The sequence below is a fragment of the Numenius arquata genome, chromosome Z, assembly GCF_964106895.1.
Source record: "Numenius arquata chromosome Z, bNumArq3.hap1.1, whole genome shotgun sequence".
NCBI lineage: Eukaryota > Metazoa > Chordata > Aves > Charadriiformes > Scolopacidae > Numenius > Numenius arquata.
Window position 1 is genome coordinate 60,554,897 of NC_133616.1, and position 144,179 is coordinate 60,699,075.

The 144,179-nt window shown below is 38.3% G+C and overlaps 3 protein-coding genes across 9 annotated transcripts in view; 2 read left to right on the forward strand and 1 right to left on the reverse strand.

Moving 5' to 3' along the window:
- The first annotated feature begins 6,292 nt into the window (after positions 1-6,292).
- PAM (peptidylglycine alpha-amidating monooxygenase) lies at positions 6,293-84,886 on the forward strand. 7 transcript variants are annotated; one of them, XM_074166311.1, is made up of 25 exons: positions 6,717-6,808; positions 7,946-8,066; positions 17,340-17,397; positions 23,961-24,048; positions 29,724-29,809; positions 31,519-31,602; positions 37,929-37,977; positions 38,480-38,547; positions 40,923-41,003; positions 41,118-41,194; positions 41,523-41,626; positions 46,105-46,292; positions 46,968-47,039; positions 60,917-61,222; positions 65,675-65,804; positions 71,331-71,447; positions 71,937-72,009; positions 72,545-72,752; positions 73,835-74,035; positions 76,629-76,747; positions 77,705-77,804; positions 79,190-79,243; positions 81,396-81,599; positions 83,169-83,225; positions 83,775-84,886. In XM_074166311.1, the coding sequence occupies exons 1-25, from the start codon at positions 6,717-6,719 to the stop codon at positions 83,954-83,956; spliced, it is 2,919 nt and encodes a 972-aa protein (XP_074022412.1). In that variant the 3' UTR covers positions 83,957-84,886. The 7 variants fall into 7 exon arrangements, with proteins under 7 accessions (XP_074022417.1, XP_074022412.1, XP_074022413.1 ...); XM_074166316.1 differs by lacking the exon at positions 60,917-61,222 and having other exon boundaries at positions 6,293-6,808; XM_074166312.1 differs by lacking the exon at positions 83,169-83,225 and having other exon boundaries at positions 83,775-84,880.
- Positions 84,887-92,932: 8,046 nt separating this feature from the next.
- Positions 92,933-105,469, reverse strand: GIN1 (gypsy retrotransposon integrase 1). Its single transcript, XM_074166709.1, has 8 exons — positions 105,226-105,469; positions 101,807-101,952; positions 100,721-100,914; positions 98,774-99,079; positions 97,912-98,100; positions 97,648-97,815; positions 96,888-97,176; positions 92,933-93,850 (listed from the first exon to the last, which is right to left on the reverse strand). The coding sequence occupies exons 2-8, from the start codon at positions 101,943-101,945 to the stop codon at positions 93,552-93,554; spliced, it is 1,584 nt and encodes a 527-aa protein (XP_074022810.1). The 5' UTR covers positions 101,946-101,952; positions 105,226-105,469; the 3' UTR covers positions 92,933-93,551.
- Positions 105,470-105,784: 315 nt separating this feature from the next.
- The window catches only part of PPIP5K2 (diphosphoinositol pentakisphosphate kinase 2), a 51,830-nt gene continuing 13,435 nt past the window's right edge, over positions 105,785-144,179 (forward strand). Inside the window, exons 1-24 of the mRNA XM_074166196.1 lie at positions 105,785-105,832; positions 117,764-118,165; positions 119,662-119,857; positions 120,568-120,658; positions 121,549-121,634; positions 122,932-123,086; positions 123,496-123,597; positions 124,915-125,076; positions 126,232-126,353; positions 127,880-127,981; positions 128,540-128,626; positions 129,505-129,580; positions 129,664-129,773; positions 130,791-130,876; positions 131,528-131,653; positions 131,778-131,899; positions 135,178-135,360; positions 137,301-137,442; positions 138,547-138,770; positions 140,180-140,307; positions 140,499-140,613; positions 141,944-142,051; positions 142,138-142,254; positions 142,982-143,155. Of these exons, the coding sequence (XP_074022297.1) occupies positions 118,022-118,165; positions 119,662-119,857; positions 120,568-120,658; positions 121,549-121,634; positions 122,932-123,086; positions 123,496-123,597; positions 124,915-125,076; positions 126,232-126,353; positions 127,880-127,981; positions 128,540-128,626; positions 129,505-129,580; positions 129,664-129,773; positions 130,791-130,876; positions 131,528-131,653; positions 131,778-131,899; positions 135,178-135,360; positions 137,301-137,442; positions 138,547-138,770; positions 140,180-140,307; positions 140,499-140,613; positions 141,944-142,051; positions 142,138-142,254; positions 142,982-143,155 (2,958 nt within the window). The 5' untranslated portion in view covers positions 105,785-105,832; positions 117,764-118,021. The remainder of the gene's footprint in view (positions 105,833-117,763; positions 118,166-119,661; positions 119,858-120,567; positions 120,659-121,548; positions 121,635-122,931; positions 123,087-123,495; positions 123,598-124,914; positions 125,077-126,231; positions 126,354-127,879; positions 127,982-128,539; positions 128,627-129,504; positions 129,581-129,663; positions 129,774-130,790; positions 130,877-131,527; positions 131,654-131,777; positions 131,900-135,177; positions 135,361-137,300; positions 137,443-138,546; positions 138,771-140,179; positions 140,308-140,498; positions 140,614-141,943; positions 142,052-142,137; positions 142,255-142,981; positions 143,156-144,179) is intronic.

The following is a 144,179-nucleotide window of genomic DNA, read 5'->3' on the forward strand; positions in this document are numbered from 1 at the left end:
TCTCCAGCTACTCTGCCCCAAGCCTGTAGCTCTGCATGGGGTTTTTGTGACCCAAGGGCAGGACCTGGCACTTGGCCTTGTGGAACCTCATACCGCTGGCCTTGGCCCATCCATCCAGCCTGTCCAGATCCCTCTGCAAAGCCTTTCTATCCTCAAGCAGATTGACACTTCCACCCAACTTGGTGTCATCTGCAGACTTATTAAGGGTGCACTCAATCCCATCATCCAGATAATTGATAAAGATATTAAAGGGAACTGGCCCGAGTACCAAGCCTTGGGGAGCACCACTCGTGACTGACCACCATCTGGATTTAAATCCTTCACCACTACTCTCTGGGCCCAGCCAACCACCCAGTTTTTTTACCCAGCAAAGCAAATTCCCGTCCAAGTCAGGAGCAGCCAGTTTCTCCAGGAGAATGCTGTGGGAAACAGTATCAAAGGCTTTATTAAAGTCCAGGTAAACAGCTCTAGTCTGTCATCTTTGTGGCCCCTTCCTTGGAATCTCTACTATGTCTGTGTCTCTGTTTCACTGGGAAGCCCAGCATGGGACACAATACTCCCGGTGTAGCCTCACAAGTGCTGAGTATAAGGGAAGGATCACCTCCCGTTACCTGCTTACAATACTTTGGCTGCGTTAGTCAAAGATACTATTAGCTGCTTTTGCAGCAAAGGCACATTGCTGGCTCGTGTTCAGCCTGGTGTTTATGAGGACCCCCAAGGCCTTGTCTGCTAAGCTGCTTTCCAGCTGGGTGGCCACCAGCGTGTACTGGCGGCTGGGGTTGTTACTCCCCAGGTGCAGGATTTTGGAATTTCTTCCCCTTGTTGAACTTCAAGATGTTGCTGTCAGCCCGTTTCTTCAGCTTGTCTCTCTGGGGGGGCAGCACAACCCTCTGGTGTGTCAGCCACTCCTCCCAGTCTGGTATCATCAGCATTGTACATTTGTGCTTCTGGTAATTGATCTACCGATCCCTAGATATCTTAACTGTTTTGTGGGATGTTTTTTATTGATTTTTGAGGCTCAAAAGGTTGTCTGATTTGACAGATTCTTGCCAAATGCTGTTAGTATGCGTCTTTGACCGAAGTGTCATAAGTGGCTGAATTTAGTGCATTAATGAATCCCTAACCTGATCCCAAAACATATTTATTTTCCTGTGCTGGTAGAATCAAAGTGCTTCAACTTGAAGTCCTAGCTGCAGTTCATTTGTTGAACTGGCTATTGTTCATATACCCAATCGTTGGCTTAAAGTTTTGTCTAAGTTGAAACATGAACTCCCTGCTCTAGCTAAAGACAGAACTTAAGTAATCCTTGCTGAATTCTATGTTTCCAATGCCTAAGGCACAAGAACAGATTCAGCCTCAAAAAATTGCCACCTGTGGTAGAGTTTCATATCAATCCCCATTAGCTTTCACCATCTTTTTTTTTTTTTGTCTTTGATGGTACTGATGGTTGAAGGTGAGGTTTCTGCTTCTGGCTTGTTCACTTGGTACTGTATATAAAATATTCTAGTGACGTAAATGAAAACAAGAAATTACTATAATGCACATCATGAACTTGTGATTAATACAGAGCTTTCTTTGGAAATTGATCATTTAATTGCTATTATTTTAAAATACTGTTTAATTTTAATAACATCGCATGGAAATAGTGTTACTTTATTTTGTGTAGTATTTTGAATTGTGCTTTGAATTCTAGCTACTTGGCCACATTTTTTACTTTTTTTTTTTTTTTTTTTTTCACTCAGCCTATTCAGTAACATATCTTGTTGCCAGTTGCTCTTGGCTGTTTTGTTTTTCTTCACTCCCTTGTTTTATATCATTGTTTTTTGCTATGTCTGGGTGGGGCATGTGGGATAAAATAACATGCTTACATTGCCCAATCTAATTTTCATCTCCCTTTCTCTCCAGGCTTTGTCTTTTTTACTTCACTTCTTCTGTTCCCTTGGGATCTCTTACCCCAAATTGAAAGCAAAAGAGTGGTATCAAGATGTCCGCATAATGAATCTAAGTAACTGTGTAATCTTATTATTTAATCTCTCTACTTTTTTCCCTTGTTGTTCCTTGTAGTATGGTATTCTTGTATGTTACATCATATCTATAATTGTATAGAGATTTCCTCAGGATAGTGCTGCCTTTTTTTTTTATTCTTTTCTTCTTTTCTCCCAAATACAAAATTTGGTTGTGCAGGGGTCTAATCATAAGTACCAGGTGCATTAAACTTTTATCCATTTCATATCCATCCAGCTGATGAAACTGTAGTTAAAAACCAAGCTTGTGGATTAAATTGTCTCATTTTTTAAGTAGAATGTACAGATGTTAGGCATACATGTATTGATCGCACTACAGATTTAATTTCTTTGTTTTTTTTAGATAATTCCAGGTTATTATTTTTTCTCCCCTCTTGCGCTCCTCCTAAAAGCCATGAATTGTCACAGATACTCCTCTGTAACATTAATAACAGAATCATCATAGAATGGTTTGGGCTGGAAGGCACCTTAAAGATCATTTAGTTCAACCCCCCTGCTATGGGCAGGGACGCCTTCCACTAGACCAGGTTGCTAAAAGCCTCATCCAACCTGGCCTTGAACACTTCCAGGATGAGGCATCCACAGTTTCTTTGGGCAGCCTGTTCCAGCGTCTCACCACCCCCACAGTAAAGAATTTCTTCCTAATATCTAATCTAAATCTATCCTCCTTTCAGTTTAAAACCATAACCCGTCATCCTATCACTACATTCCCTGGTAAAGAGTCCCTCCCCATCTTTCCATATAGGCTCCCCTTTAGGTACTGGAAGGCTGCTATAAGGTCTCCCCAGAGCCTTCTCTTCTCTAAGCTGAACAACCCCAACTCTTGCAGCCTGTCTTCATAGGAGAGGTGCTCCAACAGGTCCATGTCCTTCTTGTGCTTGGGACTCAAGAGCTGGATGCAGTACTCCAGGTGAGATCTCACCAGAGTGGAGTAGAAGGGCAGAATCACCTCCCTTGACCTGCTGGCCATGCTTCTTTTCTTGCAGCCCAGGTTGGCTTTCTGGGCTGCCAGTGCACATTGCAGGCTTACGTTGAGCTTGTCATCAACACACACCCCCCAAGTCCTTCTCCTCAGGGCTGCTCTCAATGCATTCTCCACCTAGCCTGTATTTGTGCTTGGGATTGCCCCAACCGATGTGCAGGACCTTGCACTTGGCCTTGTTGAACTTCATGAAGTTTGCATGGGCCCACCTCTCGAGCCTGTCCAGGTCCCTCTGGATGGCGTCCCTTTCCTCCAGTGTGTTGAGCACACCACACAGCTTGGTGTTGTTAGCAAACTTGCTGAGGGTGCGCTCAATCGCAATGTCGATGTCATCAACAAATATGTTAAACCTCACCGGTCCCAATACCGACCCCTGAGGAGTGCCACTTGTCACTGGTCTCCACTTGGACAACAAGCCGTTGATGGTGACTCTTGAGTGTGACCATCCAGCCAATGCCTTATCCACCAAGTGGTCCATCCATCAGATCCATGCCGGTCCGATTTAGAGACAAAGATATTGTGCAGAACATTGCCTAATGCTTTGCACAAGTCCAGGTAGATGATGTCAGTTGCTCTTCCCTCATCTACCAGTGCTGTAACACTGTCATAGAAGGCCACCACATTTGTCAGGTGTGACTTACCCTTGGTGAAGCCATGTTTGCTGTCACTGATCACCTCCTGATTTTCCATGTGCCTTAGCAGAGTTTCCAGGAGGATCTGTTTCATGAACTTGCCAGGCACAGGGTGAGGCTGATTGGCCTCTAGTTCCCTGGGTCTTCCTTTTGTCCCTTAAGGTGTGTTTTGGTGATTTTCACTATTACCATCCTTAATTCTGCAGCAAGAATCAAAAGCTACTGTAAAGAAACCCTCATACTTCGATGAGGAGGGACTATTAATGATCAAGTTTCTTAGCAACTTTTTTTTATGAATTCATATACCGGGTAGATGTTTGTAACAGACTTGGTATCATCAATCTCAGACTTCTTGAAGCTGGCAAAACTGAAGCATTTGGTTTTATTCCTAGTCACTGGAAAATATCTTTTCAGATTCCAAAAAATTACATCAGAACATTGTAATTCTGTGTATGTTACAATCCAGTGTATTCCTCCTGCGTCTGCTCTTCAGAGTTCTTGTTTGTCAAGTGTATTTATAGTATGAGCTGAAAATAAAGGCATAATTTCTTGGGTAATACAAATTTTAAAGTGCTAGAACTGCCAGCTATGTGGTATACAAAGATGATGAAAGCTACTGTTGCATAATTATACTTTAAAGAGTAAAAGTAATGAAGTGTTCTGTTCTTATAGTTGTTTTAACTTTTTGTGAAGCATATCACACTTGTCTTTTTTTTTTTTTTACATTATTTTTCATTTTTATCATAGTACAGCTTTTCATAGTTCACTAGTGAAGACAATTTAGATCACAGAAGTAAAGACATGAAAATTTGCATAAAAAAGAAGAATTAGGCTTGTGTGGTTGATTGCATGGATGATTTTGGACAGCTTTGGCCTTTGGCATGCTTTTGACGAGCTGAAAGCTAAGATGAAGTCTATTTTTAGTTGCTTGTGACTGAATCTTTTGTGTCATCCTTCAATGAAGAACATGTGCAAGTCTAATGATGATTAATGTAATCAGGTTTTTTAATCTTACAAATAGTTCAGTGCAAATCTAGTGTAGCTGCTAAACAAGATGCAAGTGGCTAGCATGGCTTCTTAGTCTATGCATAAGCACTTCTGCTTCATACGAGGCCTTTTCGGTACATGTGCCGTGAGATGAAAGTGATTTTTCATAAATCACATGAATTTTAATGGTGTTTCCTGTCAGAATCCTTTTCTACTTCATCCTTATAGCGATATTTTCACTTTGTCTTCCAGGGCCTGGGAGATAGTTGGTTTGGACTGTTTTTTTCCTATTAATATTTGTCTTAAAACAAAATTACTCTATAATACATTTTAAAGATTTTGATTTTATTATGACTTGAAATTTTTCTTCTGCCAGAATTGGAATGCTCAATAAAAATACTAGTATATGTCTTCAGTAACACACAGTCTGATTTGCTAGCATACTTATAAAAAAACTTTAGAATTTGAAATTAAAATGTCACATCAACTAAAATGGGGAAGAACAATTAAAGCAAGGAGGAGAGTAATGGTTTATGTTCATACAACCTCAGTATATGAAAGGATAAAAAACTATTCAACTAATATAAAGCAGTCTGAATAGTTCTTGTTGCAGTATTAAAAAAAAACAAATCGTATTAGTTTTCTGAAATGGATATTACAAGTTACTAAAGTACATAAGAAACAGATAAATGACATAGTGGTGTATTACAAGTTGTATTGAAAGTATTTTCCCAGCCTGCAATATGGGCAGAAATATTTAGTGATAGGTGATAAAATTTACAAACCTTGATTCTTGCCATGTCAGTGTTTGGATTTTTTTCGCTGCATGTAGAACACATTATGCTAGTGTTTGTAGGTGTATTTCAATACTCCATGGTTTGCCTTTTGCGTATTGAGGGGTTTTTTATATTTCTTCCTATCGTGTAAAATGTGTTTGAGAGTGTGTTTTGGTGAGGGGTCTGGAGCACAAGTCTTACGAGGAGAGGCTGAGGGAGCTGGGGTTGTTCAGTCTGGGGAAGAGGAGACTGAGGGGAGACCTTATCGCTCTCTACAACTACCTGAAAGGAGGGTGTAGAGAGGCGGGGGTCGGTCTCTTCTCCCAAGTTACAGATGATAGGACAAGGGGTAATGGCCTCAAGTTACGCCAGGGGAAGTTCAGGTTAGATATTAGGAAATATTTCTTTACTGAAAGGGTTATCAGGCATTGAAATGGGCTGCCCAAGGAGATGGTTGAGGCACCATCCCTGGAGGTATTCAAGAGAGGAGTTGACATGGTGCTCGGGGATATGGATTAGTGTTGGGTGGTGTGGTGGTGTGTGTGTGGGTTGTGTGTGGTGTGGTGGTGTGTGTGTGGTGGTTTTTTTTGTTTGTTTTTTTTTTTTTTTCATTGGGTGGACTAGATGATCTTAAAGGGTCCCTTCCAACCTAGGTGATTCTGTGATTCTGTGATTCTGTTTTGGATATCAGTATGAAACGTGTCAGTTTCTGACCCTGTATGGATGGGAGGGGAGTAAAAGGGGGAATCAACAGACTTGGTGCAATCTTCACTGGGTTGGGCTAAAGCTTGTAAAAGAACTTACTAATGTATTAAAATGCCTCAACAGGGATTTGCTGAGAACTAATGCTGTAATGTGTTAGTCATCCTTTATCTGCTTCTATTTTTGCAGGTTCTGAAGGATGACTGACGCTGGTTTCTGCGATGCCACTTGGAGTCTCTGGCACTGTGGATTGATAAGTAACATGCAGATTTAACTGCACAACCTGGGGAGAGAGCATCAGGAGTGCTACTTCTTTTCAGCTCCTTAAGTGGACAGAAGTACAGTGTCATCTATCTGCAAGGGAAGATTCTTCAACAGATTTTTACAGCTAATAATAAAGACAACATAGCATCATCCACCTTCCTGATTTACAGCACATCACCTTCCAAGACAGATGGTCTGTCAGAAGCTGGAGGATGCCCGCAGAGCACATAATAATGAAGTAGTGAATTGATACTGCTGCTGCTGCCGCCTAATTGTCAGGATCACAGCTGATAGAACTGCACTGCCCTTTTTCTGCTTGCTTAATCAGGCCAGAAACAGCAGGGTGGACATGGCTGGCCTCGTTAACAACCTGCTAATGCTGTGTCTTGTTTTTCAAAACATCTGTTTGGGTTTCAGAAGCCCACTTTCTGTCTTCAAGAGGTGGGTTATACAGGGAGACCTTATATATTGAATGCATGCTGTCACTTATGATATTACGGAAGTATGAAAAAGCGTGTCCTAGATAAAAATGTGCATGGTATTTGTTCAGTTTTGCTCACTTGCTCTGAATTGTCTTTCTGCAATTTTGAAATGGCACTCTTGCCATATTGAAGACTCTTGTTTTATCCAGATGTTGCTCTATAAAATGTGAGGTTAGGATGATAAAATAACAATAGAAGTTTTTAGATAACACCACAGGTGTATTTGAGACTACACAGGGAGTAAATATATTGCAGCTGCTCTGGTAAGCTTGCATTATAAAATAATGTTTTAACGAGAAAGGAGTAACTAGCTTAAAATCCTGGGAAACTTGGGGGGAGGTTGAATGCAACATTGCGTAGGTAAACTCTAATGTGATGTGGACAAGAGAATTGTCCTCTTAGCTCTCCAAAAAGGTATTTTACTGTTTTTGAGGTATATTGGCCACTGTAGTTACCATGCCACTTCTATATTTTTTTATATATATATATGAATATACATATTCAAAATTTTATCAGTGTTGCATCATGTTTCAGATGTCTTACCATTCAGTTCCTTACAGTGATCTACTTTTTTTTTTTTTTTACAATTAGTTTATATATTACATTCGATACAGACTTTGATATTCACATGAAGTTGTAAAGCTTTCTGTTTTACTTCACTGCTTATAAGAGGAGTTGCTATAAATGTCATGGTGTTGGAATTAAAAATTTCCCCTTTACACATTATTTAAATTTAATCTGTACTGAATTATACATTAAACACATAGCCTTTTAAAAGTCCCAAACTGTCGTGAATGATTAACAGCACCTTACATTTTCTAGTGAATTAATTCTCTGTACATCCATGTACCTCGGACAATTATTTAGATGCGATGACAGTTTATGTTTTCAGCTAGTGTTTTCCAAACTTGTCTTCTGATTCAAACTGCTTCAGTAACTGCTTGATAAGTAAGATGTTTTCCTCAGCTCATGTAATGAAATTTCCGTACAACTCCTCAGCATTGTCAAACTTCCATACTAGTTCTGAAGACCCTTCTTTTTAGAAAGACATAACAAAAATCAATATTTTAAAAAATCTTTCCTCTTTGTTTTTAAGGTATAAAGATACTACCAGATCTCTTTCCACTGAATGCCTTGGGAGCGACCGGCCAGTGATTTCACTTGGTCTTTCAGATTTTGCACTGGACATTCGCATGCCTGGGGTGACGCCTAAGCAGGTGAGAAAAATGCAGTTTTTTCTTTTTGCTGCTTACTCATTTTTTTTATAAGGTAGGAAAATAAGGCCTTGCCTACAATATCACTCACATAAAATGAACAAAAGAACGAGGGTAACTTTTATAGATATATATATGTCCAGAGAAAAGTAGGAAAAAGAAGAATAATCTCAAATGAGAGAAAAATCTTTTAATCTGATTAATTTTATTTTTTAAAAAGTTAGTTTCATAAACTGAATTGCTGAATTTTATTAAAACAAGGAATATGAGTTTTATTAAAGTGAAGTATCTCCAGCTGTGCTAGTAAGTATATACATCTATTTAGAGTTGCAGTTTACACCATGTCTCAGATGATGCCTCAGTGAATTTAGTTACATTAAATTGAACATTGCTGCAACTTTGGCAAGCTGAGAGAAAACAACCAAAAAGCTTTTTATAAGGGTAATGCTTTTGACCCAGTACTTTAAACCCTTAAAACCCAGGAAAGCTACTATACACAAGTGATCACGGTATACTCTTTCAGGTTTTAAGTTGGTTATCTTCTACTGAGCTAAGTGAGTAAAAATGAAGACAATAATTAAGATCTTTAACATTAGCATTTTTAAGATTAATATAAAAGTCTGAGATTCTACTGTTATTTTCACATGTAGTGTCATTAAGCAAGATGAACAATGATAAATAGGGAGGTATTGCAGCGAAGCTACGCAGGGAATTATACATGTCATTAAAAGACCCTATGTCTCTTTTAGAGGGCTGCAGGTGCTTGGATAGAGCAGGATGTTGTGCTGCAGTAGATGATGACTCATTGTTGCAGATAGCACTTTCAAAAAATACTGAAGGGAAAATGAGGTTTTCAGCTATTGGGGAGCACCCCTCTGGAACATGTAATTTAGAGCAAGTGGTGTCATTCCAGTGAGTGCAAAACAGAAATACAGTATAATACTAGATCTTATTTGTCTACAGCAAAATATTAAACTTCTCATTCAGAAAGAGTGAAAACTACTCTCAGTTCATCCAGGTCCACATTTGTAATTACATTTTATTGATTTTACCTGAGGAGCCATTAGTTGAAAAGCTAGGAAACACCTATGAAGGGGTCAGTCACTTCAGGTTTCTATTAAAAAAACCTGAAAACCAAAACCCAACACCAACCAAAAAAAAGCTGTGATAGTTAACAGAGAGGATATAATGCTTTTCACATTCATGTGTACCTATAGCCAACAGCCTTTATGTACACAGTAGACTGAAATGCTAACAGTCTTGTGTAGATTTGGGGAAAAGATGGGGGGAAGACAGCAACAGAAAGCAGCTTGCCAAGTTAACTGTTAAAATGGTAGATGAAAATAATAGTTAGCCTTCTGTATTTTTAAGTCTAGCTTTTATTTTCCTCTCAGTCTCACCTGCCCCTGTTTCCCTTCCTCCTTCCACACTGTTCCACGCTATCTGTACAGGAAACTTGGTTCCCATTTAGACAAGATAAACACCGACATACTCAGCAAAAAGGCTATCTTTTGTTTTCTTGCAGTTCACAGAAGGAGATAACCAACAGCTTTGTAGTTCTAGTGCCATTAACTCATTTTTGTGGCAGAAAGAACATGGAAGGGAAGAATCCTACGTAGAGAGGAAATTCTTCTGTAATGGCTTCCTTCTAGCTCACTATCTTCTTCATGTACCTCTTGGCCCCAGTTACATCTGTGTGTGTATCTGTGGGCAGATGTATTTAGTGACCATATATTTGCTGTGCGTTCAAGCTGTCCATACTGATGCCTTTATAAGAGCATAAGTTGGAAGTTGGACTTAGCGATCCTTATGGGTCCCTTCCAATTCAAGATACAGGCTTCTGCTTTCAGGGTCTGTCATGAAAGATGAAAAAATAAACTGAAGAGCAAGAGGGAAATTGGAATTGCTAAAATGCTTTATTAAGAGCTTTCTGGAGGTATCACTATTTTGGTTATGACTAATTGCAGTTCCTGAGTTCTCAAGCATAACAATTTGTGTGGGACAGGTGGGAAAAGCAAAAAAAAAAAAACCCAAGGAGGAAGAGCAGAAGTTATTGTAGAAGATGTGAATGAGTTAAATTCTAAAGAAGAGAAGATCATCTTTAGAGAAACACCAGTATGTTCTGTGCTAGATCTTTTTTGTTGTGCATTTTTGTGAAAAGGAAGTGTTATTTCAACTGGATTGTTACGAATTCTGAATTCAATTTTTGGCCGCAGGTTAGTACCTCCAGAAGACTTCACAAACTGAATTCTTCTGGCCTCTTTCGGTGGTGTGCGCACATGACAGTCACATTTCTTATCTAGAGTCACAGCTAGCTAACAGAAAGATGTCTAATGGAACCAACTACTTCTTTGTTTATAGTTTATGACCAGCGTGACTTGCAGTAGATGTACAATCAGAAGGCTAGTGTAACATAAGAATTGTTCTGGAAGGGCTGGAGTCATTGGTTGTTTAGTCAAAAATGCCTCCCAGCTGGAAAAAGAAAGCAAACTTCTGAAATAGTACTGCTGCTGAGTTGAGTTCTTCCATGGCATCACTGTAGGCAATTGTATTAAATTTTATTTTCCAAGTTCCTTGATACTCCAGCTTCCCAGATTATTATTGTTGAAAACAAACACTGAAAAAAAAATCTGTTTGGATTCCAAGAAGTCTAACCATCTGCATGTATTCGCTGAAATTGAGATGAATTTTTGATACTATGAGTAAGGTTGTACCTAGATTATATGCATTGACCTTGTTTTGGAGTGATTGCTGTAGGAATCATTGAATTCTCTTAGTGTAGGAGCGTAAAACTACCATACAGCTTAAACTCCGTAAAATGTATACCTGGTTCATGGAGGAAATATGTACACATTTCCAAACAGGAGAAGGAGGGAAAAGAAACCCCAAATGATTTTGTACCACCTGCTTAGGTAGCAACTTTTAATGGTGGAGGTGGTGGTATAATTCTTGGTGGAATGATTTGCAAGTGGCTGGAGCAATGTTTAACATATGTCCTTGCATTTGTAGGTTAGTTGCATAAAATTCAATTCATGTGTATATTGTGTTGTCAAGGCTGTGTGAAAGATTGCCAGAAGTCTTGCATTTTTTTCCAGTGAGTTACTAGACTTGTAGTGACTCTGGGGGCTTAGGGGTGGGGAGTAGGAGTGCCTTACATTCTGTAGCTGCAGCAGCCCCATGGTTGAATCATTGAGAACCGAGCCCGTACACAGCAACCATGCAGATCTGCCCCCGGGTTGTGCGTTCTTTCTGCACAAGTACCAAATGTGAACATTCATGTGAAACTGTTCCGAGCACTCCTTATGAACAGTGTCGCTGAACTGTACATTCAGCAATGCAAATCTGGAAGTCAGTGAGGTAGAATAGTTCTCCAGCTCGGCTAACAGATGTGGTTTATACTTGTCAGTGCTTTTGAACAGTACCACCTCTCATAAGTGGGGCAAACAATATCTGCAGTGCTTAAATACTGTGTTTCTTTCTTAATAATTATTCTAATTGCATAGTAGGGAAAAACGCAGCTAATATATCGCATGAAGAGTCATTTTGGTGTGCTGCTGAAGGGTGCAGGACAACTAAGAGCTGTGGAGAGGAAGAGTGAAGGGCTTTTTCAGTTCTGAGGGAAAAATTCTGTAATCATTCTTTGTACTTAATTATAATAAAATTATTCTTCTGCACAGTAAATTAATAGTAAGTTAGGACTTATTATTTAAATAGGAAGCCGTATGTTTTATCTTCCAAGAAGAGATGGGATCAGCTAATTTTGAAAACTCCAAATTTCAGATACAAAACCCAACATTGTTAAGCAAATTGAAGGCTATTTTGTGAAAGCACTATTAAGAATGTAGGGGAAACATGTTTTCTCTGCTGGTAACACAGTTTTGCTGCTGTGAACACCTGTGTTTGCTACAAATCGAGTAAGAAATAATGATAAAAAATTATAGTGCAATTAAAACTGTATCTCAAGTAATTTTACTCATAAATAATTGTTTGGGTTTTTTAATTAATTACTACTATGTTTGACGCTGAACAAACTTTTCATTGGTAAATTAATTTTAGTACAGCATTGGCTGAATTCTTAAATGTACACTTGAAACTTCATAAATATTGCTAAAGGCACAAAAATGTGGCAAAAGATGTTATTTGGTGGGATATTGTTAGACTGGACAGGTTGTGGGTAGAGGGGTTCTTCTGTAATGGATTTTGCAAGTCTTTTTTTTGGAAACTGCCTACCCTGAGCTTCTACCAGCAGGTCAGCAGTGACCCGTAATCTTGTAATACCTACATATTCAATTTTGTAACTTTAGGTTATCTGTTTGAAGTCTTTAGTTAAAATTTTCTTCTCATATCCAGTTTATTTGGGTATACCATACCAGATAAAACTACAATGAGAAGGAAATTTGATCATTCACATACCCATAAATTACTGGCATCTCTTTCTTTACTATTGCTACAACAGTCAAGTTAAGATCTTGACCTAAGGTCCCCCAAGACTTTCTCTGACTCTGGAGAAAGTTGTTTGAGTGACTTGGTTATTACTTAGGGTGAAGTTCTGTAAAAAGTAGAATTCAGTTACTTATATGAATCTGGATGCTGGCACAGTGAGTATCAATACCAGAGAGTTATGATAAGTCATGTAATTATTAGTCAGTAATGGCCCTTATTAATAATAAAGACTCTTCCTTTAAAGAACAGATGGCAGGGAAAAATGTGGAGCTTTTCTCTTCCCCTCTCCCCAGTATGCTTTCAAAAGGCAGCACTTTAAAACTTCCATTTCTCCTGCCTTTTCACTTTTTTTGGAAACATCTGAATTGATGGGGTTGTGCATGGTGAAGCAGTCTCAGTTCCCCATTCCCGCTTGTTTGTTACGCAAGCTGAAGTCTACATAATTTTCTTCTGAAGATGGATCAAATATGCACGCTAATGCTCACAGACCTACTTATGGTGAAGTAGAGTAAACAGGACAGAATTATTGTGGATTCTGCAGTGTGCCTTTTATAATGCTTTAGTGTCAGGATGTTCCTGCTCTTCTTGTGTTTGAAGTCTGGAACATTGACAATTGTAGATAAGCGACCAGAGTCTGTTTTGTTGAAGCCAATAGCTCTTTTTTCATTTGCTTATTTTGTCTTATTAGCTAAATACAACCTGGCTTGTACGTCAGAAACAAAATTGAAAGCCCTTGTGACTATGCCAGGACGAGTTTTCATGCCAGTAATGTTAAAGACTTCAGAATGACTACATTGATTGACTGCATTATCCATTTGGCCAAGCGATCTCTTCTCTGACTATACCTAATAGGGGTTATTTATGGAAAGACTCTAAGAGGTAGGATAGGAGAGCAGTAATGCAAAAACTAAAACATACCCTCCCGCTTTACAGTAATAATGGGAGGTTACTGGTTTGGAGTTTCAGTCCAGACTATCACATTTAATAGACAGTGATAGTTCTTTGTGTCATGAGTTTGTCAAATAAATTTTAACCCATAGATAATGGAATATTTTTTTTTTCAAACAGGCTTCTTTCATTTTAAGAAGTTATTGGAAGCATTTTGAAAAGGGTTGTATTTCAGGGTAATTTTGTGGATTTGTTTCCTGATCTCTCTGCTTTTGAAAAATACATTTTCATAGGGAAGGAGATATTTTCTGTAAAAACAATGTAGATAGTAGGATGGAGCAGTAGGAAGGGATAAGGGGTATGAAACCAGACCATGAGTAGTATGGAATTTTAACAATTCAGTGTTTTGCCTGTACTGATCATCTGTAGGCTTGTCATGTTAAAGTAAATGCTGGCCAGGATCTCTTGTTAATGAAATGGAGTTGCTTCATATTACTTTGGAGGACAATCTGAAGATGACTAATGGAAGGCAATACAAACAATAACAAACAGATGGAAAGTAAAAAACTTTGAATATTTGCTTTCTTCTCCCTGCCCCCCTGTCTCCATCCCTGTTTCCTCTCCAGTGTAGTGGGTCTCATTAACATTTTCGTGTTGTGTTTTTTTTTTTCTTTTTCCTGTTCTTTTTGCTCTTTTTTAGATTAAAATCCTAAAGGCACATCAGATTACCTAAGAGCATGTCTCTAAACTATACAATATAGAGTACATTGGTATTGTAGAGAGATGACAAAGAACATGGAAGGAAAATGTTCAACTGTAACAGTTACTACTTGTAGATGTATTATAACACTGAGTCAGAAAGGCACAACTGAGTGCTGCAACAGCTCAGATAAATAAGTAGCATAATTTCGGTTGGACTAGATGATCTTAAAAGGTCCCTTCCAACCTAGGTGATTCTGTGATTCTGTGATAATACCATTTTAATACATCTATAATTTCCAGTTAACAGTCTTTGATTAAAAAAAGGAAGCCAAAAATATTAGTACATCTAGACTTCTAATAATCTTTGTAGATGTTACTACACAAGTTATAAAGTCTCAGCTGTTTCTTCCATGATAAGTCATAATACTCTGTTCTTAACTAAGTTAATTCTTAATTGGGTAAATGATACTTTAAAAAAAAAAACAACATGTCGTCCTTATTTTAAATCCACACTGTTTCTAAAACCAATTTGTATTTAAAGACAAAGAATCTGTTTATTTCTACTACAACGTGAAGCATTGTTGCCATTGACTTTCAAAGTTTGTGTATAAGGTTCTAATTGAAGTTTTTCTTAAAAAAAAAAAAAAGTCTGCTGAATCTAGGTTAATTAGAAAAGGTAGAATATTCCCTTTTCTATTTGTAGAAGTCTCTAGTATTTTCATTCTAGAAATGCATATAACCAGCGTACACAAAGGCATTCACGTGAGTTTTATCAGCTGACCTGTGTTTATCCTTCCTATCTGCTAGCAAAATCACCAAAAATGGTTTCTTATCTGTGTAGATCACTGCTTTGTGTAATGACATATTGTTATCACCATTGTACCTGTTCTTTCTTCTCAGTCTTACTTAATTGTTTACACCTATTTGCAGTGTCTTTTAAATTAGGTTTGAAGTTTCTCATAGCAGGAATTCTGTCTTCATCTTAGCACATTCTTGTGAAAGCATAGAAGCATAGTTCTTGTGAATGTGAAAGTCCTGTCAGATTTTGAGTTCATGGGTGTAGTGAAATTGCAGTAGCTTACATCTTTCCTTTCTTAAACAGCCTGAGAAGCTGGGGAAAAAAAAAAGGTTTAAAATAGTTAATAGTATAGCTATTAACCTAATAGCCACACTGCTGACTTTATAGCCTAATCTCTGTTACATGTAAATAAACCATGGCAATGAATTTATTTCTTACAATAGTAATCTAGATATCCTACATCATCTTTGCCCAAATATCTCAGTAAAGCAGGTGGTGTTTTTTTCTAGGTGGTGCTTTTGTAGGACCTGCCCTTCATCTAGCTGCCAAAGATGAGACTGACTTCATTTTTTGTTAGTGTAGTTCACATGCATTGTGCTATTCCAATTATTTACTTACTTTTTCTGGTGTACAAAGAGCCTTCTTTTTAATAGGACTGGCATATTTAGCTTTTACTGTTCTCAAGGACTTTGTTTTATATATTTTAAGTTCTTTCATAGATATCCAAGGTGCTTGTAGATGGAAAACATGGATTTTTTTTTTGTGAATGTTGCTCTAAATTTACTGTGTTTGCATTTTAATTGGTTCCTATTTTAATCCAGGAATACGCCCAGTGCTTAATGCTGAGCATTTTATACCAAAAGTCTTTTAGGCAACAGAGGCAACCATAGCATCATGAAGAGGGCATCCTTGATAATTTTTCTGCCGGAGTGCTCACTGTATCTTGTGAAGATTGTTCATGCAATTGCTCCAGGAAAATGTTAGTCCTTTGCAGTGCTTAAGCAAGAAAATCACATATCACAGAATCTTCATGGTTGGAAGGGACATTTGAGATCATCGAGTCCAACCATACTCACACAAAAAACCCCCCAAAAATCTCAGGCACTAGAGCATGCCCTGAAGTGCCATGTCTACACGTTTCTTAAATACCTCCAGGGATGGTGACTCCACCACCTCCCTGGGCAGGCTGTTCCAGTGCCTGATCACTCTCTCAGTAAAGTAATTCTTCCTAATACCTAATCTAAACCTCCCCTGCCACAACTTTACACCATTTCCTCTGGCCCTATCATTATTCCCTTGGGAGAAGAGGCCAACACGCACCTCTCTACAACCTCCTTTCAGGGAGTTGTAGAGGGCAATGGGGTCCCCCCTCAGCCTCCTCTTCTCCAGACTAAACATGCCCAGTTCCCTCAGCCTCTCCTCATATGACTTGTTCTCCCCACCCCTCACCAGCTTGGTGGCTCTCCTCTGGACACAGTCCAGCAGCTCAATGTCCTTCCTGTAGTGAGGGGCCAAATTATCAAATTGTTTCTTCTTTAATTAATTCTGTTCTTCTTCTTTGTTTAAAAGGACTTATGCTGTTAGTTAGAATGCCCAAAGAAGAATATTGTCATTAATCATAATAGAATCAGGTGCATAAATCGAAAATAAATGTATTTCTATGATTGCTGCTGCAATCACACAGTGTTTTTACACTTTTTGGTCCAGTTATATAAATCTTGGAATAGGGTGAAATACTGTTATAGGTAGCTGTGAAGTCATAGAATCATAGGATATCTCAAGTTGGAAGAGACCCATAAGCACAGTCAAGTCCAACTCTGTGTTCTTTGCAGGGCTACCTAAAACTAAACCATATGACTAAGTGGTTTTCCACGTGCTCCTTGGACTCTGGCAGGCTTGGTGCTTTGACCACTTCCTTGGAGAGCCTGTTCCAGGGACCAACCGCCCTCTCAGTGAAGATCCTTTTCCTAATGTCCAATCTGAACTTCCCCTGGTGCAGCTTCATTGAATTTTCCCGTGTCCTGTCACTGGTCACCAGAGAGAGGAGATCAGCGCCCCCACCTCCACCCAAGTGCCATTGATTCTTAGATTTTAGTAAGTTTATAAATACTGAGAAATTAGTGCATACCAACACAATGAATCAGAAGCTTAATAATTCTTTTCACTTCATGTAGCACACCCATTGATTCATGCTGTTTATATGGACATCTGGAGGGTACTGTTACCCCTTCAAATTTTTAGTGGGTGGGGAGGGGACAGTGTTAACCACTACAAATAAATTCACTCCTAAGTCTTATAAATACAGTATTTTTATATATTAGTTTGTTCAATATTCCCACATTCATCTTCAGAAAGTGTAGAGAATTTTGATGCTTTGTTTCTATTCTTTTCATTTTAAAAATTCCCAACTTAAAAGTAATTTCTGTTCTTTTCTCTTTTAATAGTCCGATACCTACCTCTGCATGTCAGTACCCTTGCCAGTGGATGATGAAGCCTATGTAGGTGAGTATTGGTTGACTGGAAGATCCTAAGCAAGCCATTTTGAAGAAACTCGGCATTTTCTTTTTTTTCTTTGACTCATATTGACTTAATCTTTGGCTATCAGAGTTTCCAAAATGCATTCATCATGGCTAATGCAGAAACAAACTAGAGAGAGCTACTTAGAGTCAAGATAACAAACTGTATCTGGAGAGATTCATGAGTAATAGTAGTTAAAGAGCAGCATGCAGATGCCTCTGGCAGTCAGTACCAAACAGTCCCATTTGTAAAGTATTGGCTTTCTGTCTCTGGCCGGATACTTAATTCTGCTCCACTGAGCAGACTGTTTATTTACCTGCTGGTACAGGCTGTAAATCCTTTGCACTTACAGTCAGTGTTGTCTGCAGTAAGATTTTACTATCTGGGGGAAAAAACCAAAACCAACCAAAGCCTCTCCCCTGCTTCTTGTTTTGTTTTGTTTTGTTTTTTAAATGTCGTGGCAGACAAATAGAAAGGTATACTGTAATAGTGTACAAATGCTGAGATCATATAGATCAGCAAAACAACACCATCTGTTCAGAAAGTCTTTGAGGTACTTTTATTTTGACTTGCTTGGGAACATACAGTGGTTCAGGTAGAGAGAAGGCTTGGTTTGGCTGAAGATAGTTTCACTATCAGAACATGCTATAAACTGAAATAAAAGAAGACAATGAAAAGATAAAACGTCTGTATTTTCCTTCCTTTACTTTTGTTGCATTTTAGGATATCTGCACTTAAAATAAATACGGTGGGAACCCTCAATTGTTTTTGTTGTAGTGTATTGTGAGACATTTTTTTCCAGGTGGATATCCTTGTGGAAATCCTTCAGAAATAGAATATTGTGTTTAGATTTCATGTTGTATTACAGTAACTAAAAAAATTCAGTAAATTTTCTTCAGTGCTTTCTCTGTATATCTATTTCGTAAAGAGGTAAGAACCTGATCTCACATTTTGGCTGTTAGTTTGACCCCAGGAAGAAAAACGAGCATAATAGAGAGTGAGTGTTCATCCTCTAATAAACTATACTTGCTGTGCAGCTTGTGCAATGGATTCTTCAGCTTTCAAATGATTCATAGTAAGGCATACTACTAACCTGCTGCTGAAGCAATTTTTATTTAGTGCTTCACTGAGTTGCAAAATTGCATAGTTCAATTCTTTATTAGATTGCTGCGCATTTAGTTCTGTCATTTGGTGTTTACATGTGTTAAAGCCATATACACTTCTCTCAGTTGTGTGTATGTTTAAAAGGACCTACTAAAAGAATTTGCTTAAAAGTGGTATTTATGCAAAGTCTCAATGTGAGTCATGCAAGGCAACCCATTTTTTTTCTCTGAAGACTGAGAAACTTCTAGGTTTTAGGTGTTGACATGTTCTTCACTAGATTTTCATAGGATTTGGTCCCCTTCCCTGTGATCACTGTGCCTGAGTACATGTCATTACAAAGCAGAATAAGGTCTGGATACAGAAACCATTATTCTTGTCGGGTGGAACTTTGAAGAACAAGAGGAACTTGATGAGCAATTTTAAAAAAAAAACCACAGCTTATTCAGTGAACCTAAAGTTTTCCTGTGATAGCATTGCTTGCAACCTCTTGTGTTTGGATGCCTTGAAGATGAAACAAAATTGCTTGCTTTTTTTTTTTTTTCCTCTTTGGTCGCTTCCACCAAAATGTGTAGACATGGGGTCAGTCAAGCATGTGATCAGTTCCATCTCACTTCAGTAAAGTCACCAGAAAGTGTTTTCAGTGGAAAAGAGACGTCAGATTGGAGTCTTCACAATCAACAGAAGTTACCTAATAATTGGAAATAGTAGGCTGGAAAATACATCCAATTGTAATGAATGAAAGAATGCAAACTGACCTATCTTATCAAATACCTGGATAGCAAATTAAATCTTCTCAGGAAAGAGATTTTTACAATAGGTATCGTAATCTAAGAAATGAGATGCTTAATGGATTTTTTCCTTAAATACTTCTTAATACCATTAAGTGTTGTGAAACTATTAACTTACTTACATGCATGTACTTTGTGTTGCTTAAATAAGCATAGATTGACACGCAGAGAATGAAATACTTGTTTTTAGAAGGGTAGCGTCTACATTTTTATGGTTTGAGTGGAAACTACCTTCATTGCATTGCCAATATGTAGTTTCATTAATTACTATTTTAAGATAAAAGCATCTAAAAACTAACATATGAGCTGTCATTCTGGGTTGCTCTTCAGTGATGTACTGAGAAGCCAGTGTGTGTTCTGAAGAGCTTCAGCATGACAAGGTGTGAATAGACAGAATTAAAACAATAACCTGGGTTTCTGAGATAGTGCGGTGTTAGACCTGAGACCAGAATCTACATGTTCTGACTCCAGTTCAATTTATTTGCACATAATGCTGCCAAGTAAATGCCTTCTATTTTCTGTGGGCTTTTTTTCCTTTTACCCTTTAAAGGGACAGTTTTATGACCAGGTATCCTTACACTTTGACCAAGAATCACTTGTTTATTCCTTTTTTTACTTTGTTTTCATATTTTTGTCCCTTTTTCTTCCCTCTTCCAAGACGGTGTGGAAGAGGAGGTTCTGTCTATAGAACCTGCAGCAGCATAGTTTGTTGCATTTTGGTGAAATATAAGGTCTTGGGAGACAACTTTTTTAGCATTGTATGTGGGCAGTACTACATTTATTAGCAAGTAGAAAATATTTTCAATATTTTTTATTACATTTATGTTTGAGGATTTTGAATTCAGACTTCAGCTTTGCTATTCCCCTAAATATTTAAAAGCAGTAGGCAGTCGTGCTTGCATAGGGATGGTGGATATAACTTTGTACTGCAAAGCTGGAAAGATACTGTACCAGAATTTACCAACTTGCAAAGTCAGTTCTCAGACATTATCAAAAGAAAGAACTGATCAAACTTATTTATGAAATGTTACCAACTAGAAGGTAGAGTAGAGCAAGTTTTGCCCTTGAAGTCTTTTTCAGGGATACATCTGTGTATTTTTGCAGATGTTGTTAGTTTTTTGTATGATATTCTTTATTGGAGAGTCAGACTGTCAAGGCTGAGATTTCTGTTTGAACCAGTTGTTTTTCTACTCCAAAGGCCTGTAATTGCTGACAAATTGGGGTTGGAGGAGTGTTTGTGTAGTGGGTTGGTTTATATTTAGGTAAATGAAATGGCCATGAGATTAAATGTAAAAGATATTATTGAATGAGATTAATATGCAGTTTTTCAAGAAAGTGTCATTCCAGTTACATTTTAAAAACATATTGTGATTTTCTTCTTCTGCCTCATGTTTGATTAATGTTAGTGAACAAGTAGCCAGCCAGAAACTAGATTGAGTCTTTAATGGTGCAGGCATTGATAAAAATCAGTTTTTGACTACTGAGCTGTAGCAATAGCTAAAGGATGCTCTACAGACAGTCATAGGAATTGAGTCTGACAGCAGGCCACTCAGCCAAGAAATTTGACTGTCATCTTCACCTCCTTACGCGCATTCACATGGGTGACCAGTAAATAAATGTGTCTTTTTCTTACTGACTCACGGTAAGTCCCTATCTGTCAGATTGTGCTGTAGAAATGAGATTGAGCCTATTATGTTCAGCAACACAAACTGAAATAATTAGGTGATTTATTACTTTTTGTACATACGTGACTGAGACGCTGTGTGTTTTTATTTTAGTATGGCATATATAAACTTCCCTATTGCCAAGTAATGATGACTTCACGGTATTGAAGGCCTCTGTTGTCTCCCTAATCTGCCAAACTGTGGAGACTGACATGTTGATAAATTTCTTTAAAGTTAATTCCATTATAGAGAAAACAGCAATTTTTATTTTTTTTTAAAGGGTATCAACTTTATATCATTGAATTGTTATTTGTAAAGATGAACTTCTTAGAAATGAATTTTTTAAATACATAGCCTAAGTAGACACTGATAAGATTTGGCTGATATCATGTTCTCTTCATTCCTGTTTCCCTTGGAGTTCATAATTCAAAGTAATACTTGGTCAGGAAAGTAAGTCAGACTATTCAGATTTAGTATATATACCAAAAGTGTAACTGTTACTTTAGTAATCATTTTGTAGTGCTTTTCCATGCATAAAAACTATTTAATTATTGAGTAATCTTCTGTTCATTGTAAAATGTGGAGGCTGTCAACTGGGAATATAAGGCTTTTGTTTGATGTTTCTTAAGCCTTTGGTAGTAACAGGTGCTGCATTTGGCTTGAATCTCATACTAATCTGTATGGTTTTGACAACAGAGGATTTTTTAAATGGCTTTTTTTTGACCATGTGTTTGGAAGGGTACAAGCTTGGGTGTGCTGCTAAGAAAATAACTATACAGGAACAGAGTAACTGACTATACAAAGTTCTCAAGCTCACAGGCAGACTGAGAGATTTTTCAACTCTTCCTTCAGAAGCAATGATGAGGTATGTGCACTAAAATAGTGTATGCAAGTGGCTCACACAGAAATCTGATTTTGCTTTTTTAACTGTGGTGCGTTAATTTTCTATTAGTAAGAGTAGTATGTAGTTAACTATTTGTAGTAAGTTTTATAACAGTGCTTAAAGGTACCATCCGTGCACTAGAATGTCATTGTAATGGGCGTTGTGTGGAGGGAATAAAAGAATTCCTGACACACTCATTAGAGTAAATACACAGGCTATGAGAGCAGTAGAGGAGTAAAAAGAAACAGTGAGGCAGTGTTAACCAGCAGGACAGATGGTGGCTTTAGCAGACAAGAGGCCTAATCCTTAGTTTTACCTTTATTGAAGGCTGTCCTTCAAGGTGTTACTTGCAGTATGTTTTGTACAGGTATCAAGTTTGGCAATAAAGTTTGTTAAATTTCACATCTGTGAACTGCTTATGAACTCCTTCAGAAACTTAATCTCTCACTTGAATTGTTAACAGCAGCTTAATACACCTGAAACACCTGAAAACTAAGGTGGGAAATCCACATAAAGTAACACATTGTCTCAAGTGAGAGTTAACCATAACTTCACTACTAATTGTTACTGATAAAAATATCAAAACAAAAGGTCTTTCTGTAACACAGATTAGTTTTTTGGCTATGAAATGAGTAGAATTTGCTGCTGGCAAGTTTAGCACTTCTGAATTCATATGTGGTACTCAGATGTGTATGTGGTTGCATCTCTTACTTCCCAAACCAAGCCCTCAGCTCTGGCGCGCTCATTTCCTCGCAATCTGACTGCATGTCTTACGTCTTCAGGCTAGGATTTGACTTGCATGCCTTAACTCTCAGCTGGTTTTCCTCAGGTTTTCCTCACTTTTCACAGGAGACCTCAGCTCCAAAAATAGGGTTAGAAACTATTTCGTTAATTTTCTTTTCCCTCACGAAACTGGGACAATAAACCACGTCATCCTTCATTTCAGGAACCCTGGCTTAGCCACATGTTAAAATACTAAGTGCAGATAAACTCTGTTTGCTCTGCAGACTTCAGGAGCAGAATAGTCTTTCAGTGGTTTTCAGCTTCACCATCTGCCAAAGTTAAGACTCTTACAAGAGCTAGAAGACACTTGAAGGCTTCTCATTGTCTATGTACATGTAAGGGCAAGAGTGACACGGTTTCAGAATTCCTGCTGTAGAATAAGGTTAAAAACCCTCCAAGGTCGTTCTCTGTCTCATATGAAGAAAAATTCCATTGTATTCTCTCCATCTGTCCCATCATTTCAGTAGTAATAAAGGAAATTACATGATGTAGCATCCTTTTTTTCTAGAAATGCTGTCATTTTACATTTATGGTCAATATTACTGCAATGTGATGTTGGTAACCTTTTTCCTATACTAAACAGGATCATGAGCATTTGAGGAACCGAAACAGTGTTGTTTGTGGCATGGGATAAAGAACAGACATTTGAGTGCTGAACATGTGCCTTCGTCTAAGTTTCTAATGATGAGAAATATTTGAGCAATTTGATTGTGTTGACTTTAAACAAATCTTGTTTTCCATTCATTCTCCATTTGACATATTAGTGAGAATAAATCATAATCCCTTCTTGTAGCTGTTGTCCCAGGAAAGATGCAGGAAAAATGTAAACCAGGTGGAATACTGGAAGAAGATATCGCTAATGCATAAGTTGTTAGTTGCTCTTAACTGTAACTTAGTGTTTGTTTGCATTTTTGATGAAGAAGCACAAAAGAAGTAGAAAAATATTATTAAATCACAAGGGCAATTTTGAAGCTAGATTAAAATTAGGCTAGTTACAGAAAAATTTTGTGGTTTGGGATACATTGATATGTTTACTAAATGTCATATTTAACTTCTGGGGAAAAACACAGAAGTTTTGAGTAGGAACTTGGAATTTCTTTTTTTTAATGCGTAAGTGAGGTACAGTGTTTTAGCTTGGGAGACAGACTATTGAATGGGAATTTAAGGAAAGCTTGTAAGTGGAATGCAGAAGGTAAATAAGTGAGGAGGGACATACATGCTTTGTTTCTAGTATTACAGAGAAAAAAATGGCACAAAATGCTCTTACTTATTTAACTTACGGTGAGAGTAAGGCTAGCTTACTTGTTTTGTCATTTTGTTTTTCAGTTGACTTTAAGCCTCATGCCAGCATGGACACTGTCCATCACATGTTACTCTTTGGATGTAATGAACCCTCTTCTACTGAAAGTTACTGGTAAGAGTTGCAACTTGCTTTTGTTATTGTACCTAACTTTTCTTGTGTTAATTGCTTCCACATAACCATTTTCCAGTGTCAAAATTTCTTGGAAAAGCAGAAAAATCTGCAAGGAAGAAGAAATGTATAACATTCCAGTCTTTCCACACCTGAAGTGTTTCTTTTTTTTTAGCAAACTCCTCTGTGAGGTTGAGAAAGAAATCTGTTTTCTGAATCTTTGTGACTAATTGACTGTCTGCAAGGAGGAGACAAGAGCTATAGTGGGCAGGGTGCCATTGGATACCAAGAAATCTAGGCTTCCTCTGTAGTTCGCTGCTTTTCTGTATGTCAAGAAGTATTGCATCAGGTGTTCGAAGGAAACTGAGTGAAGGGTAAGCTGAAGAGGAATCTTTCTGTGAAGCATTCTGGTAGTTGACTTGCCCTTCAAAATGTCTAAGCAGTGAGAGCAGAGGGATGCTCTCAGTGCCACTAAAACTGGTGTGGGGAGCCGAAGTGAAGAGAATGTAAAGGTGGGTGGAAATTAATGGTCTGTCCAGTAGTTTTGCAAGTATTTTCCAGGTTTGCAAGAGAGAGCAGATGAGGTAATTTTGCTGATACTGCAAAGCTTATGTGACTTATTCTGATCTGGGGAAAAATTTTAATATAGATTTTCTGATAGAGTAGTGTCATCACAATTTGTCTTTTAAGTATTTGCTGAAAAAGGAACTAGAGCTGGAATTTAGAGCTACTAGTATAGTGTAATCTATTTTCCACAAGAAATATGAATTTAGCAGTTCAAATAATCTCTGCATGTTTTTGGGAGAGTATTTGATTAAGATATTGAATATACAACAAACTTGCATCAAAAGTTTTGTCTCCCTTCTACCTATCAACCAACAGTTCTAATATTGAAAATGGTATAATCTTCTCTGGCAAGACAAGCATATGTTTAAAAAGCTCAGAGAAAAGGACAACACAGAATTTCTATTGATCTATTTTCCCAGCAGCTTTTCTGTGCGCTCTTTATTGTATCTTATATATTAGAGTATACCTTTTGAATAGTTCAATGTGAAAAATATACCAACATAAAACTGTTCATATTGTGGCCTTTTAAAACCACTTTATATTTTGAGTGTCTGTTTTAAAACTGACTGGATTGTACTTGTAGCTTGTTTTGTTTTCATATGTCTGGAAGTAGTTTTATTAGAGCCTTGAAATAATCCATACATGATAGAATAATATTGCTATAGATTGATCAGGTGCTTGTGTTGGGATGAAGTCACAGGATCATGTTTAAGTCACATCTAGCTGTCACATCTAATCTGAAGATGTAGGTGAAATGTTTAGTTCCTGAGCTTTCAGATACGAGAAGATGGATCAAAAGCTGTAAAGTCATAAAGTTCTTCAAAGCTGAGTAAGACTCAAATCCTAGGTTTGAGACTAGGGTTCAGGTAGTTTGAGCTCCCTGGTTGTATCTTCACTTTTCCTGGAGAACAATTGCGCAGCAGAAAACTCAGCAGTGGCAAGCTGTGCGGTGTGGCAGCTAATACTGCTTATGTTCTTGATTGCTGTACTTAACAACTGCCTCTCAAATGATGAAACATGTGTATCATCAACATCATACTGTACATGTCATCAATGGTGCGCTGGCTCTGCAGAGCGATGTATTCCCTGCAATGTGGTAGAATCTTTATCTGAAGAAACACTACAAGGATGCATAGGTGTTTCCCTTGAAATACCTGAGCATTTCCACGGAAATAAAGTAAGCTTCCGGGCTCATTTGCTCAGGCTTTGCTCAGTGCACCAAAAAAGAGTTGTAGCTGCTTCTGTGTCTTGATCATAATTGCTCCTAAAAACAGTTCAGCCACTAGAACAAGAAGTTTTGCCTGAGCTGATAAACTGCTGAAATCAAAGTAGCATGCCTGAGCTGATTCATCAAAAGTTCAGATTCTCCATAGATAATCAAGAATACACTTGAATGATTTAAAGGAAAATGTTGAATTATCCAGAACTTCTGAGTCTCCTGGTAAGGAAGGTCTCACGTGGTGTCAAACCTAACACTGACATGAGCTCCCATGAATGATATGGTTCATAGACATAGCCATTATTTCAGGATCAGGTGGGGCAACTTTAAATAGTTATCTGATCTAAACAAATGTATAAATTCAGGTCATAGAACACCACCCAGTGTTTCCTCCATCAGACTAGCTGCTGCTGTTGGCAGGAGAGTATGGTTTTGGAAGCATTTGACATCAATAGTTCAGTAAAGGTTGCAAAAGATGTCAAGACTGGTTCAATAAAATACTTGTATTTCACTGCTTAGGGGAGAGTGGGAACAACATAAAGATTTGTATTTCTGATTGTAGTTTTTTACCATTGTCACTGTTATGAACCATTCAGCTCAAGGACTGAAAATGATCCTTTTTGTTACTCAGTCACCTCAATTATCTTTTTTTACAAATTTTGGTTAGAATATAGGAGTAGAGTATAATAGTAAAACAAGTAAAAAAAGTTCTGTTTTCCTAAACAATGCAAATATGCTAAAAGCATAGCCAAATACTGGTCTTGCTGACATAGTGAAATATTTTGCAATCGGTCAAAACCCCAGTACCATTAAAAATCCCGGCTTTTGAGCTTACCCAAGATTGAGGAAAATGCCTTTGGAAAGTCCAGGAGAGTTTGCAAAAAACGAAGATCTGAGAAGCAGTCAGTAAGGTCTGTTTCCACGCCCCCCCCCCCCCACCTGCCTCCTCACCCCCAAATTTGTACCACAGTCAAAATTAGTTTTTAGTACAGTACTATATAGTGTGCAGTTATAGTCCATTTTTAAGGTATTCTGTGCTACTCATTCTGTTCAGAATTTCATGATTTTTTGCATGTAAAGAAGCTATGAATTTCAGTTATTAGTTAAATTTTTCTGTTTGTAATTTTATACTTTTTACTAGCTTCCTCCTTTTAAATCTGTTCATGATTATCTTAACTCTTCTTTGTAATCTCCTCTGCATTTGTTTTTTTTTTCTGAAAACGATGTTTCAAGATCAGCGTTGACAGCTAAATGAGAGGGTTGACTGGTTTTTAAGTGTAATGAAAGAGCAATGTGTGTATTTCATCCTTCTCCGCTGCAGTCTTCCCCCTTCATTGGCCAGTGTCTCAGGAGGAAAGTTTAGAACAGCTTGTGCATGTTCTTTTTTTTAACCTGGCTAATGTGGTCCTAAAAAATACTGTGGTATAAGTGAAAGCTACCTGGCCTGGGTGGGGTGGGGCATGAGGAGGGAGATGTGGCTGTGCTTGTGTTTTCTGCTGTTGTTCCTCCTATAACCAATCTCTTCAACATGTTTCCAAACTGTGCAGCTCAATACCTGGTTTCACCCCTGAAGTCTTTGGGTTTTTTTTAGATTTGTGGCAGTTGAAAGCTGTGCAGCTTTTGCCTGCAGCTTTATGAATCATTAGTCATGAAACACTTCACTTATCCTGAAGATAAGTTTTGCTTGTACACTGGGGCATGTTTGAAGGGAGAGATGACCAGACTAGTAGTTGTGAAGGTCTGGAAATACGTGTTATGAGCAAAATTAATGAAAAGCAAGTGGCATGTTGCCTTTTTTCTTAGTAGTCTGATGATTACGGCAATGCTTTCTGTCAGAAGAAAACACAGCAGCTGTGTTGCAGGAAGGCTCTCTGGGACCACAGAAACACATAATGTCCCACTGAGGTGGTTTTGCCTCTGTGCCAGAAGAACAGGTTGGTCCTGGGAGAGCAGCCTGGAAAGCATAGTCATTTGTTCTGAGAGGTGGCACATATAGATTCATAGATTCATAGATTGGTCCAGGCCGGAAGGGACCTCCAAAGGTCATCTAGTCCGACCTCCCCACAGTCAGCAGGGACACCCCCAACTAGACCAGGTTGCCCAGGGCCTCGTCGAGCTTCACCTTGAATATCTCAAGGGAAGGGGCCTCAACCACCTCCCTGGGCAACCTGTTCCAGTGTTCCACCACCCTCATGGTAAAGAACTTTTTCCTAATATCCAATCTAAATCTCCCCTTCTCCAACTTAAAGCCATTGCCCCTCGTCCTGTCGCTGCAGGCCTTTGTAAACAGACCCTCCCCAGCCTTCCTGTAGGCCCCCCTCAGGTACTGGAAGGCCGCTATGAGGTCTCCCCGGAGCCTCCTTTTCTCCAGGCTGAACAACCCCAGCTCCCTCATATGGCTGAGGCATCCTCAACAGAAACATTACTGAGCCTACATCGACTAAAAGTCCTGTTCTTTTATGCTTTTATACTCTTCCTCGCACTTATGTGAGGCTATTTTCCCCAGTATTTAAGGTGACTGAAACCCTGCTTTATGTGTAGAAATGTTTTCCCAGGTCTCATTTTACCAGTAGTAACAAACAGAGAAGGGGCTGTGCCATTTTGGTTTTGTTTGAAACCTTGGCATGGGTATCAACCTTCGTTGCACGAGGCTTGGATCAGTTGCTGTAGTCTGAATAGAAGTCATACCTATGTGTGCTGCACCTGTGGGAATGACTTCTACACTCTGTGCTCAGTTCTGCGATTCTTTGCCACTCAAGAACGTGCAAATACACTCTGTAAAAACTCCTTTTCCCTAATAGAGGATCAAGAGGGAAAAGTGTCTTCTAGGTGGGTGTTCAGAAATCCCCTCAGCATCACTTATTGCTTTATCCTCATCCTGTAGCCTACACCTGCGTACAGCAGTCAGTACCCTCTTGGATGTGGTCCAGGTACGTTGTGCTGTCTGTGGGACTGTGTCTGACTGGCCTTTTACAGATTTGGTAGTGTCTGTGCTCGAAGATTATCAGTTCTTGCAGATGCAAGGCATCTAGAGCTTAACAGTCTTCGGGAGTCTTTCACACTCCATCCTTGGTGTCGCCTGCATGGTGTTAGCTGCAGAGGCTAGGGACAACTCCAGAGCTCTCAGATGCTTTTAAGCTTTTGTGACCTGTTTGTGTTCTGTAACATGGGAAACACTTATTTTTTTCTTTTTTTCCCGCTTGAGTGGGTTTGTTTGGTTGGGTTTGGTTTGGGTTTTTTGGTGTGTGCAATTTTTTCTGTTTATGAAAAATAAGAACTTGTGGGGTGGAATAAAAATTAATTGCACTGCACTGCAGTGAGGTTGCATTAAGTACAGGGAACAGTGTGACTGCCTCCCACCTGTTGGTTCATATACAGCTACCTGTCACCTCTTTTTTTTTTTTTCCCCAATGATTTTTAAATGAATTTCAAATACCAATTTTGACTTAAAGCTTTGAAGTCTTGTGGTTTTTTTCTGCTTTGTGCACGAGGCATGTCCTTCTGTGTAAATGTGGCAGACATCTAATTTTGAGGCACTTGAGCTAATAGTGCTAGAAATTTTCATATGATTCATTCTCACAAAAAGTTCCTTTATTTTTTTCATCACTGGTTGCTAGACTGGCAGGGACTATCAGAACTGTCTATGGTTTTGACCCTGTTTGCCTAACACTGTCCTAAGGCAGAGGGAGTTAAAAAAAAAAAACAAAACCAAAGAAGATGAAGAATCTAATGATATCCAGGAAAGCAGTCTACATTAAAAGAACTGTGTTTAGTCAACATACACCCAAAAATATCTTCATAGATCCTAAAATTAGTGGTTTTGCATGTAATTCACATGATTTCAAAATTAAAAAATTGTGTTCCCTTTTGTTTTCTTTCCTCATATTTTTAGGGACTGTGATGAAGGAACATGCAAAGACAAGTCTAACATTTTGTATGCTTGGGCAAGAAATGCTCCACCCACCAGGCTACCCAAAGGTATTGTGCCTTTAATGTAAAGTTCTTGTGTACAAGGGCAAGGGAGAGAAGAGGATGTAGAAGTAAGCACCTGGCATATCTAGGAACCTCCTATAATATTTTTATTATGTCTAGTTGATGGAAACTGTATAAACATCAGCCTCATAAACTATGAATATATTATGTTAGCTAATATACTTGGGGTTTTTGTCATCCTGTTTGCTATAACATTATGGGTTTTGGTAGCAGGGAAAAAGGCTAAGGGAGAGATAACGGTCATAACATGCTGCTTTATTTTTGTACAGCATTAATCTTGCTTTTCCTACTATATTGGAATGGTACTATTTATATATTTTTCAGTAGCACACGGACTGCATTAAAATATTTTTATGTGTTTGGGAAAGCACAAATAAGTTTAATCTAAACATTGAGTTTTTTCTATGTCTTAAGTACACTTGACAATTTTGTGTGCTTTCCATTTCTTAATGCTTTGATGTGGTTGAGCAACATGTTTATATACCCATTTTCTTGTATGATAGATGACTTCACTGAATTCAATCAAAATTTTTTAAGCTACTTGGAGTGGTATGCCTGGAAGACAGGCAGAAGTGGTTCTTTCTAATAACCACTAAGGATCCTAGAAATATCGACCATCTATATAGCCTCAATCTGAAAATACCTTGAATTCTAAAAATTTTTTCTTTTATCGTTTACTGCCTCTTTTCATAACCAGGAGCAGTGCACAGCATCATGAAGAGCTTTATTTTTAATAATCCGTTTACACACTTATCAGCACGAATGTTATTTGATTTGGTTATCAGAATGTCAAGTTAAAAAAAATATTGCTTGGAGGATTCTATGGAAACCTGTTATTTTCTTTGCTGTTAAACCCCAGCTAGTAATAATTTTCTTGTCTCTAAGCTGTCCATAAATACAAGGTTTGTGGGGAGGGTTCATAATGATATTACATTTGTGCACACAGAGGCTGCAGTTCCATTTATAAGCAGGCTTTGCCGTGGGCAGTGTTTAATCTAGTGGGATTCACTGACCGAATAGGAAGAAATTGCTTTCTCTGCTTCTTTTGAGGAGTGTTCATTGTAGAATTGGTTTAGAGAAATCCCTTTTGGTGATGGTGATATTTTGTAATTTCATTATTTAAAATAATTTCAAAGTCCTCCATTTTCTTCTGTGCCTGTGCTTACTTCTGTCAACAAGAAACATATCTTCATAATTTTCACAGTATTTTTTCTGTATACAATATTAATTTACATCTCAAAATATTTTACTGCACATCTTTTTATCTTTTCATTCTCACTGTGTTCTTAGTAAGTCATGTTAATCAGTTTGTATCATTCACAGGTTGTATGAGAAATGAAGGTTCTACCAAATCCTACAAGGATGGCAAAACGTGATTTAGCTTTTTTATATAGTTGTATATATGTACCAAATTATATTCATATTCTTGGATTGAGAGAATTATCTGCATAAAGCAGATACCTGTTCATTAGTAACTAAGTTACGGTCCTAGCTTCTTAGCCTGTTTAGGAACATGTTGTGATAGTGGTTTTCCCAGTTTTCAGGACATTGTTTTCTTCGCTGGTGTCTCAGTGAAATTTTCTACCCCTTCACTCTAAGCCATTACAGTGATTTGTATTTTTATATATGGTCAGGAGCGGTGAACCATCTTACATTTTATTGTTGCTGAAAACAATGTATTCTTCTTCTCTTAGGTGTTGGATTCAGAGTTGGAGGAGAAATAGGTGGCAGATTTTTTGTGCTCCAGGTACACTATGGGGATATTAGTGCGTTTAGAGGTATGTACTTTGGAAATTTGTTCTGCAAGTTATATCACTTACAGCATCAAAAATATTTACCTATAGAAAAGAATTTTGCTGTTAATGCCACTCACAAAGAAAAAGAAAGATCAGTGGGCATATTTGTAATAAAGCTTGTATATTAATTTGACTTCTTTATAAACTTGCTATAAAGGTGAACAGATTTTTTTTTTTTCTTCAAAAAATATAGGGCAAGTGACTTCAAGTAATGAAGAAGCAGATTAATAATTTTAAGCGTCAGGTGAAACTTGTTTTTCCATGCATAATTCAGTGTTTTCTTCAAGAAAATTGAAACAAATACATGTGAACAGCCTTAACCTGTCACCTTACTTGAATAGCTGGTGAGAAGGATGAAACACACTGGCCAGTCCATCACAGTATCTGTGTTTGGAAGAAGTTGTAACTAGTGGAGACAGTGTCTTCTCATGGTTTTTTTTATTTAAAAAGATGCAACACTCATTTCAAGCATGGCAATGTGGTTATTGTTGTCAGTGAGACAGAATCACGGAGTCATTGAGCTTGGAAAGGGCCTCTGAAGGTCATCTGGTCCATCCCCCCTTGCTCAAGCAGGGCCACCTGCAGCTGGTTGTCCAGGTGGCTTTTGGATATTTCAAAGGATGGAGACTCCACAGCCTCTCTGACCAACCTATGCCAGTACTCGGTCACCTTCACAGTAAAAAAGTTCTTCCTAATGTTCAGAGGGTACCTCCTGTATTTCGGTTTGTTGTCCGTTGCCTCTGGTCCTGTCACTGGGCACCACTGAAAAGAGCCTGGCTCTGTCTTCTCTGCATCTTCCGTTCAGATATTTTTGTACATGGATAAGATCCACCCCAATCCTTCTCTTCTCCAGGCTGAACATTTCCAGCTCTCTCAGCCTTTCCTCAGAGGAGAGATGCTCCAGTCTCTTAATTATCTTTTTGGCCCTTCCTTGGACTCTCTCCAGTATGTCTATGTCTCTCTTTTACTGGGAAGCCTGGCACTGGACACAGTATTCCAGGTGCTAAGTATAGGAGAAGGATCACCTTCCCCTATCTGCTGGCAATACTTTGGCTAACACAGTCAAGGATACTATTAGCCTTCTTTGCAGTGAAGGCACATTGCTGGCTCATGTTCAGTTCAGTGTCCATGAGGACCCCCAGTGCCTTTTCTGCCAAGCTGCTTTCCAGCTGGTTGGCCCCCAGTGTTTACTGGTGGCTGGGGTTGTTCCTCCCCAGGTGCAGGACTTTGTACTTTCTTCCTCTTGTTGAACTTCCAAGATGTTGCTGTCAGCCCGCTTCTTCAGCCTGTTGAGATCCCTCTGGTCTGTCAGCCACTCCTCCCAGTCTGGTTTCATCAGCAAACTTGCAGAGTATACTCTGCCCCATCATCTGGCTCATTAAGGAAGATGCTGAACAGGCCTGGACCCCTGGGGTACACTGCTAGTTAGCGTCCTCCATCTAGACTTTGCACTACTGATCGCCACTCTCTGGGCTGGATCAGTCAGCCAGTTTTCAATCCACCTCACTGTCTGCTTATCCAGTCCATGCCTTATAAGCTTGGATTAATGAAATTTGGATTTCATTAATGCATCTTGAGATACTGTTGATCTGAGATATGTTGGGACAAGATTATTTATTTATTTATATCCCACATTGTACTTTGTTCTTTAAACCTGGAATGCCTTGTTCTGACACCTCTGAGGTGCACGAATTCTTACTTATACTCTGTGAATCATGTCCTGTGTGGAGTTCTTGGGTTAGGTCCTCTCTGGCATTCAATAACAAAAAACTTGTGCATCTTCATTTTCTTGGAATGCAGCTATGATACATTACTGTATAGGATTTAAACAAAAATGTGAAGATCCTCATGGGCTGAGTGATAATCAAGATGTTGGACTTGAAAGAAGGAACAGGAAGTAAGTTGAATAGTAGCAAAAAAATTAAGGAAGGAATATGCATTACACCAACAGTTTGAATTGTGCCCATGGCCTTTGAATTCTTCTGTGATACCATGCAAAATGATCCACAGGTTGACTCAGTTTCGAACAGAGAAGTTACTCTGTAGCTGGCAGCTTCCCAGTGCTGTGCAGCCTCTCTTCTGTACACCTCTGGGAATATTTGGGGAATACTCATTTAGAATTGCCAGCAGCACTGTCTGAAGCTGAAGGTATGGTTTCTACCATGACATGTAGGTATAATGTTGGATAATGGCAATAATGGCAACCGAGGAGGGGAAGGAGGAAGAAAGAATAAACTGGGTGTGCCAGCACTGTTTAAATGGAGCACGTAAGCAAATGTGCACAACTGAAGCTGAAAGACTTGATTTTCATGAGACAATTCAGATGGACCCAGCCCATGAGATTTTTCACCTGCTAAAATCACGAATAATTAAAGTTACAAACCTCTAAAGAGAGCCTGTTAGTTGAGAGCCTGCTCTTCATTATTGCTTGGGGACAGTGAGAGTTCTCATTATTCATTTTCACTCTTAAGTATAATTTATGTGTATGTAACTATTAAAAAAAAAAAAGAAACAAATGAGATCAGTAACCTCCATTGCACATTTGTTGAGGATGTGTTCAGAAATTTTTATTAGTAAATTAACTTGGTAGTCAAAGCCTTTATGCGAGAGATCCACTTGCCCACTTAAAGAAACTATAGTGAAAGAAGTTACACCCCCACTTGCAGCAGACTTCTGTATTTTTTGCCCAGAATATCTGTACAGGACTTAGAATAATCAATGTTGTAGATACAAGCCTGCATAATTATGAAAGTTTAAGAAGTGTGAACTGATAGGACTATAATTTATGAGATGATACTAGTATCACTCTTATAACAGTTAAAGAGTATGACAGAACACCCTCTATTTTATTTCAGTGCCTTTTACTTGGCAGTCCGATATCTTTTTTTTTAAAGTGAAAAATAATTTACCTTTTCTGCCACTTCTGTGAGAAAGCAATGCTTTTAATGTAGTCTGTCTGCAGAAATTCCAATAGAGAAAAATATAATTTAAGTCTCCTAAAGATTTAGATGTCCTAAACCTTTTATTATGGTGTTCAAGGATACTCATAACCTTCAACTAGTTTTACAGGTATTTTTAAACTTCAGGAATGACCTAAAGGGAGATTTTTTGTATGAATGAGATGTCTGTTGATAACTGTGGCTTGTCAAAGTGTAAGAATATAGTCATTACAGTTTGTATGTAAGCGCAGTTGTTGCGATTGAGAACAGAGGACAAATGATGAAATATAGTCAGTTAGCTTGTTATGCTTTCAGTAGCACATCAAAGATTCAGAAGCACTGTTCAGAGTTTAATTTTCTGACTTATAGTCATTGCAAATATAAAATGTTTGGCCTCAGGTAGTAATTATTTATGTATTAGCACCCCATTCTACTTCCTAACAATTTGTGGGGGAAAATGTCATAGCTAAAATTTATCATCTCTCATTTTCAACTCTTTGTAAAAGGGATATTTCTTCATTGCATTAACCAGCAATTAAACTAATTCTGCTTTCCCTCACTCCTTAGCTATAATCCAGAGCTAAGTATTCATATTTAGATATGCAGTTTATGCTCAGATACCAAAATAGAGCTTATTGTATCTTGTCTAAAATACACATAATTTAAAAATAAGTTGGAAAACCAAACATAAATTCTACTAAAAAAATGGGGTTATTTTTTGTTCAAATTCGGCTTCTTTCTCATTCCCTATCTCTTTCCCTATCTCATTCCCTCTCTTTTCTTGCACAAAGCATGGATAATATTTGCGTTCTCAACTCCTCCTAACCCCCACTCTTCACTGAGAATAGATTTATTTCTTCCGGCTATCATTCCCTACAAGAATTGTGTTACCTACATTACATATGTCACAGACATACCTGCTTTTATGAGGGAGGTCTGAGGTTCTTAGTGTTTTGGGGTTTTTGTGGTTGGGGAGAGTAATTAATTTTGGCCACCAAGCTGGTAGATGTCTTAAAAATAACCGTTTTCTTCATAAGCGTGTGGATTGTAATTGGTCATTTGAGTTCTAATCTTACTTGAACACTGAATTCAGTGTGCTTCTCTTTTATAACCAGAGGCTTAACATTGATGTCTTGAATAAAATTAATTTTGCATATTCCCAGAAATTCATGTCTATGATATATTATGATACCCTTTCAGCCTCTGTGACCTTTACCAAGGTATTTATTTGTTAAAAAATTTATACCAGAACAGGGTCAACAACTGTTTATCTCTTTCCTATTTGGAAAGTAAGTTGTGAAAATGGCACTGGGGAGTCTTTGCTTGCATTTTGTTTTCAGAAACTGAATGAAGGTAGAGTTTCATTCTGCACTTTACTCGGCTTTTAAAAAGAATTTTTCCAAATTGATTTTGGATGAGTGAACAGATCCGCAAGAGCAAGCACCTTGATTCTCATGAAAAAAATTGTTTTAGCTAGTGGTCTTTTATGTATCAAATACTAAGTATCAATATTGAATGCAACATTGAATTTGTCTCTTTCTTCACTAAGACTTCAAGTTTATTTTTGTGCTGCATGTCTTTGTCTTTTTAAATAAAACTCGTACAAAGTTACTTCCCAGTGGGCGTTAGCTTTGGGATTGCCTTGCTTAGAGGTTGTGCTCCAGCTTTGAGGCTACTTCTTAACTTTAATAAGGCAAAGCCAGTTCTGAGACCGCTATGTGGAGATTCTGGTACAAATCAAAGGACTGACTTTGAAATAACAAGGGGTTTGGAGCTTCATAAAAAGCACCACTTTCTTACAATGAAAACTTTTAAGTATTCTAGTAGCCATGTATAAGTGCTGTACTGTTCCTATTAGAAATAGAGTGATGAAGAAGCTGAATAAATAGTTTGAACAGTGTGCTCTGTAATTTGTAATCCATGTGCCCAGAGCGTAAAGAAAATAAGTTTTAAAAAGTGTTTATTTCTCTAATTCTGAGTAAAAAACACCACAGAATTTTAAGTATCTAGGAAGTCCTAGAAGTCACAATTTCTATGGCAGATTATCATACATGTAACTAAAGAGTTCAGGACTGTAGATCAGGATAGACAGACTGTCAGGAAGCCTGTCAGACTCACACTGGAAGTTTTAGCAAAATCAGCCTACAGAAAGAGTGTTTCACTTTAGGATAATTTGACTTCTCAGTTATGAGGGTTTCATTTGACAAACTGTATTTCTAGTATTTGAGATATTTCTTCTAGAAAACACGATTAACAGAAGTAGCATGGCTGATTCTTTTCAACTAACTTAAATGTTTATTAGCAATTAAACTTGAAATTACCGTTACAAATTTGTCAGGTACAATTCTTAAAAATGATGGATTCAAAATCTGAAGCCAGAGTTAGGCTTTAACATGCACCATTGATTTTGTTTGACATAAGTAAATAAAAGCAGGGAATATTAATATGCTTGTGTTATATTTGCACACCACACAAAAAGCAGCCATAAGCACAGCTTCTAGTTTCATTTGTGTTGGAAACTCTGCATGGACAATTGGTTTTCATTTGAACCTATTTCTGAGCTATATAAAAGTGCATTTTCGACTCTTTGTCACATGGCAAATAGTAATTAGTAATTTCTTTGTCCCAAAGCAGTCAGTATTTGCTGTATAGCTGAAACAAAGAAATCAAAGTAGCTAGATAAGCTGGACAGACAGACTGGAAAGGAAACCTTAAGATTTTGTTTGGTTGTGCATTGTTTAAGGATATTTTTGCTGGGGTCACACAGCGAACCTCAGAAAGAGTTTGCACATGACCTTGCTGCAATCAAACATACTAGATAATGCTGGTACAGTACATTAACAAATGAATTAACTATTTTTACTGTCCTAGGATATCCAACATAAAACAGAACTGCTGTTTGCATTAGTATCTCGAGTTCACTTGTTGACTTTATTACAAGGGTTTCTGGCTGCTTCGTTATTATGTCTAAAATCATTGCTTTTCTACAAACCTTTCATTTTTCTAGCTTTTGTCAAAATACACATTTATTTGAAACAAACCAACTTCTTCTGCATGGTAAAAATGACACTGCTTCATCTTCCAGATGCTAATTCATAAAGATCTGAAATTTCTAGTGTCAAAAAAAAGCAGTTAGCTTTTCATTCACCAGAGTTTTGCTTTGTATTAAGGTTTTAGCACAGTGCACCACTTTGATGTTCAAGTTTGTGCAAAGCTGAGTAATATTTCCACAGTATGAAAGTTTTACTGCAAACAGTACGATTAAAACTTATTTTGTCTTCTGGTGTTTTTATACAGCAGAAGAATGTTATTAATGTGGAATAATTTCACATGGTTGCTGATGATTAAACTGTCTTGTGATTTATACAGATAAACACAAGGACTGCTCTGGTGTAACTTTACATCTGACACATCAAAAGTAAGTATCTTTAAAAATACTTCCCTGTTATGATTTTTTTCATCAGAACAGAAGGCATGGAAGCTCCTCCTTTTGATTCTTTTGAAAACGTGAAATAAAAATAATGCATCCTTCACAATATTAAGAATTTTGAAGCCAGTGTCATCTGTTGGCAAAAATTTCAGTTTCTGGTAAGAACCTTAATGAAACGGTGCTATCAGTACTGAGTTAATCCATTTTAAGAGCTTCATATTTAGAAATCTAGGACAAGGACAGCAATTATGTAAATGATCATTTTGTCCTATTTAATATACTTTGTAGAAGATGCTTTAAAACATGTAGCTCAGTATGAAAAAAAGGAGGGGAAGGGAATTGCTGTGGACAGCTGCTTTCTCAGCAGACCAGTTTCAGATGCAATCCAATATTTAGAAATTAGTGGTGTTAAATGGCATTGCATATTGTGTCACTTGCAGTGAGGTTTTACAAGGGACTCTTTTAGCAGAGCTTGGCTTTTGAATTGCAGGCAGCCTCTGATTGCTGGAATGTATCTTATGATGTCTGTGAACACTGTAATACCACCAGGAGAGAAAGGTGAGTCGTAATTCTACAAAGTGGTTATATAATTTCAGCATCTGATTTATTTTTACTGCTTATTGTGGAAGAAAATTTAGCAGAGCCTCGCTGTATTGTAGATGGACAAATTAATTGCTTAATTAAATACATGATGAAAAAGTCGGCAAAGGCGATCAATAATGTAGGAAACAATCTTGTTCAAAGTAATCGTGATCTGTGCAATATTGAAGTTTCTAGGATTCTTAAGAGTATTTCCTTTAGAAATTTAGAATCATAGAATCATAGAATCATAGAATGGCTAGAGTTGGAAAGGACCTTAAAGATCATCTAGTTCCAACCCCCCTGCCATGGGCAGGGACACCTCTCACTAGAGCAGGTTGCTTAAAGCCCCATCCAGCCTGGCCTTGAACACTTCCAGGGATGGGGCATCCACAACTTCCCTGGGCAACCTGTTCCAGTGCCTCACCACCCTCACTGTAAAGAATTTCTTCCTTATATCTAATCTAAATCTCTTCTCTTCCAATTTAAAACCATTGCCCCTTGTCCTGTCACCACTCTTCCTGACAAAGAGTCCCTCTTCAGCTCTTCTGTAGGCTCCCTTCAGGTATTGATAGGCTGTTATAAGGTCTCCCCGGAGCCTTCTCTTCTCCAGGCTGAACAACCCCAGCTCTCTCAGTCTGTCTTCATAGGAGAGGTGCTCCATCCCTCTGATCATCCTCGTGGCCCTCCGCTGGACCCGTTCCAACAGGTCCATGTCCTTTCTGTGTTGAGGACTCCAAAGCTGGACACAGTACTCCAGGAGGGGTCTCACGAGCGCAGAGTAGAGGGGCAGAATCACCTCGCGAGACCTGCTGGCCACACTTCTCCTGATGCAGCCCAGGACACGGTTGGCTCTCTGGGCTGCCAGTGCACACTGCCTGCTCATGTTGAGCTTCTCATCCATAAGCACTCCCAAGTCCTTCTCCTCGGGGCTGCTCTCCAGCCATTCTCCACCCAACCTGTATTTGTGCCTGGGGTTGCCACGTGATTTATTTTCATCTTAATATTTTACCAAAAAAACCCTACCTATTTTCTTATTTCCCCTCTCTCCCCCAAAAAACATGAAATTTCTTGGACTCTTCTTCATGCGCATTTGTCATTCATGCTATTTGTAATTTACTAAGAGTTCAGTTTTAACAAATTAATTTCTACCAGTAAGGAGCTGCTCTTTAAAAATTCTGTTGCTGTGTTCCAAGTTGGTTAAAAGGCCAAAATGCTGAAAAAAACCATGGTAAAACAAAATCTACAAACAGTTTCTATTCAGAATCCTACTCAGTGGAGTTTATCTGAAACTCAGCTTGGATTTTCCCAATATCACTTCTTCAAGCTAGCATGGAATGTTCTGTTTTAAGAAAGTAAAACACTGACTTTACAGTTTCCTGTGCAATACCAGAATTTAAATTAGATGTCCAAGAACATAATTTGTCCCATTTGCAAAGAGCTGCCTACACAGGATGAGGTGGTCAAAACTCAGATGACTCCAACTCTTCAGTGAATTCAACAACTTGAAATCTTTTTTAACTTGAATTGAAACTTATTGAAACGTATTTTGCACTTCAGTATGAAAATATATCAAAAGAACACACACACCCCCAGCAAAATATTTGATTGATGCAGAAATCTACTTTTTGAGCTGGAGGGGTGAGGGAAAGGGGAATAAAAACAGTTCTGTGCCTGTTGATAACTGCCTTCTCATGTTCAATCAAATTTGCAATTCTTAAGTAAAGTGTGAAGTTGTTATAACAGGAAAAATGCAGCGAGTCCCCAGATATCTCTCAGAGAGGCATCGGCAGAGGAGTTTCTCTGTGGGCTCCTCCTTAGCGGTTGTTATTGCACCTAACACAGGCACTAGCCTGCAGACGTTGTCTGCACAGCACTTCTCTGCCAAAGTCTGAATCTAACCCTAAACCTTTAAGAATGGGTGCAGAACTATAAGACCTTAAAACCAAGCCTTCAATATAAATTGTATCAGTTTAGAATCATATCAGTTTATTTTAGTTAATTTTAAGTGTCCCTCAACATGGCCTGTAAGCAAATGTATTACTTTACTTTGTTAAGTAGAACTAGTGTACGCTGGAAAAAGTAATGCTGAGTTTCAGCTCCATTTTGTATGTACATCATCACAGAAAATAATTTTCAAGTGACTTTTACTATATTTTATTAGTTTTTCTTTACAGGTGTCTTGAGGTAGCACTCCAGAAATATAAGATATTATCCAGTATCTTTTGAAATTGTCTGTTGTCCAGTGTAGGTATACCCTTTGTAAACCACACTGAATGAAGTGCAGTAGCGTAACTTTTCTCTGTTTGATAAATAACGTGGGATTTTTGTTTATTGTGATCATATTTTAACAGTGGTTGACGCAGACATTGCCTGCCATTACAAAAGGTTTCCAATGCACCTTTTTGCCTACAGAGTTCATACACACAGACTAGGTAAGAGTTTTATTGCAACATAGGAATATCAATACTTAACAGAAAAATGTTGAGACTATGCCCTATTTTATTAGACGTATCTCTCATGTTTTCATAAATATTGATATGTTATAGGTAAAGTAGTGAGTGGATACAGAGTGAGAAACGGTCAATGGACATTGATTGGTAGACAGAGTCCACAACTACCACAGGTTGGTTGGGTTTTTAATTCTAACTGTAAATTTTAATTATCGTTATTTAAAACTGAGAGACTGAATTGGCAGTCATGTACCCACGTACTTGTGTCATAGTGTTTCCACTGCTACATGTTGTTGTGCCACTGAAAGCGAATACTGCCAAGTATTATCATGATTACATTATCATGTAATACTGCCAAGTATTATCATGATTACATTATGATGCAAAAACTGTCCTGAAATTACTTTTCAGATGTGTAGCACTGTCGTTCTAGTGTGTGTATATTGACATAAATAATATGAGACGCTTTCACTGATTATGTTGAATCATCCTCTCTTTCAGGCATTCTATCCAGTAGAACATCCTGTAGATGTTAGCTATGATGATATCCTAGCAGCTAGATGCGTGTTCAGTGGTGAAGGCAGAACTACAGAGACACATATAGGGTAAATTTTCTCTCTTTGCTCCATTTCCTAACCATTTTTTTCCAAGGTATTGGTTATGTGTAGAAATGTATTTGTTTCATGTCTTTTTCCAAGATAATGCAAACAAACTGTTAAATTTTGCCAGAATGGTCTGTTTTGCTGTCTAGTCTGCTAAGGATTTAACTCTCCACGATGTTCATTGCCTTTACTTATGTGAATAATCACTTTGCTGAAGTGTTCAGAACATTCCTCCGATGAAACTATGCTGCCAAACTGTTCTGCACGTAGAGAAGGATTCAAAATACCAATTCTAAAAAATGTATTTTTTAATAAGTTGAAGTTATTGTCTGTTTAAAACAAAATAATAAAGCTTCACAATTTCTCTTCATTATTTCAGAAAGAAAATTTATGGAAGCTTATAAAATTCTGATAAATTGTGATGCATCGTAAAATCTAAGCTTAAATTCAGACTAATATACCAGTTACCTTTTTTTTTTTTTAATATAAAAATATACAGGCTTTTATGAAAAACAATGAAAACATAAATGATAAATAGGAAAATCTGAACTGTGTTTATTGGTGATGCTATTCAGCTGAAGATGACAGGCAGAGCTCTGTAAGATCAAGTTGACAAATACAACTGTAAAAATAGATGCAGTATTAATAGTCTCTTAACTGGCTCCAGTTCTTTGAACTGTAATTTACTCCATATGTAGAGATATGGAGATGCCCTGCAGAAATCTCTCCATTCTAGAAGTATGTGCTGCAACACTCCAAGAGACCAGTTTTTTAGTGCACTGAGTACCCTAAGATTGCATCTCAATTAGAGGGGTAAGGATCCAACACAAATTTTTCACCTTTCAGTGGGTAGGTAAAATACTGATGAGTAGCAGGCTGAAGCGAAATGAATTGTTTGAGATGAGGTTTTTGCAAAGGTCATAACACCACCAACAATATATCCAATACCTTAATTTGACTCTAGACCCTTTTTTTATCAAGTTCTAAAAGTTTGTCACATTTCTGTAACATTCCCCAAAGTATTTCCTGTTTGTTGAATAATTCTTACAGTTTAAAAAACTGTCCTAGGACAATTATGGTTTTTTCTTTAAAGGTACTAATATGCTTTCAATGAGGAAGTAATATGAACAGAAATCAAAGCAGCAGACCTTTAAATTTTTGTTACATAATTTCTACCTATGAATTTGGAGAAACAACGCATAAGCATTTTAAGCAAATATTTAAACTGTTACACAAAAATGGATGCACAATATGGATGTATACATGGTTGGAAAAGAATTATGACCATAATATGAAATGAATGAATGAAAATGAATATATGCACAGCAGTGCTGGGTATATGGAAAGATATACAGCTAAAATAAATAAATTTTTTTTTTTTTTTAAATCTTGGAAAATATTGCCCTGATGCTGCAGTTGTCTTGCTCCCATTCAGAATGACTCATCAGTTCAAAAGAAATATTAAAAGAACCTTTGAGTTCCAAATACAAACACTGAAAAAATGGGAAATGTTAAAGTAAAGCTGTGAAATAATGCATATGCAAAAAGGATCAGATCAGATCAAGCCTGCATGTTCACTTTCCCAGTCTCTCTATTTAATTTTCTGTCAGAGCCTTATTGTTCTTTCTTAAACTAGCTGAAAAAAAAAAAATCTTAAATCCCTTATGTGATTTATGTTTAATATACATAGAAGACAGGGCTAAAACAAGCTTAAAGTTCACTTTGGCCATTTGCCTTTCCAAATCTGATCAGTTAAAGCTTAGTCATTCATAATATATGCTAACTAGATAAAACATGACATATTCTCAATGTTATACTTTTTCAACTGTGGAATAATTTCTGTGGTAGTCAACTAGTCCCTTTCATATGAATGAAACATCATTTTTGGCCAAATCTATTACTTTGTGTCGAACTTGAGGAGGGAGGACAGGTGTTCTTGTTTTGTTTTTACACCTTCCTCACTGTGTTGTTTGTTTCTTTACACATTTGGTCTTGTTTTTCTTTAGTTACACTATTGTGTACATTTACATTATCTCATGACCCCCATGGTTCACACTAACATTTGTCATTCTGCTTCCTCTCCCAATCTGAGAAATTAAATTAGATATTGAGGCACACCTCTTAAATCAGTAGAGTTTGGCAAACCAAGGTTCAGAAGTGAAACCTGATTTTACTTGTGCAATTGACTACATACAAGTTCAGGGTAATTACATGAGCACAGACTTAATGTCTCTGCTGTAAAAAGGTGAGGCAGGAGTCATCTCTTCAAAAGTTTCATAAATCATCCATTTAATTTAGCTGGATTTCTCCTCAAGCTCACACGTTTGCAAATTGAATTATCCTTTGTCAAATAAGGACGACATCAACTGTAACTAATTTATAAAGCAGGATTTCTTCTAATTTTTGCTACAGACCACTAAGTACTCCATGAAAGCAGCCACTGCGTTTTATAGCAGATAATGATGTTTCAGAGTAAACATTAGAGTTGATACAGTGTCATGTTGTATATAGCTTACCAGTTCAAGAGATATCAAAGAACTGGAGCCCATTCAGTGAAAAGATCATACCTTTGTAAAGGAATGTGCCATTGGCCATGGTGGCTGTTTGTTTTTCCAGTTGCAATGCAATGTATTGTCTGAACAGACAGAAAGTAGTGAAACCTGTATCTTTCCCTTTCAAAATACATTTAACGGGTATTGTACCATTCCAGAGAAGGTTTATGTGCCTGTGGCCAAACATTCCTGTTCAGTATTTAAGATTCTTTAAGTGCATTATCTTGCTTTTGGATGTGAAGTCCTCGGTTTCATTATGCTTCACTGTACAATGTTAATATACCAAGATCTAGATTACAGTTCTAGGTATCCATGGCAGTGGTGGCAGGTGGTTAACAGGAGTATATTTTTTTTCTATTTCTTTTTAACTTGTTCGTCAGCCTTTCTACTCATTAAACTAGTTCACAAAACAAGGTTTCTCAGGAGTTCAGATATCTAATGGAAGCGTTCAGGGCTTTCAGTGTGTTTACTATAGCTGTTGTTGACAGTATTGTTTAGTTTGGGGGTTTTTTTAACTGCAAATATTTAAAATGCCATCTTTGAAATGTTTAGACACAGTAACATGTGTCAGGTGAACCGGAGTTCATGTGGGTTCCACATCCCCTTTTCCACTGTAGTTTTAAAGAGGAAGCAATTATAGTGACAGATATTGGGAGTCCAGCAGTGAAGTTAATGCTTTCTAAAAGCTTAAGCAGAGCTTGCCAACTCAGAGTCTGATTTTTGTGGTCTCCAAGGGATGCTAAATTTTCAATGCATGGAAAAATACCAATTCCCCTTTTGAAACAGTCTCTTCTCCCATGTTCCCCCCGTCTCCCCTCTGGCTGGTGTCATTATTGTTGCTATGGTGAATAAATGAATGCTGCAGGATGCTGCTGGAAAAGTCAGCACTGACGTCTTTTGCAAATAGCTAATAGGCCACCCCTGTATCTTTTTTACGAGTGTGGACTCACTGGTTAATTGTGAAAGCTAATTAAAAAATCTTAATGTAAACCCCTTTATTTTTTGAACCTTTCTTTATAAGTCCTAGCTTATTCCATTGTTGGGATTGTAGCTATAAATAAAAGATACCAACCTATATGGCAGAGGAAAAAAATGGAAACAGATCGCAGTTGCAAAGAGACCCTGTATTATCTGCTTCACAAAGTAAAATTTTTCAGAAAAAATTCTCTCTCATACTAGCTGTTTTTTCTATTGAAGACAGGATTATGTAGCAGTACAGAAGAGCCTCTTCTGTTTCAAGTACATGCACAGAATATATCAAAGAACTAAATTTTGCTAGTGTTTAATCATTCCTCTTGCACTTGTGTTTTCCTTACAGAGGCTTGTGATCAAGTTATTCTCAAAATGGCAGTGTTATCTTCTCTTTAAGAGATATTTATGGTGTCTTAGTATGTACTGAAATTAAGTTTTGCTGCATTAGAACCAATATGATTGGCCAATAAATGGATGCGCTTGAACGTGGGGGGAAAAAACCTGTCATAAAAGATAGCTGCTGGAATGAAACATAGATGTTATTTGCAAGGATTTTAAATTAGGTTTGCCCCAGATTGTCAGAAAAGTATATGAATGGGGACATAATGAATGATACAGTTCTGTTGCATTTCATCAGAACGTGTGCATAGTTGATGACACACTGAGGACTATGAGGAGTATACTGGGGAAATGAGAAGGAAGAGCAGTTTAAATACTTCATGCAAGAATAGAGCTAATTGTTAAGAATTTCTGAGATACCTGGGGAGTTTGTGCAGACTGGTATTCTCTAGTATAAAGTGAAAGAAACTTTTGATATTCACTACAATAAAGTGATTAAATATATTAGTGTGGGACTTCTAAGTGTTTCATTGCAATTTCTTCAAGTTAGATGAATTGAATAACAGCTATATTAAATGCATTTTTTCATAACTGCCGCATCTCTTCTGTGTTGTGTAGGGGAACAGCCAATGATGAAATGTGTAATTTTTACATTATGTACTATATGGAAGCCAAGCATGCTGTCTCGTATATGACCTGCACACAGAATGCAAACCCTGAGATGTTCAGAAATATACCGCAGGAGGCAAATATTCCTATTCCGGTCAAGTCTGATATGCTAAAAATGACACATGGGCATCATGAAGGTGAAAAAAACTTGTAATCCATTTTACTCAAGTCTTTTTATGCTCACTGATATGTTTGTCTGTGTTAGTTTGATATGCTAAATTTTCATAAGAAGGAAATGCAATTCTGAATAAAATTAAAATTGCTAATTATAGACCATCATGGGATTTTGGTCTTGTTTTTGATGGAATTGTCTGCCATAATCTTTTGTCCGTTTCTTGCTGTTGTCCTCTTTCAATTTCCAACATATTTTTAAAGCTACAGGAGTTGTGTACCCAAATGGTTGACCTCTTTTCTATGCCAAGTAAATATCAGTACTTATATTTTAACAGTATCTTAATATTTGCTTTATCTTCTGTCTGTTTCCTACAAAGAATCATAACATTTCCATAGTTTTCTGGATCCCACTGCCTTGTTACAGAAGGGATCAAATGTTTATATTGAACACTAGTAGGCATGTAAGTTGCAGCAGCAGTATTGTCCAGAAGTAATCTGACTGGTATGTCTGTGTAGCAAAGTACAAATCTTTTTTTTTTTGTTCCAGTTGCTTTACTGCTCCCGTGTTTGGTACAACTACTGTAGGTAGATAAAAATACCAAGTGTTCATTTTCAAAGGGCTTTTTTTCCCCAGTAGAAAGATACTCAATTCCATACACACACAGAGGTTAACATCATATCCTAAATCCATTTTTCAGAAATGAAGGATACTGATAAAAGTTCTTTGCTGCAGCAGGCCGAAAAAGAAGAGGAAGAGATTTTGGATCAGGGTATGTACTTGTTTATTTCTATGTCAAGGGAGAGACTCAGCAATGTAAAATACTGATAAATTAGATCCTGATTGTTAATGAGTTACGAAGTTTTTAATCTGTTTATCTTTAATTGATGCAATTCGCAATGCTCTGTACAGTTAATATGGTTGAATGCTATATAAGAAATAATTTTTTAAAAGTCTACCACTGATCTCTAGCCTTGTAGGTAAAATTTATTAGTGCGTTTCAGTCTCATCAGATCTTCTTGTTCTTGGTTTAATTAGCTAAAGAAGGTTGTAATTTATCTGTACGTACAATCCTAAAGAATGAACCCAAAGAAGTAGTCCTATAGCATGTAACTATTCTGTATTTTATATATAACTATCTGCTTTTAGCTCTTAGCCTATTTCTCAATTTGTATTACCATGTATGTATTAGGGAATAATATGCTTCAATATTGGTTGTACATGAAGTGGGTTGAGTGCAGCTTATGTTTAATACTGAATTATTTTTCACTACGTTTGTGTATAAGTGCGTATATGTATTATAACTCATGCAAAAATGTGTGTAGTACTTAGTTGCAGGAAAAAATCTGTGACTTATAAAACTTCTAGAAATATGCTGAATGTTATTTTTATTTCAGAGATATATTAAAATAAGACTGGACTTTAAAGTTCTTGTGAATCATACACTATTAGATAAATACTGGTTTAGTGTCAATCTACAGTCTCATCAATCTCAACAGCTACAGTTTCATACTGTTTTCATTGAACAACGTTGAGGTTCAAGAACTAAATAAATTAAAGGTAAATTTCCTTTTGCCTTTAATGAGAGCAAAGATTAGGTTGGTGTTTAGAGTTTTTGATAACATTTCCCAAGGGGTTAGATTTTCTATATACTTTGCCATTTTGCAGTTAACTCAAACAATTAAGTTACAGTTACATAAAAACTAGCTTCTAGAGTGTAACAGCATCTTGACTGAAAGTACCTTAAACTACTAGAGATAGTATTTACAATTTCATTTCTGAAACATCTTAGTCAATTCAAGATGGACTTTTTTAGAAAGAAATAGAATTCCAAATTTTTGAAGCCTACTCCAGAGTAGAATGAGCTAGCTGCTTACCAGTTTATATCAAGATTTATGCTGACAATCTGCTTCACCCTTATGTTACTAATAAGTGCATTTGGTAGAGGATCTTATTATCTGTTTTATTGAATTCGTTAATGTTTGAAACAAAGTGTTGAAACAAGGTCCTGTCTTTAAAATCTTTTTCATTTGTCTTTGAAATGTATTTCAAAGCCACATTTCTGCAACGCAATCTCATTTGCTGAGACCACTATTTAGTATACATACTCATCTAACATGTTTCTATGGAAACACACTGCATTGTTTTGTCCATTTGAAATTAGTTGGGTTCATGATGTGAAATATCAAAACACAGTAGTTGCTGTGAAAGAATTTTGTTTCATGTTCTTAATTGTTAGTTTAAGATAAATTCTTCTATCATTTACCGGAACCTAGCTTCAATTTTACATTGATACAGCTCTATCTTCAGTTGAATTATGTGTGTGTAAGCAAAAGAAGCAAAAAGAAAAATCAGATCACACTTGGTTTTATTTTTGTCTCCAAAGAAGGAAAGTTGAATTGCTGTTTTAGACAGTGTTTTTTGGTCTTAAAAGCACATGAGCACCTGGTAAGACACACTGGGAAAACCCGTAGCTGAAAGTAGTCTGCTAAAATGTGCCTATAAAAATTACATACAAATTGGAGTCCAGTTTTCTTGGGCAAAGCCGTTTAATGTAATTGTGTTGCCAATTTGTCCATCTCCTCAAGTAACTTTAGTGAGTTAGCCAATACCAACCAACTTTGAACAAGGTCTTAATGACAGGAAAAAATTATGGTTGGAAAGGGGGAGGGAGGAGCAGTGAACCCCTAAGCTGCATAGAAGCAAATATATACTTTCACTGAGGTAAAGGTTATAACATGAATTTTTCTCTTTATGGTTGGTCTGACATACTCTATGTGATAAGCTTATCTACAAAACACAGATCGACCAAAACTCAGGCTCTGATTAGTTCTATTGCTGCTGAGCTATTGCTCAGTAAATTCAGCCTTTGATTTGCTCTGAAAATAATACTTCAACGATTTTTCCATAATCCTGTGTTTTATCTTGTGTGGTTTTTTTTTTTTTCTTGATGATTCATTATATTGTCACAATTTAATTTTCCCTTCCTTAATTTCAGGTAACTAAAGTAAACACTGTTACTTCATTAAAGCTGAAATAGTTGTTAAATTGTGGTATTACCCCTGGAGATACCTACAGATCTGGAGGGGTAGAAGCATGGTCAAAGAGACAAATTTTGATATGAATAGTATTACATCTAAGGATTTGCCTCAGAAGGAGAAAATGAAAAAGCCTGCCATGTGAAAGTATCTGCCTGCTAATTAAGTGTATATCCCATGATTGCCTGGGCACAGTTTTAGAAGACGTACTTCCTGCTACATGCAAGGCAGTTCATTATATTGGCACCTCTAGGAGTTACGATTGCTTTTACGTTAAATTTTCAATTTTGTCACCTTCACTCGCCAGAAGTACATTAATAAACAATGTAAATATATTGAAATAAGTAGTAACCATCATGAAGTGAACCACCACTCAGCATGAAGACAAAGCTGTAGTGTTAAAATTAAACTGAACTTACCTTATAACTGACCTCATTATATTGTTTCTGAAACAGCATTGTCACTGTTTGGTGAAGATAAACTGCTCATAGGAAGTTAACTATTGTAGGATATGCAATTGATTTAGACATTTGTGCATATTGGAGAGTTTCCTGTGCCTGCAGAACCACAATGACCCTAGCAAAACAAATATTATTTATGTTTATTTTTTATTCGTCAATAGAAGTTTTATTAAATGGTATTCAATAGATACAGTAGTGAAAAAAACTGTTATCTGTTCACAGCATTCACCGCATCTGCTAAATGGCTCTTTCTTTGCCTGTGGAAAAAAGGCCTAAATGTGTTTCATTGTGTTCATTCAACGTGTTCCTGGCTGTAGTCTGTGGAATAACATAACACAGTTTAGGTTTGTTTTGGAATGCAAGCAGTGAATTAGCCCTTACTATTGAGAAAGTCAGCTGCGGCTGTACCTGAAAGCTGTATAGACACAATAGCAAGAGTAGTTTCTTAATAACAAGGTCGGAATTTACAGGTGATGCTTAAACAGATGTGCAATATTTAATTTCTTGACCTGTGGCTATTGATTTGATATCTCATTTTGTGTGCAGTAGATGTAATCATAAACTTTCTTTTGAAGCAGAAAGGGCATTTTTTTTCCTAGTAAAGCCAATATAATTATTTTTAAATGGTTTAAAAAAAAAATAAATTCAAGGCTGGCTTGAACTGAAAATTCACTCACAGCTTATAAACGAAAAATTAGATTTGATTTTTTGTTTTAGAAGGGCATGTGTGTACACATGTATACGTTACTTACACATTACATGGGAGAGAAAAGAGATGGTATTTTCATTTTACTTCTAGTTTTAATGTTTACTGTGACACTTAGAAAAGTACATTTTTTCTTGTGTCTGGCTTAGGGAATTTAGAAGTCAGTACCAAAAAAGTAACACATATTTTTGCCTCTGGTGATGGAATCTGAAGCAAGAGTCAAAGTTGTGATTCTTTTGCCCTCAGTATTTGTCAGTCGTACTGCCAATACAGGTCGTTTTTTCCCTTCTCCCCCATTATTTCATGACTACCACAAGTGCAAGTTATTCCAGGAGCTCAAATGGTCGTGTTTAGTACAGCTGAACTTAAGATCTCTCTTTTCTTATGTTCCTACTAGCCTCATGTGAGGTCCCTTTTTCACAGCTGAGTGTTTTAACTGAGATCCCATTAAACCTCCTGTATTTAAAATAATATTATGGCTTAAGTCAGCATTCAGAAGTTAGCTTTTATAAAGTCTGCAATTACAGAGTTGCTGTGCTGTTGATGAGACAGGTTGCAGAGAAAAACACCTCACTGGACTTCTGCCGTGTTGTTTTAGAGATTAGAATGTGTATAGTGAGTGAAATAGAAAACAATGTAAAGAAAAGAATATGACTTCATGCTCTAAGGCAGTTTAGTGCTCTCTGATTGAAGTATGGTTTACTCTAGACTCTTATCAGAGTTGCTGAATGGTTCTGGGTAGCTGGGTACCTTTGTGAATGAAGTCTCATCTCCTGATCTGTTTTCTGAGTCTTTGAGGATAGACAAAACAAAAAACTGAAGCGAAGTCTTGCATATACACAGCTGCTACTGAAACTGACTGGAAATGTGTCTTGAACATAAGATGTGAAATATAATGATAAATATCCTGTAAAATTACATTTTGAGATGTTTCTAGGTGGGTACCCAAAATTAATGGATGCTAAATGACAGTTCTGGCTGTAATCTCTAGCAAAGTACCAGTAATTATGGACCTTAATTTCATAGAACAGACTGTGGTAATGAAGTAGTGTAGTGTAGGTAAGTATTTCATAAACAGAGATGATGGAATAGAATTTAGAGTAGTCTTTCTGTTCAGTTAAAGCACTTGTGGAGGAGTGCTTGGAGTATTCTTTGAATGACGTTGAATATAAATATATAGTGATGGCCCATTGATTGTAAGAGGAGGTTTCTTTATAAGAAAAATTAACATCGTAATCCATACAAAATAGGTCCTGAATTAAGGTTACATGTAATTCTGCTATTTATTACCTCTTGGATGCCTAACCCATCTTCTAATTCTTTTCGGTTGTTGTATGCTATATTTGCACAGGAGTGCATGCACATACACACATACAGATAAATACTTTTGCACAATATTTGTTACACTGCTGGAAATATTTTGCTAGGTTGTAGATGAATCTGTGAGTTGAGAAACTGAAATGTCTGTTCAGTGTTGCATATTTTGCTGCTTACTTGTGCATTTCTGTGAATAGCTTGTTACAGTAAAAATGTACTGAACGAGGCTTTCTGTATCTGGGATAGAAATATCTGATTGACTTAAGTGAAAGGAGGAGGTATAGCTCCTTCTCTTTCTGCCTCATCTCTCTTTTGTTTCCTTATTAAAAAATTAAAAAAAAAGGGGGGGGGGGGGGGGGGGGGGGGGAAGAATGTGAAGGGAGGTCAACAATTTTTTTGTGGTACAAGTTTTCAAAGGAAGAGGAAAGGAGAATCATCATGCAGACAGGTCCTTGATTTTTCATGTAATGAAGTAGTATGTTTCTGTGATAGTGTTACATAGCAGAGTTAATCAATAAGACTTTGTATTTTTGTGCCAGCATATGTAGCCATGAGTTACATTACTTTCTAAAATAAATTTGTCATAGTTTACCTTTGCTAGGTTGTGTGTAGTTGTAAGAAAAGAGAGGCATTCAATTTGGCAGGTGGTTAAAATTTCTTAGGTTGATGGAGAGAGGATGAGGCTTGAAACAGAAGACATTCACTTCCCAGTATTGATGTGGGATGCCTAGAATGAAGTATTAGAGACGTTTTTAGATTAAGGCCAGACATGAGAAAATCTGCATGTTTTCAGGGTTGGGATGCATGTTTGGTGCTCAGAGATTATATGAGGTCCCTTAAATAGAGTACAAAAGTAAGAGAAAAGTGACTGAGTTAAACCTTGGAAGAAAATGCTACTGAAAGGCATTAAGAGGGATATTTACAGTTAGGGAAGTATAATCAGGAATATTCAACATTGCAGAGGATTTTCTTGTTGTTTTAACACTGAAAGATCCTGCTCAAAGTTTTAAATAGAACATAAGCCTTTGATTTTGTTGGAATAAGGTTGTTCATAATCTTCACAAAAGCATCATCAGCACAGTAAAGAAGGGAGCATCAGATCTAAGCCAAAAAAATGCAGTTGGTATAGGTTGCATACCTAAGAGGGAAAAGGATGTAACAAACATGGAAAGAAGCCATTTTAAATTGAATGTTTCAGTCTTCACTGGTTTACTGCTGGTTGATGTTCTCTGGTTCTTAAAATTACAGAGGGACTTTACTTAGGTATTTTCTGTAATGTAGAAGACTACTTATCAATAAACAACTGCAAAACCTGCTTATAATATCGTTAACATGTCAGAAGAAATGGAAAGTGGACATTGTATTAGTACAGGAAGAGTTCAGAGAAATTATGAAGTCATATCACAAATATAAAACACACCAAACATTATTTATTATTAATAATGCTGTTAATATTATTATTAGCAAAATGTTTTTCTCTTTTACACTTTTCACATCTTTTTTTTAAACTAAAGCATGATGATGCTTAAATAAATTGAAGATAGCAGGACTACTTTTTAATAAACATAGTCTCATATGGGTCATTTTATGAGAAGTAATGTATTTACAAGTACGTACTGCATAGAACAGAATTTTGAGTTGGAACTGTCATACTGTGTGCCTGAACTACAAATCTGTGTAGTATATCCAAATAAGCACAGCAAAGTCCTATGGAGTAAAACCATTGTGTTCGTTGCTAGTCATTTAGCAGTAGCTGATAAATATATTTTATTGTAACAAAACAGCGGGAGATTGTCAGTAAGGAAAGGAAAGAATAGGGCAATTAGGAAGCTGCAACCAACTTGGGGTTTGAGTCTCAGGTTCTGATTTATTGATGAAGAGCACAAGTATGTAACAAAATGTAATGCTCAGTGAAGATTCTTTCATCTTCTTGCATACTTTCTCTTACCTTTAACACTCTCTTTGCCACTTATAAACTACTTTAACCTCATGATGTTATAAACTATGCTCGGACTCTTAAAACATTTGTACATTAAAACATTTTGACAGTTGAAGAAAAAAATATTAATTAAAAACAAGGGAAGTGCACTTACATTGCAATAGTAGTAAGAGCCCTTCTTAGGGACATGCTGGCATAGAAGAAAACAGCTAATAGTTTTATTTTTTAACTTTTTCTTCCATCTTTTTTAGCTCTGTAAGCTGCTTAGAAAGGCCTTGAAAGAAGATACAGTTACTGTTCTTCAAACATGTCAGTTTGGCTGTGTTATAAGTGCACATTACTTAGGGCACAGTGATGGTGACGAGGAATCTCTAGAGCAGCTTTACCCTTTTCATTTCCTGATATCTATGCCTCCTTCCTCCAACCCCTCAAATCCCTTCAAAATGAAAACAGCCTTGCTTGGTATTTTTTATTTCTCACAAATGTTTCCAATGCTTTCATCAAAGCAACAGATTAAAGCAGTATGGTAGGACTCACGTGAAAAATAATAGCAGGCTATTTTGATGCCATTTTGAAAGGTTTTTTTGCCTATTACATCAAACTGTGTCCAATGTCACTTCAAATAAATAGACATTACATTTTGTTCACTTATGCAATGTCTTTCTGTGCCTTTCTCCCCTTCTTTGCAACCAGCAATGTTATCTTATGCATGCCTGTTAGAATGAGCTTAGTAGCTTCATCGAGGAGCCGAAGAAGGCAAAGAAAATTAAACTTTTCATTTTGATAAATGTTTATTTGGAAGGCATTTATTTATGGTGGTAGAGGTTGCAGCCAAATTTGCTTATCTTCATCGGGAAGATAGCTCTTCAGCTAAAGTACACATTTTCTGATATGGCTCTTAACATATTACACAGACATTACCTGATATTTAAGATGAAGCAAAGTCATATTTGGAGTCCATATCATTGGACCCTGATTCCAGCACTTGTGAAAAGGCAAAGCACTATTTTTCCCAGATGAACACACTAAACAGAAACACATCCTGACAAGACATGGCTTCAAGTTGTGCTGGGGGGGTTAGATGGGATATTAGGAAATACTTCTTCACTGAAAGGATTGTCAAGCACTGGAACAGGCTGCTCAGGGAAGTGGTTGAGTCACCATCCCTGGAGGTATTGAAAAGATGTGTAGATGTGATGCTTAGGGATGTAGTTTAGTGGTAGATTTGGGAGTGCTCAGTTAACAGTTGGACCTGATGTTCTTAAAGGTCTTTTCCAACCTAAATGATTCTATGATTCCGTGATTTTAAGACAGAAAGATGTAGTCTCAAAATACACTCCAATTGACTCATAGGTAATTAGGAAACCCAAAGTCAACTGTGAAAACTTGTCTCTTATTACAACCACAATAAGACTGAGGCATGAGTTTGGAAGGACCAGCACACTCGCTCCATGTCAGATCAGACATGGTCAAGAAGAGGAGACTTTCAATACAAGCATTCACACATTTATCTGTGCAGCAGCGCACAGCTAAACTGCAGTGCCTTTGCCTTGTCAACGCAGAGGGCTGAGAGAGTTGGGGTTGCTCAGCCTGGTGAAGAGAAGGCTCCAGGGAGACTTCATAGTGGCCTTGTAGTACTTAAAGGGGGCCTACAGGAGAGATAGGGAGGAACTCTTTATCAGGGAGTGCAGTGACAGGATGGAGGGGTAACGGTTTTAAACTGGAAAAGAGGAGATTTAGATTAGGTATCAGGAAGAAATTCTTTACTGTGAGGGTGGTGAGACACTGGAACAGGTTGCCCAGGGAAGTTGTGGATGCCCCATCCCTGGAAGTGTTCAAGAATGGGGCTTTGAGCAGCCTGGTCCAGTGGAAGGTGTCCCTGACTAGGGCAGGGGGCTTGGAACTTGATGATCTTTAAATTCCCTTCCAACCCAAACCATTCTGTGATTCTATGACTGCTTGTTAGATTTTTGCTCTTAACCCCTCAGTTCTGGTTATTTCCTGGCAAGACGTAATTTTGTCAGAGGGCTGCAGTAGTGGCTTCGTGTTTAAAATCCTTTTCTGTCTGATTCCTAACAGAAGTCTGGAATGCCAGTGACAGACTGACGAGCCTGTCTGAACTGCCGCAGTGAAACTGTAGAGGCATTATGACACAAATACATATTCTGGGTATGAGAATTCTCAGAGACCACCAAGGTGTTCTTGCCTGTTTTTTCTAAAATGCAGTCAAATACAAATACGTATTCTGGATATGAGAATTCTCAGAGACCACCAAGGTGTTCTTGCGTATTTTTTCTAAAATGCAGTCAAATGAGTTTTCACATATGTATCTTGACAGCTACACGTTCTAGCTCTCTGGGCAGTCCTACTGTGGCTGAACTTCCCCTCTTCCCCCATAGCGTGACCCTCCAGCACCATGGCTAGAGGCTTCAGCCAGGCTGGAAATGGCTGCTTCCAGAAGCCTAATGGTGTGCCGCGTAAGGACCATGGACAGGGACCGCTCGCGGCAAGTTGGGGAGCTCGTGCTCGGCGCTGGCGGGGGCGGGGGGGGCGGGGAAGGACTGTTTTTAGAAATGGGTAGTTCAACACCATTGGGATCTTACCCAGACCCTGGTGGTCAACATGCTAAACTGCTCTATTAACCCTAAACCAATCTGGTCTTTTATTGAGATTAGGTGAGGTTCAGTTCAGCTCATGGTTTACAATGAAGTCACCAATGTTATGATTTTATTTTTTGTATAACTGTTTTCCAGAACACTGTTCTGAACAGATTGTTTTTCTAGTGTAGAAATGCCACAGTAATTAAGCTTAAACTTACTGAAATGTGCTTGTGCATTGTTTCATTCTGGAGATGTTGGTCTTGACAGCTGTCACTTCCTCCAGAATAGAATAAACTGTAGGTATTTGTAGCCAATTGTCCTTTACTACATTACACAGACAGGAGTGTCCTGATAGCTTACACATAAGACGTGCATGTAGGTATCCTCTCTGAAACTAAACTAATCAGTTAGCTTCCCTGAGACTGCAGTGCTAGGCTTCATTTAATTCAGCAAGAGCAAGTCATTCATTCACCTGTGTCTTCTTCTAATCATACTCAGGCATTCTAAAGGCCAGGCTGTCTCATCTCAAACAGGACCAAACAAATAACTTGGTGCATCTTGCTGGTGTTCCTTTCCCGCTGAGTATCTTCAGGCAAGCAACATCCTTCAGCTGTTCCAGCTGCTACAAGACAGCTGTAAAGCAGCAACACAAGATTGTGCTTTGATGTTTGCTGGATATTGCTTTGGAGAGAGCAACTGTTAATCAGAAACAACATGAGTCAGCTCTTTGCTAGCTATATGTAGTGAATTCTAAACTACTTCTTAAAAATATGCGACTTAAAAAGTTATTGGAGTCTGCCTGGGGATCACAAACAAAGCTGAAAAAAGTTGGTCCCAAATAATACGGCACCTCCATTCAATGTGTGGATTTTAGGGAACAGTTACATACATTGAATAATCAGGAGACTTCAATTCTTCCCTTTCACATCTGCACACATCTTTTCTGCTTTGTAAGTACTCTGAGTTGTGTTGAGATGCCAAGAAATTGACAAAGACTTCTACCTACTTGTAGATATGGAGATGCTGGGCAGATATGTAGGCTTTATGGATGTCTTTACGGTTTTTGAACTTAAGGTGTAGAGATTTCGTACTCGCTGTCTCAAACACATTTACTTAAGATAAAGATCGCAGTTTCAGAGCAGCTACACTTCAGACCACTTTTACTCTCTGAGGCACACCCTTTTTTATATGTTCAGACAGTTCCTAAATATTCTGTTGTGGTTAAAACAACCCTGCTTAATGAAAGCACTAATACGACAAGCTCAACTTGGAAAACAGATCATCTATAGCCACTGATAGTGATGTAGTCAAACCACCTTACTCTGTACTCCACTGTTTGAAAGTTCCTCATATATCTTACAATCATAGTCTCAGTACTAAGATGATTCAGAGAATGAATGGTTAAAGGTCACTAGTGTAGATTTAGTACAGCTTAGCAAAGAACAGAGCTCGGAGCCCAGGAGGCCAGCATTCCAACTGGCCTTGTGTATAAGATAGCAGGAACAGCCTGCACGCTAAGGAGGAATCCAGTTGTCTGGGTAAAGTGTCCATCTGGTCGGGACCAGCTTCACGGTTTGGGGTCCAGCCAGCCCAGCATTCTAAGCCAGAGGTAAAAGTACACGGCAAAGAAGACTATGAGCCTTCCTCCAGAAGACCCCGGCCCACGACCAGTGGGTGACAGTACGCATGCGGCAAGGGGAGGAGACTTATGATAATGAGTTCCTAGAAATAATTAGAATAGTAACGCCTTTTCTTAGAGTTAATTATAATAACCCAGCCCACATTAATGAATATGTATGCTTTTTATCATAAATAGATGCTTGTTTTACGAGCCAGTGTGCAAGTTAGGAGGAGAAATCCCTCTTGCACCCAGCGCCGCAATAAACATACCTGCTTTATAACTCTATTCGAGTTGTAGGGTTTGTTTCCGCGCGTCAAAGAGAAAACTCCTACTTGGAGTTGAGTCCCTGATTGAGAGCTCCCATAAAGAGCATTGGAATTTTCTATGAGTGCACCTTCTCCTAAAAATTGTTCCCTGTGTTTTTGTTGCTCTTAAGATGGATTCCTCTGATCTTTTTTCTTCTTGTCCTCCACTGAGTCCTCTCTCCTTTCTTTTGTAGTAAGAGAAGCTAATTTCAGATAGGTAAACTGAAGCACTTTTTGTTTGTTTGCTTTTTTAAATCAACAAGCAATATCTGTTTTAGAGGGTAAGTAAATTATTCTGTGGCAACCATTTCACAACAGAAGTAGAATGCAATGCCTTTGGCTGAAGCAGAAAGCTGCCAAATTTCGTTGTTCAAATGGAACGAGCATATGAGTTGTGAGTTAGGGATCTGAAACCTGTATACAAACCGTAGCATGTTGTTCTTTTTGTGACCAAGAATTACAAGTAAATCGATCAGACTGTTGATACAGAACTAGGAAAGAGGGAACTGGGCAAAGATCACTAAAATTGCTTTGAAAAGGTCTGCTGTTTAAAATGGCAACAGGCTTGCTGGTTTATTGAGACTTTTCACAGTTACATTAGGCAGAACACTGCTTTTACCATTCAGACCTCTCTGTCGGAAATTATTGCATATAGAGAAGTCAGTGGCCTTTGCTCATCTGTGGGTCTCCAGCCATGGATAAAATCAGTTGCCCCGAGAGAGGGGTCTGTGCCATGGAAAGCGTCGCCGTTCTAGCTGTGTTTGGTGAGCTCTGGCCTGCGAAAATCTGGGGGAGAGGCATCTGTCATTAATCTCAATGGCCAGTCTTGTCCAAACCACGACACATTTGTACATATGAACTTTATTTCACTTTTAAAATGGCACAAAAATATAATTAAGGCCAGTAGAGAGTATTTTAATATCGAATGTTTCCTGAGTAAAGGAAACTCCACACTTTTCTACATCAACACCGATATGATGCCTTAAATAGAGATTACTTGACGCGATTAATGTAATTATAAAGCTTCCTCAGAATAAATATGATTTGTATCCAAAACTTCTATTATATCATACTTTTTGAATATTTGGATTTGTTCTGAATCAGTAGTTTGATTGGGATTGTGAAGGATTCTATCTTCACAATTGTATTTGAAGCAAATAATTCATATTTGTTACATAGCTTAACAATATTCTCTCTTATCTAATTTGCTTTGTTCATTTCATTGAAATTGGCCCTGTTACTTCAGTAATTATTTTCTGGCAGAAGATTTCATCTGGGTTATTTCATCTCTAAGGGCAAGGAATGAAATCCTGCTCAAAATCATTGAACAGGACTGTTTATAAACATGACAGATCCTCTTAGTGTCATTTTCAAAAGACTTAATTTCCTCTGTCCCAGGCTGCTAGTGATGGGTTCTGGTTCTGGATGGAGATTTTCTGGTGAAAGCTTCATTAGTTATAGTTTTGCTTTTGTAAAAAATGTCTTATGTAGCCTGTCATAAAATAATACAAATTCTTAATTACAAGTGATTTGTACTCAAGATGAAATAGAAGTATACCTACTTGCATCAAATCTTAAAGCATATTGGATGTCTCTTTCCATTGAAATGGTGATGTTGTATTTAACAGAACTGATAATCATTTCGGGCAGCCAAGATATTTGATTAATAAATTCTAACAAGTTGGGTACCCGCTGGTTAAAGAAACCCAGGACAGGGATATATACTTGTCATCATGTCATCACTTTATGTAATCCTGCAAAAATAATTTAACATTGGCTTCCTCAAAACCTGTTGGAGTGGTTTGAATATTTTCTGAAGAGAGTTGTGGTTCTAGAATTTGCATACCTAATTTTGGGGTGTTTGCTTTGAACTATTGTTCTGGAATTTACTGAAATGCTTGCTGGTATCTAGGAAAGCTATAGTCATAACTGCATTTCTAGCAAGCAGCTTGAGAAAATAACTGTTCCCTGCACAGCCACGTGGTATTGTGACTAAGGGGTGCTACTGTTTGAACAAAGAGGAGGGACAGGACCCAGACTGAACTAATCAATGAAAATTTAATGGATCGCTCTATTTTACTAGTATGTCTCCTTCTACAGCTCTATGGAATCTGTTTGCAAATGTGAAAGTTTGTTTTCTTACAGCCTAAGCTTCTTATGCAATGACAGATTTCAGAGAAATATATTTTGACATCTATCATGACTCTCGATTGTCTTTGTAAGTGAACAAACTGATAAAACTATAGAATTTTTACCTATTTGTTTTAGAAAAATAGAAGAAGTCTGCAGTAGTCTGGTAAATCCAGATAATTCCATCATAAATATTCTTTTACTGAAATATGCATGCTTTTTTCTTTTTCTTTTACCTTATTCCCAAGAACATCTGTGCAGAGGTGCTTATTTTTTGATGCCAGAGTGTCAGGTAAAAGTGGACATTTATATGTAAATTAAAGTTGATAAAGATTTGACATTATCTTGTCTTACCAGAGACTTGGCCCATTGAATTCCCAAGGCTGAAACAGTTCCCTCTTAAACTAGTTTTGACAATGACTGTTTGAATAACTTTGTTACGTTATAGTTTGCTGAAGCTTTCTAAAACTACACAAACTGCTATAATTGTTTTTTCCTTCCTTTCCTCTTATCTTTTCTCTTTTCTGTACAGGTGATTTCTATTCACTCCTTTCCAAGCTGCTAGGAGAAAGGGAAGATGTTGTACATGTGCATAAGCATAACCCTACAGAAAAGGCAGACTCAGATCTTGTAGCTGAGATTGCTAATGTAGTCCAAAAGAAGGATCTTGCCAGAGAGATCACAAATCATGATGAGAGGCACAGTACTATGCTTGTCAGAGACAGAATTCACAAATTTCACAGACTAGAGTCTACCTTGAGGCCACCAGAGAACAGACATTTCTCTTTACAACAGCCTAAGCATGGTGAGGGAAGCTGGGAAAAAGAACATACAGGAGGTGGGTTAGGGGTTAATTTTGTACAATGAAATGCAATGTAAAAGCTGTGATCCACATTAGCAAAATCTGAAGGGAATATCAATTGATGTTTGGAAGTATTTTACGTGACAGTTTTCCTAATTATGGAAATGTTCTATTTTAAAGAGATTTCAGTGGGGTTCTCCCCCCTCAATGTGTGAAGAAAGAATGTATACCAATGGCACAATGTTAGTACTTTTTGGAACACAGAATATTTTTTCTATTCTCAAGACTTAATGATTTGATATCAATTATGCTAAAACAAGGTAAACACAGGATATAGTAGTCACGGGAAGTGAAGAATTTTCTTGATGCAAGTAACTACTATAAAATGGTCCCTTGGATAATTGATGCATTTTATGAGTTTTCCGATTGCCTTGGTTTGTCAGATACAGGATTTTATAAAATTTATTGCTGCAATTCTGTCAGACCTTTTTTCTCTCTTTCAGAAAGAGTGGTAGTTAATCCTGAAAAATTCTTGAGAAGTAAAATTTCTGTATATTTATTTCAAATTGGGCTTGGCTCTCCAAATATTTTTGGACAGGCTGTTTTATTATAGTAGGCTTATAATTCATTCCCTTCAGGTTTCTATGACAGCAGAAACCATGGAAGTGTTGTGTTTGTTTTACTTGCATTTTGGTCTCTGTGATATTGATTGTGCTTAGTCTTACTTGCTAATGTGGAAAGCCAGATAATGCAGCATGTGACGAGTATCTCATAAAAGAAACGGGTATGTATGCATGAAAGTCATCTGTATTCGTAAGCCGTAGCAGCACTTGCTTGCTTTTGTGTTGCAACCAGCCAGCTTGATCTTTTTAGGTACTGTTGTACGCAAATATACATCATTCATCGTCCATTTGATTTTTATTTCAGTTCAAAATATTAATGTGTATTGTCTCCGCTTATGTGAGATTCTGTTAATAGTATTGAAATTCAGCAAAATTCTGGGTTTGTGTTTAACTGAAAACCAAAGAGGACTTTCCAGTATTATGTTATGCTAGTCAGTTAAATGAGAGCCTGTCAGGTTATTGGCACAAGGGCAAAAAACAGGTGAAATATTTCCATATGCCTGACATAAGTGTAAATCATTAATAATTCCATAAGCGACACTAGAATTAAATGCTTGGAAGAGTAATGTGTGTAGCGTTCCTGCAAAACCAGTTTGTTCAGTTCAGGCTAATAGCATGTGGTGTGTAGAGAGGAAAAAAGAAATTTCCTTTCTGTTTTAACTGATCCAGAAGAGGGAGTGTCAGTGAATTGAATAAATGGCTTAGTTGGCACACCATATGGCAAGAATTCTAACTACAGGAAGCATTTGCATGGCTACTTTAGTAGCTATATATTCATCTCGGGGGAATTTGCTGGTGGAGGACTAATTAATAAATGGACTTTCATATGATGCATTTTTGATTTACAGCTAAAAGGAAAAGTGAAATGATCTTAATTAGCATTGGGGTTTTTTTAATGTTTGTGATACAGCTAACTACAGGAATTCTGAACTGCAGAAGCTGTCAGCGCCATCTTTTGGCAAAAGAACTTTTATAGCAATAAAATCTTTAGTTTCTGTTTGGGGAAGTATTTATGTATTGGAAGGGCAGAACCTTCCATAACAGAATTTACCTCTTCAAGGGAAGCAGTGGAATATACAGTGTTTTAACTTGTCTTGCTTTAATAAAAATTTGCACCCTTCATAAAATGCTTTTCTATATTAAATTTTAAAAATTCTCAGTATTTCTTAGGACAAGACACTGGTTGCTGTTAAATTCATTTCATTTAACTGTTTAAAAATTACCGGAATTAAAACAGCTTAATACTTTTAGGCTTACAAATATTTCAATTTTAATATGTAATTGGTCTAAAATAGCAAGGGAATGTATTTGCTAAGTGAGGTTGTTATAAATGTTACATTTATAACTTTATATTACTTCTCTTCCTGCACTGTTGTTACCTTGTTACCCCGAGACTGGTCACTAATCAGTCAGGTTATTCAACACCACTGCAACCAATTATACCTCCTAATTAAGGCAAACAGTGTAATTTTCCAATTTCTAAAACTCCTTTATGCAGTGCTTACTAATATTTATCAAGATTTAAATAAATACTCTGATGGCAGAGAGTAAATGCAACATGACTAAAATTTGTGGTGTTAAAAGCTAGCAAGAGCTTCCAGGGATTTCTGGACAGTGAATTGCAATTTTGCCAATAAATAAGGCTTTATTCTTTCACTTGTAAAGAGTTTAGAGGCTGATTTACATGTTCTAAGTCTATGTAATTCTTTATAGTTTTACCGATTAAAGAAATTACTCTAAATTACAAGGTAAAAGATCTGGTGGTACTTAGTTTAGAAATCGCATTTACGACGAAACTGCTGATTCTATATTTTTTTTAAAAAGTAATTGTAAATTATTTTAATGGGAAAAAATAATTTTCTTTGGTTTTGTGTGTAACTGTTCCATGGGCCACTTAGTTTTGTAGGGAATTAATAATCAGTCTTAGATAAATGAAATCTAAATTTAGTAAGTTTTTGTAAAAAGCTAGTTGCCTTAAAATAAACCTGTATCAAAGGACCTTGAGTATGAGGCTTGCAAAGAAAAAGAAAAGATAACAATAATAAACCAATTTTGGAAAAGCATGAGAAAATCTAAAGGTTGTGTAGAGGCTAGAGTTCCTGTGATGAGACTGTATGTCACTGTACATTCATTTTATTGTTTTGATCTATCAGAAATCTTTTAGTCCTTTATGAGTAAGTATAAACATTTTATATTTTATAGTACACGCCTTTTGAGAGACTGAATTTTAGAGAGGCCAAAATTTAGGCCTTCTGTGTTTAGCCTTTTAATTTCTTCAACCTTTCTGAAAAGGCTCAGAGGTCAAGGGACACTGTAACATTAAACATACACAAGTTTTCTGCAAGTTAACTTAGACTGATATGGGATGAGCAAGTGAGGAAGCAGACACTGAGTTTCCATCCTTTTATTCCTTTCAAAATGCTAACGTCCATAAATATACCTGGTACTGCACCTGCTGTGACCAACTGAACTGTACAGAAATAGGAATATGAGTAATTTTTTTCTTAATGGCTTTCCTTTTAGCTTGGAACTCTTGTTCAGGTAAAATTCCTGAGATTGAGTTGAATTTCTTGGTTTAGAAATTTTTGATTACTGTCTTGTATTCACTGCAGTTACTGATTGCCTCAGGTTTGTCTTAGGTTTGTGTTAGACTAAAGAGTTTCTCTATCACCTGCTCTAGCTATGGTATCTATGGATTTGGGTTTGTTGTGGGTTTTTTTTTATCAGAATTAGTGACATTTGTCTTACCATAACATTTTTTTTTTTTTTATTTGGGGGAATATTGTTCAATTTTCTCTTAATACTGGCAGAGCAATCCAGACCAAACTCTTCCAGATAGCATTTAAGCAGGCTGTTTGTGAGAAATTAAACCTTCTAGCCAACACTCCTCAACTTTTTCAGATTTTGGACTGTTCATGCCTTTAATGAGTGTAAGTCTGTTTTTACATAAAAGAGATTGAAGTAAATATTATTTTACATTTTTAATTTTAATGTTTTAAGTTGAAAGTAAATTTGTCTCCCTTAATTGAGGAGTTTTACAATTTAAGATGAACACAAGAGGTATCCGACTTTTTAGTAGTGGTTCACTTGCTAAATCCTGTGCTGTTGATTTAGTGTGAAAATCAGATTTGTGGTGTTCAAAAACGATCCAGTATTTATTCTTAAAAACAGTTGTTATGGTATAAACAATGAGAGAGATTCTGCCCTTCTTCATCTCTTTCATCAGATTTAGTTATCTGTTTCCTATTCGTGTCTATAATACTTGGATTAGGATACAAATGCTGTCCAGAACTAATGCATATGTTGGCTGTAAGAAATGTCGTAGGCAAACTTAAAGGAATTACTGTTTTATTTGCTTCTTGTTGCTGTTTTTCTTCCTTCCCTGTATTTTTTTGCTTAGTTTAAAATCTTTTTCGTAAAAACAGTCATGAATCAACCACTTCTGATATGTAGTTGGTTTAGTGATTTGTTATGTATTTTTAGTAAAACATTGATAGGTTAATATTTAAATTTGCCTGTTGATTTTGGGTAGTGGTTGTATATTTCTCTAATCTTTCAATGTAGAAAGTATTCGGAGTTCCTAAAATTGTGTACCTGTATCCTTATAGGATGGAGAAAAAAATGCAGTCAAAAGCTGGTTTGAAGTTTCAGTCATTGTATAAGTAGAAGGATGCCAGTGCTTGTGCATGCTTTACTATACTTAAACTATGCTTGAAATTAAATTGCAATGCATTAATGGAAATACTGCATGTGAGAAAATGTCCATATAATTCCCAACAGTCTGTACCAAATGTCATTTAATTAATTTTTTTTAATAAATATGCTACAGAATGTCTGTCTTTTGTTTATTTGTTTCTTTGGTCAGATTTCCACATAGAAGAGGCTGTGGAGTGGCCTGGGTTAGACCTCAAACTAGGCCAAGTTTCTGGGTTGGCCCTGGATGCTGAAAATAATCTAGTTATCTTCCACAGAGGTGATCATGTTTGGGATGAAAAGTAAGTAGACGCTCTGCTGAATGACATGTTACAAGGTCACATTGGTGTGTGCTGTTTGTATATCTTCTCCAGAAAAGAAAAGGCAGACTGTTTCTTTTCTGTTTAAAATTCAGTTCTTTAGCTGAAAGTGCCTTTGGGAGACTCGGAATGGAAGTGGTGACTGACAGTTGAAGATGATGGAGTCCCCTTCTGTGGAGATTTTCAAGACCTGCCTGGACGCAATCCTGAGTAACATGCTCTGACATGCTCTGGGCAATCCTGCTTCAGCAGGGGAGTTGGACTAGATGATCTTTATGGTCCCTTCCAACTCTAAAAATTCAGTAAAATTCAGTGAAGTGATGGGGTTACTAGGTCTTTAAACCGAAAGAATATGTCTCCAGAGGAAAAGAACATAGTGCATTAGGTCCTTAAACTGTACGACCATGTTAGTATCATATTCACTGAGATTAATTATCCTTGCTTGTCCATATTTTTTAGCAGAACTAACTAGGGAGGGAGAATGATATTTTAGTATGGTATACTACTATTAGCACCTGGGTTTAGGACACGCAAAGCTAGCCCTGATGTGTCTTCATTTGTTGTGTGTTTATGTCCACTGAACAAAATTGGGTTGTTACAAGGCACTCTCTCAAAACAGCCTTTGTTCTGCTAATTTGATAAAATGTACTACATTTAGCATCACCCACTATAACAGCCGTTTTTCTAGTGTTTGTAAAATAATATACTCAAAGGTATATTATTTTAAGAACAGAACATTCTGCATAAAGTATAGGGTCCTTATTAGTACAGTGTCCTTATGTCTTTGAGCTTTAAAATAGTATGTCTAACTGTTTGGATGTACGCTTCGGAAAAAATCCATGGAATTTTAAACAGAACACTGGGAGGAAATACTATTACCCTGTAACATAATATTATGTAGTACCCTTTTTTAATGTGCTTTTTAAATCTTCTTTCTAAGCGTCTGTTCTCCCTATGTAACTATAAGGCTAAACAGCAGGGTTTTTTTCAACTCCCGGTGAATTCATTTTAAGATAACATAGTTCCTGAAAGTTAGAGGGGGCAGCTTTCTGAACCTTATAATAACAAGTTATTCTTAGAATACTGTTTTATGGAGGTAAGTTCTTTGGGTTTTTAGCTAAACAACATAATGCAGCAGATAAGGCAATCATTTATGTCTCGAGCATTATATTAGTGATCTCTCCAGCTCAAGTGTATATAAATACAGACTATAAAATTTGAAAGGATGACGCATGCTGCAAGTTGTATTACTCAAGCTTCAAGTGAAAGCTGTATTGATTTGGTTTTTTTCATCCTCCTACGCATGAACACAAGTGCTGTTCTTTGTATCATTGGAGAAAGAATTGAAAAAATATTTGAAAATAGGCTGGCAGTTTTATTTATTTCTTACTTCTGAAATGTGCATTTTTGAGTGTCTGGCAACTGAGATATACCCACAACCCAGAGCACAAAACTGGAGTTTGAGACCAAGCAATATTTGGAGAGCCTACAGATTTTAAACAAAACAAAACAAAAAAATTAACATTTCCTAAAATAGCGAGTAAGCACAATGAATCAACCATGTCGAGAGACAGATTGAACTTCAACTTTCCTATTTTTTGGGTGCAAGAAATAAGGGGAGCAGTGGGGTCTGGAGTCTGGAAATCCATGTACCTACCAGCTGTGCTGGGTAACACTGCAGGTTCACTTAGCTCAGCCCTGGCCGTGACAGCAGCCATTGTTTGTATTCCAAGTATTTCTAGCCTGGGATTATCTGACTTCCCAGAAATACACTTTATCTTGTATTTACTGTTAGTTTATATTTAGTATTAGTGGTGTTAATCTGTACATCAGTCCTGTGTGGGAGCTAACCATATTTGCCATCACGTGGGGGTTGAATTTGGAGCAAAGTGAAACCCCCTGACCTTATAAATATCGCCAGAAGCATTCAGTCCCAGATACGTAACCAAGACGTAAGATGAGCTGCTGTCAACTGAAGCTGGTTATGAGCCTTCCATAAAGGTAACTGCACGTGAAATCCTAATTCATTTCAGAGGGGGTTTTGTTCACAAGTTGGTGTGGTTTTTTTGGTCAGTTAATCAGAGCACAGTTAATCAAGACATAGTCTTGGTAGGAACCCCTAAATTACATAGGCTATAGGGTATTGTGACATTAAAGCAGTGTATTTGGAAAACATGCCTATGGTTAAGCAGTTGTTCCATATCTTGTGGCACAGAGAAGAGGTACACAGAAGTGTGCTCAGCCAGTCAGCCATCCCTTTTTATCTTTGGGTATGCCATGGGCATATGAATTAGTCTGGGGACCCTTTCATGGGTTGTGCTGAAATGGATGGAGTATATGTGTTCTCATTTTTCAATAAAAAAGAAATAAAAAATGAGGATTTGAAAGGGGTTTATCGTGACTATTGGGGTAAAAAGTTACCAGACTTTTAAGTTAATGTTTATCATTAGCTGCAAATACACAGTTAATTGAGTATAATATTTCTTACCAAATCAAAAATGTGATGAATCAATCAAACCTGAAAGCCCAGAATTTATTTTCTGTTTCTGTGCTTCAGCAGCATGGTATGGAAACAAATTAAATAAAAATTATCTGTGCCGTTAGGCAATGCACAAATGTTTCCAGTGCGTTATTAATATATGTCATAAAAGCTGGATTCTCATTCAACTAAATATAGCTGGATGAATGGTCTGTGCTGTTTTATAAGGCAACTTCAGTCTGCTTTAGAACGCAAAAGCAGTTATGCAATGACAAGTCCTGTAATATAGTAGCAGCTTTTCAGTGGCTGTAGCATTCCTTCTGTGCATGATTAGAAGGAAAAAAAATCCTTTTAAATAAGTCAGGTTCTTCTACCACATCCTCTCCTCAGTTTTAGAACAGTCCTTGCTATATGCAGCGTGTGCTGTTCAGAATGAAAAAAAAATTAGAACTATTCAGCTGGCTAAGCAATGGAATAACTTGGAAGTTATTTTGCATTTTGTGATGAAAAAATGTATCCTATTCATGCAATTTATAAAAGACATAATAAGGAATATAAACTGCATTCTTGTTACTGCATTCTTAACAAGCTAGGCAGGTTAATTTAGGCTGAGCACAGTACTACAATGGTGATGGATATTGATCAAGAATTAAACTCAGGGGTGTGCCTGCAGGGGTTATGAGATCAGGTGGTCTGTCTAAATTTAATAAGTAGCCCACCAGAAGGACATTAGATTTAGCAATAAATTGTTTGTATTAGTGTGAAGTGGCCAGCTGAGAAGTAGAAAAATAGCTGTGGAATTACATTGAGGTTTGAAATTAGTGACATATGCAGCGTATTTTAGTTGTCCTTTGATATCAAACTGCGGAACCTATTAGAAAACCATGCTGCAAAGCAATATGACATATAATAGTAAGGTGTTCAGTTATTTTGTTCAGTTCATTTTGGTCTTGCTTCTTTTAAGCTAGCAGCAGTCAGCATCATTTGTGTCCTTATTTATCAGTTGAAACAAAGGAACATTGAATACCTGGGAAATTGGTCTCAGACTCTGGGAAGGAAAGAGCAACTGTGATTCTGCAGCATGCCAGTCTTCCTCCTAGAAAGGGAAATTTGACAGGGAGAAGATGCATGGAAGATCATTCCCATAAACTCTGAAATGTTCACTAGGCTTCCTTTGCATAAAATGCCATAGAATCTCGTATTTACACTGAAAGCACTCATTTCCCAGAAGAGCTTTGTGGTTGTTAGCAGGGAATACTTAGAAGTCTGGACAGCACTGTTACTAGGAACCAAAATCATAATAAGGACAGCCAAAAATTTTTTAAGATATCTAGATAGTCAATTCTCCAGAGATACAATCTTGTTTTCTGTGGACTTTTTGTACCATGCCTACAGTCACTAAGTTTCTCTTCTGAGATGAGCTGTGCTAATTAATAATAACATTAGTTCAGTCTGTCCAGTGTTGGTTCTCCAGTTGTGGTCATCCATACCTAGGGCAAGTCCTTACAAACATTAGACTTGTAATGATGAAACTTGAAACAAAGTGAAACTCTTTGCAACCAAGAGAACTTGTCACAGAACATTATTGTCAGTAATGGTAAAGAGTGAAACACCACCTGCTAAGCCACTTTCAAACCAGCAGATACTCATCTGTAGGCCATTGTGTGCCAGTACCGTTTACCCTGTCTCCTTACAGCATTATGGAAGAGTTTTTAGGAGGGCTCAGCCGAGAGTTTTAGTAACTATCCCCTTGTGCTTAACCATTCATAGTGTAAAGGATTCACTGATTTCTATCAGAAAATAAATTAATAGTCACAGAAAGCTACCATACATAATGGCAATATCTAAGTATTATTTTTTAATCATAGCCTATGCAGAAGCTTAAACCCATCCTGTCATAGATTTTTCTGGTTATATATGAAGCCAGTATTGCTTTTCCACACAGAAAATTCTAGACATATAAATATTTAATGTTATGGAGAGGTGAGGCTGCTAGTACTGTACAATATAAAGTTTTAATAGCTTTATTCATAGCCTTTTCTGTGACTACAAAGTATATTCTTGTTTACCAAGTTGCACCAATCATAGCTGGATTTCTCTTGGGATAAGAAAATGGATTTAAAAATACAAGGTGGGAGGGAGGAGCATGTCTTGTATTTGCATGTTTTTCATCCAGAGTCAAATACCATTTTCTAACATTTAGACTTAAATTTTGTTCAAAATATTTTACACTCTACTTACCTTCACTAAATGCAGAACGTATATTTCAGCAGGTTAGAGTAATAGTCGACTTCACTGTCAGGGTACAGACAACTGTATTTTCTATTATTTTTTAAGCACATGGTAATTTTATGTAAATGTCTTCTGGAAAGTTAATCCCAGTTAATGTCTGAAATAGGGATATATTTAAATGTTTATTAACATAGTCCAAGTACCCTGAAAGTTGAGTGTGGGTAGGAGAAATCCACATCATATCCTATAGTCTCCTGCAAGCACACTCTGAAAAGGATAAGAACCTTAAGACCTGAATCTTACAGTAGTAAGCTGTAGCAAAATACTGAATTATGTTTGAAAAAAACAAAAAACAAAAGACACACAATCACTTACACGCTGCCTTAGAATATGAACTCTACCTGTTCTTACTGGCAATTATGCCCTGGTGATTAGCTATGTTTTTACTTAGGCTACATTGTTTAATTTCCCATTTCTGATTTGCCACAGCAGAGAGGAAAAAAAAAAAAACGGAAGAGTTTTTTTGCTTGTCTGGTTTAGGTTTATCTTAATTGTTGCTGTGTTGATTTGGTGCTCCTTTAGCTTGGAAGTCGTCATCTCAGTAGGAAATGCAGACATCCGACACTGTAACTCTTAACCATCATACAGTAATGCAATAAGGCTTGTTTAAAGAAAAAAAAAGAAGCCAGTAACCCCACACTGCAATTAAACTACAAAATTCATCTTTAAGATGCATGTGTATTGTTCATTAGTGGAACCTTCTAATGCTGGCTTTCTATTCCACTATTTTTGTGTAGTTCTTTTGACAGCAGATTTGTTTATCAGCAAAGAGGACTTGGACCAATTGAACAGAACACAATTCTTGTCCTGAACCCAAGTAACGCAAAACTGCTTCATGCCTTGGGCAAAAGTCTGTAAGTTATTTTTCCTTTTATTAATAAAACTAACCTTTCTGTATGTTTTACTCCCCAAACGTATTTTCACATATGTTTTATATTACATTGTGTGATTGTAGCCTCTGAGTTCATTTAAATAAATAAATAATAATTACAAAATCAAGAACGAATAAAAGTAATTTGCTGTCTTTATCACCTCTGCTTTCTAGCAATTAATCCAGTTTCTACCAGCCAGATTAACAGAAATGCAGAGCTCATGAGTATTGTGTATTGTCCTTAAAGATACCAAATATTAACCTGTGTGAGATACCAGACGTCAACTGAATTTCAGAGCTGAGACACTCTTATCAAGAAAATTCTGTTTTGTAAAGCTATCTTTTTCATTAAATACTACAAATAGTGTGTGCAGCATTTGTTGATCTGTAGATAAAAATTGAAATCTTCACATCTATGTCATTCTTCCTGAAAGATGCTTTTAACTTGATTCTTCTACATTTCTTCTTGCAGATTTTATTTACCACATGGTTTGAGTATAGATAAAACTGGTAACTACTGGGTCACTGATGTAGCTCTCCATCAGGTATGTTTTAGAAGCTTTAATATCAGGACCTTAATACTTTACCAAAAAATGTTTTTGTTTTGCTAGAGATTTGACATAAATTATTTATCTAGGCCTGTTAAGATAAACATTAAGAATATGCCTATAGAAATTGACCCCTGTGGTCTTCATCGAGTGTGGTTGTGTTGAATAATTTGCTACGTGGACATAGTATTCAGAAATAAAACTGTCTGTTTTAAAACAATGAATCTTTTGAAAAACAACAGATTTTTCTGCTACATCTTTGCTTCTCAATTCTCCTGTGTACTTAAATCCAGAATGTAAAAGTAATGTTTGCTGTAATCACAAGAAATTTATACTTTAGGCAGAAATTTCCTAGAATTGACACTGTTGAAAAACTGGTAATAGATGTCATAGTCAATATATTAAGATTATGTTTGGTATATAAGTTTATTTTATATACAGTACTAGATATTTTTCCATAGGCAGTCATCCCTCTTATATTTTATTTTACATAACTGAAACCTCTTCTCTTTTCCCATCAACTGAAAAAAAGGTTTTCAAACTGGGAGCAGATGACAAAGAACCATTACTGATCTTAGGGGTGGCTTTGCAACCGGGCAGTGACAAAAATCATTTCTGTCAACCAACTGATGTGGCCGTGGATCCGACCACCAGCAGCATTTATGTCTCCGATGGCTACTGCAACAGTCGAATCATTCAGTTCTCTCCAAATGGATTGTACATGATGCAGTGGGGAGAAGGTACAGATCAGAGTGCTTGGTACTTTACCCATACTGCTGTTATCATCAACGCATCATGAACCATGAGCACCTCTCCTGTGAGGACAGGTTGAGAGAGTTGGGGTTGTTCAACCTGGAGAAGAGGTCTCTGGGGAGACCTTATGGCAGCCTTCCAATACCTAAAAGGGGCCTACAGGAGAGATGGGGAGGGACTCTTTATCATGGAGTGCAGTGATAGGATGAGGGGTAACGGTTTTAAACTGAAAGAGGGTAGATTTAGATTATATATTAGGAAGAAATTCTTTACTGTGAGGGTGGTGAGGCAATAGAACAGGTTGCCCAGAGAAGTTGCAGATGCCTCATCCCTGGAAGTGTTCAAGAGCAGGCTGGATGGGGCTTTGAGCAACCTGGTCTACTGGGAGGTGTCCCTGCCCATGGCAGGGGGGTTGGAACTTGATGATCTTTAAGGTCCCTTCCAACTCTAACCATTCTATGATTGCTGATGTTACTATTACTTTATTTATAAATTTCCATTAGTGAAATACCTTCCCAGGCCCTAGATGAATTCCAGCCTTGTCATTGCATTCCAATTATCTCTATTCTATTCATACAGCTACTTATAGTATTTATATATTCACTAAAAATAAAAAATGGGAATTTGTTAGCATGCTTTCAGTACAAGTATTGGCATGTCCTGTCTTATCAACAAAATGTTCTGACTTTCACAAAAACCTTATTTTTCTCCTTGAACATTTGATCAAATAGTATAAGCCTTCACCTTTTTTGCAAGATTTATGCTATGATCTCATTTATTTTAAGTTTTATGAGTAATGACGTTTCTGCCTGACTCCGATGGTGTATCAGGCATTAAACTATGCCAAATATTACAGGAAATAGTGAATTAATAAATTTAGTATTTACGAAGGCAACACAAAAGACTACTACAGACTACCTAAATGAGTAAAACTGCTAGGAGAAACAAGCAAGCTGACTTTATTCTTTTCCCAGTGTTATATTGCATTATGCGACATACTGCTGTTTCTAAGCAAAACTGATACTTTCAGTGTGTACTTTAACACAAACCTGGATGTTTTGTATTGCAGAGACTTCTTCAGGCAGAGCCAGACCTGGACAGTTTCATATCCCTCACAGCTTAGCCCTGATCCCCGACTTCAGTCAGCTATGTGTGGCAGACAGGGAAAACGGTCGGATTCAGTGCTTCAGGTTAGAGACTGGGGAGTTCATAAGAGAGATCAAGCACAAATCGTTTGGAAGAGAGTTGTTTGCAGTTTCATATGTTCCAGGTAATCTTTTTTCCTGTTCTTCAGATTTCAAGTAGTTGCTTTATGCCACTATGTCACAGTACACAATGTTATTTCATGAAGACTGCTGTCATGTTATCTTAGGCCAGATATTTATTCTCTTTCAGAGTAGAGCTGATGTAATGGAAAATTTTATAACTATCCTGTTTTCCCACTTGAGGGATGAAGAGAGCTTGCATGTAATCTCTGTTTCTGAAAAATGGCTGATTAGAATCCCTAAATGTGATGTCACCAAGTAGATGATCTTGTTTGACTGTGCAGTCACTAGGAAGCAATAATTAGTTAATAATAACATTTAAAAATATTTATTTCAAGCTCCATTGATGAAAGCAAAATAAAGAGGTTCCAAAGGATCAAGAAAAGTTTTGAGTTTCATAAAGCAAAAAGTCTGAAAGAAACAGTTTGAAAAAGATGTGGTTTTTAATATCACAATCTGTTTAACAATTACTGTATTTAGTTTTTGGGTTAGATTTTTAATACCGATATTGCAGGTAATGTAAGTGTCAAGAACTGGATGAAGAATTTTGGCATGTCAGACTCCTGACTCTGTAGTTGATATCAAATTTCATATCGTGGTTATCTGTCTTGCATCGGACAAGAACATAAGAAATGCTGTACTGGATGAGATACTTGATACCTGTAGCTCTGTCTCTGACAGTGGCAGCAAGAGAGGCATTCTACAGAGAACGTGTAAGCCTGGCTGCATTTTGTGGTCCATTCCTCTCCCATGTATCCACAAGCACTTTATTTAAGGGTGTTAGGAGGTAGCTCCTGACCTCTTCTTCATAGTGTCTTTCTATAGACCTACTGCCCATGAGTTTTCCTTGTCCCATTTTGAACTGGCTCGTACTGTCTGCCTCCTTGACCTTCTGCAGCTACAGGCTCCATAAGTTCACTACCCACTTCATTTTTTTAATTTAAAAAGGTGACCTAGTTTCATTGAGTGCTTCTCAGTCCGAGTATTTTGGGAGCTGGTGAATAATGGTTCCACACTCCCCATATCTGCTGCCTCTTAGTCTCTCCAGAAGCCATTTAATTGCTTCAGCCTCTTGACTATTGTGGTTGCCTTTCTCCTCTAGCATCTTTAACTTCATTAGGACCTTCTTGAGATGCAGAGGGTAAAAGAGCTCTGAGTACTCAAGATGTGGGCATGCTAAATTTTTGCATAGTGGCAGAACTGTCCCCTCCATTCCTAATTCTCTTCCTGATGATGCCCAACACTCTGTGGAGCCAAAAATTTCAGAGACCTTTCAGTGATGGCTCAGAGGTGTCTCTCCTGAGTTGTAGCTGCTATTTCTAAGATAAACATCACATAGGCATGATCTAGATTATGTTTTTACAGAAGCATCACTCTACATTTGTCTTTGCTGAAGCTCTTCCACCATCTGTTTGACAACTCATTCTTATAAAGAGTTTTTCCAGACTTTCTCAATATCATCAAGCTTTTGACTACTCTGTAGGAACTCAATACTTTCCTCAGACTGGGAGATGTCACTGTTCACCCCATTTTTCAGGTCACTGATGAAGACTTTTGAATGAAATTGTTGCCAGCTGGAAATTGTTTCTGCAGGATCTCAGTACGCAGACTTCTATCTGGAAAAACTATAAGCTCTGCTCTTAAGATCTGTTCTTTACTTCCTGCTCATTAATGGATCTTTCATTCAGCCCTGTGACAAATCATATTTTTTAATAACCTCTGATGCACAACCTTGTGAAAGGTTTTCTGAAAATCCAAGTGTGTCTGCTGAATCTCCTTTACCTGTGTGCTTTTTCTCCCCGTTCAGAGGTGAGAGTTAGTATGGCTTAGAGAAGGCACACTAACTTGTTTCCAACAGGCTGCACTTACCATGACTTACTCTTCATTATGGATTCCACCATTTTACTGGGGTTGGAAGCCATTATTGGTGTGTAGGTCCCAGGCATGCTTTTGAGCCCTTCTTGTAGACGGGCATTAATTTGGCAGTCTGCTAGTCTTCCGGAGGAGTGGCTGTTGCAGTGCTAGGTTACTCAGCTTGGCCCGAGGTCTGTAATTTCACATTTGACTTCCTTCTGAACGAGAGTGAATGCCATCCAAACCTGGTGAATTATTAACCTCCAACTTGTCTAACACCTTTTGTGTATCTCCTTCCAGTTGAGCTGGCTCCTCTGACCTCTTTGCTGTGAAAAAAATTGAGTGTCAGAATCTCCCCGATATATTAAACTGAAAAAATGGTCAAAACCTGAGCTTCACTACTCATTTAAAGAACTTTCCATTATCAGAACAAGCATCCTTAGCAAAACGTTCTTCAGATTTTTTTTTTTAATGCTTTCACATTCTATTTACATTTAACCAATCTGTAAAATACTGCCTTATTGCCTTGCTTGTTCTCATTTGGACAAAGTGTGCATCTCTTAAATGCCAAACTTTCACCTGTTACAGCTTACTTTCCTTTTGTGATGTAGTTTCGTGGTGAGTTATCTTTCTCTCTCTCTCTCTTTTTCTCTCAGACAGCCTGTTTTCATCTATACTGTTACAGTTTATCCTCACTGTGGTTTGCTATGTGTGGGTTGTTAAAGCAATCTAATGTTGTTGCAGGTGGTCTCCTCTTCGCAGTGAATGGAAAGCCTTATCCTGAACAGGCAGAACCGGTGCAAGGATTTGTGATGAACTTCTCTACTGGAGAAATAATTGATACTTTCATTCCACTTAGAAAGGTTGGAGTATTGCACAGAGTGCCTTGTGCATATAATTATATGTATGAGAATGTTGGTAACATCCTATTTCTCCAACTTTCATAAGACTATTACAGGAAATAAGATGGTTTATAATGTAAGGTATTCAAAAGGAATTATTTAGAATAGTAACTTAATAAAGACATTAGAATTTTGGGTCTTAGTTTCTACAGGTAGTACACATTTGAAAGTTATACTACCCTCAAGATGATTCCTACAGATAATACCTTCAGTCAGGATAAGCATGACTTATTGCTGTCAGACAGTTCTTAAAAGCTAATCTAATAGAAGAATGAATGACTTGAAATATTCATATATTTAGATGCTAGTTATTTGTCAGAAAATAGAGTATATTCCTCAGCAGAAATAGTATTCAACTGTACGGTTACATCCCTTCTTTACAGAAGATCAGTGTGGAAGTTAAGGCTGAATGCTGTTCATACAGTATTGCACATAAAAATTATATTTATCTTTAAAAAGTGTTTCCATAGATTGTCTTAGACTAACGAATGAATGTTAAGATTCCTGTTTGTGGAATCTGTTAATTGCAGTCCAGTTTTAAAGTATATTAGAGAGAGTTATTTTCTCTGCGTATAGCAAATAGCTGTGTTGCATACAAACTCTGACAAAGACTAACCAAGATTCATGATTTTTAAAATACATATTTCACAGGATAAAATTGAATGCAAGAAAATGAATATAAATATAGATATAAAAAATGTTTATCGAATCATCTCTGTGTTGTTGTTATCCCTGGAAAAGGCAAACATACAACAGAAATAGAATTCCTCTCCCTTCAGTCACGTTAGGCCTTCACACCAGCACCTGATGCATTTTCCAGTCTAAGGACTGAATATGACTGATCTCAGGTTCAGGGTTAAGGAGGCCTCATGAATGTGTAGACACGTAAGAGTAATCTGCGACTGTTTATCTTCACAGAGCTTTGAGATGCCGCATGACGTTGTTGCTTCAGAAGATAAAACAGTATTCGTTGGAGATGTTCATGCCAGAGCAGTGTGGAAGTTTGCATCCACAGAAAGTATGGGTTTTTTGTTCTTAATCTCACAACTTCACATTTTGTATCTTCAGATAAGTACCATTTTTCTGGTACCGCTGGCCAAGAACGTGGTGGCTTAATGGCAATGATTGAAGTACACTACAAACTCTGCTGCCAGAGCCGTGTGCTATTGCTCAGCTTTCATTAAAAGTTTTTGTTCTTCAGCGTTGCTGCATGCTCTGTCAAGGAGGAGTCCTGCACGTGTGAGTTTGTTTGTCGCAGGAGGAATCAAAAGGCATTTGCCTCATGGTAGATTTATCCCTTGTCATGTCAGTCCCTGCTTAAACAAAAGCATAACTCTTTAGCATTTTAGTGATTTTAATGGATCATTTTCTGAGAAGTCAACTGCTTCCTTTGTGGTTATCATATAGGAAACTCCCAGAGGCTGAAGTGAAAACACAAGTCAACTTAAAATTTATATTCATTTCAGTGGGAGTATTTATCATTAGAAAATGAATCCAGTATAATTTGAAGTCCTTTTTCCATGAAGTGGAAACACTTCCCGTTTTTAATCTAGTAACCCCCATGGCAAGCAGCTTGACTTCAGGGAGAGGGACGTGATTAGTCAGACATCAATTTAGTAGGATTCAGAGAGAGATTAGATATTTTACAGGAATAAAAATATAATCCACTGTTACATTATATTGGATAAAAAATGTATGAGAGAGATAAAGCCTCGGGCTTCGGGGTGTTAGTCAACCAGTAAGAGTCTGCTGTTATAAATGAACTTCTGACTAAGCCAGTTATCCCATATTTGTCTGTTCATAATTCATGGATTTTCCTTTGGGGCATCTGGTATCAGCTACTCTTAATAACAGGAAGCTGGACCAGATAAATTGTAAATCTGACTGGATATGGCATTTTCTGCATATAGTAACACGAAGAAGAACACTTCTAGGCTTTTATTGAAGAAACATGAGAACAAAAAAATAAAGGAATTATTCATCACTTACAGGTTAGATGAGGAAAGTCCTTGTATATCATTTTCGTTTTAGCTTTTGCTGCAGTATGAAACTGCAGTAGCTAAGGAGCCCTGATTCAGCCAGCCTTTAATTCATCATGATTTTGATTACAATGAACAGTTTTATTTTTGTGGGACTCCCTGAACCTTTACACTTCCCCATAAAATCTCTCTGTGGCATAAGAGTTAATTATTGCAAACACCTTGCATGAGTCAAGCTCTTTCTTTTTTCCATGGCCTTGTGAGCTATTGAATGGTTTATATTGACTCTCCTTGGTGAAGTTCAGAAGCTGATGGGATTGTTTACTGTAGGATTGTACTGTACATTTGAGAAAGCTATCAGGAAAATGTCACTGAGCGTCTTTCTGAAATGTCAGTTGTCCTGAAGAATAATTTTGTTTTACAGAAATGGAACATCGGTCAGTTAAAAAGGCTGGTATTGAGGTACAGGAAATAAAAGGTTAGTCTGATTCGTAATGGAAATGAAGGAACCAGTTTTTTCACATAGACTAGGACTGCTTCTGCCAAGTTGGAAGGAAAAGTGCTAACTAGTTTGACTGTTTTGTTTTTCACCATCATTGTATACAGATACAGTGAACTGGCATAGGAAGCACTAGTAAGCAGCTTTTAACAGTGTTACCTAGTAGACACTATTTTACAGCCAATCTAAACATTTAATTTTCAGTGATGACAAGTGCTTCACAGACACCAAGATAAAAATTTAACTAGTGGATTAATTCCGTACCACCATCTGGTATGGTCCAGATTGGTATCTGTGTCAGCTCCCTTACATGCAGAAATAGCTCTGAATTATAACAGTCATAGTTACTCCCCAGCACCCTTCCCCCTGCTCCACAACTCTCAACCACTAAAAAAGGGTTATTTGAGTGGTAATTGGTTTATCTCTCTGCATAGTCTTTCAGTATGCAGCCTTGCCAGTCACACCATATGGCAAAAAATACCATTTTTTCTATTTAGATTTTTTTCCCTAGATTTACTGCTTGCTTTTTTTTTTTAATTAATCTGCATGAAAATGAAGAAAGAAAATACAAAGAAAATAAAAACCTGTAGAAACTTAACATAAGGAGATAAAGAAATACATGTGGAAGAGACTGAAAGGGGTAAAATAGCAATTCAGAAAGATGAAAAATAATTTGAAGCATTTGTATTCTGTTACTTAGGTCTTTTATGTTGAAAAGGAAAAATTCATTTCCCTTTCAGTAAAACAGTATGAGGCTATGGAGAGGACTTGATAAAATGTTCAAAAGTTCTTAACTGTTTTTCTTTGTTTGAATTCAGAGCTTGTGTGATTTGCTTTAGCCAGGTATACGCAGACAGAGGAAAATACCAAAAGATCCCAACTGCCAATTGCGAGCATGTAGAATAAAGAAGGCTGAGATTATAAAACAATTAATTCCTTGTTGCCAAAACTGTTATCCTTCTATTTTATCTTTGTTGATACATCAGCCCTCCTGAACCACTGACATTACAGCATCCACAGTGCAACATAGGGACAACAAATCTAGGGATATAATAATGCATTTTGGCTTTCTTTAGGAAGATAGCATGCTAGCTGACACGTCCTCCTCTGCTTAATAAATGGACAGGAGCAGCATGTACTTTCACAGCCTCCTGGTGACAGACTGTTAGCATTGCTTGTGCTGCTGTGAAGTGGGGAAAATACATGGAGAATTGTAGCTTTGCCCAGAGCTGGGCAAGGTGGTGGAGGAAAATTGCTTCTGGCTATAACTACTACTTGAACAGACAGCATGTTATCATTGTGTCATGTTTATCATTGTATTAGTGATAACAATGATAACGTTGCATTACTGTTAAGTGTAAACTGAAGCATTTGCTATTCTTCAGAATAGAACATCATTTTAAGTTTGATACAGATTCAAAACAGAGTTGATTCAGAGCACGTTTCTGACACAGCTGCTTCTTAAGACATGCAGTTAAGTCAGTTTTATATAGTTAGACGGTTTTACTCATTAAAAGTTATCACAAAGCATGTGATCCTTTATATACACACAAAACATCCTAGAGGATTTTGATGAAATTGTTTTTCTTGTAGGTGGAGAGGTAATAAATCAGTCAGGAATGATCAGATGCAGTTTTCAAAAGCTATCCAGATTCACAGAGTCAAAGTTCTTTCATGAGATGTAGCAGTTCTGAAAATCTAACCCTTTGGCACAAGTTTATTAAAAAGAACTTTAAATGCATTTCTTCTTGTTTATGATAATATAGCATAACTGGACATCTATAATTCTTGTAGAAGTGTTATTATCAAAAGGAGATATTTAATTGATATTACATCACAAGGCTATTTGCAAAAATAGATCTTTTGGGTGTTTTCCTATATTTTAAATGAGAAAATTCCTATATTTTAAATTCAAGAAAAGGGGAGGGCGTCTTTGCTAGTGAGTGATATTGTGCAGACTCTCTCTGCCTTGTTTGGGATACCATCAGCAAGAGCTAAAAATGTCTCCGTAATTGTTTCTTTTGTTGCTTGTTACTCAACACTTAGGTATTCTAGCTTGTTTTCTTTAACGCCTTGTTCTGTGTTGCTTGATGCATATGGATTACATACTGAAATTGTCTTCTTTTTAAAGAATCAGAAACAATTGTAGAAGCCAGATTGAAAAACAACCCAGAATCAACAGACCCTCTAAAGAAGCAGGAAAAACAACATTTGGTCCAACAGACCAGCACTGGAGTTTCCTTTGTTCTTGTTACAACTCTTCTAGTTATCCCTGTTGTTGTCCTGCTGGCAATTTTAGTATTTATTCGGTGGAGGAAGACAACTGTCTATGGAGGTAACCATGAGTAACTCTAGAGAACAGGCTTTTATTATTCCAGTTCAAAACACCGCTGAATATTAAGGGATGAGGGCATGAAGAGAGAGGCTTAATGTCCCTTTAACCTTCTGAACAGTTACCGCAACACTGCATGCAAACTAAGATTCAGTGTGCACACGGCAACTGCGTCCCACTATGCCTTTAATATTACATCTCAAGCCACCACCTTTTCAGAACATTCATCTAAAACTTTAATTGGTGTCAAGCTGAAACTTGTTATCTCAGAAATGACTAGAATATATTCACGTTATTGTCTAGAATACATAAATTTTAATGCTTTGAGCATAGTTTGATTTTCGGTTTGGGATCTTTAAACTGTTGAGAACAAAAGACTGGGTACAATAAACATATAAGCAAAATGCAAACAATTAACATTTACAAGAAATTATATATTATTGTTCACTAATACCTTAAGCATTTTGTGAGTCAGGCATGTTTCCATAATGCACCTCCATCCATTGCTGTGAGAGCTTTAATTGGTATTTACAATGCTTCGTAAATTTGTTCTTAATTCATATGATATAATAACATTATTTTTGGGAAACTGGTAGATTGCAGTAGGAGTTTGATGACTACACTTGTTATTTTGTATCATATGAATAGTTTTATCAAGATGATTCTCATCAAGAGAAGAAAATGTACGTGGAATAGACAGATAAAGCAGTTCTGCCACTGGTTAGGACATACTATGACAGAGTATATAATTCAGCAACCTATTATTGCTGTGCAACTGAATAGGATGTATTTTATTTGAAGATTTCAGCGTGCACCTTCCTGACTGTTTGTGTTCAAAAATGTTTAGCACATCAAATGCGCTAACGCTCTAGACTACTGCAGAAGTACTGCCATTAATGGGTATGATCTATAACAGCATCTTTGCATTCTGTTTGGATAAAAGCAGTGCTTCAATTTGCTGTGTCCAAGAGCATGATACACTTACATTGGTAAAAGTAAACTTCTTGCACACATTTATGGAAACTGAGTAGTATATAGGAAAAGATAGTTTGGTCACGGCACTTAATTTTTCTTCAGATGAAGGATGGAAAGAGTTACCAGGGAGGAAGATACAGTTTGTGAGGGGGGAGAGAAAGTTTCTTCAAAATACCTGAAGAAATTCACAGATCACTGTCTTCCAGAAAGTTTCTCTGAAGGGAAACTATACCATTTCAAATGTCAAGCTGTATTTTGCAGTGTGCTGGACTGTAGTTGTGCGCATTGTAAAGAATCTTGTCCTTCGTGCCGACTCTTCACAGTAACATAAGTGAACAACCAAGGGAATGAAATTCTCAGAAATAACATGTGAATCTTCGTAGTGGCTAATTTGGCACAAACTGAGTATCTGTGGTATCATGATTTTGTTGGTAATTATAATTTCAGCTTAATCTTAAAGCTGAAAAGTACAGTTTTGCTTCATAAAGCTTCTGCTCAATTTGTTGAATATCTGTGCTTTGTATCAGAAAATACAGATAATTATTTAATCATAGAGTATTATTTTAACTTATTTTTGAAATCTACCTTATTTTTCAGCTGATGGGGAACACAAACTTGATTCAAGTTCAGGCAGAATTTTAGGCAGACTTAGAGGTAAGTCTAAGTCATTGAAGATCTTTAAAGAACACAGTAACTGGAGGTTTTTTTCTGTATTCACTTGTAGCTGAATAACAGATTTGATGGAACTTTCTGAGAGGAAGGACTGGGGGCAAACCTCAGGTGTTTTGTGGGAATGTCTTTCATTACACCTTTCATCCATCATTATCGGCCCGCTGAAGAGGACATGTCACTACCAGTGGGAGAGTAGTAGCTGTTATAATGAGTTATCTGTGGGTCTGGTGAATGAAATGAGGCACTTCAAGACTAAGGGCAAACTGGTGGGAACACAAATAGCCTGTGTAAAGACTTAATGAAACAATGGATGCTGTAAAAAATAGTTTGAAACTTTGGCTTCAAAAGATTCATTTCCTTCCTCTTTCATAATCTCTATACTTAGCTTTTGTGGCTCTTGGGCTGGTCTTTAAAAACAGTTTGTGGAAGGATACTTAAAATAATTTGCACTATACTGTTGAATAGGTATATGGATTTTTATTCCCCCCATACAGCAAAGCAAACCTTATGACAAGCCTTTCCTTTCCACAGGGAAAGGCGGTGGTGGCCTTAACCTTGGGAACTTCTTTGCAAGTCACAAAGGCTACAGCCGAAAAGGGTTTGACCGTCTGAGCACTGAAGGAAGTGACCAAGAAAAAGATGAAGATGATGGCACAGATTCAGAGGAAGAGTGTTCACCACCTCCACCCCCACCAGCACCTTCATCATCCTGAAACCAGCCTTTGAGTTCTCCATTATATGGTTCAACCCAGAATGTCAGATTCCTTTTCCCTTAAGCACGTTTAAGATTTTGTGTATTTAATTGTAAAATGTACTAGTCTGTGTGGGGCTGTACACTGGTTCCTTTAATTTTTGTTTGGTTTTAATTCTGTTTTTTAAGTGGAGGAGTGTATGAAGTTCCATATCAGTGCCGTTGTTTTTTATGTGACCATCTTAATAAAGCAAACAGTCTTCTAATTGCAGCACTGATTTAAAGCAGTAGTATTTGCTCATCTTAACTTGGGGATCTTGTAAATAAGTCTTACTATCTGCTTCATCAAAATATTTTTCCCATAAGTATTCATTTGCCAATTTCTGTTTTGTGCCTTTCCTCTTCAATGTCCTTAACCTATTGCAGTACAGAGAAAATACAGTGCCACAAGAAAATGAAGCTGCTAAATCTTCTTCTATTTTTTTAAAATCACTAACATTATATTGCATTGAAGGAAAGAAAAAAGTCTCTATTTAATTTTTTTTCTTCTTCCTAACTTGATGTGTTTCTGGGATGTCTTATTTTTAGATGGTATCACTGTTAGAACACTATTTTCAGAAGCTGAATGTAATTTGTGTAATAAAGTATTTGCAGAGCATTAGCTGTCGGAGTGTACTTTGGAATTTTTGCATACTTCTAAGTTTTTTGTGTACAACTTCTGTAAAAGTTACACAGACCACTTAATACAGTAGAAATCTTGATGTCTTCTACCAGCAAAGAAAAAGTGCTATTTTGTATGGAAGCTGGAAAATTTTGATATGTCACAAGGGATTTTTTTTAAAGACTAATGATTTACATACATGTGCAAAGCCAAGCTTAAGCATTTAAAGAGGAATTTTACTTGTAAAATAAAACTGCAGGATATTTACTTTAATAAAACATGGTCACAGCTAAGAAGAAACCTGTGTCTCAAATTAAATATGCAAATTAGTCAGGGTAGGCATCTAATACTACCTGATTTGTAGTACTGATTTTCTTGTTTCTCCACACTTCCTTTTTCATTCATACAGCAGAAGTCCTAAATCTTGTAATGTGCTCACGTATTGAACAGGAGACTTGCAGAAGACCTGCTAGATAATTATCCTGGCTGTGTGAGTCATCTGAAGTGTGAATCATTGTATGATGTCATTGTGAGTTATCAGTCTAGTATGAGGATCACAGCATGATTAATACCCTTTTAAAGCCTGTATTATGAGCAGAGTGTACACAGCTGTAATTGCTGCAGGGTTTTATGAAACAGCTTTCATTCTCGTCATTGCAGGTGTTGTAATAGGCTGTTGCTGGTTTAGAGCTTGAAAAATAGGCTTTCAGTTTCCTGTGGTTGCAGGTTTTGCAAGGTGTTTTTTGAGGAAATAAAGGTAATGATAGTGGAGCAAAAGATAAGTTCTCCTACCCCAGCAAGATTTTATAAATCTCCTTTTTCTGAAATGAAAAGTTAAAATCCTTGACAGGTGGTTTTTTTTTTCTCAAGTATAGCAAAATCTCCAGGATAGCTTTCTAAAGTGCTGGAGTACAGGCTCAGTTTCATGTGATATGTATTTAGTGCATACGCTTGAGTTGCTTCCTCTCCTGCTAATTTCTGTTTTCCTAATATAACAAGGAAAACGGCCTGTTTCTGTCTTGGTTCTGAAAGCAAGGCACTTATTTTTATTTGTGGCCTTGATCCCTGATATATGAATAAAAACAAAGAAGGTAGCTGGGAAGGATCTTCTAAAGCTGTCTGCAAAGATCAGTCGGTAGTTTACAGGAAGTTTTCAATGAGAGCAATTAAAGCCGTGGCGGCAGTGCTATTATAGCTGGTGTATATGGCATCAATCCTAAAAGATTACAGGCTTTTCTCAAAAGCAATCAGTAAGGGTACATTTTTCTAACATTTGGATAGCTCAGATTATGTCCATCTGAGGTTGGGTGTTCTCTGCTTCCATGGTATTGGGTCGATGAAGATAATATGCAGCTGCCTCCTTCTTTCCTTTATTTGATCCTTATCTCCAGTTTTAAGAGTGCTTTGTTGAGGGGGGAGTAGCTGAAGACTGTTTAATTGCAAGAACAAGCTAAACCAAGCGTTAGTCATAATCTCTGCTCTCTCGAATTCAGAGGTTGGTCTCTACAATAATCCTGGGCTGCATAAAGAGAAGCAGGTTGAGGGAGGTGGTTGTCCCCCTCCACTGTGCTCTCAAGATCCCACCTGGAGTACTGCATCCAGCTCTGGGTCCCCAGTGCAAGAAAGGCCTGTTGGAGTGGGTCCAGGGGAAGGCCACAAAAATGATCTGAGGGCCGGAATACCTCTGCTGTGGAGAGCGGCTGAGAGACTTGGGGTTGTTCAGCCTGGAGAAGGCTCCCTGAGACCTTAATTTCAGCCTCTCAGTACTTAAAACAAGCTTATGAAAAAGACGGAGATTTTTTACTAAGGCCTGTAGAGACAGGTCAAGGGATAACGGCTTTAAACTGAAAGGAGATTTAGATTAGATACTAGGAAGAAATTCTTCACTCTCAGGGTGGTGGGGCACTGGAACAGGTTGCCCACAGAAGCTGCAGATGCCCCATCACTAGAAGTGTTCAAGGCCAGGCTGGATGGGGCTTTGAGCAACCTGGTCTACTGGGAGGTGTCCCTGCCCATGGCAGGGGGGTTGGAACTTGATGATCTCCAGAGGTCCCTTCCAACCCAAACCATTCTGTGATTCTTTGATAACTGCGTTGACAAGCAACCAGCTACTTCCCAGCAGCAAGCAAACTTCAGCACCCGAAGCTGCGTACTCCAATTTCATACAGGTACAGCAGAAGAAAATGTGAACCTATTTGAAGACACTGAATGTTCTTTATTTCTTACTCAAACTGCATCTTATGAAAACAATGTACCGGAGACTTCATGCTGCATTAGAAAATTCATCTAAAATGGTAGACACAACCTTTCTGTAATCATAGCTCTCGTTTTAATAAGCCAGCAGACCATCTTCCATCCTAGCAGGTTCTATGTGCTAATATTGTTATTTATGTATTAAATGTTGAATATTGGTTATTGAATCTCGGCTAGGGGATTTGGAGTGCATGTGTTTTATTTAGTTCCAGCAATTGTCCCAGTTAAGACTATACTTTTTAATCAACAACGTGGAACTGCACATTTTGAGACTTCGAAGACATGACAGTAGCTTTCATTATCCTAGGGGCTGACCGTTTTCATTAAGATTAGGCTGGTGAAGTAGCTAAGCACCTTTCCCTCTGGTAGAACCCTGTTGAGCATCTCCCTGTTATGAATAGTCTGACGTAGTGGAGGTCCCTCAGAGCGGTGGGAAGGTGGCTGCTACCCACTGGCAAGCGGTGGGGCGAGCTCGCTGTGAGCCAGAGAGCAGACAGGGGCAACTGCAACCTTGTCCCGAGGAGGATGCACTCAACTACAGCCTGCAGGTTCTCACCCAGGTCACCTGAAGGTGTCCCAATTAAATGGAATTACCATCCCAATTAAGCAGCTGTCCTTGCCACAAGTATCATTAGGTGTAAATTGATTCCTTGGGAAGCATCTTGATTAAGTAGAGTTTTCTAATTAAGCAGTGCACTGTAGTAGTTAATGAGGATTTATAGCTCAATGCAGTAAATTGCAACAGCTGCTTACTTGCGTGCCAAAGCTAGATTTATTTATGTTTTATCAGAACTCTTAGGTCAGTAACGTGTTATGCTACAGAGGATTAGGATTAAGTGTGGGTCATGCTAGAGAGAAGGGACTTTGTTGATTTCTATCTTGCCGTTCAAACACACGTGGGAACCTGTTTGAAAGACTGTGTATATACTGTGGGGCGTTGTGGGGAGTAGATCACTGCTGAGCAACTCAAAAGCAACTTTATTATTTAGTTGCACATTAGGACATACTTGTAAAATTCAAAGGCTGTGTTTACTTTTAAATTTCAGAGACTGTGTTATGAGATAATGCACAGTTCGGGTGGATTCATGTGATGTACTACTAAAAATAAAGAACCAGAACCAAATGTCCAGGTCAATTAAAATTAAGAGGTGGAATCAGGCCACTGTATTTTCTATGTGAAATAGATCCTAGTAAATCCTAGAGTTTTAGCACCCTGATCTGGCTTTACCTGTTGTTGGTTTTTTCAGTTCTTAAATGTGAAAATATTTTTTCTCCATTGTCAATTATCAGAATTTATTAGCAAAATTTATACTATAGTTGCTCCTCAATCTCCCCTCCAATACCTGTCAAAAAATTAGATTCATCTGCATAGCTAAACGTTACTGGCAGAAGAAAGAGGGGAGCTAACAGTGTAGAGGAAGATTTTAAATCTCTGGTGGCAGCTACTTATCCAAGCAAAATCTGTGAACTTTCTGCTGTTTCTGGACATGGTGGCTGGAAAACTGAAAGGAGCATCCAGCTGGCTTTGTTACACACACATTTGGAGAGCTACAAGGGAAGAGCTGCATGGGAGTCAGCTTGGAAGCTGCACTAGAATTTTCCAAATACTACAGGTCATGAAGACATATTTGCTGAACTGCTCCTTTCTTTAGCTCCTTCCTGCTAGTGTTTCTTATTAATTAGTTGCATGCGAAGCACAACATCCTGCGAGTGAAGCTCTGCCTGATTTCATTGTACGACTTTTTCAGAAATACACAGATGTTGAAGAGGCAGGGTTTTTTTTTCCTAGAGAGCTGTGCCAAAAGTACCATTTTAAAGATGCAGTGGAGCAATTTGTTCCTAGCAAATAGTCACTGGTAACAGTTCAGCAAACTAGGGAAACTATTATTAATTACTAACAACATTTATTTTTCAGACTGAAACATGAGAAACTCAAATCTTCTGGTTTGTGGGGTTTTTTTTGGGGGGGGGTGGCTTATTAGAATTTCAGAATTTTGCCAGAATGGGGATAAGGCAACCCACACACCCAGCCATAACAGGCTGAAGTTGGTGCTACTTATCACGCAGGTTTTAAAAACAGAACCCTGCCCTGGCCACTGCGCTCCTCGATGCTTTGATCCCACCCCCATGTTTGTTATCGCTTTCTTCAGCCACGGCACATCCTAAAACCGCAGCTCAAGAGAAAAGCGCTTGCATTAAAAAGGACTGGCTCCCACAATTCTGCCACCTTTCCTTGGGCTGGGTCTCAGGTCGCACGCCCCGCCGTGCATGAGGAACTTGGGGGGGGGGGGGGGGCGCGGAGTTTGGGAGGTTTGGGGAGTACTGAAAGTTTTTGCTTGTCACCGTGCTGACAAGGTAGCTGGGGACAGAAAGCCTCGGAGCCACAGCCGCCGGGCAGCGGCGCCCTTCAGCGGGTGGCGGAGCGGCGCCGGCCGCGCTCCTGCGGGGACAGGCTGCCACCCTGCGACCGTGCCAGCGGGGAGGCAGGGACAGCCGGGGATCAACCCTGTACGCTGCAAGATAATGAAGAATCTGAAAAAAAAAAAAAAAAAAAAAAAACCAAACCAAAACAAAAAACCTTACAAAAGAAATTTAAAAAAATCCATTTTTTTTTTCCAGCACAATACCGGTAACCATACGCTAAATCCTGCCCTGCTCCTATTTAGCCTGCTCTCCTTTTCCCAGGTCTTTAATCTGTGGGAGTGATGGATGATGTCTCTGACGAGATAAACACTCAAAGATCAGTCTGGTAAGGAAGGAACCTCATGTATTATTTACTGCGTATCACTGAAATTCTGCACAAAATATAGAACTCGTTTTCTTATGGACTTTTTTTCTGTTGGGGCTTTCATCACTACGCCTGCCAGCTTTGTGAGGAGCAAGGAATGGTTTTTTTTCAGTCTGCCTGTGAACTGGCGTGGCACTAGTCACTTTGTACAGGAGGGGGAAGTGAGGCATAGAGAGATTAAAGGCATAAATTGTCAAAAAACATCAACTGATTTTAAGTACTGAATTCGTGAAATCTGACTAATTCCCTTTTAACCCACCTAGATATTAATTTATCTATTCAAGGCACTGCTGCATGCCACCAGCTGCAGCTCTGAACACTCCAGCTCTGCTGCCGAAAGCTGAGATTCTTGTTAAGCACCCAGAAAAGGACCACACGAGTGACGACTGGTAAATTATGGAAAGTTGTATCCAAGTGACCTGTGGACCGTCGCACTAGCAATCTGTAGCTGGGCAGCACTGCTGGGCAGACTGGGAACACTGTACTTCTTACAACCTCTCTTGTGTATGGGCACACCTGTTCCTGCTGCCGGGTTCCTGCTGCATCCCCATAACGCCCTGCACAGCGCCAGGGTAAGATGGACCACACACAACTGCAGCCAGGCGCTCCACAGGTTGATAGATACGTGAACTTCTCCTCCTCAGAGCCTGAAGTAATGCCTGCTACAACGGGACAAACAAGCAGGCAGCTCAGGCAAACCTGAGTGCACTTGTATTTGCAAATGTGGGCTTTGGATACAAGCAGAGAGAGGAGGAAAGAAGAAATAACTGGGGAATGCATCTCTCAGGATTAACAGTTCCTGAATGAAATGTTTTACAATGAAGTTACTCTCTGGCTACTTCTATCCTTCCTTTTCAAATTAAAGCTTTTTGTGTACTGCTCTCCATTCCAAATGTCTACATAGTTTGAATACCAAGATTTACACAGCAGGTCAACAGGTCTTCTAATATGTGTAGAAGAGTGTAATAGCCATTTCCTGAAGACACTGCTAAATCCTGTTTATTTCTGTCAATTTTAGCCTTCTAATTTAAAAGAGTGTCCGGTCTTGGTGACTTCTAACGGCATTTCCTTCTGTTGAAACCACAGGTGGGCAGTGCACTCTCAGGCCAACAGACAATGACAGCTGCTGATGTGCCTTGCTCAGTTTCCACCACTTGGTGAGACTCTAGAGCTCGCGTGTTTTATTTTCAGCTAGTCCAATACCTTAACTGAAAGCATCCACGCCACTCCAAGTCCAAAAAAGATTCCATTACATATTTTGAAAGTACCAAGGAAGGTTACTGTGCAAAGACTTTGACGCTAGGTTATTAGAGTAACGATGTCTGCTGCAAAAGGTCACTGATATGGATGTTGCACCCAAGCAAAGGAGTAAAGGAAACTTATCTGGTTCTCAAAAGTGTTATTTCCAGAAGATCATTAACTGCTTGCTGTGAAAAGCAAATCATGACTCATTGGTGCCCTCCAGCAGGGAACGTTCAGTTCTAGGGAGAAGGAGGAAAAAATTGTAAAACGTCTGTAGCTGGAAAGCAAGAACACCTTAACACAGAATAGGCAAACATTATACAAAAGTTCAGGAAGTATTCCAACGAGATGAAAGGTTTTCAGTACACAGTAAAACATCCTGAGTGCTTGTAGAGTCTTTTCTCTAGCAGGTGATTTTTTTATGGTGTTTTTCACCAAACTGTGAGCTAGTAGCACTACTAGCAAACCCACAGGATAAATGTTCATAGTTCTGTGCTGGGAGGTATGAGGAAATTTGCACTTTTTCTTTCATGATGTACTTCCTTTTACTCCTCCTCTCTAAACAACTTGCTACGAGGGGCACAAACTCTATTAGAAAACAAGATTTCTAAGAATTCCATTATGAAATAGTCTTTTGCTATCTTCCTATTGTAAATCAAACCCGTGCGCTCATGAAAAAGCATACAGACGGACATCTGTGTGTTTACCCAAGTTTTGGTTAAAACACAGTCACAAGTAGGCAGGTCACAACTGACCGCAGCCACAAGCACACACTGAACAACGCTTTGCTATGGCAAGGGCGCGAACGGTTTCTCTGAGCTTCCCCAAGTGCAGTGTGCCACTTCCAATGTCGTGGGTTTCCTGGTGGGTTTCTTTTCACGGTTTCCATTGATTGTTTTTCACATGATTAATTTGTAACGCCTGTATTTGATCTCAATGAACCTCCCACATGCAGAGAAGGCCCCATTCAGGTGCACTGAAGAAGCACCAATGCCTGCTTGTAATACAGCAGACCAAAATTACCAGAAAGCCTGAACGATCAGCATTACAGTATGTTAAGTGTTTCCTGGTTTTCCCATTCCCCTGTCACTGTAGCATTTTCTTTCTCTCCAATGTAGCTACACCAAGTACACGGCACTTGTGCTGCCCGAGCTTCCCCAGAAAACAGCTCTGCTGTACCACGTGAAGTAAGATTTGATTTGCATCTAACAAAGCAGAAAGAAATCTTGCAGCCAGCTCCCATTATTCTCCAATTTTATCCCTGACACTAATATTTTTTATTTCTTTTTTTTTTTGCACACACACTATATATATTTATACATATTGCATGCGCGCGCACACACACACACCATATCTAACAATGTAACAAATCCATCCTAGAAGAAGATATCACTTTAGTCAATAATCATAGTGGAAGAAACAAAGGTTCATACGGAGGAAGAGGGGTTGGCTTCAAGAGTCTGGGCCTCTGTTAAGGATTAGCATAGGAACAATTTAGGCTGCCACATCATTATCATGACATGACCGTGGCACACAGCACCCAAACAACTGCTATTCAGGGGAAGACTACTTCAATTTCAACTACTATTCCAGAGAAGAAATACTGTATGACCACAGTGCTCATTACTGAGGGAAAAATTTAAATCAAAGGCAGGCCACTGATCACAATTACTCATTATGTCATATTTACATTTTTCCTGCTGCAACCAGTTTGACAAGACTTCCTAGGTTTTTTTATTTTTTATTTCACCAAGCCCACTTTCTTTACTTCCTTGATGCACTAGACTGACAACTATAAAGGTCAGCTGTCCTCAGGGGACAGTACAGCTTTTGGGTAACAGCAGCTACCAGAAGTTGGGCTTCTCAGCTTGTTTATGTTTGTCAATGCCAACACAAAGCCTTTTCTTCTCCAAGTGAGACAGAGGAGCAGCCTGCTAAGCCAGCATCCCCAAACGCTGCCCAGTACCTTCTTTCTGAAACAGTCTCGGTGGAGAAAAAGTATGCATGTAGGGCTGGATTTCCAGAAGACACAAAATACTTTCAGAGCATTAAGTGACTAGAAATTAAAAGCTTTATCAGTCAGTTTGCAGCTTCTCAGAAAGAATAGGAAACTTTTGTAACAGCAAAAGGAGGGCATGAGCTTCTTTGGAGGCAAAATTCACATCAAGTTGCTCAGATTATATTCATCCCACAGTATCTCTGCACATTAGGAATGAGTCATCTAAGGATTAATGTAAAGGTCATTGCAGTGACACGATGCATTGTGTCCTGAGAGGATAATAGTATGGTACAGCCACACTGTGGTTATACTGGCAAAATCTGTAATTCAAATGCATGATGAGAACATGTGCTTTTACTAGGTTGTGCCTGTACTTTTGGTCACTGAGCAAGTGCTTCTCAACACCCACATAAACTAACCACTGGACAGCTACAATGTTCTTAAAGTCATACAGTAGTAGAACATGTGCTTTTACTAGGCTGTACATACGTTTTTGGTAATGGAGCAAATCCTTCTTAATACCCATACAATCTAACCAGCAGTACCTGCAGTACTCTTATATTCATAACAGAGTAAAGTAGATTTGACTAAGGAATTCAGAGCTATTATATTTTCTTCAGTCTGCCACAAAACTTCCAAGCTGTTTGGCAATGAACTGTGATATGACACTGTGCTTAAGTATCCTCTATCTTGGTCTGAAGCGTCCAACAAGGTGAAGGCCATTGCTCCAGCTTTGCAGTGTTTGATTCAATGTGGTGATCTTCTGTCAGCTCAGACTCAGGTTTACCATCTGCTGATTCTTGGTCTTTGCAGGCCGTGGGTGGCATTTGTACAGCAGATATGACATCGCTTGTGTAGGCATTTATTTCTCCTTCAGCAACAGAGTCTTGTTGGCTTGGATTATGGGATCTTTCAGATAAGGCAATATAGTCATGGTCAACAATTACTGCACCTTGTAAAAAGTAATGGTTATCTGCAAAAGAAAAGTAGCCATTAAGATCCTTTAAGCCATACTTAACATGTTAGTTAGGTGCTAACTTACTTTTCAAAACAATTTCCATAAGAGGACAACAATGTTTGAGTGACAGCAGTCTAAGAATGTGACTTTCCTAATTCCACCAAGCATCAAATGTTTGACTGCATCTCATTACAACCATAAAATAATGCTTGCAGCAACGCTCCACATTAAAAGTTGTTCTTTGCTAGGCCAATGACTACCTTGATATCTGCCATAGTCACCTACTGAACCAATACCTTAAATAATTGGACATACGGATTCTTCCATTTTGTGCATATAGACAGGTGGCTACTCAAGCTCTTGCTGGGAAATCCTAATGCACAACAGGCTTCTTGAAGATGTACAAAAAGAAACAAACCAGTTCTTTAGAATTTAAAGACAACAATGGTGATTGATATTGTATAGTACTATTGAGGCTTTCTTCTATCCAATATATGGTTAGAGTGTTTGACTATTTCCAAATGTGTTCAAATAAAATTAAAACAGTCTGACCACACAAATTAGAAGTGTAATTGACAACATGGTGCAATACTTTTGTTTTGGGAGGTGAGTTTAGGGCTTCTCTTCTTGCTCACACAGGGATCTTAGTATGAAATTAAGTGTTCTGTTAAATCAGAAGAGCCATTCAACAGATAACTATCTCTATACAGTGGTCTACAAATTCCGTCGCGAGATGTAGGTCCAAAGAAGCACCTTTGTAGGAGCTACTGTGGAGGTGAAACTGCACTTTTCTGGCCATATTTCTCAACAGATGTGTTCTAAATCTGCCTATTTGAACTTTAAAGTCATTTGAGCACTGGACCCAGAGGCAGTCTCTTGAGTTTAATATTTAAACCAAACTACATTCATGTTTGAGGAAAACAAAACATGGCTTCAGACATGTAAAAGTATGTATGCATAAGGAGTCCTGGAACCTCTGGCTGTCTGTAAAGACACCCAGGTAGCAAGCAACCCAGGTACATCCCAACTGTGAACCTGTGATGACCGTACAAGGGCTCTATCAATGCACTACTCAGGATTTATTTTTAGACCAGGAGTGTTACAAAAGGTTATGAAAAAACACCTTGCTTCTGATTGCCCATTCTTACCTGCAAAAGATTTTTTTCCTCACATGAAAAATGAACACTCCCGTTTTCAGGAATTGCCTTTCCTCTTTAAAACTCCCAAACTCACACATCTAAAGCATTATACACACAAGACACACTCCAGATTTTTGGAGCAACATAAGCAAAACACTTAATAACATTTACAAAGTTGGTAGGCAAGGCCACAAATAGCCTCACCTAAGATGTACTTTTTTTGCAGTGTTCTCTGTGATTTATTTCAGAGACAACACTGCAAATGCTTTGTTCCCACTTACACCACAGTAGTAGGAATAATAAATAAGTTGCAGACAAAAGAAGTCCACTCCTGCTAATAAAGAGAAGTCCTTTGTTACAAAGATACACGTGTTTCTTTACAGATGAAGATGTCATTCACTATGTCATTCACTGCCTGGTTTCACTGCTCTTATCCAACTGAAATAATACCCTTTGTTGATTGCTGTTAGGCTGTTTGATAAAGGCAGCCAATTATTTTTGCAAAGCCTGGTTCACCCCTCTACAAAATGTAAGTATGTATGAATATTGGTGTATAATTTTAAGACTTGTAAGTATTCATAACCCATTGAATTTTTTGCCTGTGTGAGGCAACTAATCTTTAGTCGCTTTCTGGGAAAGGGAAGAAACTCTGTGTTCACATACTGCTTCTCAGTATATTTAGTGGTAAACATATTAGGCTTTGATCCTACAAAGACAACCACCTTTAACTTCTTATACTGTGGCACAATGTACCAAAGTCATTGTAATAGCTGGAAATTATCTGCATGCTTGACATGCACGTGACTTCTTCCTTACGGATCAGTAATTTAATGAGGAACTGGAAGCCTCAGAGTGATCATCCAACAGCAAAAGCGGTGTCCTGGAGACGTGACGTGAAATCGGTATCTTGGTTATGAAATCTGTAACTGACGACTGGCATAAATATCAGCTTCTCACATGAAATTCCAGAATTAGTTTCAGCTTTGCAAATCCCTCAGCTTTAAGAGGTGATGGAAGAAATTACCATCTCAATGCAGTTTATCCATTTTCAAGAACCAAATCTTAACCACACATGCCAACAAGGTGGGAATTGTTCTACTATTCAAGAACCCTGAACCAAAAAGCAGCTTGTTCTATGGCAGAAGCATTCTAAACACTGTGTTCATTTTCCTCAAAATGCCTGCAGTGACTCAAGAGACAGCATCAGCAGAAAAGAAACAGCTGCCGCTATTTGATTAACACAGCATCATTGCAAAAGGACAGACTGAATGTGTAAGAGCAAGCGTGGTGGTTGATTACCCAAGTCTTTCGGAATTTCTAGCATTCCTAATGCAGAGCGTGACAATATTATTTGCTCTGGTAAAAGAAACACATTTACTTCTTCAGTAGCACAATTTAAAATAAACTCAGATTATTTAACCAGTTCTCTGATACAGTCTTCCTATTTTAAGGCTTTTGGAGGACGCTCTTTTGTTGTTAAAGGAAAAAGTCTAAATATGTACCATCTGCACTAGTCAGACTAAGCAAAAAAAATGCTCTGTGAAAACAGTTCAGCCTTATACTTCTAGCATGTTTTCACTAGCCAGCATCAACAGGGCCAAACCACAGATTAGAAGCAACTCTAATGGGAGCTATTTTTAAGCAGACTTTAAACATGATTCATTAGCTCTGTTCCATGCTCCGCATAGGTTTGAAGCTGCTCACACTCACTGTTCTTCTTACTAAAAAGTACAATTATTACATTATTACCTAGCATTAGTTTAATTCACACTGGTGAGTGAATGATGCTTGTTCACTCTGATAACCTAAACTAACACCAAGAGATGACAGGAAAGTTAAAAAATAACTTAAAAAAACCCCACAGAAAACCAAAATTATAGATAAATAAAATACACACATGGATATATACACACCTTTTTCGCTGGATCTTCTTATGTATGGCTTGAGGTGAGACATCTTGATGGGTCTTTTCAACCTGGATCCTGTGGCATCTCTTAATATTGCACAGCCATTATCTGTGATATAATCTATAATACAAGGACCAACCCATTCTGACTGGAAACGACCATCTTTCCACCAATTTTTTCTTTGCCTGAGGACTTCATGACCAACTTTAAGTCGAAGGGTATTTAACTGCTTTGACTTCCTTTTGACAGTGATTTTGTTTCTGATTTTTTGTTCATCTAAAGTGTTCTTCTCCACCTGCAGAAAGATACATATGAATTACATTTTCTTTTTCCAAAAGTAATCATGTATTTTCATAACATTGGTTAATAATGCATATGCATAACATTAAGTGGTTTTTGATGAGTGTAATTCATAATATGTAGGGCTGGAGAATTCTGAAGAAATTGATATCTTCATAAATCAATAGTCCATCAGCAATGGTTTTCAGCTTCCATGGGTATATGGCCCTCTAAGTCAGATATGAATCTCTCAGCAACAGGTCTCTTCCAAGTTTACTCCCCCAAAATACCTGAGAATTGTTAACACTGGGATCTAGAAATCACAGGCAAAAGAAAAAAAACCCAAACAAACAAACTAAAAACACCCCACTCAAAACCCCATATTGCTTTAAAAGGTTAGTTATACTTTACACTTCAAGCCTTTCCACCTTTTTTTTTTTTTTTTTCAGTCTTCTTACTAGTAAAATTTGAATACATAAACATTTACCTGGCAATCTGAGGTTTTCTCTTCTTCCAGTGCTTCACTGGCTTTTTTAGTTGTTTCAAATATTTTGGCAAACATACTGTATTCTCCTTCCACACATATATTCATTGGCTCAACAACATGGGGGTTACGATTAAACATTTGGAAATATGGGGTATTTTGATCTGGCTCCTATTTAAATGGGGAGCAAAAAGCAAGCAAATTTAGCATACAGCTTTGTAGATATTTTGGGAAACTTCAGTCAAAAGGTGAAGAACCTTCACATACCAAATTTGTCAAATTGAAAGCATAGGCAATAGCAGACAAATGGTCATCCCAGTCATTTGGATGGTCAGTGCAGTATTTGTTAAGAAAAGCTTTAATTGTCTTGCATGTTCTTTCATTTCCATCATCTGTCTGAGGATAAGACAATACAATTTGTTTCATTCCAAAGAGTGCAAACAGTTCTTCATTTATCTTCAAAAGAAAAAGAAAAAACACAGTTACTGAAGGTTTCCCTCTTCCGTATGACAGTTCAAGTAAACAAACTCAGTTTTCCATCTCTTTTGCTGCTGCAATGGTGACTGAGCAAAAGTCTAATATATGTATTCCCACCAAACAGTCCAGGGTTAAGCGTGAGAGCTAAAGGAATCAGCATGGCTTAGGAGGCAGTAATTGATGGCTTCTAAACACATTTCTGCCACTAACTCAATATGTCATTTCCTCCATGTCATAGTCTCATGATTTCATCATTTCTAAGAGGATCAAAGTGTGAAAAGTTCTTCATAATCACTATAGACCAGTGTCAAAAATATCCTTAGCTGTCTTATTGGGACAATATGGATGAACGAAATATAGCATGTTGGGAGTGTGGAAGTTCAACTGAGTGACAAAACCTGCACTATGACTGTCAGGAAATCATTTTGCTTTGCTCTTTATCCAAATAATAAAACCCTGGGAAACACTGCATAATGTTACAAATTGCAATTAATTGGTTTGCCATTTTCTGTATGTGCTAACTTCTTTTTTAAATTAAAGAAAAAATACTTACAGTATTTTTCAAGAACGGTCTAAAATTCAGATTTAATACAGGATAAAATGTATTTTTTTCTTGGAGAAGAAAAAAAAAACCAGCCATGTGAATATTTACCTGATAAACCAGCTCCTTCCCTTGATCAATAGGCATTTTTTGAGGTGGCCCATATAAGAAAAACACATTTATGATTGCCTTAGCAATTTCAGCTGCTGAAGTGTCATGCAGCGGCAAGATAACAGTCCATCTTGTAAACAAATCTGTCATCATTACGATGTACTTGTGGCTTCTGTTGGTAATATTAAAAGGTCCCATTAGGTCTATAGTGACTGCTGCCCATGGCTCCTCAGCTTTGATAGGATGTGTTTTGGGTGCAGTGGTGGTTGTATTCTTTGCCACTTGACAATGCTGGCAAGCATACACCTAGTGCAAACATCAAGGAAGATGCTATCAATAAAAAGCGATGGTGAAGGTTTAAGACAATCAAGCAGGATTGTAAGTCTCCACTATTCCTCTGTTAGTCAGGTCAGTCCAGGCAATGCAAAACAAATTAATATTTTATCTCTCTTATCATTTTTTACCCTTAGACTTTTCAGCCCCAGCATAAAACCAAAACAAAATCAAATAACAGTGAAGGCCAGGAGGAGGACATGCCAACCGCATCCTGGGCTGCGCCAAAAGAAGCGTGGCCAGCAGGTCGCAGGAGGTGATTCTACCCCTCTACTCTGCACTTTGAGACCCCACCTGGAGTACTTTGTCCAGCTCTGGAGTCCTCAACATAGAAAGGACATGGACCTGTTGGAACGGGTCCAGCGAAGGGCCACAAAGATGATCAGAGGGATAGAGCACCTCCCCTATGAAGACAGGCTGAGAGAGCTGGGGTTGTTCAGCCTGGAGAAGAGACGGCTCTGGGGAGACCTTACAGCAGCCTTCCAATATCTGAAGGGAGCCTACAGGAGAGCTGGAGAGGGGCTCTTTGTCAGGAAGTGTAGTGACAGGACAAGGGGTAATGGTTTTAAACTGAAAGAGGGTAGATTTAGATTGGATACCAGAAAGAAATTCTTTACTGTGAGGGCGGTGAGGCAATGGAACAGGTTGCCCAGGGAAGCTGTGGATGCCCCATCCCTGGAGGTGTTTAAGGCCAGGCTGGGTGGGGCTTTAAGCAACCTCATCTAGTGGGAGGGGTCCCTGCCCATGGCAGGGGGGTTGGAACTAGACGATCTTTAAGGTCCCTTCCAACTCTAACCATTCTATGATTCTATGTGCATGAATTCATAGCTGAACTTTGGCCTTTGTGAAGGCACTCTGCTCTTTCAAGTCCACAGCATAGATTTTAATAGCCTTTACCATCTGTAAATACTAAAGGAATCATGAAGCAGCCAGGATCAAAAGAAAGTCCCAATCATTCCCCTTTTGGTTCCACTGTGTAGAAAAACATTGGTAGCATACATAATGTGCTATGCATAACATGGAACAGTAGTTCATGTTACAGTTTTGCACAAACCCATATTCAGGTGATGCAGCAAGCTGACAGCAACAGTAATTTGGCCATAAAGGACATTTACATACAGTTTCCTCAAGGATCACATTCTGCCTAGGGATCGTGTCCATGTGTCTTTGGGTGAAGAAGGAGGAACTTTCCCAAGCAGTGATTTGTTTAACTACTTTCTGAACACACCTAATTGTAAGGCTGAGGCACCATTTTCATATTCTTACCTGTCAGCAGCCACTCTAGCCACATATCCCTGGGACAGTACACTGCATCCTAACAAAGATACGTAAGAGTCCTTGCAAGAGAAATCCCTCTCAAAGACCAGACGTGCCCTGCGAACTTACAGGCAGCATGACTCCCCACCACTGAGTAACCTACAGCAATATGTAAGCCACGTGGCCAGTCGTAAAAGAAAAAAGGGAACGCTCTGCTTTGCCAAAACGACGATTTGCAGTTTGACTGTAAGCTTACATTTTCTCCTCATGAAGCAGTGCAGGTGCTTGCTGTATCAGTCACAAGATTACAAAGTGTTTGTAACATTAACACAATATCCTGTAGCTATGAGACCATACCCACTGCTTGACGTCATTTGTTACAGAGGTCCAGTAGTAATGAGATTCCACTAAAGTCAGTGTCCTTGATATGCCATGATGAGTGCCAGCAGCATTTTCATGACATTTCTCAAGCACCTTTTTCTTCTCTTCATCTGAAACAATTACCAGGCGCATTTGTTTTCTGTCTTTTCCAACATAGAACAATTTATTTTCTGAAAGAAGAAAAGTACCAGCAAATTATATGCAAGTGCTTTGTCTTTTGTTTAGTTTACTAAACCACTGGGCATGATTCAGTACAGAATTTATTAAATCAGCTTCATTTCACTTCTGTGTAATGTCGCTTTTTGTTTACAAATACTTTCATTATTTCCTCCAAAGAGCCAACTGGTCGCCTGTATTTATTAATCTGGACATGAGGGATATGAGGGCAAGTCAGAATGCAAACAATGTTCCCACAGGAAGTCTGACTGAAACACAAGCTGATGCGGGGGGTGGGAAGGGGAGGTAGGACACATTATGAGACTTATCGTCTGCCTGCCAGCAACCCGACATTGCTATTCGCAGCTTTAACTCCTCCCTGCCTTCTCTCTACACAGACTGGGCAGGTCTGATGGGACTGAGGGAGCACAGCAGGCTACAGAGGCTCATGTACCTCCTCGCAGGGATGCAGTAAAGCTGGGAAGGGCCGGGAGGCTCTAAGGTGACAGATGGCAAAGCCATCTTTGCACTTCTGCCCAGCCACCCACAGCGTCCTCCAGACCTGACCAAGCGTTCCTTGTCTGCTGCTGCAGATCAGAATCTCCCCTTTCTGAAGTCCTTTGAACTATGGATTGCAATGGCAATCTATTTCTGCAGTATTTAGAACAAGGTTTGGCTTTTAGATAGATGTATAAATCCCTCCTGGAAAGGACTAAAGCAGATTGAGTTTCCATTTCTGTAAACATCCTGTTATACATTAACATGGGTAAAGCAGAGTGTTTGTTTCATAGGGACAAATTACAATCACATCCGGCTGCAGAGCAAGACATCACTTTCTTTTTTTGTATCAGCAAATCTTCACCTAAAAAAAACTATTTTCAGCGTAGTTTAAGACACTCTTTTTACCTTTGAAAACAAATTTTTTGGCTGCTCTCCTGATTCCACTTCTTTCGCTTGATAATGTTGTGGGATGATACTCCCCCGTTCGCTTGTAGTATGCGATCTGCTTCAGGTGGAGCCCACCATTTTTTCCACTGCGGACCATTGCTAACCTGAACAAATGCACAGTATTTGTTAGACAGAGCAACTGTCAGAGGAGCACATCTTCAGTTTTTACTGTTTTCTTTGTATTTCAGAAGCACCCTGATAACTTGGCATCTAAGAGGATGTTGCACCATCCACTGCACTGCTCTTGATACCCCCACGCTATCAACTTCAGCAATACGGAACACTGCTTGACACACTAATTTTGTTCTGTGTAAAGTTGGTTTTGTCAACCGATATTTTAAAACTTCCGAACAATGGGGACTTCTACTATATCCATTGGACAGGGGGAAAAATGAGACCAGTGAGAAAAAAAATACTCTTCTCATTCTGATAGCTCTCAAATGCAGGTGTGCTGGAGATTAGACCTGTCCAGAGAGCCACCCTAGTTGGAAAAAACCCACATAGACAAATAGGGAAAAAAAAACAAACCTCCCCAGAGAGAAACTGACAGAAATCTATTTTGTACATTAATTCATCTGACATTTAGATTCTGAAGTCCCAAACCAGACTCCGCATGTAAGGTAACAATTCATTCCCTGACATGGGCTGACTTCCCTGATCACATTAATAAACTAAAATGTCATTAGCAAAATGCGTCATTGGTAGAGGAAAAGTGCGTCTAGCAAGAATAGCAACAAAACAATTAGGAATTAATGACAAGCAGAAACATTTACGGGCAAAAATATTCATGTAGGCTTCATATGATTTCGGTGTTGGTGGGGTTTTTTTTTCCAAGTCTGCTCCAGCAGCAATTAAGATGTTGATGGAATGGCAGTTTGATCCTGCTCTAATTCACGTCTACAAGAGCAGGATCAGGCTTGGGGTCTGCCATGTCGTAATTTCTTAATGAATGCTGGTTATCCACAGCATTAAGCAAATTTCTTCCATATCCTGCCAGTGTCTCAAGACTAGACAAAGTGACAACATAGCCTGCTAAAAAGAGTAATCAGTTTGTCTGCCATATCTGCTCAGTAGCATATAATTATGGGGAAGTGACAGCATCCAGTTACTCTGGAATCCACGTTATCTTATTGAACGACAATGCTATTTGAAAGCCAAATGTGTAAGTCAGATGTTAAGTTTTCACCTTATCTTTATTTTCTACTTATCTTTACTATACTGAGGGTGTGAAGAGGGTAAAGAGCTCTAAAGAGTAATTATGCCTGCTTTTATTTACTCTGTTCCTCCCAGAAAATAAAATGCTGTATGATATTTATAGAATATCATATTCTACATATACAGCTGGGCTAAACGTTGCTGTGTTATCAGCGTTAAATGCATGCCAGGAACTTCACATTCAAATAGCAACAAGACCTTTGCCCCACTGAATACTTAATTTTGCACAACCTAGAGCTGGCTTTCAAAACCAGTCAAGTCTCTTGTCATACAGCATTAGTGTTTTAAAGTAAAATCCTCCTACCTGAGAGAACTAGCGCAGATAAAACTTTTCACCACTACAATCCTGACAGCAAGGAAAGAGGGTGTTTCAGAACAGGGAAGGAGTGGAGCGAGAATAAAGTACTGTTTCTAGTCATCTTGGCTGGCATAGCAGTTTTGTGTAAGTTTGCATGTGATACCACAAGCCAAAGCAACCCACTGAGTTGGTAAATTGGCTAACTAATAGCCAAAAGGAAGGTCAGGCTACTATAACAAAATTCACGTTTCTGTTGTTTTAAAGAAGTCTACTAACTAGCATTTCTGACAGTAAAAGCATACTGGTGAAGAGCAATTAATATATCCTGTCTGCCAGGGACATGCATTCATGCTTCACTGAGAGCTCTCCCAAAGGCCTTCCTGCAATTATCCAAGCATGGCTGGAAAGTCAATACTAGCCAGGTATGATTTATCACTTAGCCACTGGGATGATGGACTGTTTTGGCTTGACACAGACTTCCACACACAACAAGAAAAGATGTTCCAGAACAATCTTTATTCTTCCAGTACTTTTTGCTCATGAAACTGTTGCCTGAAATAATGGATATTCTCCATGTAGTACATGGTTACCAATTCTAACAAAATGAAGTTGCACAGCAATAAGATACATCTTAGCAGGACCACAGCTTATACTTCAGCTAAACAGAAATTACATCCTTATTTCTGCAATGGCAGTTTCTACTATAAAGGTCTGGAAGAACGAACATAAGCCAGTGAAGAAAGAATGCATTACGTAATATCCATATACATTTAATGTGTTTAGAAGGATACTGATCCAGCAAACTCTTAAGTGCTTCAATAGTCTGCTGGATTGCTGCCTAAGAGGACAATGAGATTCCTTCCCGAATATTTCCTTTCCTATGTCCCTACTCGTTTTTTTCCCCAATACCTAATTTATTTTGTTTGGCCTGATCTTAAAAAAAAAACCAACCAAAACCAAAAAACAAAACTGAAAATAACAAGTTATAAAACCTTCTGGGTTTATTACTTGGAATAAACCATACTACTTCGGATAATTCATATGCTATTTTTCTCATAATGTATCTGGCAGTCTGTAACAATCAAACTATTTTCCAATCAGTAATCAATTCTTAATACCTTTGAAACTGGAAAAGAATACACTGCTTTATAGTCAAGGAAAGCATTTCAACAAAGAGAATGAAACTCTGATACATCCAGGGCTCTTTTTGTTTTAGCCAGAACACTCATACCTGCAAACACTTAACACTTTTTAATGCTCATTTTTACCACATGTAATCACAGTCCTAACTACAAAACTGTTTTCTTTTTTCAGTCCAGCTTTTGAGTACTTCCCCTACCTCCATCTACAGTTCCTATCAGAAACAGGAATTTCCCATACAGCCTTGAACACATCTTTTCTAACCAAAGCACTTCCAGGAACCTGTAAATGAGATGGACATACCCACCTACACCCTTCCCTGGCTTTTTCAAGCCTGAGCCATTTTTGACCAAGAACCCTGACGTTTCAGAACACCTCTATTTCTTAGGTATCTCCGCCTTCAGTCTCGACACCACCTAACAGGCCATTGGCACCATTAGGCCACACACAGGCCTCGGTCAGGATGGAAGCCACACTGCAGATGACAACGGCGCCACCTCGGAGGCACCGGCAACTAAATTAAACACTGCCCTAATCCCTGACTCCCACCTCGCAAGCGCCCTGTCATCGTTCACTGGGACCGCCACATGGGGACAGGAGAGGGGAGCAGGCCTGACCCCACAGAGGGCCGGGCCGGGGGCCAGCGGGGCCGGGGGCCAACGGGGCCGAGGGTAGGCACGCTAAGCCCAGGACACCTCGTGGGCCGCGGCAGCACCAGCCGTACCTCCCCGAAGCCTTTCCTCCGGGGAAGGCGGCCCGCCCGCCCGGCCGGCCTCAGCATCCTCCGCTGCGGCGCCGCCGCCCCAAGGCCGCGCCCAAGCCCCGTTCCCGCCCGCCGCCAAGACTACAGCTCCCAGCATGCAACGCGCCGGCGGCCACCAGCCGGCAGCAACGCCCGTGCCCGCGCAGGGCATGCTGGGAGTAGTAGTCCAGCCTCGCCGCTCCCGGGCGCGGCAAGCCTCACGCATGCGCGAAGAGACGCCGACGCGATCTTTTTCCCTCCCCCACCTCGCCGCCGCTGCTCCCCACCCCCTCCTCTCGGCTCCGCGGTCCGGGCACGCCGCGCACCGGAGAGCCGCCGGCCACGCACCTGCTCCAGCAGAGGTATCGGCGCGACTGGTCCCGGGGCTGCGGACCACTGCCCTAACCCACCCCCCTTTTTCCTAGCCGCCTGACCGCAACGGCGGCCCTTACGCCCCGAGACTTATGTGGCGCCCCCGGAAGTGGCGGGAGGGCGGGGAGGGGCGGGGCGGCCCGCACGGCGGCGGCGGCGCCTCCTCGATGGGACGCGGGAGCGCGGGCGGCGCCAGGCGCGGAGGCGCCAGGCGCAGGTGAGGCGATTTCTCGTCGGTTGCTGCTCAGGGTTCCCCCCTCCTTCCCCGCCGTCGTCACGGGGGGGATGCGGATGGGGCTGACCCCACCGGCCGCGCCCCGCTTTTGAGCGGTGGATGTCGGTGGGGCGGGTCGCCCCCTCGGGCTGCGGCCTGGGGACGGGCGGCGGCTGCCGTGTCGCTCCCCCCGCCCCCGCCACCGCCTGAGGAGCCGGCGCTCGTTCCCGCCCCGCGCGGCGTCTCCCCCGGCTGGGGGGCTCTCTCGCCGGGGCTCCCCCTGGGTGTGTCGGCGGGGCCGGGGTCGGCCGCGGGGGAAGGGCGGCAGCCGGGGTGCCTGCGGCGGGCGTGGGGGTGGCCGGCTCCGCGGCCGTGAGGAGCGGAGCCGGGTGGGGGGACAGCTTGCCGCCGTAGGGGGCGTCGCTCCGGCCCCGGTACCTGGTGGCGGGAAGGGCAAAAGCCTTCTAGTCCGCTTTTGTCCTTCGCTCAGGGCTAAAACGCGCCGTTCAGTCAGCTGCAGCCAGCGGTGAGACGCGGTGAGGCACGGCCATTAGGCACGTCGAGCTTTTTGCCTCGTTTTGTGGTTTATTCTGTTCTGGGAAGCGCAGCGTGCTGTGCCGCACGAAGGAGGGCATGGGGTGCAAGGCAGCACCCTAAAGGGAGGGTGATAGGGCATCTCTTAAATCACTGGATTCGGAGCAGTCTGTTAACATCCCAAAAAATGGATTATAGATGCTGTGTAAAATCAGTTGGGGCAGGGGAGATTGCTGACTACGTGTCAATCAAGCCAGGAAAGAAGAGCAGCAGCAGCCCCAGAGCTGAGAATCAGTTACACATAGTAGCCAGAAAATAACCTGTCAGGGGCTGAGATGAGAGAGATGTATAGATAGGGTGGCCTGTGCAACACTTCTCTTTGTTCTAGTGGTGTTTTCCTGAACCTGGGGACTTTACTGAATATCACTAAGCTTTGAATATGCTCAGGTTTCAGCACTTTTATTGTTGCCCCGTAGAAGTTGATTTTTGTAGTTGGCCACTCTTCCTCACACAAGCAGGAAGCAGGGGCAGATCGGTATCACAACCACAGTGAAATAAGTGGTTTCCTTTCTGATCCAAACCACTTCTATCTGGTGCCCTAAGCTGAAAAGCTGCTCTTTACACTTGTTTGTTTTAGTATTTTTGCATTATGTTGCATCTTTTTTTCTAAGTGTTGTTTCCCCTCATCTATTTAAGCTGCTCCATTTCCATCTTTTCTGCATCAATTCTACTCTGCTAGTAAGCCAAACTTTTCCTTTTGGCCTGGGCTATCAAAGTTCCTGTAGAATCTGCCTTTGCTTTGTGCATGATTGCAAATGGTGAGAGGCAGCTAAACCTATCGCTTTCAACAAGTTTTGATTCAACGAATAGTAAGGGTATTCTTGCTATGTTGAACTGGTCTTTGGCATAAACGTTTGACTTATATAAAATGCCTCTTTTATGGTTCAATATGTGAGAAATACAAATTTTTATACTGGTTGGCTTGTCTTGGTTGTCTGATTCTTTTCTGTGGAAGGGTTTCATCCTCCTGGCAGTTGTAGTTGGAACAGATCACGCCTCCAGAGGCTGAGCCTACTGAACTTTGGTACAGAATTTTTTGCAAAAACTGTCACATCTTTGCAAAAACTTTCGCATCTCTACAGAGTTGAAGTAGTAAGTTGTGAGAATATGGAGAAGCTGTTTTGACATCTTTGAGTGGGATATCTAAAAGTTCAGAAGCCAGGCTTTCGTGAAACATTCAAGCTTGTGACAAATACAAATGTTTTTATGTGATGTGTTTGACAAGGTTTGATTTAGAAAGGAACTTGAAGGTTAATGAATGTGAAGGTTATCTGTTCTGTGGCTGTGCAGGAGATACTTGTAACACATGCCAGATGTCAGTTTCTAGTAGTGTTTGCCAGTTTAAAAAAATACTGCCTTTTTATCTTGAAGGGAAGACAGTGATATTTACCAGACAGATTTTTCTAGACTTTTAAGGCTGTTCTGACGCTTCTGTTGAAGGATGCTAATGGTTCATTTTGCAATTTATACTCTGTGGTGGCTAAAGAGTTGAAAGATGCCCTGTGATAATGCAGTCTTTGGGGCTAAAACTCAGTTTTAGCTCATGTCATTACATGTGCTGAAAAGTTACTTTTTCCGCCGATACCTCGCCAGCAGAAATGTAAGTTCTACAAGCAAAGAATTTTGTATGGGAAAGATGCATTGAAAAGTTATTTCACTTTAAGCTGGGTAATTCTAAATTACTGGAAATATTTTGCTTAACTAACTGTATAATTACTAGGAAGGAAAGCAAACATGGGAAAATCAGCCAAAGTAATTACTGTTTGAAAACTATAACAGTTGTGCTTTAAGACTAGAAATATCATTCATCAACAACCTAAAAGGCATGTCTTTCCTCGCTGCAAAGCTAGCTTCTTAGCAGAATCCTGGTTCACATGCCACAGTACAACTCTTTAAGTTTTTAGTCCCCTAGGCTAAGCTACTATAATATGGAGGGTCAGAAAAATCTTAGTTTTCAGCACAAACATTTAGGTGGCACAGTTGTTGGAAAATAATTCCAGTCCCCGTGAGAAGACTTAGGTGACTACTAGTTGGCTAGCCTAGCTACACAGCATTTCAGGAAATGTAAGTGCACCTGTAAGCAGCACTGATGAGAGAGTTGTTTCAGTAGGAAATGCCACTAAGGTGGGTATTTCTGGGTTCCTGTTGGTTGGGAGCGTAGGTGTCTCACTGGTTAAGATTTTGCACATTAGGTACCTGCCTTCTGCTTGGAATCGAGAGCAGCAAGCCCTCTCCTGTAAGAGGAAACCCAGTGGCCACCTTTAAAGAAAACTAGTGGTGCGTGGGGAAAGGGAAATTGGATTATGATAGCCAAATGGTTAGAACAGTTGAATGGGTGTCCCGGTTTGAAGTAAAACTGAACCAATTTTCTGTTCTGTAACTTTACATCCTAGCTAGGCCTCCTCTAACTCTCTGAAATTAACGGCATATTGTGGAGAAAACTGCTCGTTCTCAGAATGATAAGACCAATGTTTGTGCTCCATGCCAAGGAATGGTATGCAGGGAGGTTCTTGCTTATACTTATTGCCATAACAACCAAGGTCAGCCAATTTCGTTATTTGCCCCCTTAGAGGGTCGGAAACGGAAAAAACGTAGAGGGGACACATCAGTGGGGAGGAGTGGACAGGACAGGTGACCCAAACCTGACCAACTGGGCTATTCCATCCCATCTGCCCCATGCTCAGTATAAAAGCTGAGGGATCAAAGGGTCAGCCCCCTTCCTGCGATGGCCGACGTCCAGAGAGGACTCTGTTCATCTGCCTTTGATCCCGATCCGTGTGTTCCTGGCTCCAGAGCTGGAATCCAGTTCCCATTCATCACTGAGTCCAGTCTGGGACTTCCCAGTGCCTGCCGGTGACGTGACTGTCATCCTGGGAGCCTGATACGGTTTTGTATATATTGTATCTATTTCATTATTTTCTTCTTTATTTTTATTTTAATATTAATTCTTCATTAAAGTAGTTTAGTTCATTCTAAACTTCTGAATCTCCTTTATCTCTTTCTCTTCCTCTCTCCTCTTTTTTGGGGGGGGAGAAGGGGGGGGAAGGGCCATCTGTCGGTCCGGTTTTGGTAAATTCGGCCGAAACCACGACAATGGGACAGGACAAATACTGTTTCTGTTACCTCAGATCTCGGTGGTTTCAAGTCCCTGTTTTCTGTTCATCAGAAAAATGTCCTAACCACCAAGCTGAAAGAGTGTGGGTAAAAGCACCTGTACGTATACTTTATTGCTGAAGATGGAGTGCAGGGAACACTGCAATAGGTTTTTTTGCCCAGGAAATACATTTGGAGCAATGTGATGGATTGACCTTGGCTGGCCACCAGGTGTCTACCAAGCCAGTCTATCACACCTCTTCCATTAATGGGGCAGGGGGAGAAAAGATGACAAAAAGCTCGTCAGTTGAGATAAGGACAAGGAGATCACTCACCGACTACTGTCACAAGCAAAACAGACTCTATTTCAGAAAGTTAATTTGATTTAATGCCAGTTAAACAGACTAGGATAAGGAGAAATAAGAAAAAAACCTATCTACGAACACCTTTCCCCCACCCTTCCTGTCTTCCCAGACCCGACTTCACTCCCAACTCTTCCACCTCGCCCCCTGCAGCCAGCGCAGGGGCATGGGGACCGTGGTGGGTGCGTAATCCATTGTCTCTGCCACTCCTTTCTCCTCACACTCTTCCCCTGCTCCGGGGTGGATTCCCTCCCGTGGGAGACAGTCCCTCATGAACTGCTCCAACGTGGGTCCTTTACGCAGGCTGCAGTTTAGACTAGACCAGCCTGGAATGTTTCAGTCGGAATAGGCCTATGATGGTCCAACTGCCTGACCTCCTCTGGGCTGACCAAAAGTTAAAGCGTCTTATTAAGGGTGTTGTCCAAACGCTTCTTAAACACTGACAGGCTTGGGGTATTGACTGCCTCTTTTAGGAAGCCTGTTCCAGTGTTGGACTTCCCTGTCGGTAAAGAAATGTTTCCTAATATCAAGTCTTAATTTCACCTGAGGCCACTTTGAACTAGTTCCATGCGTCGTATCGCTGGATCCCAGGCAGAAGAGATGAGCACCTCCCCCTCCACTACCCAGGTCACAAGAACGGGAATTTTGCATCATACCGTTCGTTACAAGTGAACTGCTCCAGCACGGGTCTCCCATGGGGTCATGGGTCCTGCTCCTGCAGGGGGTCTTCACCACTGGCTACAGCTCCTACCAGGGTCTCCACTGTGGGCTCTCTGCAGGCCTCAGCTTCCTTCAGGGCACATCTGCCTGCTCCGGTGTGGGGTCAGCCACTCTGCAGCCCATGGAGATCTGTTCCACTGTGGACCTCAGTGGGCTGCAGCGGGACAACCTGCTTCACCATGATCTTCTCCATGGGCTGCGGGGTAATCTCTGATGCCTGGAGCACCTCCTCCCTCTCCTTTTTTCACTGACCTTGGTGTCTGCAGGGTTGTTTCTCTAATGTTTTATCACTACTCTTAGCTCAGCTGCTGTGCAGTGATTTTACCCTTTTTAAAATATATCGTGGCAGAGGCACCACCAGCATCACTGATGGGCTCAGCTTTGGGCAGCAGCAGGAGCTGGGTGAAGCTGGCTCTATCCAACATGGGGGCAGCTTCTGGTGTCTGCTCACAGAAGCCTGCAGCCTCCCTGCTACCAAAGCCTTGCCATGTAAACTGAATACAAGCACTTACCTGGCAAGGAAGACTCACAGCTCCTCTTCGTTTTTCAGAATGTTTCTTCAGGTCTCAGTAGAGCGAAACTGAAGGGTGAATAGTCTCTTTTGGAATGGGAGCTGCTATAATTTTTCTGGTAGAGTAATGCATAAAGTATGAGATAGTAATGCTTTAGGAACACCGTAAAAAATATTTGCAGTGTTTCTGCAAACAGAAAGAGATTAGCATGTTCACAGTTGTCATTTAGAATAGATTATGGCTCTTCATCTGACAGTCCGAGAGCTGTGCTTGGCTTGTAGGTACAACCAAGTGGCTGGCTAAAAGCAACAAAGCCTACTCTTCGTCTTCTCTTTTGGGAGGTACTTGTCACATCATCACTTCCTGACAGATTTTGGAGACTGCCCTACCCCATTGCCTGTAATGGAGGAGATTGGGACTGGCAGGTGGAGGTAGTAGTGGTGACACATTGGACTGCACGTCTAGATTGGGACAAAAAGGCATAGGGCTCTTGGTGTGGGGAGAGGAAGGTAGTACAGGTGTGGCTGTCCCTGTGCCGGAGTGCAGTGGGGCAAGTTGTGGTGCAGTCCTGGGAGGGTCTGGGAGGAGGGTGAGTGGGTTGCAGCCTCCTGGTTGGAGCAGATGAAGTCAGCTGCTTTTGAATGGAGTAGAGGGAGAGAGAAGGGCTGTTTTTATTTTACTGACTGCCTGTGTGGGTACCTGCCACGTTTTGCCCATGCCACGCTGTCTGCCATTGGAGAGGAGGGGGAATGTGCAGTGGTCTGCCCTGCTGCCTTCTGATACTTTGCAGATTACCTGTCTTGATTGAGGGTTGTGGGGTGGGGGGGAGGCAGAACAGATTAAATCTTGCATTTGGTTTCGTGTGAAACTACTTAGAGAATGAAAAAGAAACTTTGGAAAAGCTTGGTTTGATGTGTAGATTACTTATGATGGGGGAAGATGTTAGAGTGTTGTGAAATCTTAGAGCCTGATTTTAGTTTAATCAAGATCGTAGCAGGTGACTTGGTTCCTGTAATGCTGTGTAGTGTAGTCTTTATAATTGCATCTTTTTCCTTTGCTACACTTTTTATCCTATTTCTTGTCTGTTCTGTTTTAACAGCAGTAAAATTCCTTGCCTCATGTTACTGAGCATAGTTGAGTTACGGAAGGTGGTGATAAACTTCTTAAGGCTGTTGTTAAAGTTTGGATTTGATGGGTGGAGCTAAAGGCTTTTTCTCAGTTTCATGTTTCTTAATCAGCCTATTATACCACTGGACCTCGTAAATTCCAGTAATTATTGGAAACCTTTATATCACTTTGTATTTTTTGTGATTATTGTTTCATTTGGTTTGGTTTTCGCTTGGCTTTTGTTGTTTTGCAAAAAGTATTATTGGTCTAAAACTGTAATATATTCTTTGTGGCTGAGGGATATTGGCATAGAGCTGCTCTGCATCTCTTCTTAGATTTAGTCCATCCCAGTAATGGGCTGACAGCTGCTACTCGCCACCTCACAGGATGTGTGGTAGAACAGAACGACGTCTGTGTGTAAATCTTAATGTTTTGTATTACTGACTTAGTGACACAGTAGACATTGAATATTTAGATTGGAGAGCATATGTGTCTTTTGCTGTGTAAATCACAGCAATAAACAAATCGTGTATGGTTTGCTCACAGTGTTGTCTTTGGCAGCTTCTGTGTCTTGATGTCCTTTCCCACTTTTTTTGTCTTCTGCCTGTCCTGCCTCCTTTCTCTTCCCGTGAGAGCTGAAGGAAATGCTCTTCTTGAGCACGGGCCTTGTTAGTAATTCCAGAGTCTCACATTTAAATCTGAAGTATTAATAAGTTTCTTTGACTCACCTGTAGAAAGCTGTTACACATCCACACAGAGCACTCAGGATCACAGTCGCTGCTGTCAGGTCTCTGAGTTCAGACTCTGATGGTTCTTTCTTCTTCCCGTCTCCCCTCTGCTTCTCCCTTGACCCCTCCCCACACTTTCTGCTCCGCCAGCAGCCCAACAAACTGGCTGTCTTTGGTGGTGTGTTACACCAAAAATCACGTTGCAGAACCGCAATTCTAGAACAGGTAAAATGCCCCAGCCGGAGTGAGGCAAATATTTTTGCTGTGAAATGTTCTGTTAATGGTGTAGCGGTTCTAGCAGGAAGATGTTGAAAGCTTTTTGTCATCTCACCAAGACTGCCTGAGAAATTGCTATTAAAATCATTTGAGTTTTAACTGCTTAATTGGAGGAAGCTGGTAACGGAAGCGGTTTGAATAAGCCTCCAGTGGTAAGAACTGAAACTTTTAACAGGAGCAATGCGGAGCGAGGGTGCAAGGGAGTGGGCTTTTTTATTGTTATGTATGTATATGTACAGAGTCATGTAACAAATGAGCACCACTGACGCATCTTGTACAGTTAGCAGTTTGTTAAATTTCACAGTGTAAGTGTCACAAAGTGTTTTATGGTTACTTTGTTATAATGGCATTTCCAAAAGTTGTTTCCCTGAGTGGTTCCTGATTGTGAAATGTTTTGTAGCTATTTAATGTATGATGTGTTCGTTTTTTTCTTGAGACAACAGATGAGAAGCATTTTTACTCTAGTTTTGTTCCATTAGTTTCCATTAGAGTGCAGTAGAGGCAGCGTGTATTTGTTCTTCTAATAGCTGTAGCAACACAGAAGAAAACCTGGTGAAACGCTTCTGTTTATATAGGAGTTGTATATGTTTTTATTAGTATTTGGAGCAAGGGTGTTAAAACTTTGAGTCCATTTGACATGGCTGTTGAGACCACTGCTGCAATGTTGAGCTGATTTGTTGCTGACAGTTACTGGAATGCTAATCTTAACAGTCTAAGTAAATATGGGGAACAGCAGGGCTGGATTCCTGAGCTGCTGAAAAATGTGTAACGGGTACAGGAAAACTGTGGGAATATCTGTTAATGCTTGGTGAGCACTACATTTTGGCTTATTCTTTTAGAATATGCTTGTGGAAGTGTAGAAACGTTCTACTAGAAAAAAAGCCTGTAGTGAATACTGGACTTGGAGTGCTGAGCAGGCTACCAAAATCTGTGATTCAAACACAGGCCTATTTGTACATTAATGTTAAGTTTGTCTATGTGTCATTTTATATATTTAGAATGTTGTTTTGTATACCTTCCACTAGTAAGTAGCAATAGTATCAGTTAAATTTAAGGATTTTTACCTTGCAGTGCACTATTTTAGTGCAATCTAACTTCTGAGGGAAAAATTGAGATCAGTTCATTTTAAGATGAGAATGTAAAATTACCAGATTCGACATTTTCTTTACTTTTTTTTTTTTCCTTTTTTTCACCTTTTTTTTTGGCCAAGATGTGTCATATGGTACTTACGAGTAGGAAGCTTTAGGACAGGTGGAATGAAGAGGCCATACATTTGATTGGAAGTCCTTTTAAGAAACAACACTGTTAGTTAAATTGTTGTTTTTTTTTTTTCAAAATTAGTGGAGTTTTTTTTTATTTATGAGCTGTAAAAGCCTTGTGTAACAGCTGAGGTTTGAAGGAAACATAATCTAATTAATTTTAGCTGGAAAGGTTGTTGCATGGTAGGAGATAGTTGCGTGGATATTCTTGATGCTATCTCTTTAGAAATGGGTCAGTGTCTGTTCCAGCACAAAGTTTGGGTTTTGTCATGCTTACATTGCAGCCTTCCACGGTTGAGGCATGCATGTAATCTTCTGATCTTCATTGTCTAATGAGGCTTGTGCTCTTGCACCAAGTACGAGAGGATCTAACATCGAGCATCTTAGCCCCTATATTGCTGCTGCTGCTGCTCACTTCTTGGTACAGAAAAATAGTACTGGGAAGACTCTTCCCTGTTCCAGGGGCAGCAAGATGGAATTCTGCATAGGGTACAGTGTGTTAAAAGTTTCTCCTATCAGCACTGATAGTACTTCTGGAGTGGGAAGGCAGCTCCACCTTCTTGCTCTGCCATTTATTGTTTCTCCTTGGTGTACAACCTGAGAACCACGTTTTTATCCAAGTATGGTCCTACTGCATTTTTGACATCAGATAACTGTAGATGTTTTCAGGAGACTTTTTTTTTAAGCCATTCACTGTAGTTGCAGTCACTTACTCGCATATTTCTCTTTCCATGTCTCTTTTTCTTGGACTCTTTTTATTTCACACACCACAAGAAAGAAGGGAATTCTTCAATTTTTTTAGTAGCCAAAGCATTCAGAGGGAAAGAATTTTAATTGCCACCTCTGAAAGTATTTATTCTAAAAAATAAATAATTTATTCATTATATCCTGATTCAAATTTATGCTAATGACAGTAGCTTACAGCATCTGCTGGCTGGGAGATAAGCTGGTAACCATCAGCAGTCAGAATGCCAATTTATATGCAATTCAGTGTGTTCCTGCAGTAGTTCACAAGCCTGAAAATTGTCAGTATCTTTCCTTGATTCTGTGTCTGTGCCCTTATTTTTACATGCTGACTGAAAACTCTGGGGCCCGGTGGGAATAGCGTAGAGTGGCAATGTAGTAATTCATCCACCTTCAGACAGGTGAACAACGTAGTAAGTCTTGCAGAAAATAATCTGTTAACTCCAAGTAGTCTACGTGACTGTTCAAAGTCTGTTTTCCACAAGTGAAGCTCCTCTTGACAGGTCTACTTGTCCATGAGTAACGCCAGCACTCTCTAGATTCTTGAGTTAGGAAGGCAGGAAAACACAAAGTTTCAGATAGGTTTGTTGGGGAATTAAGCTTGTCAGGCTATATCTTTGTGTCATTTGTAGACAAATATGTTGTGCTTTCCCTTCAGTTTTTATTTGTGTGGTTTCTGCTTGCTTTGAGAAGTAATCCCTTTGGGTTAGAGAGACTTAGGTAGTGCCAGAGATCCTCATGAAATAACTAGTTATTAATTGCACACAAACGTCACAACTTCTGCTGCTCTCACAAAGTGCTACAGGAATAGGTAGGGGAAAGAGAGCTTAAAAAACCTCTTTTTTTTGACCTCCTGCTTATCTGCTTCAAGTGGTTGCTTTTCCTTCTTTATGAGAAACGCTTAGGTTATGAAAAACTGTTAAGACACTTGTTTCCAATTTATGGAGTTGGGATAGTGGGAGGGGAAGCTGATGCAGGAGGAACTGTTAAACTTCATTTTCAGGCTTTAGCAGCTTTTGGGAGCCTTTTTTGTTTTTAATACCATTTCAAAATTCTGCGTTAGTTGCCAGTGTATGTTGGCAATAACCTCTGCATTTCTGAAGTTTGGTAGAAATGAGATTTGGAAAGGTTGCTCTCTTCATTCTTTCATAAACAGGATTGATTTGTCTCAATACCTGATTTCTAACTCTCCTGAGAGCAAGATGAATTAGGTTTTTGAAATTTTCATTTTGTTCTTGTTGCTTGAAGGACAAATGGCTACGGTTTCACATTCTAAGGGAAAGTAATTTTTCATTAGCGGATTTGAAGGAGAGCAGATACATAAGAAATAAGTTTAAGAAATGAACGTTTTTAGTCCCCTGCTGTCGCTCCAGCATCCTTTCGTGTCTGCTGATTGGACTTCAGCTTCTGAAACAGCTGTATTGTTTACCCATGCTTAACCTATTGCTCCCAGACATAGGACAGATTCTTCCTGGGTAACTTTTGCTCTGTTTACCATCCTTTTTCACGGGAAGCTGAATGGTTGATCACCATTGGGAATTTACTATTGCTTCATTTTGTTCATGGAACAGCCAAAGTTGTTTTGACAGATATTTAAAGACAAATTCAGTTCTGCTGAGACATCGTTTTTGAATGGCACTTACGTAATGATCTGACTAATAAACAACCTGAAGTGTTTGATCAGATGAGCTTCTAAACAACTAACTGCTTATTCATTTTCTAAGTAGTAAGAATGGTATAAAGCCATGCAGAACTTGCAGCAGCAACAGTTACCTAGTTAAAACAACAGATGACTGAGCTCTGAGTCTCTGTTTCTGTATACAAGTTATTTGGCCAAGATTTTATTTTCACACGACTGGTTAAAAGGGTCCAGTGTGTGTTCACTTCACTGGTACGTTAGTGCTTAGAAGTACTTTTGACAGACGGCAGTGCTAATGTACATTGTAAATATTAATTTTTAGTGTAAATATAAAGCAGTGCTGCTTCAGAAATATATCAGCAAACAAGGCTGGCACATATGCTGAAGATTCACTTGATTTTTGCAAGAATAGTTGACTATTTAAGAATAGTCCTAGTGTGGAGGCTTTATAGTTCTCATTAGCATTTTTGTCTGTTTGCCATTGCCATTTGATTAGGAAACTTTGGGGAAAAAACAGCTGATGACAGCAATGGTGAGAGAAATGTCACAGATATGGGAGAACATTTTTGATTGTTTATTTTTCATATAAAAGATATACTCTGCACTTTGACCTTCTTAAGGTGGAAATAAAATCCGTGTGTCAGTTTTTACTTCTGTGAGTTTTGTTGCCTATTTTTAAAATGTCTGTATCAGTAGTTTGAAAATATCTTGAAATTATCCCCCCTGTTCTAAACATCTGAAAGTGTAGACTATGTGTAGTGTGCACGCTTTTATTTCTGATGCTTTGCTCAGAGGTCTGTAAATGTCCAAATACTTTTTCTAAATGAGGATGGTCTATTTTTATATGCCTTTATCAAATGTGTTTTTTCTCTTTATTGTTTGTTTTGGAATTTCTTTTAGGTTAAAAAGTTGTCAGATCATCTCAGGGAAGCAGTAGCCTATCGCGAGTTTCTTGGAACAGCAGCTCAAACCAATAATGAGCAGATGATACCAGTTAAACAGTGTCTGGCAGACAACGTCAGCACAGTGGCAACACTGCACAAGCAATATCAAAGAGCAGGGGACTTTCGTGTTCCCGAGTCAGTGGGAAACATGCCCAGTATCTCAACTGCCAAAGTGGCTGCCGTTTCTACATAGATCTCTATAGATCTTGTAACCATGTCTGTTAGTGCAACAGAGAATGATCCTCCTAGATTCTTTGTGGGTGGAGAAGATGGAGAAGAATTGTTGGATGCAGCCAGATCTACGGATTACGAACACTTCTATGACCATGGGGAAGAAGAGGAGGAAGAGTATGACTCTGTATGTACTGTAGGGGCATGTGTGTACTATTCTGTATGTTCTTTAGTATTATTGTACTTTGAAATGGCATTAGGTCACAGAAGTCTAATACTGAAATGATGTTCTGAATTGGGGAAATTGTTCATATTAAGGTAATGATGTCAGTTATGTTTGGAAATGCAGCACACTTGAAAAGTACGTATACCTTGAACTTTGAAGTAGGTGTGCTTGACCTTAATACAGTTTCAGCACAGCTGAGGTTAATGTGCCAGCTTTTCAGACTTGATTTATGTTCTAGGTATAACTTGATGACGTAACTCTTCATTTTATTTATTTGGATAATTAGTAGTAAAAAATTATTGAGAATTTTTCTTTTGTGCAAGTTGTCAACTGCTGTGGAGCTAATTTTTGATTTTTCAGTTTGAACACACTCAACGTCTTTTTTTCATCTTACCATTGTTTTCATTAAGGTTTGACATGTTTTAATTCTTCTTCCTTGTCTTGGTGTATATAAAGTGCATGCTAAATTAATCTTAAGTTATACCTTAGTTTGTTATCCTTGCAGAGTGTTCTGAATTGTATTTTAGCACTGTGCTTACAAATTTTTAGTTTGTTTAAGACAAACTTAATTTTATTATGCATGAGTCATGTTATTTTTAAACTGCATTTTGTTCTTCTTTTACTCTATAACATTTTACTTTAGGGAATAGTCAGATTAAATTTTCACTGATTGCAAGCATGTCTGAAAAATATAAATGCAAGGAAATGTTAATAAAAAACTATGATTAAAAGTAACTTGGAAATGCAGAGAAGTGGTGCAAAAGTAGCAGCTCATACAGCTCAATTCAGTCTGTGTATGCTAGCAAGGGAAGGTAATTGTGTATGTTTTAAAAGAAAAGTAAGTTGGAATAAAGGATGGTTCTGAGTTGGTTTTTTTTTCGTTTGTTTCTTTTTAAACAGAGGAGTAGGTTGGCTGTTGCGCTTAGGAATACCACTAGGGAAATAAATTTTTAAAGGCTTATAGCATGAAAGAAAATACAGAATATACAGAAGAAAAGTGAAACTGTCTATGCACAAAATAACTCAGAAATCCCAATTTGCTTACAGTATTAGGTAATAAGATGAGAAGCCTTGTCACTACTAAGTAGGTGTAGAAAAATTAAATAGTTTAAAAATAAATTGCTAGTTAATTTCGGAGTAAGCCATACATATGATTTAATTCAGATTTGACATTTCTGACTTAGATTGTGATCTTGTGTATTTGTTCCTGATACAGTACTCACAAAAAGTAGCGTAGAGCTATTGAGCAGTTTCATTTTTTGAGCCATTTTTCATAAGGATGCAGTGCGGTGTGCTGCATTTTGTTACCTGCTAGCAATTTACCTGATTAAATGCTAAATTAGAGGTCGTATGTGAATTTTAACAGAAAGTATTTGCTCTAATATTGTGCTGGTAAAAGTCTGTTGTGTTCTGAGAAAACTTTAAAATAGTAATTGCTTTTTTCCTTCCCTCTTCAGCCACCAGAAAGACAAATCGCGGTTGGGATTTGTTCAATGGCTAAGAAATCTAAGTCCAAACCAATGAAAGAAATTCTTGAACGCCTCTCCATGTTTAAGTACATAACTGTGGTAATATTTGAAGAGGATGTTATTTTGAATGAGCCAGTAGAAAACTGGCCTTTATGTGACTGTCTCATTTCTTTTCATTCTAAAGGTAAATCTTCTAATAATACCATAAGTATTTTTGACTTCTAAATACTTTAACCAGTTTGAGGGTTGTCGTATGTTTTTTGTCTTTTCTTTCCTAGGAAGCAATTCGTTTGTCGTATCTAAAATAATACAACTGACTCTTAAAATACAAGTTTTTTAAATTATACTGTTTTCATTGCTTGAGAAAGTCCTGTCTGACGTGGTATTTAAAATAGCTATTCCATTGGTAAATATTTGTGGAGCCAGTGGAAATGGTGATCTAATACTTATGTGGTCCAAGAACTGTGAAGGCATGCTACTTTCTGAGTGGGAATGTTGGGTCTCTGGCCACTTGTTCATGTATCTCTGCTAACATATAGGGGTTTTTTGTGGGCCTGGCAGCGAACCAGATATGGTTAGGCTTAAGTTAAAAATCCTATTTTCGGGCAGGGGCAATAAAAGCCTTAGTTCTGGTCCCATGGAAGTGGAGGGCATGTGGAGTGAGGAGGAGGGGATTGGAGACAGGACTGCTACTTTTGGCAGCCTATACTGAAATTAGGCTGTGGTTTTATGATCAACTTAAGGTTATGTTGTGTGTGGCTATAGTTGAGGGAGCATTCTCCCACTTAAGCCATATCTCTGGTTGTACTCTAAAGCTTGGATATGAAGGTTCCAAACTATTTACCGGTGTTGTGTTTTGTAGTTTTAATTTATTTGCCTTAATAAATATTTTAGGATTTCCACTGGACAAAGCAGTTGCCTATGCAAAACTCAGGAATCCATTCATAATCAATGACTTGAATATGCAGTATCACATACAAGACAGGTAAGTAACGCTAATTACCTGTAAACAGCAAACTACTTTTAAGTCAGAGACTGTGAGAATCTTGTTATTGCACAGCAACAGTTCCATTGTATTGTACAGTAGTCTAAATAAAATTACAGTGAATGTTATGCTTTGTTAATGTATCCCTAGTTTTCTGGCGTATGTCTTAAGTGTGTTTTTTCTTTTACTGCTGTTATATTGACACAGCTGAAGACTTACCAAGGTAGAAATTTGGTGATACATTTGTCTAAAGCTTAGCAGATAAAAAAGTTTAAGCTCTGAAAATCTGTATAGCGTAAGTATGTATAGCAACTGCACAACCTCCCATAATTGTAGAATTCATGTGACTTACTAAAGGTTTTGTTTTTCTGTTAAGTGGATACTTAACAGAAGTTGTTGGTATTCAAAGATCACGTGGTTATTCAAAGTTAGTTTTCTTTTGGAGCTGCAATCATGCATAGCAAATATTAACAAAACAGTATTCAACAAAATACATAAACATTGGAGCTATCTAAACAGTGAGCAGACTTGCTATTTTGGATGCCTTCAGTTGCTGTCCCATATAAACTTTTTCAACTCTTCACGTCAGTAGTTTCCTATAACAAGAGAATTGTTCTATGTAAATTGCTGTTGCACTGCTGGAGTGGAGAGGACAGGACTGGCATAGCAAATTACATTTTTACTGACATTGGTGAGATCACTGCAAAGGTACACCTGTGTCAGTGACCTTTAAAGCATTACATTAATGAGTATTTTGTATGTATTCTTATCCTGTGTGATTCAAAAAAAACCAACCCAGTATGTATTTTTCTCCTCATTGACTCAACGGCCTGTAAAATACAAATATTGGCAGGATTTGCTGTCTTACCGTGCAACTTTTGTTCTTCTAGGAGAGAAGTATATGGTATTCTTAAAGCCGAAGGCATTTTACTTCCTCGCTATGCAGTTCTGAACCGTGATCCAAACAATCCCCAAGGTAAAAACTGATGACCATTGGCATTTGTTTCCACTGGAGAAAAGTACGTACATAGTGGAGAGCTAAATTTCACTTGCTAGACAATTAGTTCATTTGTGTAGTAGTTGGTTTCTCCCTCAATATTTAAAGTATCGTTGTGGATTAACCCCTACTGGCCTTGGGGGCAGTATGTGAAACAGAAAAGGCGTTGAGGCTTGGTAAGCTCCATCCCAGCCAAAGGCAGTACATGCATACATCTGAAAAGCATGGTTCTGAAGCTTGGGGTCACAATCCTCTTAAACCCATCATAAACCAACTGGAATATAAGGGCCTGCAAACTCAAATTGAGATTCTGATATGTTGCCAGAGAGAGCAACATTCATGATGTTACATTCTGACAATAAATAGTAATTTTACTTAGGAAATTAATATTGACAGAAACAAGTCAGGCCATTGAATACTTTCCCTTCTGAGTATAAGCAACTAGGTAAGGGAAATCTAGCCCAGACAGATCTGCAGGTGACATACTCTGAATATAAATTGGAATTATTTTTTTCTGTACCTAAAAAGAAACTTAACAGCTTTTTCTACTAAAACGAAAACTTAGAGCGACAATAGGAGATTGCAACGACAGGTCAAGACGTAAGTGTAAGACATAAGAAAAAAATAAAGAAAATTGAAATATTACTGTGGCGTAGCTCTTAAGAGTTACAAAATTTTAGGTTAAAATGTCTGCGTAGTCTCAGGGAAAAAGGACTCATTTATGCTAGAAAGGTCAAATAAAAGCTGCTGCATGCAGCAAGCCAATAGTGAAGAGATTCCTGATGCCTGATTCCAGAGGACCTAATCCTCTGTACAAGGTGCATCTGTCAACAGTATGAGACAGTTCTCAGCCTGTTAAATGTGCACTGGCATCTGACACCACACCATGTTCACTGTCCATCTGCCATCCCCTTGATACTTCAGAGAAAGGCACTGAGGAAAGAGGCAAACAGCCCTTCCCCCTGTCTTCGAAGCATTTCCAAAAACATACCACCCATGCAAGCTTTTGCATTGTAGGAGGCAGTTTCTTGTCTGATACTGAGGGAATCAACAGAAATCCTGGAACATCCTAATAAAGTAATATAATGTAGAAGTGTTACAGCAGACATGTTCACCACATGATCATTATTAACTCTTTGTGCAGTCAGTAACAAATCAGTGAAACAAAAATGTGACATAATCTTATTATTTCAATGTGCAAAATTACCCCAAGTCTCTAACCATTCCATTCCATGAATATATTATAACATCTCTGTTGTTCTCACTGTTTCTTCAGAATGCAATTTGATTGAAGGAGAAGATCATGTGGAAGTGAATGGAGAAATTTTCCAAAAGCCTTTTGTAGAAAAGCCAGTTAGTGCTGAGGACCACAATGTTTACATTTACTATCCAACATCTGCTGGGGGTGGAAGCCAAAGGCTCTTCCGAAAGGTGAGGGTATTGTACTAAAGCCATTGAGAAGCTGTAGATGTCTGACAGAACTGCAGAGTAATTCTGTCCTATGCATATGTTAGCTGTGACCTGTTCTGTCATGTCATGCTTGTGTAGGTGTAGGGGTGGTTTGGAGAAATTCAGTTCAGGAGAACATGTAGATTGAATGAAGACCCTTGTTCCTTGCAGTAGATTGTCAGCCACTGCAGATTCTTGTAGATAAAAGAAGCACACGCTATCAGTGCACTTTAAGAGTCTTACAAAAATCTTATGGGAACAATCAAAACCTGTGTGTTTCCTTTGATACAGGAAGTGTTTTCTTGTATGTACAAGTGTGTTATTTTAAGGAGTTTTAAATTTTCCCAGGCAGTAGCCTATGAGTTTATTAATAGAAAAATATTCCTTTCAGATTGGCAGCAGAAGCAGTGTTTATTCCCCCGAAAGCAGTGTGAGAAAAACAGGCTCCTATATTTATGAGGAATTCATGCCTACAGATGGCACTGATGTGAAGGTATGACAACTGAGCGTTCTTATTTATATTTAGAACAATCAAGTGCTCCAAGAGCTTGTCAGTTTTAAAGATGAAAGTATATCTTTGTGTCAAGGATTAATTTTAATGAAGTTTTGGTACAGGTCATAAGTAAACAACGTAATTCTTATTCTAGTTAAACACAGTGCTTGTAATATAGAGCAACTTTGCTTATGTTAGAATCCAGTGCTAGAGGGTTATTACCCAACACATTCTTTCTTTTTTGTATTGTTAGTGCCAGAACAGCGTATACTTTCCTGTATAAACAGATGCTGCCTAGTTGTCTGCTGAAGATTACAAAGATGTCTGCAAATGAAATAGATTTTACCAACTATTTTAGTATTCTAATTAACAAACAAAAGTTACTTAATAAAACTATATGAAATTGCAGAAAATAATGCATTGATCTTATCTGTAATTATTTTCTTAACAGATATAAAGATTAGATATCATTAAAGAATGCTAAAATAGAGCAATAACAGAATAGGTATTAAGACAGCGATGCATGGAGATTGCTTTCTTTACCTTTGTGTTAGTTCTGGCTATTTTAAGCCCATCGCAAAACTTGAAATGTTTTACAATATGCGTGAGAGATCACCATATTTAGACAAAAAGTCCAGTCTTAGGCCAAAGAGCTCTTTTATTAATCACAGTGAACTTCTTCTGTTTGGTGATAAAAGAGGGGAACATTCTCAGACAAATTCCCTATTCTCTAAGTTGCTGTTTTCGTGAGCTATACTCTTCAGATGGTTATACTGGGCAACACTTTGCAATAGGTTAATCTGAGTTTACAGGCATCTGTGTAAGAGCTTTACAAACTGTTTCCAAAAAGAAAAGTTTCTTGCAACGTGAAGAGATGGAAATGACTTGAGAGGTGGGGACTATTTTGGCTACTTCTTGTAGTCAAAATCAAGAGGCAGCTGTGGACTTTTAACACCCGAAATAAATAATGGATTTTTTTCAAGTAACAAGACCGTCAACTTTATATTAAGCAGCTTCACCTGACTCACCCTCTTGCCTGAATTGACTAAATTGGCAATTGACTAAATTCTTTTTCTTTACCTGTGCTCCAACCGTTTTCTCCTCTTGCTTTATCCTAGGTTGTCAGTAAATGATGGGTGTTCTCTGAGGGCAGAGAATGCCATTGAGGAAGGTACTTTAGAGTTACCTTTTCAATGATGAAAGCAGTTAGTATCTTTGGAAGTTGTTACCACATTTTAGATAAATTTACCAAAATGTATGCGTATATGTAATGTAATTTAATGACACTGAATCAAGAGTTCCTGTTTTTCAATAAAGGTCTACACAGTAGGTCCAGACTATGCTCATGCTGAAGCCCGGAAGTCTCCAGCTCTGGATGGCAAGGTAGAAAGAGATAGTGAAGGAAAAGAAGTGAGGTATCCAGTCATCCTGAATGCAAGAGAGAAGTTAATTGCTTGGAAAGTATGCCTTGCCTTTAAAGTAAGCTGATTACTTTCCTATCTGATCAAACATTTAGTGCTAATCAATTGTTTATTACATGAAGCTTCCATGGGATTTTGGTTCACGGAGCCAGCAGCGCTAATAGCTGCAGAACTCCTAAGAAGGCGTAAAGTTAAACTTCCTCATCCACACCCTTTTTTTTAATTTAGAAGAATTCTTCCTTTAATGCATTGAAAAGTTCTGGATGGGTTGCCTATGTTACATGAGTTCCTGAATTCATATGTTGCTATTGTGCTTTGCTATTCCACAGTGTATCTGCTCTATGCATAATGTGTTTGCACATTTTGTTAATGGTTTCGAAGTTAAGAGAAACACAATTTAAGTAGTTATGTTTTTGTAATTTCTATTACCTCGTATTTACATTGGGCCCAATTAAATGTTAATTTGGTACTGACATGACTAGGTCCTTGCTTGAAGTCTTTGATAGTTTCCTTTTTTGTGTAGTTTTAAGATTCCTTTGTTCAAAACTTCAGTCAGTCTCTTACCCTCCTTTCACCTGTCTAATTGAAAGGCTGTCTTTCAGTCTGTCTCATTACCTGTGTGTAGCTATGATGGCATTCTGGAGCCTGTAGGCTGCCACTGAGCCTATCCCTCTAACGCTCAGCAAAGTAAGCTTTGAGATCTAAAACAGTAATCTGTTGAAATAGCATCTAGTATCCTGTACCAGTAATGTCAATTATTATGTCAATGTCAAAACTATCCTGTCGAATTTAAATTTGGACAAGAATGTTTTTATCGATATTTCTTGTCTGCCACCCTTAAAAACTATGTGTAAGGGGAAAACATTGTCAGAATGGGGGATTTGTAGGCCCATCGTTGCTTACGCTGTAAATCTTGAAGGTTAAGTTTGTGCGCATGTGAACTTAACCTTCAATACTGGTACTTGATACTGATACTGCTATGGGTCCCTGTTAGGAAGGGTAAAATCAAGTTGGGGGTAAAGGTTTAAAGTAGGAAGATGTTTGCATGACATGAGTGAACCTAACATGGAACTGGCAAAAGGTACTAAGTATAAAATCTGTCGTATTTTTATCATGCTTTCAGATGAATACCATGTTAAAACATAAATGGTATTTAGAATAAACAATCCTAAGGAAGGTGACCAATGACTTGAACTTTTATTCTTAAAAACAGCAAACAGTTTGTGGCTTTGATTTGCTGCGTGCTAATGGACAGTCCTATGTCTGTGATGTGAATGGCTTCAGTTTTGTGAAAAACTCCATGAAATACTATGACGATTGTGCTAAGATACTGGGGTAAGAGTTTACTGATTTTTATCTCGGGAGTTTTACTTCTTCACTCTGTTGTATGTGACTATAGTTTATGTACAATTTATTTCTTATTCCTAAATTAATTATTTAAAATGAAGTAAAATAAATAAAATACTAAAAAAAATCCCAAATGAATTCATAAATCATAAATAAATTCCTTATTCCTAAAATCATCCCAAACATCTGAGTCTGAGTGTTTTGTGAACACTTGAGGCTAACTGAATTAAGTATTTTGAAAGCCAGATTAAGTTCTTAAAAGTAGTTGAGATTTTTTTTGAAGTAGAGAGGCACCACTGGATGGTTGTGCTTGCTGCTGTTTAATATGTTCCCAAATTATTGTACATTGTCCTTGATCTGAAGCTGGTGTATACTTCTGTATTTGTAGATTTCATACTGTAAATCCAAACTGATACAGTATTAAGGTGTCTTCTGTCATACCATCTTCTCTCTGCTACTGGAAGCAAAAAAGAGGTATAACAAGGGATCATACAGAGTTGAGTAGTGAACTCTGTGCCCATGAAATGTTGCCCTTGGAGCAGGCTAATAACTTTTTGGCCAGTTGAGCTGGCTTTACAGGAAGATTGCACTGATGAGATACAGCATGACTTTTTGCGTTATCAAATGGTCTGGGATCTTATTAAATGGAGGAAGAGCTAAGCTGAAATACTAGATAACAACTGTGGTCCTTTTCTTTTAGACCACTTTTTGGGTCAGAGTTACAATTCTCAGACCCATTTTGATTTCTCTTTATTCAAATTGTTGCAGCTGTAGAATTTTCCGAAAAAGTCATCTCCTAATGTTTTCCTTATGGTTTGTTTCTTAAGGTAACATATTGCAGTGTTAAGTAACAGCAGATTTTTTCTGAGCTATTTAGAAATTAAATTTTGGATTATGCTACCTAAAAATGCACAGGTTTTTTTCCTCCGTGTTACTGCTTCTTATGTAGATACTGATCTGAAGTTCAGAATGTTTTGATGAAATGCTTTGGAAACGGAACATTAGAAGATTAGCAAGAGGAGGCAGTGTTATCATTTTTTAGTTATGAACAGAGGCTTTACCTGTTTTTCCAGTTCTATCACAGTAACTTTTGAGAAATTACCACTAAAGGTACCAGTTACTCTTTGATGAGAATAGCTTGCTGATTATCAGAGACTTTTCGTTATGGCAGTGGAGTCAGGTATCTGAATATTTAAATGAACAAGACTAAATCATATCCAAGGAACTCATTCAGGAACTGGAGTTCAAAAACTGAAGTTTCTTACAAATCCAGGGTCATTAAGCTAATGTTATCTCTTTAGCAGTTGCACTAGCTTTAAATTGTTTAGGTAGGTTTTTATTACACAAGTAAAAGAAAAATATGCATCTAGAGATTCATGGCCATTAGTACTCTAAAACCACTTTGGTAAAAATGCACATATATAATATCTATTTGGTTTGGAGTTTGTATATGTTGTATAAGCTGTGCTGTAAACTTAGTGGTGTTTTTTTCTTCTTTTTAACCCCTTTTTTAGAAATATCATAATGAGAGAACTTGCTCCCCAGTTTCAGATACCATGGTCAATTCCTTTGGAAGCTGAAGACATCCCTATTGTGCCAACCACCTCTGGAACAATGTAAGAAAATAGTAGCTACGCCTGAATTGTGCAAACTCTAAATGTAACTTTTGTGTGAATTTTTTTTTCTCTTCACAAGGTGTGACCACTTTGGCCTATGAACGCTTGTTTTGTGTGATGAAAACAAGGAAGGAATCACAATTGCTATTGCCAGCAGTCAGAGTTTCTGACCCTTAGTCAAGCTGAGTATAGAACAGCAGATTTTCAAGTGTAGCATCCTTTATGCATAGCTTCTTTCACTGCTAATCATTGTTCCAGCACCAACTTAATATGCGCTTCTAATAAACATGCTCTCTCATTTAATGAACCTCAAAATCGTTGTTTTAAAAGCTACTTAAAATAGATATTCTGTAGTTACCCAAGTCTTAAAATCAGTATTTCTATTTTATACTTTACATCATTTTCAGTTAACCTTATATTCTTGCATATCCTTCCATCACTTCTATAGTTATGTCAGATAACTATGGCTTTGTCAATTTTCTTGATTTGTGGTGGTTTTCATATTAAATAAAAGTCTCATGTATAGAATTGAGAAATGTAACTCTCTTGAAATTTCAGGATGGAGCTTAGATGTGTTATAGCCGTAATACGCCATGGGGACAGAACACCAAAACAAAAAATGAAAATGGAAGTAAAACACCAGAAGTAAGTAGAATCTTTGTAGAAGTTAGTCTGGATGCTTTAGAGCAGAGCTCAGTTCTTGGAGACTTGCAAGAAACAAAGTGAGCAGGAATTGCTTTTTTGATTTGTTTTATTTTCTTTTAAGCCCCTCTCTCTCCCTTACAGGACTGTCAAATTGCTTCTGCAGTCTTCCTTCATCATGTGCTGTGCCTTGTGAGCAGTCCAGCTTGATCTTAATAAAAATGCATTTGGCTTTATAGACGTCTTTATTCAAAATAGTTCAGCAGAGAATATTTCTGGTTTATCATTCACTGTTCGTATATGAGCTGTCATCTTACTGCATCTCACCTTTTTGTCTTTTACTTTTGTCAAAGTTTGCCTCTGAATTCCTGGTAGATACCATCTTTATGTTAGCATTCGTAAAGTGCCTTACATAATTGGCCTGGAAGTCAGTGCAGTTTCAGTAAAAAGTAATTGTTTTAGGACTAGATTCTTGCATTCAGAGATACATGCTATAAAAGTGTAGGAATGCTCATTTGGTATTTTTGGTCCCTGCTTTTGTTCAGGATCGCTCTTGAAGAGTAAGAATTGACATAGCTTTATATTCGAATATTATGTAATTTGATATATAGGATATCTTCCCTTTTTTTTTTAAAAAAAACACTTAGCAAGGCAGTAAGAGAATGTTTTTAGTGCTCTTATTTCTCTAATGTATTGAAGACTTTCTTGGGAAATGGGATTTGAGTAAAGGTTGGTTTGACCTTTGTAGTGCAGGTTTTAACATGTTCTTCAAATAGTGTAAAGGTGCTAATTTCAGACAGCTTTAAGTTTATGAGCCACTTGTTCAAGTAATATTTTAACTTATTAACCGTGGGTTTTAATCAGTATTCTTTCTTTTAAAGGTTTTTTGATCTCTTTGAAAAATGTGATGGATATAAATCTGGAAAACTAAAACTGAAAAAACCAAAACAGTTGCAGGCAAGTTTGTCTTCATTTTCTTGCTGTAGTACTTTATAAGTAGAAAATTATTTATTTGAGTAAATCCTGTTTCCTTTCTATAGGAAGTGCTTGATATAGCAAGGCAACTCCTCGTAGAACTTGGGCAAAACAATGATTCTGAAATTGAAGAAAGTAAAGCAAAACTTGAACAGCTAAAGACTGTGTTAGAAATGTAAGTGTCTAACTTTCAGGCTTCATAGCAACAAAGTTGTATCTGCTATTCTGACCTGTTTGACCAGTTACTGCTTGGATTGCAATGGCTATCAAATAGTTAACGTTATATTAATTCAAGCACCGAGATTATCAAGAGAAAGGATGTCATATTTGACATTATGGGGGAGAACTGGGCCATCTCTCTGTTTTGTCTCTTTACCTTTTTAATTGAACTTATTGCTTTATCTAGTTTCTCATATACCTTCTACATCAAAAGTTACTTTCCTTGATCTAAACTTTTATCTTCTTGCATGTTTTTAAAATGAAAGTATTTTAGTGCAGGATCTGCTTCTGGCAGTGTGTGATGAAGTCTGATGGAGCCAGTAAGAACTTTCACCGTGTGTACTGTCTGCTTACAGCAAACTTGGAGGATTCCAAATAAATAAGGCTTTGTATATTAAGACTGAAATATTTAATGCTTTAAAAAAAAAAAAAAAAAAAAGGAAAGCCCAAGGCTTCAAGGTTTGTCAAAGATCTGGAGTCTCAGAACCCTAAATGGTAATACATAACTTTAATTTTTAAAAAAACAGGATAAAGACAGTTATTATTGAAATTTATGACAATAGTTTGAAATACTGAGAACTTAATTCGCTAACAAAATAGTAGCCATCTACACTGCCAGATTGGATTCTGAATACTGATAGCCACTATAGTTGTGGATCCAGATGGATTAATTACTTGTGCAATCTGAAAATGCCTTTTTTTTTTTCCCAGTTCTATGTTCAGTGGTGGGAAAAAAGGTAGTAGTATTTTTAAATGTTCCACTGTAGAATGGTTGATATTTCTGTAGTCATTCTGTACTTGGTGACTTAGGATTGTTCTAAGCACTGCTTCAAGAAATGGTGGTCAAATGTACAAGTCAGTGACCAGCATAGATTTATTATATCCTGTTACAGGAGCATAGCAGGTTTGGAGAAAAATATTTTAAAAGTTTCTCTCCCTCTTCCCCTTTCACTTTCCCCTATTCCTACTTCAGGTACGGGCATTTTTCAGGCATAAATCGCAAAGTTCAGTTAACATACCTTCCTCATGGTTGCCCAAAGACTTCCAGTGAAGAGGAAGGTATTGTATGACTTTTGCACCTAATCGCTTAATCTAACGTGTGTTTAAATAGTCACGGACTACTGGTATAACATGTTTTGATGTTAAGAGAAAGAATATGTTCTCTAGCATGAATGTTTGTATTGTTGTCAGGTATTCAGAGTCTTTTAATGTGCTAAATCATACACGTGAAACTATGTAGTATATTTGTATTCTAACATCGCTTTTTTGTAACAAAAAAGTAGAGTGAAAAGAAGCTTCAGTGATTCAGTCAAAATGGTATTTTGAGGCCAGGATGAGAAATCCCACTCAACATTTACTGCTATCTTTAAAACTTTTTATAAACTTTTCTGGTCCTTGACCCATGGTTATTGACTGAAATAATTTTAGGGTATTTAGCATCCAAATTGTCTTAATTTTTGTGTCTTAGTTTACTTTTTGCTTCAGATTTCATGCTAGATATTTTTCACTTATGTTTCCTCTGTAATTTAACTACTTCAGGTTTCTCTAACTGCCTGTTTAGTTCTCCAGTTCAATATTTTCTTAATGTTAGAATGCTATTAAAGATTCATAATGTTGAAGAGATCCTTTACTGAAACCCTGCATAGTCCAGATATTTTTGTTCATTTGCAAATACTTGACTACTAAACTCCTTTCTTTGTGTACAATTAGATAATAGAAGAAATGAGCCGTCCCTGCTTCTGGTTCTAAAATGGGGAGGAGAATTGACCCCTGCAGGCAGGGTTCAAGCAGAGGAGCTTGGAAGGGCTTTCAGGTGTATGTATCCAGGTGGACAAGGTAAAAAAAAAATAAATAAAATTTAAAAAAAAAAAAAAAGAAAAGAAAGTATTGAATAGCGTTAATCCCTTTTGAAGATAATCCAGTGCAAACTGAGAGTTTGAGCAAAATATTTGTTTGGTAGGAGATTATGCTGGATTTCCTGGATGTGGTTTACTTAGATTACATAGCACTTACCGACATGATCTCAAAATCTACGCTTCTGATGAGGGACGAGTTCAGATGACTGCAGCAGCTTTTGCAAAGGTACAATGTGAAATCATATTTACAATTTATAAAATTCTGATGTTCTCAAGTTTGTTTTTTCTTTTGAAGACTGGGGGAAGTTTATGGTTTATTACAGTCCACAGTGTTTAATGAGATTGTGTTTTAAAAGAAATGTGCTTTCAAAGAGTATTTAGTTCAGTGTGAAGAAGTGTCCAATTAACGTGCCAAGCATTTGAAGTTCTTTGAGCAGATGCAGACAGGTGTTAATTATACAGCACTAGCAATATACCTTAGTCCTTTCCAGTAACAGCCTCCAAAATCATAGAAAGGTTTGGGTTAGAAGGGACCCTAAAGATCACTGAGTTCCAGTCCCCTGCCGCAGGCGGGGACACCTTCCAGTAGACCAGGTTACTCAAAGCCCCATCCAAGCTGTCCTTGAACACTTCTAGCGATGGAGCATTCATGTCGTCTCTGGTCAACTTATTCCGGTGTCTCACCATCCTCACAGTAGAGAATTTCTTCCTAATTTCTAACATAAATCTCCCCTCTTTCAGTTTAAAACTGTTATCCCTTATCCTATTGCTACACTCCCTGATGAAGAGTCACCTTTAGTACTGGAAGACTGCTGCTATAAGATCTCCCTGGAGCCTTCTCTTTGGGCTAAAAAACTGCAAGTCTCTCAGCCTGTCCTCATAGGAGAGGTGTTCCATCCCTCTAATCATCTTCATGGTCCTTTCTGGACCCCCTTGAGCAGGTCCTTGTCTTTCTTATGCTAGGGGCTCCAGAGGTGGATGCAGTACTCCAGGTGGGGGTCTCACCTGCTGGCTGTGCTTTTGATGCAGCCCAGGGTGCGATTGGCAGCTTTTTTAGTTTGCACCTTTCTTATTTGTTTAGGGCTTACTTTCCTCAAATTTTGTCAGATTTCTGTGACAGATTGTGTGTGTGTGTGTGTTGGTTAAAGCACAGACATTAGAACTGATTTGACATTAATGTATTCATTTTACATGAGCAAAAATTGCAATTTTTAGTCACTTCAGTGATTTGGAGTTCGAAAGGCAAGACTTTTCATTGAAATGATCTTTCATTCATTGATTTGTAACTTTATAGAGGAAATTAGAGGGTTTGAAACTATCAGAAATGTGGAATTAACAAACTACTTTGCCTATATTTTAATGGAAATTGTACAGACTGTACATTCATGGGGTTTTTTTGAATTAATAGAAGTAGTTTCTTAAAGTTGTTACAGGAGACTTACTTTGGCTGTCAAAAGGGGTACCTAATAAGTAAGACATGTTAGCAGTACTGCATCTTGGCACTTTATCAAAACATTTTTAATGTATATTTATTGATATGAAATTATAAAAATTTTGTGGTGATGCTTAAAAGGCACAAACTTTGGGTTTTTTTAATTGTGAACCTGAATTTATAGGAACTACTAATATAAAACACAGAATTCAGAACTTCTTACATTTTGCTCCTCCCAAGTAGCCCTTTGCATGCATAATACTTGCACTTGTTAATAATTCATTCACTTCTTTTCCTCATTTCAGTGATACAGATCTTTTAATTGTGTGAGAGGACACAGACAGTGTGTTGTTACATGACTACTACTTAGGTGAACGAGTTTCAGTAATAATACAGTGATAGAGAGGTTTGGGTTTCAAGGGGCCCCAGCAGGTCATCTAGTCTAACTCTACATAGCACAGAGCCAGTTTGGATGAGGTTGCTCAGAATCATATCTGGTCAAGTTCTCAGTATCTCCAGGAATGGAGTTTCTACAGTGTCTGCAGTTCATAATTTCACCCGCCGTGTTCAGGTCTTGTCTCTGTTCCTTCCAAGTAGCCCATCCCTGCTTTCACCTTCTATGTGTTCCATTTTCATCCATGCTGACCTTCTGCATGACTTTCCATACGTCAGTGGACTGCTCTGGGGCTTTGAGAAGGTTGTCTTTGGAGATCATCCAGCTGTCCTGGCAGCTTTATCCTTCAGGACACTCCTCCATAGGATTCCATGAACAAGCTAAAGACTGCCAGGGCTCTAATGCGATTATTTGTCTTGTTCACTTCTCCAAGGAACTATCATAATACAAGATTTCAGTTACCCAGGCTGCCATTGACCTCCACATTCCTGACACTTCTGAGTAGCAGGTCTGGGGGAAAGCCTCTGCTCAATAGCTCATCAGGAACCTGGATCAAAGCATTGTCCTGGGTATTTTCCAGAGATCTGGATTGCAGTATTGCCTGTGCATGAGGTACCCAGGGCTAAGGGCACCAATGGAAAACACGGCCTGCAATCAGGAGGCTTTCTCCAGTTGTGTTAAGAAGCCTTCATCTATTTCCACTTTTAAATTGGGTGGTTTGTAGCAGAGGCCCACCATGATGTTGCCCTGTTCTTATTTGTCCTCTGATCCTTACAAATAAGATCTTGTCACTGGTTTGAAAGCAAAGGTCCTGGTGTTCAAGCTACTCCTCTATCTAGAACCCAACTCCACCTCCTTACCTTCCTGGCTTCCACAAGGCCCTGTATCTAGTAATTAGAATAAACTTAAAGACTCAGCAAGTGTTCAGACTTTTTATTTTTCCTACTTGTTTCCGTGCTGTATGTCTTGGTGCAGAACTATTTCAGCTGTCTGTCCTGCTTTCTCCTTGATCAGCAGGCTTGAGGAGACACCAGCCCATTTCCTTCCTTATCTCAGAGTCCTTCTGTTGCCAGAAAAGTCACAAAAGTTTCCAACCTTCTCCATTTTTGAAGTCTCCATTCACCACTTGTTGAACTGTAGCCTTTGATGTGCCACACAGAGTTTGGGCTTTTTCCCCTGCAGTGTCTCTGCAGAGACCCTGTCTCTCTTACTTGTTTCCCCAGATGCTATTTGGTTTGCTAACTCTTCCCATAGGTACTATCTGGTGACTCAGTACCTGGGAACAGAGCGTGTCCTCCACAAGTCAGGCTGCTGTTGTTCCCAGTGTCAGGGAGAAGGCACCGTGCACTCCCTGCAACCCAAGACATGAACAGCTATGGCTTCCCAGGAGCAATTACAGCACCATTGAGATGCTAGGGTCACTTCAGCTGGTGCTGGGGAGCATGCTCTGTGATATGGCACCATCATTTTCACACCAACTGTAGCAACCCTGCACAGCCAGGCAGTGTTTTGGGGGCCATTTCTATGCAAATATCTGCATTGTCTGCAAAGTCCCTGTTTATCTAATCCATAGGGAAGTGGTACAATCTTGAATTTAAATTAGTGTTTAGGGTGGTTTTTTTAAGATTGTTTTATATTCTCTTTATGTTTGCTTGATGAATTGTATTATTTGCTTCAGGGACTACTGGCCTTAGAGGGAGAGCTGACTCCTATTCTCGTCCAGATGGTGAAAAGTGCTAATATGAACGGTCTGTTGGATAGTGACAGTGATTCTCTAAGCAGCTGTCAGCATCGCGTTAAAGCAAGACTCCACGAAATTCTCCAGAGAGACAGAGAGTTCACGGCTGATGACTATGATAAGGTTAGCATATGATTAGTTTCCTACGAAATGAAGTAAATAGCTGCGCTAATTTTTGTGTAGAAGTAATGAACAGTGTTTTTATGTATCTGTTTTGAAAAATTATTTGTGTGCTTGCAAATAGCTTGAAGTACAAAGGAAGCTGTACCAATTGCGATATCAGATGTTGTGAGCTGTCTTGCAATTTGAGTCGTCGGAATAGCTACAACCTTTGGAGTGGGAGTAGATGGGGATCTCATTCGTACATCTTTTTTACTGTTCCATTAAAAATATTTTAATTATTCAAGAAATGGAACTATCTTGTTTACACTTCCTGTAATCTTTACTTGGACAGTGTATAGTGTTACAAAATGTATTGCCTGCCTACTGCAGTTGTTTCAGTACTTGATCTGCTACAAGGCCTTTTTTTTAACTAAGAATACTAAGATGCTGAAAACCAGCAGAATACTTTCTAATCAGTGAAAGGAAATGTCTCACTAACATGCCAGATTGGTGCATATTAATGTACTTTATGCTTATTTAGTACAGAACACACATGATTATTCCTGGTTTTAAACGTGAGTAATGTTTGGTATTGTTAAGAAACTTCTTTCTCTTTCAATTGCCTTTACGCTGTCTGGTATAACAACTAAATACAACTCCTCAAATGAGGTTTAAGCTTAAACTGCTATTTTCTAAAAGATATTGATAACGAATTATTGAAAAATAATTTTATTACCCTGTATGTATACTCTATGTGAATTTGTTTAAATGTACAGATGAAAAGTATCATCCAAACCACTGCTAGCAGTGGATCCAGCAGTACCTGGAAAAAGTGAGAGGGTACAAGGCCTCAAGAATTTATTTATTTTCCCCCTTCTTTTTCCTCTATAGATACAATGGGATTTGAAATGTGGCTGGAACTAAAAGACCATACTCTTCTAAGACAGCCACTGAAAGTAACTAAACTTTGGGTTTGTTTTTTTTTTTAACTTGTGATTTGGAAAAACAATATGGTCTTTTTGTCTGTGCCAGAGCACCTTTCCTATTGATTTACTTAGTCTTAAAAGGGAGGTGGGAACTGCTTACTATTAGGTAGAGGGCGGGAGTTTTCCATATCCAAATTATCCTGTGCATTTGAGGAAACTGGGGAAAGTGCAAATATGTATGTGTGTTAAGTATATAAATTATTGTTTAATATCATTGTTTACTTGGGATTGCGCAGACTTCTCTGAAAAAAATGAGGCTAGGCCTCACTTACATGGATATTGACTATTGTTTTAGTGACACTCGATGGGGATAATTTGCAGCTTCTACAATTTGTATAATTAAGCCACCTCTGAAGGACATCTTGTATGTTCTTGATATACATACATTTAAAGGGTTTCTTTGTGTTTGTGTGCTGCAGTCCTGTAGAAACAAAAACCTATAACAGGAAGAGACACACTTTTTTTCAGGTATCAGTTACTATTACAAATCTGGTTCTTCCTTCCGGTTATGCTAAAGATGGTACTTTATAGAACAAAGAGTATTTTGTGAGGTGTGTAGCCTAACAATAACATCTTTTTTTGTGAGCTTTTGAATATAATAATTGCTTGAAAGGAAGTTATGGAAAGTTGCTAAGTTTATTAGAAGTTTTAAAGGTCTTTCCAATTTTCCTGTCTGGGAACAAAAGAAGAGTTTTAGCAACTCCTGAAATTGCTCATATTTACTGTATAGAATTGGTTACCCTATTAATTTCTTGTCACCTTTGAATCTCTACCTTACTACCTTTTGATGTATTTTCTTTTCTTAATGCTTCAAAGGAAGTAGATCACTGAGAAATGGTTTAAAAAATTAATACAACCTGCTTGAATGCTTTTTCTCCAGTACTTGGAATCTTTCATACATTCCATCTTATCTCCCCAGTTCTTTCAAATCTAGTCAGTTTGTTTAGATAATTTTGTGTTTTTCTCAAATTGCAGCTTACTCCATCTGGAAGCATCTCATTGATAAAATCAATGCAGGTTATTAAAAATCCTGTAAAGACATGTGACAAGGTCTATTCCTTGATCCAGAGCTTGACTTCTCAGATCAGGCAAAGAATGGAAGATCCAAAGTCTGCAGGTACTTAAACATTTTTTGTAGTTGTATTTAGTTTCTCTTGTTTACACCCGAGAGAGAATTGTAACATAACTTCTCATCATTAAACTCGCTTTTAGCAGAATTTTAATCAACAATGGGTTAGGAATTTTCAGAGTCTGAATCCATATGCATAATTTGAAAGTAAACAGCAGGAGGAACACGTGGTCATATTGCAGTAAGGACTCTTTGTGGTGTTTACAAGTTCAGGCTAGGCCTCAGGTGTTTGCAGAAATTCTTGTCTTAATTATTTGAAACTTAGCAGTCCACAGAAGTAATAGAAAAAGCAGTTGGTACTAAAGCTAAGTTACATAGGTACATTTGTATATTTAAGTATCTTTGCTGAAGATCTGTTTCTTGCTATATCTTGTGTAGTAGTATTGTGCAGAATGATACTCGGTATTAATGGTGGTAAACCAATGACACAAGTAAAACTAGAGCTGGAAGTGACCACAATGCTTTTTTTGTACTAGCTAAATACTGGAATATTGGCTATCAATGTTTTCTGCCATGTGCAGTATGCAAACAGCTTCTGTTCTGAGGTTGAGCAGTGCAAGTGTCCCCTGTAGATACAGCATCAGTGGGTTTTGTCTATTTGGGCTAATCTCCTATCCTGGGATGGGGATAATCCATCCTTCCTGCCAGTTTCTTGGCTCTTGCTGTTGACACGTGTAGGTGAGAGAGACAAATGGGATATGCGGTCTGTTCTAAAACAGAGATGTGTCCTGCCTCTCTTCCTCCTTCCTACTTCCTAGAATTTTCTTACAACTTTTATTTGGTTGCTTTTATTTATATATGATCTGTACTGTAGGACACTTTACTTTTGGTGCTCTGGCTTTGCTTAAAGGGCCAGTGGTGCATTTCTGCAGTGAAGCTTTTCTGCTATCTTGATGTAGCTACATAGCTGTGATGATTTCAGCAGTAAAATTAACCCTATGAACATCTATTCCCTCCTCTCAGAAGTAATGCAGTTAACTTATTTGATCCCTTTTATCTCTCTGTATGCAACTGTTACTACCATGTAATTAAAACTTTCCTTTAGTTACTTTGATGGTTTTGTTTACTTATATGAGATATGTGTCTATCCAGATATTCAGCTGTACCACAGTGAAACGCTAGAACTGATGCTGCGCAGGTGGGCCAAGCTGGAAAAAGACTTTAAAACAAAAAATGGAAGATACGATATTAGCAAAATTCCTGATATTTATGACTGTATAAAATATGACGTGCAACACAATGGCTCCTTAAAATTAGAAAACACAATGGAATTATATAGGCTTTCAAAAGCTTTAGCTGACATTGTGATCCCTCAGGTAAGTATTTTCAGTTATTAAAAAGAATAGATTGAAGAATAAATGCTTTTTCATATTTCATGAACATGTCTGCTCTGTCTTTTCTACTGAAGGTTCCTGTATTTTGCCGTAATAGAAGCCTTTAATGTTACCTCTCATTTTCTGGTAGCAAGCTGATTATTTTTAGCAAGAAAAATTTGATTCATAATTCATTAAGCTGTGTTCAAAGTGGATTTTTTTAGCAATTTAAGCTGTGAACATGTTTCCTTCCTTTACTGCAGTGTATTAAAATAAAGTGGTTCATCTCAGCCATTCGTCATGGATTTAGGTGGAGTGCATGTGAACAACTGCATTGTTTCATAGAATTTCAGGCCAGAAGCAGACTAGTTAAACTTCCATATGCTACAGGCTGTTAAACTCAGGTTAGCTCTATAATGCTGTAGTCTGCAGGACGTGAAACTGTTTTGTGGTAACAGGACAGAACAGACTAAAGCTTTCCCCAAGTGTCCCTGCAGTTACAGAGCACTGTTGCAAGAGCGGCTTGTCCGTATTGCATGCAGCAAGAGAGGGAACTTCTTCCTCTCCTCATCTCTCAGACTCTCTGACAGCAAGAAGGACAAAAAGAGGAATGATACTAAGTGTGTGTTGTGTCATGTGGGCCTGTTAAGCTTACATTTTGAATAGAGTGTTAGAGCAGGTAAAAATGAGGACCCATACTGAAGGAAGAAAAACAAAGAAAACTTGATAAGCCTACACAGTGCAAAAGAAAATTACTTACATTGCTTTCTAGAGTAACTAGAAGGTTCATCTAAATGATGAGAGTACTTTCATATCATCTGCAGCACAGAGCATGAAGCTTCTGGAAGAGCAGATTTTTAAACATCATAAGTAGTGTAACAGATACAATATTTTCCATTTGTATTAAACTACCATTTTCAGTGTTATTTGAAGTGAATAGGAGATCTTCTGGGGGGTGTTGCACCCCAAACTTAAGACAGCGGTATTAAATACGTAATGTGGCTATGTGTGTTTATTGACTGTTAAAAAAAAAAAAAAAAAAGCTACTGGAAATCGGGTGACATGAAATGCATCATAGATGTCTAAATCTGGGGAAGGGAGAAGAGGAAGAATAATTCCCTAGATGTTTTGCTTAAGAAAAAAGCTTTATTGTACCAGAAAAGTGAATCCACTTTTGTGATTAACTAGTGAATGAAAAACTATTTCTCATTGTCAAATCAAACAGCAAAAAGGCAAACCACTTGTTACTTTTGAAGGGGTGTCAGTCATCAAATGTAATAAAAATGTTAAACAAAGCAGTTTGCAGTCAGGTCAAACAAATAGATGTTGAGTTGGCTTTAATATACAAGCTTTGTATTGGAAGGCATTTTAATCTTTAACTGAATTCTAAAAGTCAGTTTCTTCTTACACAGGAATATGGTATTTCTAAGGCTGAGAAACTAGAGATTGCCAAAGGTTACTGCACTCCTCTAGTTAGGAAAATCCGTTCTGACCTTCAGAGAACTCAAGATGATGATACTGTAAATAAGCTTCACCCTCTGTAAGTCTTTTACTTTTTTTACATGGTTACATTAATTTCCATAAGACTTAATGGAGATAGTCCATAGATTTAATATTTGAAATATCTTGCTAGCTCATAGAAATTTTAAAAATATTATTTATTTGGTGAAAACTATTTCTAAAATAGGGACACATCCCGATATGGTCTAATAAGACTTTTTTTCTTTCAAGTTACTCCAGGGGTGTTATGTCCCCTGAACGCCATGTTCGTACACGGCTCTATTTCACCAGCGAGAGTCATGTCCACTCCCTGTTATCCACCCTTCGTTATGGTGCCTTATGTGATGTAAGTTGAACACTTTTTCCATTACAGCTCTGATACTTTGAGAGGAACCAAAAGCACTCGATCTTACTAAAATTGTATCAATTGTAAGCTCAATTTTCTTAAATGGCTTTGAAATTTATCACATTTTTTCAAACATTTGATTTCCTATTATATATTCAGAGGCATATTTCAAATTGCTGGTGTCCACACTGGTGGAAATCAGCATGCCCTTTAAAGTAATGCTGAGTTCCATTGGTGTGTCCAGCTCTATACGTTACAGTCTCACAAGAGATTTGAAAATGGCAGATAATCCATTTTTTTGTCTTGCATTGTAACCTGTAATTCTTCCAACTCTTTTTCCTTCAAGTTATCGTTTGGGGTTCTCTTGAATTTTGGACTGGCTTATTAGTTTTGACCATTGGCATATTGTCCAGACCTCCCTACCTGACTTCCAAGACTGCTCATGTAGTGCAAACTTTATCCTGTTTGGTGGATTGTCTTACTTTCCTGTACTGTTGTAGAATACCTTGAAGGGGGTGCATTACTCTCCATCTGATTGGCTTTGAAACCAAATGCTAAAAAAGACACGGTCTCCAGATAGAGAAAGGACCTAGCTGAGCTCTTTTAGGGGATAAACGTAGCACCACAAAGCTCTACATGGCTGCTTCTAAGACAGAGCTTGATGAATGTACTAACTTTTGAAATGGTTGTGTTGACATACTTGCTTCTGGTAACGGATGAGTAAACTCAATGATGGCAAAAGCATTTTTAATTCTAGACCTCTGTGACATATGCTACAGCAGAGATGCTCCTAGTCTTAAGCTGATAAACTTTTAAGTTTTGTTTGAGGTGGATTACTAAATGATTTTTTTCTGAAGCATGAAAAAAGGTGAATATTCATTTTAAATAGTTTGGCATGTGATGGTTATATTTCCTCTATATACTAGAAACCTTCAATTACTCTGTTTGGCTGGTGGAGTGGTATCTAGAAACATTTTCCACAATATACAAGTTAAAATGAGTTTAATGCAAAATTAACAATTATATCGGGGGAGTTTAAAATTGTGCCTCTGTCTACAAGGCATATTATCATTGGCAAAAGAACATGAAAGGTGCACTGAAATAAAATATGAAGAGTTCTGGTCTCCACTTTTCTTTCATTTGATGAGTAATTTTGAGTGACTTTTCTTTTCTGGTTGTATCTCTATTTTTTGCTTAGCTGTCAAAAGCTTTGTACTTGTGCTAGGGATGTAAAATCCACGTAAATGGGGAAAAAGGGAAATCATCAGTGTTCTTAAAGAAAATAGCTGGGTTTTACTTGTTGATTTTTTTTTTTCCTTTACTTCATAAGGAATCAAAAGATGAGCAATGGAAACGAGCTATGGATTATTTAAATGTTGTCAACGAACTCAATTACATGACACAGATTGTTATCATGCTTTATGAGGATCCAAACAAGGTATTTAAAATGGATAAATATCTTCAGAAACAAGTAGTGCAAAGCTACATATTCAAGTGTAAACCTATTTAATAATTTTCCTTCAGGAACTCTCTTCAGAAGAACGTTTTCACGTTGAGCTGCACTTTAGTCCAGGAGCCAAAGGCTGTGAGGAAGACAAAAATTTACCAGCTGGATATGGATACAGACCTGCCTCCAGAGAGGTAATAATTGTGCCTTTCTTTAAAGCAAAAGTAAATTTTTCTGGATGCAGACATACATAAAATAAACACTGGGAAATTGTTAGGTAAAAAATAAAAGTCTGGGGTTTATTTTGGTAGAAAAAGATCTAGTAAAATATAGGCTGTCCCAATGTATTATTCCATTTTGAATGGACAAATAATTTGGACCTTCTATGGCTTTGCCAGAATATTTGCTAGAAATCTGAAATATTCTAAGAAAAGTGATAACAACATCAGTGTCACATCAATGATATTCTGGCAAATGAGAGAAATACTTAAGGAAGTAAGGTGTGTTTAAGAATACAGATTGTTGAGGAAAGATTGATATTTTCAAAGATATATGGTCAAGTCTGTGGAGTTACCACCTGCTTTTTGAGAAATTAATGAAAGCAAAGCTTGCCTGGAATTCTCCTGTTGACTTGTGGGGCCAGGTTTTTATTACTATGTCAAAAGAAAATTGGATTAAGATATGTTGGCTGAACAGTGTGGTTAATTAGGACCACACTGTCATATGCAGTGGCTGGTTAGGAGCAAATACGCAGATTATTAAAGTTTAGAACAATTCATTCAATAATACGTGATTTCCATCTTGTATTTTTAAAATTGGCTTGCTCTATGTTTATGCAGAAGAATTATTTAACAGCCACTTCTGTCTATGTGCTGCAAGGTGTGCAGCTAAACTGAAAAATATTTATATTATTGTTTGTAGAATGAAGGCTCAAAGAAAACCTCTCACAGAAATGACAGTGATGAGGAGGCACATGCTCCTAAAAGAGATGAAACAGATCGGTCAGTAGTGATGTTCAAGCCAATGGTATCAGACCCAATTCATATACACAGAAAGTCACCCCTTCCAAGATCCAGGAAGATTGGTTCTGTTGAAGTAAGTGTTTATGTTCCAGATAATGTCTTTCACAGAAATTAATTTTTCCTTACTTTTAACAAAACAAAAACAAGTGTATTTTTGCTTTTCATTACAAAAAGCAGTAGGATGTTATGTCTCACAAAAGGGTTGCTCTTATTCTATGGGAAATCCTCCATGGCGGTAATTTGTCTGAAGGAATTAATTTTTTTTAAATGAATTACTATTTTGCGATAAGAGTTACTTACTTTTTTCTTTTTAAGCCATTTTAGAAAAGCTGATATTTGAAAATGAAGACTTTTTCAGTCTAAATCTACATCTTCAGACTAACATATATTGCTTTTGTATTCATCCTTACAAGACAGCTGCTATTGGGAATTAAGCAAACCTTCAGGGTGATCATGCTGAGAGGGATTGGAGGGCTTGGGGGCGGTAGGGGAGGTACAGGAGGTGAGAGAGATGTCTTCTGCTGTATTTGCTTTCACGTGGGGTGAAAGTGACTCCACTTGTCAAGCATTTGAAGGTAAGAGAATAAACTGGAAGCTTTTTTTTTTTCATGTGGGTGGGGTTTATGTTTCATGAATTCTTTAGATAACATCTTGAGCAGTCTAGTCTCCTGTCTTGAAGGCCATGACATCTAGGTGTGCTTCACCCATACGGCTTTAATGTCACAGAGGTGGGGGATGCACGGCAGTATCACTGATACCATTTGTACAGTTGAGTAGCAAAGCTTCAGGTGGTGCATAGTGGCACTTCTGTGATATTAATGCTAGAAGCAGACTAACAGCTTCTTATTGCCTCATTTTCAGTTGCTTAAAACCATCAGAAACGAAGATTCACACCAAAAGCTTTTCCTTTCATGTTTGTGTTGGGAATGGGCTGTTTGTATGCAATGAAAGTATTACAGATTTGCAAGTAACTTGGTTATTGGTAGTGTGGAGGGGAAAAGTTGCATGGTTCCCTTCTATGAGGATATCTGTATAACTTCACATGACTTGCATAAATTAACAGAGATAATAAATGTGAATGTCTTACATTTTCTATT

Coding starts and splice junctions, on each gene's coding strand:
- PAM (XM_074166311.1), top strand. CDS start 6,717: ATGGCTGGCCTCGTTAACAACCTGCTAATGCTGTGTCTTGTTTTTCAA. Junction 74,036..76,628: donor TGCAGTTTCATATGTTCCAG/GTAATCTTTTTT, acceptor ATGTTGTTGCAG/GTGGTCTCCTCTTCGCAGTG. Junction 77,805..79,189: donor GAAGTTTGCATCCACAGAAA/GTATGGGTTTTT, acceptor TTTGTTTTACAG/AAATGGAACATCGGTCAGTT.
- GIN1 (XM_074166709.1), bottom strand. CDS start 101,945: ATGGTCCGCAGTGGAAAAAATGGTGGGCTCCACCTGAAGCAGATCGCA. Junction 99,080..100,720: donor CAAATGACGTCAAGCAGTGG/GTATGGTCTCAT, acceptor TGTTTGCACTAG/GTGTATGCTTGCCAGCATTG. Junction 93,851..96,887: donor AAGAAGATCCAGCGAAAAAG/GTGTGTATATAT, acceptor TTTCTTTTGCAG/ATAACCATTACTTTTTACAA.